Source organism: Saccostrea cucullata, unplaced genomic scaffold (genome assembly GCF_032062105.1).
Source record: "Saccostrea cucullata isolate Sc308-1 unplaced genomic scaffold, CSIRO_AGI_Scuc_v1 ctg443, whole genome shotgun sequence".
In the NCBI taxonomy this organism is placed as follows: Eukaryota; Metazoa; Mollusca; class Bivalvia; order Ostreida; family Ostreidae; genus Saccostrea; species Saccostrea cuccullata.
Window position 1 is genome coordinate 135,047 of NW_026932961.1, and position 144,179 is coordinate 279,225.

Consider the following 144,179-nt stretch of genomic DNA (forward strand, 5'->3'; position numbering starts at 1 on the left):
GTTTATTAAAACTTTTAATTTTTTGGCGGGTTTGATTGACTCATCCTTTCACTTTCACAATTTTTAACTTCATTCTTAATCCTTAGGAAAAGTGGCAATCTTGTTGTGTATTAATGAGAAACATTAAAACTTAAATCCGGAAAATAATTTTATTTAGAGTAAAAATGTTAGAAAGCAAAACTCCTTCACAAGTATCGTCATTCCGTTGTGTACAAAGATTAGCAAATCGAGCACACTCGTGTTATGTACACAGTTTTTGTAAACAGCGCGAAAGCTTTGTTATTGTTTGGTGTTTTGATTCACCGGGTGCGTTTAATCGCCAAAGTCTGCTCACAACAACTACACGGACTGACAATATATTGTGTGTTTGTTTTGCTTTCGAACATGTCTACTCTGAATTTTCTGGATTATAGTATTGATATTTCTCATTAATAAACAACAAGAATGTCAATTTTCCTAAGGATTAAGAATAAAGTTAAAATTTGTGAAAGTGCAAAGATGTGTCAATCAAACGCGCCAATAAAATTAAAATTTTAATAACTTTCAAACGAAATAAGATTTTTAATTAATTTTTGTGTGAAATGATATTAAAATATATTAGTCGTAATATTATAGAAAAAATATTAACTTCAAATCTGTGTCCAAGTACCTTTAATGTCCGTCTCGAGAACTTTCGATTCATATGAAGACGCCATCACTCGCCGATAGAACTGCAAAATTTAACCTACAACACGGCACTTAAGGCCATTGAGCAGTGAGGGATCATTTTTGTGCAAACATCTGCTGCGACACGGAATCTCAATTCATACAGCCTCATTCGACAGACAGGTTTCCACGTTCACAGTGAGATTCGAACTCATCACGTTACGATCAACCCTTTACTCTGCTACTCTTTTGCATACAATCTATCACTTCGCCACGCGGGCAACTCATTTGTAGTTTAAGAGCTTTTTATACACAGGGAGTTCTTAGGGAATTTTTTCAAAAATTAAAAAAATATTAGAGAACGGTGAAAGAATCAAATGTATCTTTTCTCCTTAAATAAGTTCTAAGATAACTTTATTGAATGCATCTTAAGTATTTTCTAAATTAAAATAAACATTATGGCTTTAGTAGTCTTAATTTTATTCGTGATGTGTGTTTATTTCAAAACATTCCAGTGGGTGTAATAAAACAATGTACTGTATACAAACTAAATACATGAAATCCCAGAGACTGTAGATATATAACCCGACTTTTTTGAGACAAAAGATTTGAATTCAGCACATTGACTCTGTACAAAAATACACATAGGTAAGTTTTGATATATTAATTAGAAATGCTACAGGGAGATTTTATTCAATAAATCATTACAACAGACACAAGTAGGATGTGACCGGTCGGAAGGGAATGTTCACCCCCACCCCCACCCCCACCCCCAAGGCAACTGATCCTATCTCTGATGCTTTAGAGGTCCGTGTTGCTTAGCTCCTTATTTGTATTCTTTGTTTGGACTTCTGAGTTTTTAGTACTGTGCGTTATCTTCAAATACTTCATTTCTAATATATTTAATTTGAAATATGGTATAGCATAGAAAGATTAAACTAGATCTTTATAATTACTAGTATCTTATCTTATTTTTTTTCAGAGAAATTATTTTTAGATAAGAGGTTTTAGAGTTTTGAAAAATTGCTGTTAATAAATGCATAATATGAATATCTGGTGAAACACTCCAAGTAGGATGTTTAAAAACTGATTTTGCAGCCTTATCCTAAAAAAGTCTTTTTAAACTTAAAAAAGTCTAATTTTTATCACACTTTGTGATAATGGCAAGGAAATATTCCCTCGCTGCAACCAAGCTTTGAAAAAGAACAAAGAGTACGTGCAAACAAATTTACTACAGTGCCCCTAAAGAAAATGAAAAAAAAAATCTGCATACATACACATGCAACACACACACACCTTCACACACACCTACATCACTCATACAAATAACAAAAACCAAAATAATGATAAATTAAACAATAATTATTGTGTCTATACACCGACTAAAATATCGTTAAATCCGACCAGACGAATTTTTCTCTGCCACGTGTAAATATCAACAGATTTTTCTATAAATGTGACCAAAGACCAAAGACGTTACTGTTTTAATTGCTCCGTTCGTATACACACAGATGTCCAGTAGTTGTGACACAGTCCACAGTAGCCGTTAACATCTAAGTACTTGGATTGTTCCTCCAACGCTGCACTCTTATGTTTCAGTATCCTATCACGTCACACGTACAGTACATACATGTATATACACACAGCTGGTCACCGCTGCCAATTGCAAAGCACTCAAAAAATACTCTACTGTCCACACAGGAAAACTTTTCGAACACAAGCCAAACAATTTACAAAGACATTTCTAACAAACACACGGGTCATGGAACATTTTTACTTCGAGATCTGAGGGACACTCCTTCTAACTTCTAAGGCCTACTCAGAACCAACTTACACCTCGACAAATTGTACAAACCGGTCTGACAGCCGTGACCAAGTATACGTAACGTTTAGATGAGAATGAAACTATGGTTATCCATAACCAACATACTGTAGATTCCTAAATATACGCTTGGAATTAATTATCGCGTAATTTAGCGAGAAGCACCACACTCGAAATAAAATTATTACTCGACTTTATTTTTATTGTGCTGAAATCTGTATAAAATCTCTTGATCAATCGACCATTCGCGAATTATTATTCTCTCGATTTGACGTTGAGTAGCCCATTCGCGATAATAAGTACTTGCAAAAAATAAGGAATCTACAGTTATAAGATTAAATAAAAATTGTATTCTGTGTCGAGAAAACTGAATAGGTGTATAAATATAGAAAAAGATAATCAGGTTGTCATTATTACACACACGTCAACAACACGCTTATTTGGTAACATTTTGAATGTAAAAGATAAATGGTTTTAAATCCATTTTCTGATTTATTTGTTAAAAGTTTATATGTTTTTAAAACCTTTTCCTGAAAATGCATTACAAGGAAAAACTAGCTGTATTTGACGTGTACATATTTTAAGAAAACTGAATTCATTTTTATTTACATTGTATATTTACAGTGTATATAATGTTGACATTATGATAATGATATTATTATGTATTGCAGGACCACCTCTCGATTTCCATTTCCTTCAATGTCCAAATGAATAATTGAATATGATACAATAAAGGTTATGTAATCAGACACTACAGCAAAATTGTACGTTAAAAGATTCATTTTTTAATTTTGTACATCTTAATGCTTGTGTCCCAAGACCATATTCTATGTATCCCTACGCAGCAACAGATATTCCTAGCATTGTTCAACATGAAGAATACGGGGCTATGAATATTCTTAATAATATGTAGGATAGCCCCATCATTGCGTAGAATATGAATGTTGTGACTATCTTTTCCTGCCACATAGATTAAATCATCACTATCAATGTGAAGACCGCACGGATGATTTAGCCTCTGGTGTTTATATTTCCAGACTAAATCACCCTTATCTGTGAGGGATGTCACAGTATGCTGCACCTCATTGCTAAAAACAATATGCTTGTCCTTTGTGACTGCAACATAATTAACACCACCACCTAAGGGATAACTTCCTAACTTATTACCATCTGTGTCCATCTTTAAAATGGACGAATAACATGCGACATACATAACATTTTCCCTAAATGAAATTCCATAACAAGTTTTACCAACAAAGATTGTAGTTATCAACTGAAAATCATCCGCTTTTAGAACAACAATTGCTCCATTCTCTGGGCACGATGCATAAATAAAACCACCATTTTGCTGAATATCAAATATTTTGTGTGGAAAGCTTATTTCTTTTTTCGGAACCCACTTGTCGTTGAGAGCAGAGTACTTATACCTCTTTGCAGTGTCAGTTGTATGGAAAGGAAAGATCACATCAGTGTTAGAAAGAAACATTGCACTACGAACGCTTTTCTTCGATAAATGTATCTCCTGACTCCATTCCAGGTTAAAGTTTTGAACATCAAACGGGTGTACTAAACTTTCCTTATTTTCTTTAACTTCAATTCTACCAATTACTGGGAGATTTGCAAGTGCAATAAAATCAGGAGCTAGTTGCAATTGCAATTTAAACTCACATTTTTCTACATTTTTACTCAAAAAATATTGCAATGTCCTTTGGGCTTCAAAATATTCTGTCAAAAAATTGACATCTTGAAAATTTGTGGCGGACTCTACATTTTTTCTACAACGTTTCGAAAACTGAATGATATCGTCAAACGTCTGTAAACTCTTTGTTAGTCTTTCATTGCACTTATTAGTTTTAGTGGAAACATTATCAAGAAATTCATTTTCCAGAGTTTCAAGATTCTGAATAGCTTTGTTTTTCAAACTACGGACTCTGCCTGTTATTGCATCTGCCTGATCTTCCATCTCTGTGATATTTTTTTCCTCTTCGTTTTTTGCCTCAGAAAGTTTTCTTTCAAACTTCTCGATGTCATTTATCAAATGTCGTACTAATCCACTTTTTCGTACATTTTCTGCTTTCTGTTCGATGGTTTCCACGTTTTCGCATTTTCTGTGTTCGATGCTACAGCACATTGTACAACAAATTTCCTCATGATCATTACAAAATAACTCTATCGATCGGCCCTTGTGTTTCTTGCAAAGGATGTTTGCGAACTTTGGCACACTTTTAACCTCATCAAGAAGACAAATCTTGTGGTCGCGAGATACACGGTTTTTTCTGTGACACTTGGTACAATTATCACAAAGTGCTTCACAACAAGACAAACAATAATTATCTGCCCCTTCCGTCTCGTTTTCTCTCTCACAAGCAGCACATACCTTTATACGTTCTGTCTTACTGAAAGAATCCTGTAGTAGTCTTTTTGTTGGTAAATGCTTACTCCAGTCTTTGAAACTTAAAGAGAAATTAGGAGCAGGCACAAATTCTCGACAAACCGGACAGTGAAATCCCACTGGAAACTCCTTCGTTTGACAGGTTGATACAATGTGGGAAGAGACACAACCGTGACAAAACATATGCGTACAGGGCAAGACACGCGGTGTTTTAAGCTGTTCGAAACAGATTGGACATTTTGAAACATCTTCTCTGCTCATTTCTTTCTGGTCTGCCATTAAATACGCCCCCTTTTTAACTTGAAATTAAAACGAAAGTGAAAAAACTTAAATGGTATGCCGATCCCGTAATTTGATGACCAGAATGTAAGTAATCGGACCTTCCTAAGTTTCCTTTTTCGGGAGAGGGGGATGGGTGGGAGGTCCAACTTTTTTCTGAGTAAATATTGTCTAAAGTTAATTTGTATTATGATGCTGGTTTAATTTTTTATTGCTTGATTTCGTTAAACTCGTTTAAAATTACAATTCTGAGGGACCTCTTTACTATTAGAAACATTATATTTCATACAATCCGATGTAATTCTGATGGAAAGGGGAAAAGATTTGTATTACTTGTGTTTTTAAATTCTTGTATTTTTTAAATTCCATCTGTGCTAAATGTGAAATTAAAACTTCTAGTTCTTTTTTCTCCTTGGCCTGCAGTACGTCTTTTTTTTTTTCTTCGAATTTTCAACTAGAATTAGCAAATGGAATATTCATTTGAAATAAAAAAATTAAAAAGGAAATTTTGGATTTCTTGTCACCTTTTAAAACTGAAACAAGGCAGCAATTTCAAACAGGTAATGCTTATGTTTCTTTAGTAACATGTACATGTAGTCACCTTCTTGTGTGTGGACAATATATATGAGAGAACTCTGTTAACTGTATATTATTGATTGATTGGCTGCTGTTTCATATCCTTATCGGTCGCCTGCGTGGCGCAGTGATTAAAGCGTCTGTTCTAGAGTCGCTTATTAAGGAGTCAATCCTTACGTCGCGGGTTCGAATCCCACTGTGGGACGTGGAGACCGGTCCTTCGGATGAGATCGAGGTCGCAGTAGAGCTTCGCACGAAAAAGATTCCTCCTGCTCAATGGCCCTGAGTGTCTATAGGACAAAATTTGCAGCTCTTCACCGGCAAGTTGTGGCGTTTCCATATGAGTGAAAAATTTTGGAGAGGAACATAAAAAACATACAATCAATCAATTATGTCCTAATCGTAAAGAGCAAGGTTCACTTTATGCATAAAATGGCCATGTCCTTATATCAATTAATAAACTTTCACATTTGTTCCCATTTCATATATAAAAATAAAGTAGAGACTGAATGCTTTCATTTCCTACATTAAAATTTCTTTTTTAGAATCTAAGTATTGGAAATCAGGCTTCGAGAAAACGCTATGTTCTTGATTTTGCGTATTTGACTACCTTCAGCAAAGAATTAAAATATGAGCAGATCCCACGATCCAAAATTTAAAACGTGCTTCTTTAACTTCAGAAATAGATCTTTCATTATGTAATTGCATATTTTGGATCGCAGGTTGTGCTCTATATGAAATATTGGAAAATTGCTTCAACTTTAGACCATTTTTAAACGAATTTACATGATATAAGGAAAATGCCGCATTTTGTGAAGTCATAATGCATAGACTAGAGGGAAAATTGAGTCATGTTCAAAAGAAACATGGTCACAAACAGTCTGAGTGATAAACACTGCATTTTCAACCTAAACTGAACAGTACAGGTTTGATTTTCCAGAAATTCTGAGGGCCAATTAAGCCCCTAAGTGGCTCTTGCTCTTTTTCACTCTTTATAGAGATGTCATGATGTATAAAGGTGAAGGGCTTCAATTTCACATACTCGGCAATCGGGGTCATTTAAAGAGCAAATGGCATTATCATGGCAACGGCCGCCATCACATGGGTTCTTGGTTTTTAAAATCTCATCCAAAAAGACCTACACCTTTCACTTTGAAGTCCTGAGAGCTTTACGAAGGAACCGTTGCTACCTATTTTTATCGACTTCGCTTAAACTTACACTGTTTTCAATAATTTCAGCATTCCCAATTTTTGAGAGATTTGCAAATGTTTTAAAATCAGGATCTATACTTGACCGAAATGTCGATTCTCGATTTAATTCTCTCTTAGACTAGTTTCTGCTTACGATATATTCTAACTGGTCTTCTTCGTTTTGAGGAATGCCAATAGAATATTAATGTGACATCTTGCAACCTTAGAGCAGTCAAGATATCTTTTCTGCTAAGTTCCATCTAAAGAATTCTGTCGTCAACTGTCTGTATATTCTTTGTCAGCTTTTCTTTGCACGTTGCTTTAAATGTGAAATTTTCGTCAAAAAATTCATTTTCTAGCTTTTCAAGATTTAAAAAAAAACACATTTCTTTAAGACTGGACTTCGTCCGTTAAAGCGTCTGTCGTGTTTTTATTTTTGTTAAGGTTATGAGGAACCAAAAAAAGCAGGGCCAAAGTTACTATGATGAGCGTTGTTGCCCATGGGTCTATTGTGTAAGTTTGTAATAAAAAGTTTCATGAATTTTTCCAATTCCTCAAAAACAGAAGAAAATGATTTATTCTTTATTTTAAAAAAAATCATATGACCAGAGGGAAACAAACTTTTATTAGTATTTTTTTTCAAATGCCAATTTTTCGTATATAAGCCATCGACCAATACCACAACATTCACATTTTTTTAAAGATATACACATGTACATATATACCAGTATAATGTTATGGCAAACAGAAACAGTATCACACATCTGATGACTTGTTATATTAATTAAGATCGACTTTACTGAATTGAAAAAATTGTAATGCGTGTCTCTCATGTTCGTGTATTGGACAGTTTGTTGCCAACGCAACAAAGACGTCTATTCTTATTCAATATAAAGAACACGGGTGACTTTATATTTTTAACGATGTGCAGTAGAGACCCCTCACATGACAATATGTGAACACTGTTACTATCTGTTGCTGACACGTAGATCATATCATCAGAGTCTATATGAAGACCATAAGGATGCCGGAGTGTAGAGTCGCCGTAAGTCCAGACAACATCACCTTCGTCTGTGATTGCTGTCACTATTTGTGGGTTCCAGTAATTACTGTACACAATGTGACCTTTCTTTGTTACAACAACATGATGGACACCATATTTGGTGGGATAGGTTTTTAATTCATTCCCTTTAGTGTCCATCTTAATAATTGATGTTCCACACGCTACATAAAGTAATTCATTATAAACCGCAAGTCCACGACAATCTTCTTCAACATGGATTGTACGTAAAACTTTAAAGTCATCTGCTGTGATAACTAGTATACTTTTACTTTCAGGACAGGAAACAAAAATAATATCACCATTTTGCTTCATGTCAAAGTTTGTGTGACCGAATTCAACTTCTTGTTGCAGACTCCAATTTCCATTGATAAAAGAGTACTTTAGCAGCCTGGCATTTTTCAAGTCAGGAAATAGCAGATCGTTGTTTGAAAGAAACAGCATACTGCGGATATTGCTGCCAGGTGGTAAAGATACATCTTTGCACAACTCCAGGCGAAGAATTCCAAAATCGAAAATATCTTCTAATTTTTCTCTTCTTTCGGTTATTTCAATATCTCCTAATTTTTGACAATTTGCACAACTAGCAACTGCTTTTAAATTACCTAGATGTGATTTAAATTCAAAATATATTCTCTCTAGTTTTGACGTCGTTTAAGTGTTCAATTGCTTTCTTAGTTTTCGAAAAGGCACTAACAAATCTTACATCTTGAGAATTTCTAGTCGGTTCTAACTCTTTTCTGTAATATTTCACCAAATTATTCAAATCACTGGGATTTTGAAAATTTTTGTCAGTATTTCTTTGCACTCTTTTAACTGTTTGTTCATTTTATCTAGAAATTCATTTTCTAATTTTTCAAGATTTTTAATAATTGTTTCTCTAAAGCACTTAACTTCTTCTGTGATTGCATCTACTTTATTTTCTATTTCTGAAATGTTTATTTCTTGAACACGTTTCGTTTTGTCAAGTTTAACTTCAAAATTTTTCATGTCACGTAGTAAGACATCAACCGACCCATATCTTATTTCATTTGCTTTTTGTTCAATCGTTTCCACTTTTTCACATTTCCTATGCTCGGTGCTGCAACACATTGCGCAACACAGTTCATCATGATCAGCACAAAATAATTCTATGCATCGATCTCTGTGTTTGTCACAAGTAACCTTCTCTGTTTTTGTTGCAGTTACAAATTTCTCTTTTATATGTACATCCCCAACAGGAAAAACCTCGTGATCCTGAGAAGCGCGACTTTTTCGGTGAAACTTTGTACAATTCTCACATAGGAATTCACAACAAGATGGACAAAAGTGAGAACCTTTCTCCTTTTCATTGTCCTTTTGACAGGCTTCGCATAATTTCCCATTTTCATTCCAAATAGCAATTTTTTTCTAAAAATTCGCTCGTCGGTAAATGTTTACTCCATTCATTAACATTTAAAGCAAAACTGCGGGCACAAATTCACGACATAGAGGACAATGAAATCCTAAAGGGTCTTCCTTAGTTTTACTATAGATAGTTTTCACTTGACCTAAATTTAGCAAAAGTTACCTCCCGTTGGCAGCCATACTGGAGGTCCAAATGCTCATATTGCTTCATTGTTCAACCAATTTTAAATTTTTATAATTGCGATTTTGAATTAGGAATCATTATTTTTCTGAAGTATATAAATTCTTGGAAGCCTCCTTTATTTAAAAAAAAATATTTAATAAAGATTTTCCACCAAATATTTCTGCTATATTTTCTTAAACTTGGTAAGACAAATAGGAAAACTCACCGAGTCGACCTCCAATATGGCGACCAACGGGAGGTAACTTTTACTAAATTTAGGTCTATCGAAAACTATCTATATGGATAAAATATGGGACGACAAGCAATCTTGACAAAATGTGTGCAAGCATGGTAAGCAGCGTGGTGTTTTAAAATGTTCAAAACATATTGAACACCTAGATACGTCTTCCTCGTCCATTTCTGCTATGTTTTGTCATAACATAACCCTGCCATCTGATTGTCTTTTGTTTTTCTTCGAATTTAAATCGAAAGTTCGTTGACTTTCACTTTCGTTTTATAAATTCTGGGTAGTTCTTGCAATAAATATTTCTTATTTCGTCTCAAACATCGCAGTGGAATTATAAATCTTGTAGTTTGTTTTGCTTTCCGATTATTGCAAAGAAGAGGAGATAATTTATTTTAATTTAGCCCGATCCTCTGGCTCATCCTTGGATTCTGCTGTGAATACCACTCTCTGCCATCGGCTGATACATTCACTGTGTCTGAGAGAGGAACGAACGATAACTCTGCATGGGAGATTGTGTGAATACAAGAGGCATTACAGGGGCAGGAAACCAGGCTAATTCTAATGCATCCTTGTTCAGTACAAAAACAAAAAGTGAGAAGGGTAGCGGCAACTAGCGTCAAAATGACAATTTACATAGTAAAACTATTATATGCATATTAAAGAGACTACTCACAGGCTAGCACCCCCCCCCCCTCGGGTCGCGTACTTTGGACCGGTATAAATAGTTATGGCATATATGACCTTGCATGATGAAATTTTCCCTAGATGTAGGGAAAAAAATATTGAACCTGTTAACCAAATACTGACAAAAATTATCATTTTAATGTAAAACTGAACATTATTTTTAAGAAGAAGGTACGATTTGGGCTTTATTGTGCCCTAAAAATTTAATGTTCTTAAAAAGTTATGAAATTGGCTATAACAATAGTTGAGTAGATAAATATGATAAATCATTAAAAAATATGGCATGAAGTAGGACTGTTCTGGAAAGATGACGTCATTAATTTGGTACATTTCTAAGTTTAATGCAGAAAAGCCTCAAAATGACTCATTTCTGTGCTTATTTTCCTTTAGAAAATAGTGTCTGCCACCGTCGCCCAGTTCATTTTTGGATATATTATGTAAACTGCTTTGAAAAATCACATATCTCAAAATCTTTGTGGGCGACGTTGGCAGTGTATGTTTTCTGAAAGAAAATTCCACTGAAAATTGATGTCTTCTGCAACTTTTTACGAAAATACGGGAAAATGCACAAGTAATTACGTCACAATTAGCATTTAGGTGGCCATATGAGAAAAACGATTTGTGTATTCTTACTGCATGGAATTCCAATGAATCAGAAAGATCGAATTTTAATTTGTTATATCACATATTTTAGAAAAATACAGGGCTTATTTGTATTCAAACTGTACCTTCTTCAAATTTGAAATCAATTTTAGTTATCACATAGCTTTGTTCTTTAAAACTCTTTTGGCTATGATTTTGATTGTTCACTCTTCAAGCCGTTTCAGCTTGTGTAGCCTTTTTGTTCCTTCGTCATGCCTATCCAAAGACTTTTTTGTATTTGGCTTCTTTGTCGAAGCTCCTGCATTGGGGTCTAAATAAGAGAAACACTATGTTGCAGATGTCTAAATTACGTCTTTCAACAACACGTTTATTTGGTAACATTTGATTTATTTGTAAAAGTTTCAATGACCAGGAAGTATAATAATGTATTTTTACAATGACACTGTATAACAAGCAAATATTTTAGTACAATTATATATTTGAACAAAACTGGATTCATTTTTTATTTACATTGTATATTTACAGTGTATATAATGTTGACATGATGATGACAATATTATTATGTATTGTAAGACTACCTATCAATTTTCATTTCCTTCAATGTCCAGATGAATATGATACAATAAGTGATGTAATATGAAACTACAGCAAAATTGTACGTAAAAAGATTCATTTTTTAATTTTGTACATCTTAATGCTTGTGTCCCAAGGCCATATGCTATGTATCCCTACGCTGCAACAGATATTCCTAGCATTGTTCAACATGAAGAATATAGGGCTCTGAATATTCTCAATAATATGTACGATAGCCCCATCATTATGTAGAATATGAATGTTGTGACTATCTTTTCCTGCCACATAGATTAAATCATCACTATCAATGTGGACACCGCACGGATGATTTAGCTTCTGGTGTCTATATTTCCAAACTGAATCACCCTTATCTGTGAGGGATGTCACTGTATGCTGCAGCTCGTTGCTAAAAACAATATGCTTGTCCCTTGTGACTGCAACATAATTAACACCACTACCTAAGGGATAACTTCCTAACTCAACTCCATCTGTGTCCATCTTAATAATGGACCAATAACATGCGACATACATGACATTTTCTCTAAAAGAAATTCCATAACATCTTTTACCAACACAGATTGTACTTATGAACTGAAAATCATCTGCAGAAAGAACATCTATCGAACCATTATCTGGGCACGATGCAAAAATAAAGTCACCATTTTGCTGAACATCAAATATTTTGTGTGGAAACCTGATGTCGTCTTTACGAGTCCACGTGTCTTTGGCTGCAAAGTACCTCTGTGCAGTGTCAGTTTTATGCACAGGAAATATCGCATCAGTGTTAGAAAGAAACATTGCACTTCGAACGCTTTTCCAGGATAATTGGATCTCTTGACAGAATTTCAGGTTAAAGTTTTTAACATCAAACGGGTGTACTACATTTTCTCTATTTTCTTTCATTTCAGTTTTACCAATTTTTGAGAGATTTGCAAGTGCAATAAAATCTGGAGCTAAATGCAATTGCAATTCAAATTCACGTTTCTCTACATTTTTACTCATAATTTGTTGTAAAGTCCTCTGGGTTTTGAGAAATTCTGTCAAAAAAGTGACATCTTGAAAATTTGTGGCGGACTCTACATCTTTTCTACAACGTTTCAAAAATTGAATAACATCATCAAACGTCTGCAAACTCTTTGTTAGATTTTCATTGCATTTTTTTGTTTTAGCGGAAACATCATCAAGAAATTTGTTTTCCAGAGTTTCAAGATTCTGAATAGCTTTGTTTTTCAAACTATGGACTTTGCCTGTTATTGCATTTGCCTGATCTTCCATCTCTGTGATATTTTTTTCTTCTTCGTTTTTTGCCTCAGAGAGTTTTCTTTCAAACTTCTCGATGTCATTAATTAAATGTCGTACTAATCCACTTTTTCGTACCTTTTCTGCTTTCTTTTCAATGGTTTCCACGTTTTCACATTTTCTGTGCTCGGTGCTACTGCAAATTGTACAACACATTTCCTCATGATCATTACAAAATAACTCTATCGATCGGTCTTTGTGTTTCGTGCAAAGGATGTTTGCGGACATCGGCACACTTTTCACCTCATCAAGACGACAAATCTTGTGGTCGCAGGATACACGATTTTTTCTGTGACATTTGGTACAATTATCACAAAGTGCTTCACAACAAGACAAACAATAGTTATCTGCCCCTTCCGTCCCATTTTCTCTCTCGCAGGCAGCACATACGTTCATACTTTCTGTTTTGCTGAAGATATCCTGTAGTATAGTCTTTTTGTTGGTAAATCCTTACTCCAGTCTTTGAAACTTAAAGAAAATTAGGAGCAGGCAGGCACAAATTCTCGACATTCAAGACAGTTAAATCCCATCCACTGGAAACTCCTTCGTTTAACAGGTTGATACAGAATGGGTAGACACACAATCGTGATAAAACATATGCGTACAGGGCAAGACATGCGGTGCTTTAAGCTGTTCGAATCAGATTTGGCATTTTGAAACACCCTCTTTGCTCATTTCTTCCTGGTCTACCATTGAATACGCCCCTATATTTTTAACTTGAAATTAAAACGAAAGTGAAAAAACATATGGAATGCCGATCTCGTTATTAGACGACCAGGAAATATAAGTAATCGGACCTTCCTAAATTTCCTTTTTTCAGGAGAGGGGACTGGGAGGTTCAACTTTTTTTCTGAGTATACTGTATACAGGGTTATTTTTGCCCCGTGTTATGTTCGCCCTTTTACACTTGCATACTTACAAATTTGCCCCGTTTTAACCTAGTTCGTTTTGAAGGGTTTCATAGCCAGTCCCGGAAAGTAATGTTTATGAATTTATAATGTGTTCTTATGTAAATATCAACAACAGCCGCAATATTTTTGTGAAAAAAAGATAAATGAAAAACTGATTTTTTAAAGGTAAATGAGTGTTTTTTCGACCTATGTTATAAGAATTTTCTAAGCATATCTTTCAAATCATATGGAATCTCAACCAAAATATTTAGATTTCAAAAGAAATGTAAATATTCTCATCCTACTCTAGAGCCAGTTTTCCTGGGGGGAAATCCTACTCTAGAGCCAGTTTTCCGGGGGAAAGATTTTAGGGGGGAAAGCCTACTCTACAAGAACGATACTGTTTATGAATTTATACCGTTTTCTTTTAATTCGCCCCGTTTTAAATTCGCTCACTTGTGACAAGGGCGAAAGGGGTGAAAATAAAACGGGGGCAAAATTTCCATGTATACAGTATATTATCTAAAGTAAATTTGTATATTTTGATGCTGGTTTAATTTTTCATTGCTTGATTGCTTTTTAGATTTCATTAGACTTGTTTTGATAAAATAACTTTGAATTCTGAGAGACCTCTTTAAAATTAGAAACATTATATTTCCTACAATCCGATGTAATTCAAATTGAAAGGAAGACAGATTTTTTTAAAAAGGAAGAAAGATATTTATTACTTGTGTTTTTTTTAATCTTTAGTTTTAAAATCCTATCTGAGGTAAAGTGAAATTAACAATTTGTATCGTTTCTTCGTCGTTGTCGTCGTGTCGTCGTTGTCGTTGTTGTAAACTTTTCACATTTTGACTTCTTTCAAGAACCGCTGGGCCAATTTCAACCAAACTTGCCACAAAGCATCCTTAGGTAGAATCTCACATTTCAATAAAAAATAAATGGGGATTAAAAAAGTATATTTTAAAAATCTTCTTCTCAAAAACCACTGTGCCAGGAAAGATGAAACTTATGGGAAAACATCCTCAGGTAGTGTAGATTCAAATTTGTTCAAATCATGACCCCCGGGGATAGGGCGGGGCCACAATGGCCGACAAAAGTTTTACATAGAAATATATAGGAAATTTCTTGATAAATCTTCTTCTAAAGAAAACCAAAGCCATAATTCATAATATTTATGTGGAAGCATCCTCAGGTAGTGTAGATTCAAATTTGTTCAAATCATGACCCACACGGGGCCACAATATAAAGTTTTACATAGAAATATATAGGAAAATTCTTTAAAAATTTTCTTCTCAAGAATAGCAAAGCCATAATTGATCATATTTATATGGAAGCATCCTCAGGTAGTGTAGATTCAAGTTAAATCAAATCATGACCCCGGGGGTAGGGCGGGGCCAAAATGGCCGACCAAAGTTTTACATAGAAATATATAGGAAAATTCTTTAAAAATCTTCTTCTCAAGAATAGCAAAGCCATAATTGATCATATTTATATGGAAGCATCCTCAGGTAGTGTAGAATAAAGTTTATTCAAATCATGACCCCGGGGGTAGGGCGGGGCCAAAATGGCCGACCAAAGTTTTATATAGAAATAGATAGGAAAATTCTTTAAAAATCTTCTCAAGAATAACAAAGCCATAATTGATCATACCTATATGGTAGCATCCTCAGGTAGTGTAGATTCAAGTTTGTTCAAATCATGACCCCCGGGGGTAGGGCGGGGCCACAATGGCTGACCAAAGTTTTACATAGAAATAGATAGGAAAATTCTTTAAAATCTTCTTCTCAAGAATAGCAAATCCATAATTGATCATATTTATATGGAAGAGTAGTGTAGATTCAAGTTTGTTCAAATCATGACCCCTTTGATATAATGGCCGCCAAAATTTTACATAGACATATATAGGAAAATTCTTTAAAAATCTTCTTCTCAAGAATAACAAAGCCATAATTGATCATATTTATATGGAAGCATCCTCAGGTAGTGTAGATTCAAGTTTGTTCAAATCATGACCCCCGGGGGTAGGGCGGGGCCACAATGGCCGACCAAAGTTTTACATAGACATATATAGGAAAATTCTTTAAATATCACCCTATCAAGAATAGCAAAGCCATGATTGGTCATGGGACTACTTTTGGGTATAAACTACTGTGAAATCACAGTTTTCGTGGGGGTTTAATTTTTCGTTGTTTTCGAGGTATGAAGAGACCCACAAATTCATATTCATCACGAAGTGTAAAATGCAACATACAATACTACTTAACAACTACTCATCCACGAATTCAAAACCCCACGAACCGAGAGTTTTTACTCAAACCACGAAAATTTGACGCACGAAAATGTGTCATTTTACAGTATTCAATAATAAACCAATTTCTACTTTCCCCAAGCCACAGTGCTCAGGTGAGCGATGTGGCCCATGGGCCTTTTGTTTCAAAATCCTATCTGAGGTAATGTGAAATTAAAACTATTTTTTTCTTCTTCTACGCAGTACGTCTTTCTTTCCATTTGGTTCGGTTTCTCAACAAGTTTTAGCACATAGAATCTCCATTTCAAATAAAAAATAAATTTAAAAAGTAAAATTGTTCAGTATTTTTAAAAAACTATGGTTTCTAGAAAACATGTTATCTTCGATTTCTTGTCAGTAAAGGGCAGAGATTTCAAAAGGTAATGCTTATGTTTCTTTAGTAACATGTAGTCACCATTTTGTGTGTGAACAATATACATGTACAAGGGAATTCTGTTAAAGTAGGATTCTTCTCACACAAAACTGTATTTCTTAAATTTAAAAATTAATGAAATTTTCACAGAATCAAGAAGACAATATTACTAAGTGATGATATCAGTTAGATTAGTTTTGACTGTTTTATATTAGAGTCAAGGTCAGGTCAAGTTTTCCCTGGACATTAAGAATAAAAATGACCGCATCCAATCATGCGATAAAGTCTTCTGTTTCACAAGATTAAATGTTTTTCTTTTTGCATAAAAAGATATTACCATATAGGGTCTATAAGATGAAATTACCAAACTGACACAGATAGTTTAGAAAAAATGGATTTTGGCTAATCCAAATTCTATTTTTCTTAAATTTTTAGGATATTTAAGTTATTTTTATATGCGCCCTATGCAGTATTTAATTTTTTTCTTATTTTCACATATGGTAAAGAAGTCCTATAGAGATACAAAATGATACAAAAACAAAAAGTTTTCACCGTTTACTAAGAGAGTAAAAACACTGTCTATGGATTTTTGGCCCATATCTGTACTTAGATAGGAAGCTTTTAAAAGCTAACATAATTGTAGTTTGTTTGGAAAATCATATTTATTTGATCTATATTTTCCGTTTGTAAGATCTCATCCAAAAAGACTTACAACTTCCACTTTGAAGTGCAGTGCTATAAAAATTTTGAGGAAAGAAGATATTTTCATACGCCACCATTCCGCAAAAAAATATAGTTCTTGCTAGTTTCCGAACACAATTTACCGTTTCTATTAAAAGTTGTACAATTGTGATGAGAAAAGAAAAACTTTTAAATGATCCTAAAGCATATAAGCAAATATACGCTTTTTAGAAAAATCCCACTAACTGTATATTATTGACTGAGCTACAGTGAAGGTTTGCATGTAATCAATAAAAGTCTAAATATTTTAAATTTTGTTATTTTTAGAATATTATTTTTCAAAAGAATTGTACCAAACCTACACAGTTTACCTGTCAGTTTGTTTTTATTTTCTATTCTCTTTTCAAACAAAACATGATTCAACATAGGCCTAAACTGTATGTTACTTAAGTCTGTACATCTTAACTCCACTGAAACACGCTACACAACAGCCATTTTTGTCCTTGTTTAATACGAAAGTTATTGGTTCCTGTATATTTTCAATGATATGTAGGAGAGATCCACCATCAGCCAATAAAAAAACATCGTTACTTTTTATCCCTGCTATATAGATTGTACCAAGGCCGTCTATGTGAAGACCATATAAGGTTGTCTCAACTTAGGGTGCTTATACTTCCAGGCAAAGTCACCTTCATCTGTTATGGAAGCCACTTGACTTAGATTAGTATTACTGAAAACAATTCGACCTTTCCGTGTAGCAACAACATGATGAACGCCTTCAGATGTGGAAAAAGTTCTTAACATCTGTCCCTTTGTATTCATTTTAACAATTGACGTAAAACAGGCAACATACAAAAAAGATTTCCAAAAGGTAATTCCATAACAAGAATTATCAACGTAAATTGTATCAATTGTATGAAAATCATCAATGGAGAGAATTGGAATCTGCTTATATCTAACTTGTGATGCAAAATAAAAGTCACCGTTTTGCTTTATATCAAGATCAATCTCCTTTTGAAGATACCAATTGTCTTTAATTGCAGGATACTTCTTTACCGTCTTTTTGGTATATTCAGAGAACATCACAACGGCGTTGGAAACAAACAATACGCTGCGAATGCTGCTATCAGGCAGTTCTATTTCCTGGCATAACTGCAAGGTTTTAGCATAAAATATGTGAACTAAATTTACTCTGTTTTCAATAATTTCATTATTCCCAATTTTTGAAAGATTTGAAAGTGCTTTAAAATCAGGGTCAATATTAGACCAAAATATTAATTCAAATTTCTCTCTTTTTTTTTTTTTATTTACGATATATTCTCATGTCTTCTTGGTTTTGAGGAGTGAGGACAAAAATGTGACATCTTGCAAACTTCGAGCAATCGTGATATCTTTTCTGCAAAGTTTCATCAAAAGAATTCTGTCATCAATTGCGTGTACAGCATATTCTTTGTCAGCTTCTGTTTGCACGTTTCTCTTTGTCTGAAAATTTGGTCTATATATTCCTTCTCTAGCTTTTCAAGATTTTGAATAAGTTTTTCTTTAAGACTTTGGACTTCGCCTGTTAAAGCATCTGTGTCATCTTCTAATTTTGTTATGGTTTTTTCTTGGTTTTGTTTTGCCTCATAAAGTTTTCTATCGAATTCTTTAATGCCATGTAATAACATTCCTACCGATGCACTGCTTTTGATCTTTTCTGCTTTTTGTTCAATAGGTTCTACACTTTCACATATTCTGTGTATGTTTTTGCAGCACATAGCACAACACAGTTCCTCGTAATCATTGCAGAACATCTGAATTGGTTGATCTTTATGTTTGGTGCAAGGAGTTTCTGTAGATATTTTGGACAACTCATTAAGACGGCGGATTTTGTGATCACGAGACATCAAATTTTTCCTGTGACACTTACTACAGATATCACAAAGTGCTTCACAGCAAGACAAACAATAGTTATCCGCCTCCTCCATTTCATTTTCTCTCACACAGGCTTCACAAAACGTCACAGTTTCTGTTTTATACAAATTATCCTCTTGAAGTTTATTGATTGGTAAATGTTTACTCCAATTTTTAACATTTAAAGAGAAACTAGGAGCGGGCACAAATTCTCTGCATTTCGGGCATTGAAATCCTATTGGATCCTCCTTCGATTGACAACTGGATACAATATGAGTAGATAATGCAATCATGACAAAATTTGTGCGAGCATGGCAAGACAAGCGGTGTTTTAAACTGTTCCAAACAGATCGTACATTTGGAAACGTCTTCTTTGCTCCTACAGTTCAGTTCTGAAGACGCCATTGCTCTTGAATTAGAAGGAAAGTTTATGGAATGTCGACCTCATTATTAGACAAAAGCTTTTGCTACTCGCTGCAAGTAATCCAACCTTCCTTAAACTCTTTCATATCCCCGACAAGGTTCAAGTAAAAACAATTCTTTAGAGTGAAAATTTTTAAGACTAGTTTTTTTTTTTCTCTATAGGATTAATGAACAAACATATCCAGTTAAACAAACGTATTTCACACATTCAAATTTTTTGTATAGAATTACATAAAGCTTGCAGGAATGTTGAAAAAAATACTTTCACAATAGGCTTACAAGCACTTTACAACACTTTGCAATCGGAATGTTCAAGCTTCGCACGACCTCTCATGCATTCGTTGCATGCCTTTTAGTGGTCGAATCAAGTCTTCTCAAAGTACTGAGCATGCACAATATTCAGACGCAACCAAATGCGATCCAAACTAGAAAACTGACCAGTCAGCAAGGGCCCCGCCAGAAGGAAAGTTAAAAAATATGAAGTATAAGCAACAGCAACTGTATTCTTAAACTTTCAAGATAATCCCTAAATATTCAAAAAGCTTGTATTTACATTAGGCAGTAAAGAACAACTTAGCATTGAATGTATATTTAAACAATTATGAAGCTTGTGTTATATAAAAAGCCTTCAATGAATGCAAATATCATGAAACCTTAACTTCAAACAAACAGCAGTTGCAGACAAAGGTTTTCATTAATCTTAAAGTGACAGATAAAGAAAAGCCTACTAAATTTTCTGCAGCAGGCTAGATAATTAATCCCAAGGGATTAATTGTACCTCTCTCATCATTTTCTTCTTAAGTTACAAAAAGAACTTTTTCAGAATTAATGATAAATGGGGTTTTTATACAACTATCCTAAAAATTTTTCTTGAATTAACATAAAGTGAAAAAAGTAAATCAAAAAATCTTCTTTAATCTATTTCTTGTTATTAGAATTCAATGAAATCATAACTTAATTAAACAAAAATAAATTATAAAAATATATATTTAAATCCACATTTCAATTTTTTGGCATTCCAAATTGACTTAACTTCAAAACAAATTTCATTTACAGACAGAAGTGGTAATTCATCTCAATTTGACAGAAAAATAACTTTCACAATCCCAAGGGACTCATAGCAGCATTCAGTTTAACATCAGCAGTTATCTCTCTTTGCCAATGCTTTCGTATATAAAGTTAAGGAATCTACCCCACCACCCCAGCTCCAAACCAGGGGACATAGAGAACCAAACTTAGCATCAAAATATGTATTTCTGCCTACTGAACTACCATACCAAATTTGTACTTGATTGGGCAACCATAAAAAATGTTGCCCATTCATTCTTATGCATAGTTAAGGAATCTACCCCACCACCCCAGCTCCAAACCAGAAGACATAGAGAACCAAACTTAGCATCAAAATATGTATTTCTGCCTACTGAACTACCATACCAAATTTGAACTTGATTGGGCAACCATAAAAAAAGTTATAGAAAAAAACAGAAAATTTGTATAATATTAGGGTTTAATATTGGAAAATGTTTGTATATATGTGTGAACAATGCTTAAAAATCTTTCTCGAAAGAACAGTGGAGCCCAAAACGTCAAATGTGCAATAAAACAACCTCCCAAATTGATGTTGGCCTAGCCAACTGTTTTTCACTATTAATAACTTCCAATTTGCCAATGAGAATGTTATCTACATATTATACAAATTATTCCTTTGAATAATGGTTCAATAATAAAAGATACTGCATTCAGTTTAACTCAATATTTCGTAACTCTAGAGCATATGCTTCCACTATGTCTTATGGACACAATACTGTATGCAAACCGTGATGTCTTCAACTTTTCTATCATAAACTTTCCTTCCTTATGTAGCAATATACCACACCGCCTTCATATGGAGGTCATGTCTCCCAGCTGATTTGATAAGCAAGGACAAGATACTGACAAACAAGTTGATGAAGCAAGAATATTAACAGTCTCGTTCAAAGTCAATGATTCGCAAAGTCTCAGTCTGAAACAATAACCTTGTCAGCAAAAACAAAAAAATATTTAAGTCGAATGTTGACTCACTGTTTCATATAAAATGACTTCAGCCAAAGGACAACTCTTTAATTTATAATTTAATTCAAAAAGTCTTTAAATGAAGCTTGAAAATTAAATATTTTCATGCAACAATTTTCATTATAACTCAATGTGCTTCACGGTTCTTTGCAAAGCTCCGTAAATTACTTCTAATTTCTAATTATGTTAATAAACATTGGTATCCAAAAATGCTTTTTCGGGATAAAAATTTCTACTTTTAATTAGACCTTTCTGAGAAGTTTAAAGAACCTTGAAGCACATTGAGAGGCATATAATGAAAATTGTTGCATGAAAAGATTTAATAGAAATTAAATTATGAATTAAAGAATTGTCCTACCTGGCTGAGGGTCGGAGTCCCTTAATAGGGAATAATTTTTACACTGAATTGTTTATATATTTTTTCATTTGTCCGATCACGACAAGGAGCATACAGCTGATGTGACCTGTTAACAAGGGATGTTTACTCCCTTATAGCTCCTTGTCTTCTATTTCAAAACCATTTCAGAGTGTATATTTTACTGGTACATGGATAGTCAGATGTCCACATCTTGAAGAAGAGAGAATCTAAATATTATCTTTGAGTCAAGTGAACAAAAAGAACTCTGAAGCATTGTTTGAGATATTTACAAGATTTATTCTGCTGAGGATATTTAACAGTTTCTTATGGACACTGATCTAAAAATAACATTGGCTACAGCAATGCTTTTCTTCTAATGACCCATCATACAATAGACACGGCTCAGTACATCTTCACAAAAATGAGGTAGAGCTCATATATATATAATGAAAATATAAAACAATACTATAGCACTTCTAATTCAAGTCAAATCACAAATCGTATAATATACGAGATAATCTGAGATAATTTTGAGGTACACATGTAGTTTAAAAGAAAAGACAAATAACAGAACATATTGTATTATCTGAAAATTGCAGTTAAAAAAAAACAATTAACAGCTTATAGAGAATTAATAAAAAAATGTTTTTTTTAACTAATGAAAAAAGGTTTAAGCATTATTGAAAATTTAACTGCAACTAATCATTAAAAAATGATTTTTTGTCTATCAATTGAAATGCCCTAAGATGTTTATTCCAAACTAAAACAGTTGTGTTAAACAGCTTCTGTGACCTTGTATATTTTGATGTCATGGACATACTATACAGTGTATCATAACTAATCAACTACTGTTTGTTTTTTTCTTTCTCTATTTAAAAGAAAATGATTTAAAATTCATATAGAAATAAATACAGATATAGCATATACAAAGCCTTTGGTTGCTTAGTCAATTTGTCAAACACACAATCTAAATTACATATATTTTCTTCAGCTAGATTTCTTTCTTTGGCTCTTCAAAATCAAATTTTAAATTGTTTGTTACTAACCATGTAAAAAAAAAATCACTTTTGTGGCAAGTTGCTCTTCCTGAGCAAAAAAGAAAGTGTGTGAAATAAATAATACATGTATATATATAATCTATATTACACTATGTATGTCCCTGAGAGGGTGTTAACATTGTTTACCATCGAAGTGTCCAATTTTCATTCCAGGGCTTGTTATGATGTAAACCATATTTAATTAACAATTTTAAATAAAAATGCCTCATTTCTCTTATTTTACAAGACAATCAGAAATCAACTTAAGATTTTTTAAGACCTATGACCTATGAGGACAGGTAACACATCACAAAATGGAAGGACAAACCGATGAACACATAATGCAAAAAATACGTACAGTTTCACAACATACAAAATATCCTGGATCCAATTCTTAGCTTAAAACCTGAACAGCAATATTCTCCATGAAATATATTATGAAACTGCAGCAACAGAATAGCAATGGGCCCATGAGCCACAACACTCACCTGATTAACTATGGCCCTTATCTTTTATTTGCAGATTTTCTCCATTTTATATAGGACCAATCACGACCTTGCTGTTCTTGAGAAGATTTTTTTTAAAAATTCCTTAAGTATTCCTAGTTAAATCTTTGATTGCCCTTTGTGGCCCCATCCGACCCCTGGAGGTCATGATTTGAAGAAATTTGAATCTACACTACCTCAGAGAGTTTTAACATGTCAGAAATTTTCTGGCTTAGTGTTTTTTTGAGCTGAAGAGTTTAAAATTACTCAACACAATTTTCACTATTTCTTAAATATCTTCACTTGGACAAGGGTGCAGCCTTGAATCCCCTTTTCTCAAGGATACTCTATGCCAAGTTTGGTTGTAATTGACCCAGTGGCGCTGGAGAAGAAATTAAAAATGTGAAAAGTTTACAATGGCAGATGCAATGCCAAAAAACAGACAAATTTTGATCAGAAAAGCTTAATTCAGCCTTTGGCTTAGGTGAGCTAAAAAACTATTGATATAATATGTCATGAGAATTAAGTCCATTTCATGGGAGTCTTACAAATCCACAATGTGAAAAAAAACAACTCACAAACAAATAGTGAGGTGCCAAGGAACTAAATATATTTTCACAAACAACTTAGAGTGTCTGGAAATTATTTAAATAATGCATGCAGCAAGAACTGAAAAATCTTCCATTACACCACTAGAACATAGAAATACAGAAAAAACTCTTGTATCTAAAACTCCACGTCTGGTATACTATAGCAGTTGAAAACCCCCATCAACCTTTCATATGAATTTTCATGCTAAATTCTTATTGTGTTCCTCTGTCCAATTAAGTTTAAGATAATAGGTTTTGACTGTAAAGTCATGGATGCCCTGCACCAGGAATATGTATTTCCTAAAATCTACAGAAAAAAAACTTAGCTAAATCACCACTTTTTTGAACAATTTTGAGTTTTACATATTAGAATAATTTGAGTCAGTGAGCTATCCAGATATAATGCTTGTTTAATAAAAAGATTTTAAGATTAATTTCCTTACCATATAGATTTGGCTATGAGTACAGTTCAACTTAATTCCTAGTCTGCTGTATAATTTTGAATTTCATTGAAAGAACCTGCCCGTAATTCATGCAAAGGAAGCAAAATTTTGGCATGCGTTGAGCATCAGAAAAAATCTAAACATTACCATAGTAAAGTACCATATCTTGTTTCATCACAATAAATTATTTTTTAACATATACATTTTCATCTACACTGCTATTAAAATACATTTTTTATGATGCTTGAGGTTCTAGTTATGTTACATAGCCTTTGCGGTCCATGTAAGAAATGCCTATTAGATGGGAACTATATGCTATGGTCTGCCTTATAATGGTTAAAGTTATATGGTAATCTTTATCAAAAAGTCAATTGAAACAATGAGGATAAATCCTGAAGAATAATCTCCCTTAAGCATGTTTTGAAAGATAAAAATTGATGACTTTACAGTGTAAGAAAAAAAATTTGCTTGGTTTGAAACTCTGGGCGGCACAAATACTACAGCAAGGAACGAGAAAAGCATAAAACAATATCCATTGAGATCGCTCACTGAATTGACTCTGGTCAAAACTCTTTTCAATTTCAAACAGAGATATGAAAAGAATGAAAACAATTAAAAAACAAAACTGCTTAAGCAATATTTCCAGTGTGCACAATTTACAGGATAACAAAATCTTCTGAGTATCTCTGAATGTAAAAAAAACCCACAATCTTTTGGCTAAAAACAATTCACAGCCCTAATTGAACCATCAAATTATCTGGCATAAAAAATTTAGAAACTGCTCTTCAGTGAAGAGCACTTGCTTGCAATAGTTTTAAAAGAGGGCCCTATCAAAATGGCAGCCATTAAAAAAAACACAGTCCCTGAACGTTGATATCTTTCAACACTACTACAAAAATCTATACTTGTTTCTAATGCACTATTTCAAATACACACTATACGATTTCACATACGGAATACATGGGTAAAGTACAGTTCAAAGAGCCAATGAAAAACAGGAACACAACACTTTTTGAGCAGATCAGTTTTCAATGGGAGTCTTTAGATCATTCCCATTGGTTGTTACTATAGCAACTAACCATAACCATGATCAGATTAACAATACACAATATGTTTTTTTTTAAAGAGTGGGAAAAGCATATCTCATACATTTTATACATACACACATTTTCCCCACTCAGATATATATAACGATATTTAGATATATATATAAGTATAACCTGAATCAACATTAGATGTTTTAATACCAATAAGAAACTTGTACGAGTGTGATAAGATTCATAATTGTTCTTCCTCATTCCTCAGAATTCATTTATAACAAATTCTTTTTCACAAGTTCTGCACCAAAATTGCCTTTTAACGTTTCCTCACTTTCAGCACATCTGCCTCTCCATTCAAGCACCCTTGTATATTTTTTTTTTCAAAAAACACATTGTCCACATCATTTTTTTTTCAAAATTATTTTTTTTTTGCCTTCATTTATCACTCTGCAGGTATATGTCTCTCACAACAGAAGGCATGGCGGCCTCATCTATGGGCAGAATTGTCAGCATTCTGGAGTGCTCTGCACTGATATTTCGCAGGTCGATGAGGCGTAGCAAGTATTTCGCCAGAGCACATCCACCTTTGACCCGTTTTTTGCTTTCATACTCATCCAGAGCATCCACGTATACCTTCTGAATCTGCTCCACCAAGTCACGGTTAGTTAAGCCAGCCCTGTCAGCTGAAACAATCAAATAAATAAGTTTGTTATCATCGGTCTTTATTAATTAATCCTATTATATATGCTGAAACATCAAATTCAGAACTTAACATGTCATAAAAGGGGAAGGAACTTCGCAAGCATTCTCTATACATGAACCTTTTTCAAATCAGGCAAGGTTTTGACAAATAAGTTGAAGATACAAGGATATCAAAACTCTAATTGAAATTTTATTATTTATATATACCATGGTTTAAACACTGACATTGTCAGCTAATATGTACAAATTGTTTGGCAATTATTTTCTCACCGAATTGTCCATGCCAGTGTGGATTTTTCTGCTTTCCCCATCATGGAAAAAACACAGTGGGTGTGAAACATTTGCAGATAAGAGTATTCAAGCCCAAAAGTCCATTAAACAATAAAAAATTGAAGCAGAGCAAACAAGGACCTCCAAAATAATTAGAGGTGGGATCAGGTGCCATGGAAGAGTGAGCATCTCGTCGAGTAGTTGACAGGGGATGCTTAATGATCTTGGCACATGTTCCCATCTTTGATAATCTAACAGGTCGGTACTTGCTTTGCTCCAAATTTGTTTTGTTCAATGGATTTTTTAGCTTGCTCACTATTCGATATTTTCCTATTTTGCCAATTCAACTTTTCTGCACTATTGGACAAACTTAAATAAAATTTTTTTTTTAGTATATCACTACCAACAACTGCCAATTGCAACTTGTACTTTTACAAAGTTTGAAATTTTCATTTTTTCTAAGGGGCCATAAAACTTAAGATGAGCTCACTTTTGATCTCAGTCTGACCTTCACAAAAAGAATATATAGTGGAAAAGTGAGATTTAGATCAAATATGAGCTCATGCAAGTTTTATGGCCCTGGAGCCTGGTCTTAATATTATGGGATCCATAAATCTTGAACCCTCAGAAAGCTTAATTTTCAACAGCCCAACCATATTCAAAAAAATTTTGTTTGACAATACTTATCACTGTGTTTTGCATGTTGATAATGCGAGTTCCTCACCTGAGAATATACTAACGGCAGTGAAGAGGGCATACTCTGCGTTGTCCGAGTTGAGGTCAGCCATGTCATGACAAAGTTTGAAGACAAGCTCTGTGTATTCCCTGGGTTGACCTGTAGCTTCCATGTTCGAGATCGTCAGTGGAATGCCGTTAGCCAGCACAATGGATCTTGATGCAGGGTCATACATTCTACTGGCTCGTAAGGCCATAACTTCACTAGAGGCAGCCTTAACAGAAAAGGGTAAAAGTTTTATCATAATGTACATTGCGAAAGAGAACGAATGTATTTGTTGAGATTTTTAAAATTAAAATAATTTCTATTCGAAAGAGACTCACAATTCTTATACCACTGATGAAGACACAAAACACTATAGTGACTGCTGTAAACCAACTTTTATTTACAAAGACTTGACTTCGTGATATACCGGGGATAAACTAGATTGCGACGATAAATTTTTGCGAGCAAGCCTTTTTTGGATCTGCTTTTAATAGACACAGAGACTTTAAGGACCGGTTTGCTATGAGAAATATTGGCCATGACGTGACTCTCACAAAACACTTTGTGAAAATTTCTGGCACGAGAATAAAATTTGGTTTACAGTATGTAAAAATACCTTGCTTCTTAAAAACTGAAATTTTATTCATCCTTTGAGGAAGAAAATTTGCTTTCCACCAGATTTTCCACACTGTTACCTTGAGCAAAATAATTTGGTCCTCTTTGTTGAGTTTGGAGAAACCTGGCAGGCTTTTGGCAAACTCCACAATAAGGTGAGTGATTAGGACTGTCATCTTGGACAGACTCATCAGCACGTGTTCTCCTGATTCCTCCTTACTGGGGTCAATATCCTGTAATAAACCAAACAGTTATATTCAACCTTACACAAGAGTATCAATATTTCAACCTAGTAAGCAGTATAGTACCTACCCAGACATGTATAGGGGTGAAATGGGGGTATCCACTCAGACATGTATAGGTGTGAAATGGTGGTACCCATCCAGACATGTAAAGAGGTGGAATGGGAGTCCCCAAAATTACATGTATAGAGGTGGGGATGGGGGATACCCACCAAGACACATATAGGGTTTAGGGGAATTTCTTACTCATCAAAAGAGTAAAATGGAATATTCAGGGGAAATTTTCTTTTGGTGAAAAATATCAACCTAGATTAATCCCGGTTTATGTGATCTTGATTAAAAAATTATTAAAAAAAAAAAACAGGAAGTTCTTAATAGTATTATCTATTGTTAGAATCCAAGGATAAATCTTGATTCTCTTGTCTCAGAAAAAAGACCGACATAGGGTTGCTGAGTATTAAATCTGGGTTATATTTTTCAAGGATCAATCTTCACATGTTTTAATCATATTAACAGGAGTTGGAAATGAATATACCCAACACCTGATGAATTGAGAAATTTAAGACAAAAATGATACTAATTAGTCTATACCTATCACCTTTTGTCTTTCCAGCACTAAATGCCATTTCATCTGATATTAACATTGCTTATCCTTTCATTGGCACAACATAAAAGTACAAGTTTGTCAGTTTCATAATGCCAATCTTTGTAAAACATATTTTGGTTAATGTCATTTATCTGTAACATTGATGGATCAAATGCAGAAAATTATTAAGAAGGCAACTTTTCCAAAAATCCTAACTTTAAATAAAGTCAAGGACACTAGGATGATAGTGAATTTATAAATTTGAAAATTTTTTTAAGGAATAATTTCAAACCATTTTACGTATAAGGAAAGTTTTTGTCGCAGCAACCACAAAGCAGTTAAAATGCTATATGCATTATTTAATTTAATTTTTTGCCCTAGTGTTTGTGAATGGATGATTCATTTCAGTTTGCCTAAAGCAAAACCTCTTTTTAAAGAAAGGCATTAAAATATTACATCAGGACAGCAGACATATTAATTATTTAAGCTTACACTTTGTTTCGATGTTTTGTCCCACTTTTAGTACATATAAGACACCAACTGATTGGCAACAGTCTTGTATTGACCTTCATGTCATATTGCAAACTAAAAGATCAAACATGTTTTGAATTACTGAAACATGAATTTTTTGGTAGTGGGCTCAATGCTCATCACAATCCATTACAACAGTTCAATTGCTTGATGCCCTGTCCAAGGGTAAAGACGAAAATTTTCTAAGATGGCAGTATAATGTTATTGCTTTCAGCCCCACCCCTTGGGCCCAGGGGGAGGGGGAACCAATGAAATTCACAAACAGCCCCACCCCTCCGACCCCAGGGGGAGGGGGAACCAATGAAATTCACAAACAGCCCCACCCCTTGGGCCCAGGGGTGGGGAACAATGAAATTCACAAACTTTGTTCCACAGCTGTACTATGTCAAACACTTTGAACCTGGTGCCTGAAATGACTTCTCTAAACAAGACAGTTATTGATTGATCAGGCCTTAATAATTTCACAGGCTTCCAACTCTAATCCTAATTCACAACAGGAAGGATCTCAGGTGCTGAAGCAGGGAACGACTGTCATCAGTCACCAGCTACAGAGCGCTCTATTGATTTATACCACGAGAACCTGATGGAATAACTTTCAATTACCTCAGTCAATTCCTCCTCCCTGCGTGAAACTTATTTGGGATTTTTGCTACCCCTTTATTATTAATTAAAAATTCCATAATTACATTGGGTTTATAAAAAGAAAGATAAAGGGTATTGAAAAATTAGATTTTGTTTGTTTGGTTTGTTTTTTGGTTCCTTCTTATTGGCACAAGGTTTCTATGGTTCAAGCACTAAATATATATAAGCAAGTTATGTTTCCACAACAATATGAAAACAATGGTAATGAATCAAGACTACCATATTTAAGGAAACTTAATTTAAAAAAAAAAAAAAACAATTGTAAATTCAGGGATTTTATCTTTTAGATATCTGTTAATTACTTATTGATTTTCTCTTTTAGAATCCTTGTCTACAAATGAGGCTTTTACCATTCTAATGAGAAAAAAATCCCCAAAGCAAAAACATAGTATTTTAAGGCAAAAAATCAAATGCTCTCTTGATTCTGACAGCAAAGTAAGCTTTAAAATTTTATACCTCAATTATACCCCCCCTTCCCCCTTTAGCAGGGTTTGACCTTTATTTTTGTGGACTACTTGCTAAGTCTCACTACCTCTAAAACTTTTTTACTAGACCTGAATCTATATCCACCAGTCCACTACTTTACCACTCTAAGATGCTACTCCGAGTTTTCACTTGATTGCTAGTATTGTCTCACATACTTATTTATCACTCAGAATCAATAGCACGTTGATGCTTTGACATCATTTTGTGACTCTACTGAAAACTTACAGCACACACTTACTATTCCATAATCAACTTTGTTGCAAGTACAGTGTAAGCTGTCCAATCTGACTCCTGTGCAATCCATAACACTGTGAATGCTGACGTTAAATTTTGTTCCCAATTTTTACTCATTTTCCATGTTTCTTTACACTGTGCAATCTGACACCCTGTCTATTCTGACACAAAATTCATCTCCCAATAGATGTTGGATAAGACAGATTTCACTGTATAAAGGTTTAGGATTTGTAACTTATAATCAAGAGCAAGTTATGGTTTGGCTATGAACATTTTTGTTTTTACTGCTAATCTATAGGATACTTGCTTCCCTGAAATTCCATAATCAACTTGTTGCTAGTATATAGGTCTATGATACACATTTATCACTTATACAATGTTATAGGCAAGAACCTCTTATGCCCTGTTAATTTTGCTGCAAAACCCACATCACACTTACTATAGCATCGTCAACTTTGGACTCCTCGGGAAACTCGTATTTGTCCTGAAGTTTGACCAGCTTCTCGATCAACTTCCGTGTATCTTCCGTGACGGAGTGAATGGGCCTAGTGTCTATAATGGCATAAGGTGAAAGAGTGGAAGAGAACTTAACCTCCGGTGCACACGACCCCTTGTTCTCAAACCCCTCCCCTGAGTTAGAGTTACACTCAGTGTTTAAGGCAGGCTTCTTTTCGGGTCTATCTTCCTGAACATTTTGAGTATATCGTTGTTTGGCTTTCCTTCTTGCATCTCTTGCTTTGCACTGTTCTTCTGAAAGAAGGCCTACAAAGGAATGAAAATTATTTCAGTCATTTAGTACTCAGTCTACATGGCTTGGCATGTTTTTATATCAGAGGCAAACATACAATAGAACCTTGTTTACTGTAAAACGAGAAAATTTGGCGCATTCGTATTTTAGCGTAAATGAAATTGGAAATACATTGGCGCAGATAAATTTTAGCGCTTGCACTTGTCATTAAAATATATAAATGTTATATTATATTTTTTAATCCACGCCCGTATTTGATTTTTTGGTTAGTCAAGCACGGAAACACAATAGCACTCCCGTAAATAAGTAAACAACTGTCAACATTACGGTGGTGTTGCAATCATACAGATGTGGCACAATGTTAAATTTTATTTTAATTTTATTTTAGATAAAAGAAATGGAGTATTCATGCATTTTATCCATATTAAAACGATGCATGTATCAAAGGAAAGTTACTTGGATAAACAGTAATCATAATCAGGTATTATCTGCAAGCTCAATCGCCATGCTTGATTGCATTATTTACCGCAATTAAGGCGAAAGATGATTGACATGCTGAGAAGCCGAACTTTGTGCTAATGATACGTATCGGGTAAGAACTAACAATAGTTTAATTTAATAAATTATGATTTGGCAGAATTTTCTCGATCATTCCTACCATGTACAGTGCTAGTGTGTTTATAAAATCCAACAACCCTTTGACATTACTTAATTGCGTGTTCCGGTTTACAAGTACTTATGTGAAAGCTTTGAACATACACAAAAAAAATTATATTTAGAATTAGCGCACAATAATTTTAACGTTCAGGGGCTCTTGCGCCAAAGGCGCTAAAATTAGTAGTGCGTCAAATACCGTATAACTGGTTTTTAATGCGGGTGCAATTTTTTGCGATTTGATCCTGAAATACATATATTTATTTTTTGCGATTTTAATTTTTGCGATTTCACTTTGACAATAAAGTCTATTTTTATTGAATGTTATTACTAGACATTTAAACAATAAAGTCTCGAACCAAAACCTGGGTCCTGTTACACATATTTCATTGAATTTTACTCTATATCTCTCGAAGTTTGATTACGCTTGTATACACGCCAATCAAGCGTAAAATAGATGCAGTCTGAAGGCCTTGTGCTGTTAATTGGGTGTTTTACATAGATGACACTACACCTGTGGGTAATTCTTTGAAATTAATTTATAGAAGTTCGTTTCAGTAAGTTCCCATAGACTATGAACTTTCATTTATGATTATAAAGAGTTTATATAATCCTAGTAGGGAAAATATTACACAAGAAAACCGATTAAGAAAAATCTGGTGAAGGACCCGATCAAGCGGAATAACCAAACCGACAATTGCTATTCGGGTTTCATATAAATAAATCATGAAATACAATGTAGGAACAAATAAAGATTGAATCTTTAGGAATTCGTTTTATTTATTCGAAAAACAATCATTGTTGTCAAGTAAATTACCTGTAAAATACGATTGAAAACATGCAATGGTATTATTTACATATACTTCCGGTATCTGTAAAAGTAGAACTTGGATGATCACAACTGAAAATTCCGGATTTTATTTACGTATTTTTTGCAATTGAATTTTTTGCGATTAAGACTTGATCGCAGTATTTCGCAAAAAATAGCACCCGGTATTCTCGTTTTACAGTATCAAGATGCCGATAATCTAGACATTTCACCTTCAGCTCTTCAGTACCATACTTGTGGAGAATTTTTATGTAAATTAAGTATGAGTTATCTGAATGCTTCATTAATCCAGATTACTTGCTCACCGACACAAAGCAAAACTGTATTTGTATTATTCATTGATCACCGCACTCCTTAAATTAAATGTTTGGTGCAAATCTTCCTTTAGCTGTATATTAAGGATATTTATATGGTGTGATTTTACATATCTTTAACCAATATGAGTTGAAATGGTATATAAATTATATTTGCCATACTTGCTGATGTAAAATCATACAGATATATATATATATACGAGGGGTGTTAGAAAAGTTCGCGGACAAGTTCTATTGTGAGCGCGCTATTTCCACGAAAGCGGTCAAACTTTCCAGATAAAATTTTAACCTTTTTTCCAATTAATATACAAAAATTTGGTGCTCTCCGGTGATTATTGAAAAATATACAGCTTTTTTACTTTGATAAAACTTGCTTCACGGAGCATGCTACATGTTGACAAGTTTACATCACAAAGACTCTTTATTAAAATTAAAAATTGCACAATTGTAGCGCAAAAAGAATTATGATATTTTACCTGCTGCTAAAGCATGCAGGAAACGTCACTGAGAGAAAATATGAACTAAACTGGAGGTTATATGACTGTTTTATAGCCGTTTATAAATGATCCACGCGTAAAAACACAGCCAAAAATCGGAACGTCATTGAGCATCATGGAGCACTGCACTACATAAAAAAATATGTGTGCAGACAGGAAGATATCTAAAAGAGATTAAGATGTTCAAGATGCTGCCGAAAATTTCCTACACATACAAAGAACAAGTTTTCAAATGGTTGTAGCTTCGTAAGAATGGAAGGAGTAATATTTTGAGTGATTAACTCCATCGATACTTCAATACCCCCTTATCGCATGGACGTTGCGTTGCGCTTATATGGTTTTGCATAGTTTCCATACCTGTTCGATTAACTGCATAGAATTTTTTAAGATCTCAATATTATCCGAATCAATACAAAAGACATTATAGTAGAAAAGTAACATGTCTTGATAGAGATATTCAATTTTAAAGTAGAAAAAAGATAAGAAAATTCTGAAGAAATAAAAGATTTATAGAACTGCGACAAAGCTTAACCCGTTGAAATCTGGTTGTCACGTCGCTTACGTCAAGTGATTGCTCCGTGAATCCCATGACCCCAAAGTAAAAAACTTGTAAAATTTCAAGATTTTATTACATGGACCTGATTTTTTACATACCAATAAACAGAATGTAGGAATTTATTCAGACATAGGTCATACTTTACAGTACGCAATAGATTTTCCGTAACTCAATGTGTGCGCGAACTTTTCTAACAACCCTCGTATAGATGTTTTATTTTTTCATTTGATTTTTGTTCCGAAGAAAATTTTGAAAACATGTAGCCCCTGATCAATCTGAATTGATGATTTCATGATGCTCAAAGAAATATATCTCTACATCACTATTCTTAATACATGTATACAGTAGCATGATAGTAGGACCATTATGAGAAATCACATGTACTCATGCATACAAAAATGAACTATCTCGTAAACTGAACTTTAAAAAAAGTCTTCATTCAAATTAAAGGTTTTTTTTAAATAATAAATATAAAGGCATTATTTTACTGGCTTTTTTGAAACATTGTTTGAAAATTCTTTTATTAATAATTTTTTCAAACAAATGTCATCAAACCAAATAAAATATTTTTGTAATTAAAATGTAAAATTGAGGTTAAAATACTTTTTTTTAAAAGAACACAATCCCAATAAAAATTTAACCTTGATTATTTAAGTTCATTGTGTCAGATGATGGATGCAATTTAATCAAAGAAAAAAAATCATAAGTGTATTAAGTCCCCCCTGGTGTTTCGAGAACAACTAATTTCAAGACACGAGAATATTCTGTGTTTCAAAACTTGTACTGAAAATCCAATGCCTTAGGTCTTTCATTGTTTTGACAGATCAATGTATTATGTATTGATAACAAGCCATACAGAATCTTTCTCTAAGTAAATGGGTATGATGAATTTTTGCATTGTACATATAATTATCTTTACAACAAGGATAAGCCTCGTTTCCTGTTCATGACAAGTCCCTTCTGGTCATAAAGTCACTAGGTTAATCTCTAAATTAAGTAATAACAACATACATAAATTTACCTAATTTAGTTCACAGTGGTCAATTTTAACAATATTTTGAAGTTTTCCCACATCAATTGCAAATTATTAATTTTGCAGCTTTCATTTAACCCCCTACATGGCATATACGCATTTCTAAGCATCTGACTTGGAAAACGAGTATAGTATGAGAAAACATTAATAACTTCATTAATACTGCAAATATCAGAATAAATCTTTCACCTTTGGAAAGAGAAAATAATTACGATAAAATAATATACAGAAATGTATTTAATTGATTGTACCAGTATTTTGCTAGCTCGAGTTAAACTTTGCGCACAATTTGAGCGACTTTGCCATTATCGAACTCAATACGGGGGTAACACGTAATGTGTAAAAATGCTAAATTCTGGTGATTACCTTCCAACCCCACCCCATCCCCTCAAAATACTTAAAATTGGTTCGCAAAAAAATGTACAATATGCTCATAATTTTCAACACAACAATAAAATATTTTTTGATATATTTAATTAAGCAAAAAAACTAGAATGAAACTCATTCTTGAATAAATGGAAATTCCAGTGTGATTATGGTTTATTTTGTTGCCATGGCAACTGAAATGATATTTTTAAAACCATTTTCAGAAACTACACAATACCTGCTTTCAGAATATATATACATGTACATTGGTATATACAAAAAATTCAAGAAATACTAAAAAAAATGCATTGAAATCTTAATATCAATTTGTCTAGAAATGCTTAAAATCTTTGCCATGGAAGGGGTTAAGGGTATTCAAATAAGAATTAAATATTCTCAGACACACAGCTATAAATTTCAGAGCTTTTTTTCATCTTTTACCTTCTTTGACTTAATTTGTCAAGTACAATGTGCAGACACCCTAGCTATTAGCCAAAAATATAACTCTTCTTTATTCTTTAAATAATGCATAGACCTTTCTCAAACAAAATGAGGAAAATAAATCTATATAAGGTCTAAAAGTGTCTGTCTAAGGAAAATGTAATGGGAAGTTCTTTCTTATGAACATGATGAACTAAGTCCCCTATATTGATAACTTTACATATAACCTTACTAATCCTATTTTCTGGCAGATACATGTAAGTCAGCTAAATTAATCTGCACGACATCAAGATCACACCTTAAATTTTTATAAGAGTCTGCAAAATGTGTTAAACCTGACAGCTGCAAAACTTGATCTTGCAAATGAAATTCACAGCATGTCCGTCTAATAAACCTGGATTTAAATTTTAAAAAAATGTAATAAAAATTGAAGAGCAACTGATATGTAGAGCAAATATTGCTGTGCACAACACTTCTGGGGCTGAATATCAGTTCCACTTTTTATCCACTGGCTGGTAACTTTTCTACACTATAGGAATTAAAACAATCATTTATTTTGCTCCTTTGTTTAGTTTGTGGTCTAACATCCATCTCGAAAATTTATTTTTTATATGAAGATGCTAACACTTAATTACTCGTGAATTTAGGGCTGCAAATTTTGACCTTTATTCACACTCTGCACAAATTAGCAGTAATTAAGTTCTTTTTTTATGTCAGCACCAATTGTGACACAAATTGTGTTTATATACTGTCTCATCCTAAGAACTGTCTAGTCTCCATGACCTGTAATGGGATTTGAACCCAGAACTCTTTACTCTGTGACTCCAGAACAAGAACAAACACTCTGACCATTGCATCACTTGGGGGGGGGGGTATTTCCCTAAGAAAATGTGGGTACACATTGTATCTTTGCTTATACTTGAAATTTACTTAATCACGTCCCCTACGTTAAAAACAATCAGTGAAGATTAATTAATAACAATTTACCATTCAAAACATAAAATCATACGTACATTCTTCTTTCATGCCGACTTCTCGACATCTTTTGAGGCGGCACGACTGACATTTCCGTCGCATCCACATGTCCATTTCACAATTTCCGCCATATTTACAGTTGTAAGTAGCACCTCGTGTAATACTGCGACGGAAAAATCCTACAAACATAAAATATAAAACATAATCTGCTGCATTTCAACCTCAACAGTTTTGTAATGAAGAAATCAAGGACATTGGTTTGTAGTTATTTTCTATGCAGATGCATTGACTGACACATTTGGTTTAGTACACCTGGTGGCGATTTTGACCAAGCGCTTGCTAGATGACATTCCAGCTCTTAAGACCTCGAAACCATAAAAACGCATGGTCATTTTTCATTACACTAAATAGTTTATTTTAATGGACATTATTAAGGGGATTAAATTTTAAGGACATACGCAAGGTACCGGTCCTACTGATAATTTTTCAAGATATTCTAAATTTAAACTTATAATACCATATTACATGTTCTTAGACAAAAAATCAGTATGCGTTACCAGGGGTTTTGAAAAGATATTAAATTTTGAAAATTTTTGCATGATTCAAAGAAAAAAGTACAAAAATAACAAAACATAAATTTCAGATTTATTTTTTCATCAAATTTTGTTTTGGAAGAGGTGTACAAATCCATAGACATTAAAAATATTGCACACAGGTCCTTCATTTAGTGGAACTCTTCAACTCCAGGGAAGAACCTAATAAAGTTCAGTCTAAGTTGCGTATGACCTTAAGTCATAGGTATTAGACTCAATCCAGAAAAAAGTATAAGAACCTAAAATTTAACTCAAATTAAAATTTTCAAAATATCAAGAATGTTCTTAAGAATATAAATTTTCTATAAATGGAAAAATGAATAAGAAAAATATAATAATAAATGATCAAGCTTTTGATTTACTGCTAATCCATCTGAATGCTGTAAAAGGTGAAGTATATTTGATGTGCCTCCAGTAATGAAATAATTAAAATAACCTGACAAACTACTCTTTCATAGGTTTGCTTTCGATAGGAACCGTCCAATAATCTAGACAAAAAAGATTTATGTTCTCTTCATAAATTATCATAATTAACATGGACAAGTTCTATATATAAATTTTATATATAACATTTTCTTATAAAATTGAAGTATATAAATTGGAACAAAACATGGGCCATGAAAAATAACTTTGGTTTGCAGTTGGACGGATTCAAACATTGTTTAAACCTAGCTTGCGATCAAATTTAGAACTGCATGTTTTAGTGCTTTATATTTCTTTTAAATTTTATTGTTTTTGGTGAGTGTGACATTGAATTTCAGTAGCCAGCCCCCTTGGCAAGCATGATGGCTCTTTCTGTAGCCCAACAGTCCTGGGCTTGTGGGGTACCATCACAATAAAGTACAATCCTAACTGCATAGGGTTCTCACATTACATGTCTATAATCCGGTAATAGTTTGACTCACTGACTTAATGGCTTGATTTTTTCTCATTTTTTTCTCTCAGTTGGTATCAATCTGATATAATTGTTGTAAATCGCCAGGAAGCAGTGCTAAATCAGACATTTTATGCTGCAATCTTGCAGTAATCTTCATACTGTCAAGGAGAAGGCCAAGAAGTTACCTGTACTTACATGACTATTTATATTGAACAGTCATTTCCATAAAACATGTTTCAGTTTGGTACATTAAGTATAAGCAGGTTATATTATTGATAATGAATAAAACAGATAATACTTATAAGAGAGACTATTTTCGAATGCTGCCACTATAAACCACCTCAATATCATGTAATAAATATTAGCAAATTAATTAAGTCCTCAAAGTTGGTTTAGGGTAATTATCAATATTTCATATGAATTTTAGGATACTCTCAGAAATCAAAAATTCGATAATTCTCATAGAAAACGAGGTATGCTTTATTTCTTTCTCCCTATATAAAGATGATGTTTTAATCACATTGTCCCATGACTTTTTTAACCAATCAAATAACTTTCTAGATAAAGTGAAACTTGTCTGATCTTGATATTGTGTATCCTAAAACCTTACCTAATACAATCTAAACTTTTTAAAGTTTCTTTTAGTAAAATTCTATTGTTAACAATGTTGTCTATATAATCCAGAATGTTCCCTAAACCGGCCTACATGTCTATATAATCCAGAATGTTCCCTAAACCGGCCAATGTGTCTATATAATCCAGAATGTTCCCCAAACCAGCCTATGTCTATATAATCCAGTGTTCCCTAAACCGGCCTATATGTCTATATAATCCAGAATGTTCCCTAAACTGGCCTACATGTCAGTATAATCCAGAATGTTCCCTAAACCGGCCTACATGTCTAAATAATCCAGAATGTTCCTAAACCAACCAACATATCTAATATATAATCCAGTAATACTGATGTTCCCTAAACCGGTCGATTTCTTTGAAACCAGTGGTGTCCAAATTAGACAAGTTTCACTGTACTGTAAAATCACATATTATCTTGGGGTCAAATTTTCTGTGGTTTCAGGAAAGAAATTCGAGTTCCTGGGATTTAATTTCCTGGATGAAGAATTGTTTAGTAGTAATGTCTGTGAAAAATTGCATTTCATGGTGGACATATACTTGTAGGTCTCTTCATACCTCTAAAACCATGAAAATTAACCCCTGTTAGAATAAGTGATTTCACTGTATTTGACATAATGTGTAGTAGTACCTTTACATCCCTCACAACTGAGAGCATTATAATGGTAGCCCGAGGCCCGGTCTCCACAAATCCGACACAATTCCTCCTCGATGCTCTTTCCTGGAACACCTGCCCCCTTCTTCTTTTTGTCGATGATAGTGCTGGTGACCATGCGGTCAGACTGTCCATACTGGTAGTCCCCCTCCCCTGGGATAAACGGCCCCGTGGGACTGAGGACCATGTTGTCTAAGGAGGTTTGTGGGTCCGGGTGAGGTTCTTCATGGAGTACTGTAACAAATTAAGATAGATAATCAACATCCGATATAAAACTGCTGCATTAAAATTCTTTTTTTTTAAAGTTACATGTTTTATACATATGACATATTAGTTGAACCAAACCAATCAATACCACTAATGCTAAAAAAAATTTGACTTGAACTTGACCTACATGAATTTATGAAGCTAAAAATATTATGATTTGATCCCCTATATAAATTTAAGATTGTAATTTCTTATGCTATATCACAGTTTGTAATTTTTATGCCTCCATTCAAACCTGGATTACCAACAAAGAGTAAAATACTTGTCTGGAGCATATTTTCTCACCCAATTAGGACCAGTTTAGCCACAACATAATCATAGAGTGCTTTCAGTAGAGGATATACATTGACCTTGAAATAAAGTATAGGATCTAAGAGGTCAAGGACTTAGCAGATCTTTCTATTTAACACCTTACAGACTTTAGCAAATTTTAAACCTCTCTCTTGGGCCTTACCTTGATCGTTTCCCAATATGTGAAGGTGTAGGTCAAAGGTCAAAAAGTGTAGGTCAAAGGTCAAGATTAAATTGTAAAAGCATTTCTTTACAAGTCCCTTTTCATCCTGGTGTTCTTTACTAAGCCTTTTCAGATTTAGTTACCACACCAACAATGTGTAGTTTATTTTTTATAATCAGCACAATTAAAATTGGCACTTCTAAATATAGTTGCACTTTAACAAATAAAAAGCCAATCCTATTTCACCACTTTGAAAGATGAAATGGCCCTTTTTTTGATAATCATTGATTTGAAGATAAGAAACTTGAAATTTTCAGGAAACTGGTTGCATAAATTGTCAATTACGTTGTCAACAGGCATAGAGTGAATGTGTTCACATGCAAGCATATTTCTCTGTAAACATGTAGGGTATATTTTCATCACAGAGCTGTATCTTATCAGTGATGATTATAGATGAAATTTTAACATTACAGCTGAAGAAAAAAGATTGATCGAGTTCCAAGATGTACTTAGTATAAGCAGCTTAATTGTCTAGATTGAGGCTTAAGGATGACGTTTACTCAGGTTTAAGAAAACAGAAAGGAAATTTTAAAAAGTATACAATACCGTATAAGTGGAAATTTTAGCGAGACGCAAATTTAGCGATTTCTACCTAAAATCTGGTATTTTATTTTTAGCGAGAAGTAATTTTAGCGATTTTAAAGTGCTAACTAAAGAGGCCTTAAAAAATAATACGCAATTAATTTTTAGCGATATTCAATTTTAGCCATGTGGCACCCTCACTAATAATGCCAATATTAAATCCTCGCTAAAATTTCTATTTATACGATATGTTAAATCAAAAATTGTTCTAATTGCATAAAATAACTAACTTAAAGTTTTAACTTAATATCAATTCAAAAATTTAATATTTTATTACTCGAAGAAAATAAACAAGAACAAAAATTATTGTATGGTAATGCAGAGGAAATTCAATCTGACTAAATTTTTATTTTTTCATTTTTGTCAAAATTTATTATTTCTTGCAATGTAAAGGTTACATGTATTTTTAAACATCATTTTGCAAATATTACATGTGTTACAGCTCATAAATCATTTCAAATAATTGGATGCTTTGTAATAAAGAAATTCAAAAATATGAACAAAAACCATTCCATACAATATATCTCAATTAAATTTGATCATTGACCCCATATAATATTATTCCCATGAGAATAAGGGCAACAAAAGTAACTTGAGGCTATATAAATAATTTAGAGTTCTTATCATTCAGATTTTTTTAATATTCAATTAAAAATGAGGAAAAATATGAATATGACTAGTTATTTGAAATTGAAATTTAACACAAGAATCATACTTGTACACTGTAATAATTATTCAGTTAATTTTTTGGCCCAAACTATAATTCTGTATGTGTACTTAAAATTTCTTCATACATGCAGCAAAACTATTCTATTCCATTGCTATAATATTCCATTATTTAAAGAGTTGTGTTGCTTGTAATATTTTGTGAGTCAAGAAAAAATTGGTCATAGTTTGAAAAATGAGGTCTTTTTTCCAGTGAAATACTGCAAGGGCCACATTTATATTATAATGAAAAGTAGGTCATTTTGAACACAGAAAGTTATTTGAAATTGAAATTTAACACAAGAAATCATAGTTGTACTTGTGTGCAATAGGTGGTTTTTAGATTGAAAGAATTTATCAGAAATTTGATTTTTTAGTCATCTGAGTAAAGGTATACCTGGCAGCTGTTAATTACTGTATGTGCATGTACTTAAAATTGTGGGCTTTATATTTTAGTGGCTTTGGCATAGACAACAATGTGCTTTTTCATGAATACTGTAAAAAAAAATTGCACAGACATGTATAGCACTAATTCATGATTGCACTAACCACTCAATACTCAGTGATTGCGCTAAATTTTAAATATGCCACTTTATGTACACGTACAGTATATATTATTTTATATCACATTTTTTTGGTGATAATATGCCTACTGGGTATAAAAACCTCCAATGGGACCCATAATATGCCAATTAGGTATAAAAACCTCCAATGGGATCCATGCAAGATGCTGCAGGTATTAAAAAAAACTTTTAAGAAAAAAAGACTTTTTCATATCATGTTTTGATTTACAAAAAATCCCATTAATTGCTTTGCTCAGCTGTAATTCTTAAACATTAACAGTTCACATTATATTTTTCTTCCTGTTCATCAACCACTTGAATGATATTTGCATATCTGATGCCTTTACAGACCTTTAAACCATAGCCATGATTATGTATACATAATCAAAAATATTGACATAACTGCACTTCTTTCCTCAGGGGAATCTAATGGTAGTGCACATAACCTAATCACACTTACAAATCTATCAAGGTTTGTGAGCAGCATGCCCAGTGGAGTGCTTACAATGTATATGCACTCACAGCTCATTGAAAAATTGTTGCCATTTTCAACATGGAAACACTGGTATTTCAAAACTGCAAGCCTACTTAAAAGATGTTAAACAAGCTAGTCTATAAAGTGCCAGGGACAGAAGATTTAGCTTCATTGTAAATGGAAATCCTTGTATTTGTTATGTATTTAAGAAACAGAAACATAAACTAACATAATATTTACATATACAATGCTAAAATAAGTACAGTAAAACAAGCTTATAGTGAACACACTTATAATGAATTGAAACTTAACAGCCAAGTGATTTTAATTTTCTTGTGACTTTAAAATATACTGTGAAATCACTAACTTTCATGGGGGTTTACTTTTCGTTGTTTTCGAGGTATGGAGAAATCTACGAATTCATGACGACCATGAAATGTAAAATTTAATATGCATTACTACCATACTCAACAATTCTCCATCCACAAAATCAAATCCCCATATATTGATACTTTTTTCTTAAACCTAAAAAATTTGCTCCCACGAAGATATGTAATTTTACAGTATTGTAAATTTAAGAGATATAATTTGAAGCAAACGCACCAGTGCCCCTGGTACCTTGTTATAAGCATGTTTGACTTATTGACTGCATGTCTAATGAGGCAAATAAAGCTTTTATAAAATGACTTTGTCTAGTAAATTCTGGTTTATTTTCCCAGAATACTGAAAGACTTTTATCCCATGAAGAAAAAAAATATGACTAATCCAACCATAAGACATAGCTTTTTTTTTTTTTTAATCTGTGTTAAAAAAAACTGTTCTTAAAATAATTGTTTCAGAAGTTTCTTTTCTCTCACACTCTCTTATGATCTACAGGTAAACTCATCATCTCCACGTTGGATATGTTGAGAACCTGGGATATTCTGAAGTCCAATCTCTTTTAGAAATCTCTTTATAAGACATGCAGACATTACAGTCCAACATTGTTAAATCTCTTTAATATATTCAGGTTTCTTGCATCATTCATAGAATTCACAAACTAATCAAGTAAGATTGAGAGAAATCCACATAATTAATCCTTATAAAACCTGACTGCCCAGAGATGCTGCAAAGAGCTGAACTTTTCTGTCAGAAAAGATTTCCCCGGGTCATTTAGCTTCTTTGATAATTGACATTAAAAATCAGAATTTTTCATATCGGAAAAATATCACATCTAATATGGAAATCAATTTCCAAGGACTCACATATTAATGTAAATTCCCTGATAATGACTTAAAAAAAATCAATGAAGATAAAAAACAAAGACCCAATTAATTCTGTTCACTTGTCTAATCTCCTGTGTTGTGATCTTAGCATGAGGTGGGCACCATGACTGTCATATCAAGAAACACTGTCTTAATCATTACGAAAATAAATCTTCATTAATATTAATCCGTAAATTATGTGTCATTACATACCACTCTATAAGGATCAAACTGATGCTAAAAGTTCAAAATGTAATATTGTTTCTCTCTCTAATTTTTTTTTCACAAGCATTTATTACGAACTGACTCGATCTATATTGACTTTCTTCTTCAGTGACAAAAATTTAAACATTGTTTAATTTTCATAAAAGTGGGGCATTATAGAACTTTTTTTTTTTTTAATTTTTGAATAAATAATATTTAAAGGAGAACTGCATTTAATAGTTTTTTTTTAAATAAATGAAATTTAAGCATTTAAATCTTCATAATCTAATATCAAATAAATGATAAATATTTCTTGAATACAAATGATGGGATTTGAATTGTCTTTGTGGTGGTGGTGGTGGTGGGGGGGGGGGGTGTGTGAAAAGATTAAAACTTAACACAGTTCGTCATGCTTATGAACCCTCTTATCCCCATACACACAATAATTTTTTTGTCTAACCTGTTCTTACAACTTGAATTTATTACAGACCCTAAAAGGTGCTACTACAAATCAGAAATGAACAAGAGATGTTTGTAAAACACTTATGGCCACCTCCCCCAAAATTGGAATTTTTCTAAGTCCAAAAGGGCATAACTTTGTCAAAAATGGTGCGATCGTACCCAAAACAGAACTTAACCTAGATATTCATCCGATAATTCTTTATACTAAATTTCATTTCAGTATTTGCAACAGCTGTGAAGGAAATGAACGGAAATTGCAAATAAGTGGATTTTTTCCAAGTCCAAGGGGCATAACTCTGTAAAAAAAATGGCGCAATCGTACCCAAAACAGAATTTGACCTAGATATTAATCTGATATATCTGTATACCAAATTTCATTTCAGTATGTGCAACCTGTGCAAAGAAAATGAACAGAAACTGCAAATAATTTGAATTTGTCAAAGTCTAAGAGTATAACTGTGAAAAATGGCGCGATCGTACCCAAAACAGAACTTGACCTAGATATTAATCTGATATACCGTATAAGTGGAAATTTTAGCGAGATGCAATTTTAGCGATTTGTCCTTAAAAACCGGTGATTTGTTTTTAGCGAGATGTTATTTTAGCGATTTTAAAATTCACATTAAAGAAGCTGTTACAAATAAAACGCGATTAATTTTTAGCAATATTCAATTTAAGCGATCTCGGCACCCTCGCTAATAATGCCAAAATTAGATCCTCGCTAAAAATTCTACTTATACGGTATCTGTATAACAAATTTCATTTCAATATGTGCAACATTTGTAAAGAAAATGAACAGAAACTAAGTGGACCGACAAACCTACCAACCAACAGACAGCAGCAAAACAATATGCCCTCCCTTTAAGCTTCGAAGAGGGGTATAAATATACCATTCCCTGCAAGAAGCGTACTGTACCGTTCACAAAACGAAATGAGCCATGCACAAAACAAAATGTACCCTTCATAAAGCATACTGTACCATGGAAGTAGTGTAGTAGCACGTTTTAGGGTCTGTATTATTTAAATTCATAGACACAAGATACTAGTATTTTAAACATAGGTGTCGGGGTCTGGGGGGGGGGGCTTAGCCCACCCCCCCCACTTTTTTATGCAAAGATATACAAAATATATGCAAAGAAAATTGGGGTTTATCTTTTTTTTTGTAGGTTTAGCCCCCCACTTTCAAATTGCTTCCGCCACCTTTGTTAAAAATATGTTAACACTGCTATATTTTAATTCATCAGTGTTATATATTACAAGGTTGAAAACTTTTCTCATTAATTTTACTGCAACAAAGACTTGCAATTCAGAGAAATAAATTAAAACAAAAGTTGCCCTAATTTTGGGACTTGAATGACATGCACTCCATGACATAAAAAACATGGTAAATGGTTATTTGCTTCACTGGTTCATTCAATTACATCTATTTAACAAAACGTTTCTTCAAAATTTTAAAATTGATAATTGTGTTCATGAGCCAATTTTTTGCTGATATAATTGTGCATGATTATACAAGTGAGATTTTTGGGAATTAAAATCTCATATTTAAGGATTATATTACATCAGTTTAGGACAGTTTTGAGGACACATGCCTGACTCATATTCCTGCATACAGTTACTATAATAATCATATCTAAATGCGTTAATTAATGCACTTAATTTTAAAAAAATGCTGCAAATTATCACTTAATTTTGTCAGGTACGCACATACTCAGCTTTTGATGCAAGGTTATTTTGCTATGTTTATATATATATATTGTACAATAATACATGAACAGTCAACCATATGTTTACAATAATAATAATGGAAATTCACATCCGTTATCAGTCAGGGGTGCCACTAAAACGAGAAATAAATAAACTATTTTAATGAGCAATATTATTTAGCATTGTTAAGAGTTACCTCCCTTTAAACATTACTGAAATGGATAATTCTACTGCTTTTTGAAAAAAAAAATGCTGAATAGTAATATTTTAAGATAGCAACTTTTTGTTTGAAACAAAGGATTTTTTTTTTAAATTGATGTCCATTAACATTTTTATCTTGTGAAGAAAACTTCAAATTAACAAGAGATCTTTGTAAAACATTTATGCCCCCCTCCCCCCAAATTGAAATTTTTCTAAGTCCAAAAGGGTATAACTCTGTAAAAATGGTGCGATCGTAACCAAAACAGAATTTGACCTAGATATTCATCTGATAAATCTGTATACTAATTTAAATTTCATTCCAGTATGTGCAACCTCTGCAAAGAAAATTAACAAAAACTGCAAATAATTGGAATTTTACAAGTCCAAGGGACATAACTCTGTCAAAAATGGCGCGATCATTCCCAAAACAGCACTTGACCTCGATATTTATCTGATATATATATATATATATACCAAATTTCATTTCAGTATGTGCAACGGTTGTGTAGAGAATGAACGGACACTCAGTGGACCGACAGACAGCAGCAAAGCAAAATGCCCTCCCTTCTTCGAAGGGGGGCATAATTAACAGCAAAATATGTCTAGAGAATGTAAATTGAACAGGTTAATGTAGATGAAAATGGCTCAGAATCGGTCAAATATATGAGCAATTAATTTGATCATAGACCATAACAATATAGCCATAGCTTAGGTTGATTGATTGCTATTTTGTAGGTTCAAACCCTGACCACAAAAGATCTAAGTCCATTAAATATTGGTATAGCCACAGTTTTTTTGGAGGAGACCTTAGGTAGGTTCTCTGTCACTGGGCAGACATTGGCATGCTGAAAAATTCCCACTACTCAATGGCCCCCGAGCGCCCAATTCAGGGTCTAACTTTGAAGCCACTGGCCTCCACTTTATAGAAATCTCTATCGCTGGAATATTGGTGTCATCTGAATGAGACTTAAAACAACATACAACCATTAATCAATCCAACTGGTGCTCAATTCTATGACTCTTATGTCATTGTGTTTATATCTATCCAGTAGAAAGATCAAGGAACCTCAAGTGCCACATCAGAACAGAATAAAATGTTTCATGTATAAAATATTTGATTTATGTTTTATGCATTATATTTTCAACTAATCAATGCTTATTAGAATTAAAGGATTGCTTGTATATTGTTTAACGCCCCTCTCAAATATTTTTCACTTGTATGGAGACGCCACCACTTGCCGATGGAGAGCTGCAAATTTCCTACAGTGGGATTCGAACCTGCGACAAAAGGATCAACTCCTTTCTTCCCAACTTGAGAGTGGAATGCTCTAACCACTGCACCATGAGGGCAACTAGAATTCAAGGAAATACTGTTTTAAGTTACATGCTTTATCATAAACTGGTTCAAGTAATATACCCCATGAATGATTATCCTAATTAAATCCATATGGCAGGCAGCTAATTGTAGTGATAACCAGTTGACCTTCTAAAACCATTAAGCAATGGACATTTGACAAAAACAACAGTATGGTGTAAAGTCTGAACATTTCAGGTTACAATATTGTTCTTCCCAAAGAAAAAAGTTTCAGTACTTGAGCCTTCATTTTATACTAACTGACCTCCCACTCCCTTTAATAAATTTCTCTCTTTTAAATTGGTAAAATAATCATGATGAATCATGTGTTGGAATCAGAACATTTTCTACAAATCAAATTAAAATACAGATTCTGTCATACTGCTTATTGAACTTTTATTGATTGAGTTACCAATTAAAGTTCAAAATACGTACGAAATTTCCTCACAAATGTATCCATCAAATGTCAAATAAGCTTGGAGTACTAAAACTTCTTCATAACTAATAACAGGTTTATAAAATACATGGAAATTATGAAAGTATTCAAGCTCTGAAGTCCATAAAACGATACCAAATAGGAGCAGAGCAAACACAAACCTCCAAAACATCAGAGGTGGGACTAGGTGACATGGAGGAGTGAGCATCCCCTGCCAACCGGTCCCACCCCCTGTGTGCTCCTTGTCATGATTGGGAAATCATAAAAAAATCTGTGTATCCATAAGACCTCCCCTATCATTCGTTCTGGTATTCCCAATCAACCCTCTGCTAGGGGATAAACCCAAAACACCCTTCCACTCTTTTGTCTCCTGCTATTCCATTCTTACCCTGCTATTATATGATTTAAGCAGAAACTCTAACGAGGATTCAGATTTGTCATTTTTAGCGAGGTTGTCCAGATTGCTAAAATTCAATATCGCTAATAATATTCCAAATCGGAGGTTACCCTTGTCTTTATGTGTTTTATAAAATTGCTAAAAATTACTTTTCGCTAAAAAAATAAATACCAGCTTTATGGGAAAAATTGCTCTTTATGGGAAAAAATTGCAAAAATTTGCAAGTTGCTAAAAATTTGCTTATATTAAGTCGATACATTGACCTAACCATCAACTTATCCTTGTTTACCTTTAGTGGAATTTTTCTCCAGTTCTAAGTCAGTTTCAGCATTGAACCATACCATATCCTTTAGCAGAGAAAATTCTGTCTCCACATTAGGAGCCTTGCTATAACAAATCTCCCTACCAATACAGATACAGGATCTCACAGTCGACAGTCAACTCCGAATAAAATGTGACCCTGGCATCCTTACAGAAATGAATTTGTTTTGATTCCATAATGACAAAACACTAATATCCACATTGACTAAAAAGATAATTGCTAATTAAGAGTTACTGCCGCATCCTCTACCTTTTCCTTTCAAGTATATATACAGGTATATGTTAAATGATAATTTTTACACAATAGATAAAGAAAAGAAATCAATAAAAGCTCCAAATGTTCCGTGAACCTGCAAAAATCACAACACTAGAAGATTTTACTACAAAAAACGTTCTTCACAAGTGATCAATGTTGTCATGAGTTCATCTAGGGGACCTGCGGAATCACTGAAGTGAGAGAGGCGTGCTGTTAATGAACACTGAATTCCAGTTCGGATTCATAAAAATACCTCAGTACCTGCTAATTTTACTGCAGTTCACATTCAAGCAGGTAAATAATAATTCCAGCACTTTTTCACACTTGAATGACCCTCACATGTCATTTAACACAGATGCATAATTTAGGCTTAAAGACTGCAGTAATTCACTTACAGGAAAAAAAACACATAAACACTGCTTGACCTGAATTTTCTCTTTCCAGTCACACATACATAATATTTCAAATACTGATCCAATTAGAATCTGACACCACTGTGATAAAATTCTCACTCTTAATCAATCCATTAATAAGCTATAAACCTGGGTATAGTAGAGATATTGCAGCTACTGTCATTTAATATACAAAGGATTCAAAGCCCTGTGTAAGAAGAGAAGGATATGTTTGATCAATTCCTGGTTCACTAACTGACCGAGCAAACAGAGTTGACCGCTGGAGTTAAACTATGTCCCTGTATAATACAGATCTGCATGTTTAACACATTGCACTTTATGTGGCCCGCTTCTCCAGTGTGAAGGCCGGGTCAACACCAGCTAAAAATAGATCTCATAAGAAAGCAAGGGGCACCCCAAGGGAGGACTATAGAGATCCCAGCTTTTTATAAGGGCCCTGGTAATTAGGCACTGATGGGTGTATAATCCTAGTAACCTACATCAAAGTGACCCATATTAACCAAGTAGAATTTTTAAAAGTCAATATTAGATGATTAAATGTAATTTAAATATTTTTAGAACTCCTTTAAATCATTTATTGAGAAAGTTTAGAATACTTTATTGATTTTCTACAATGATGTACAACTTGTGTACCAGTTAATTTAAGTGCAACATCTTTTTTTTTTAATTAGCATATGAGCATGCAAACACAAAGCATATAAATCTAAAAAGAAGCATATCATTTTATCCATCTAATAAAATATTTTGTGATTCGATCTAGCAAATATTTTTCAGAATAGTAAAATAATATATGTGAAAAAAATAAGTTGAACACTTAATAAGTTAATTTGTTTTGTTTTTTTTAACACAAGTTTGTTCCCATAAATATTCCAACCATCCCTCTTTTACTCCTATTCATCTCCTTTAACATTTATAGCATAATTTATCCTCGCCTGGTATTGTGGTAAAAAACCCTGATCAAAATGATCCATAATAATATTAATAAATGTATGTAAAATTTCACATTTATATATATGTAAATGCATGGTCCTTGTCTTGTACTTTATTAAAAATGTCAATTCTATTCAGACAACAAATTATACATGATCTAAAACCTAGCAAGATTTTATATTCTCTATGCTTTCTAGAACAAAATTTATTCATTTTTTTTTTAAGAAGACAGCTTTATTTAGCATGAGGTAATATACAATAGATTTGTTTCTGAACTTCAATGTTCTTTTATTTCTGAAGAAAACAATATTCTTCTCTTTTCTGTATATCTTTTTCCAGTATTATGTGTGAGACACATGCATGCAGATTATAGATGGCAATGAATATTGGAATTAATTTCCAGGGCATCTACCGGTACCTAATTTATTTTTCAGAGTGCAGACTGAAGGAGTATTCATCAACATAATGCCATTTTTTTTCTCTCGAATATAGCCCTTTTTTCCCTAAGTAGTTATGATACATTTGTAATTCCAAGAAATCACAATTTAAGTTCAATACAAGAAATCACAATTTCAGTTCAATCTACAAGTAGAAAATTAAGCAGATATATATTTCTTAGATGACCTCTCTATGCTGTAAATTAATACAATTTAATAAGCATATGCTTGATAGGACAATTAAATTTCCATCGAAAATTTGCGAAGGGGCAAATATACATGTTAATGAATACCTGCATTCAGAGAAAGTTACATTTCCAATTTAACTTCAAAATAATATGCTAAATTTTATCAATTTTAATAAGATATGTTTAAAGTTTATATAAAAAAAGATGCTTTACTGACCTGCAAGGACCAAATTGAATATGAATACATTAATCAAATGCTTTATTGTCCATCCTTTGACTGATTCATTGTAAATATACAAGCATGATTGCAATGGCATATAAATCCTTTGTTCAGATAAATCAAGTTAAAAAACATATATCGCATCTACAAAAAGTTAAATAATTCTGAAACTATATTTGAAAAAAATACACAACAATATCAAACCTCTGCTGATTTTTCACTGTAAAAGAGTAAATAAATATTTTTGGCCGATTCTTTGACAATCAGAATAAAATGAACGATTCCTTTCATTCTCTTTGACAATCAGAATAAAATGAACGATTCCTTTCATTCAAAGTACCTTTGATTTATTTAAACAATAATATTAGAACACTATAGCAATTTCTTTTAAAAATATATGCAAAGTTCCAATTTGTTCCAAATTGAATCATGAATATTCATAAAGCATCTCAGTTGAAGTTACATAAAAGGAAGCAGGACTTAATTTATACAGGAAATGAGTAACTTGTTATCAACGTTGAATTGCGACATCAATATGGTTACGTATTTGATGTAGTACGTAAAGTAGCTGTGAGAGGCGGAGGATATTACTTTTCACTGTAAAATTTTAATATGTTTATTAAAACAATTGCTACTGATTCATGCTTCCTATAGTGACTATTTATTCAAATCCTATACCTTTTAATTGAACCTATGTTTTATTTACATATTGAGTACCTAATACTTCCCTTGTGCGCATTATAATTCTACTGCATATTTCCCACTGATGAAGTCTAGCTAAGGCGATTCCAGTTCCCCTCAAGCAAGCTTCAGTTATTTCTCTCTGAGCTTCGGGGAACTAGCTGGAATCTTTTGATCCAACCCTCGATCCATTATATTTTTTTGTCAGACTTTCTTTTTCTTTCAATAGAATTTATTTCCCGGCTCACCCTGATAATTTGTTGGTGTAACTCTGCATGATGAGCAATTTTAAAGAGGATTTTTTATTTGCTCTCTTAATTAGGTATGACATGTATCTACCGCTTTATATTAGTTTACCGTAAGTTCAATACGAGACAAAAGTCAAATGCCATTCTTTCCTAATTTGCGTATCAAACACTAGCTTATAATATTGAAGCACGTACTTGATGACTTTTTTCCAGCATGTAATATAAAAATATACGTGACTTTTTATTAAAATTTCTTTATTCCATTATCAACTGTGTTTCATTTCATGCCCACGTTTTGTTCTTTTTTCCATTAATTATATATATTTCAGTTCACATGGTTCAGAAATATTAAATATCAGACACATACTACTTCTGAATTAGGAAACTTCTTCAGTGCATATATGCATATTATTTCTCCAAAACACAAAATTTAATCCATGTTTGTAATAGGATAAAAAGTCCCATAAAGTTGCAGCGCTAATATTAACATGTTTTTCTGAAATTCTTCTTCCAGAATTAAAGGAGTTATTTTTTTTATTTAAATTTTCATGCGATGTTTTGAAAATATTTAAGAATTAGGAACTTAATGTGTGAGAAACTGGGCACTGTGGATCTTTTTTTTTTATCTATCAGATCTCAGTCAGATGGGCCTGCATATTGTACAAGAAACAATTAGAGTTATTTCTCTTTGAGCTATATTGCAAAGTTTCTCCCACAAGTTTACCAAGTGAAACTAATTGTAGTTTTTTTTAATACCTATTCAAGATTTTTTGTTTACCAAGTTAATTTATTTAAAAAATAAATGTATCTCAAGTATACATCCAAGTCTTCTATTTCTATTTCAAAAAGTTAACAAAACTGTAACTTGTCCATTTCATTTAATTTTTACTGCATGAGTAAAAAATAAATAGATAACCCTATCCTCAACTATCAAAATATAGTTATAAGGTATGCCTTACTAAAGTTTATTGTTGTTTAGAGTCCCTCTCTAAAATTTTTTACTCATATAGAGTTACCACCACTTGCTAGTGGAGAGCTACAAATTTTGTCCTATGCTCGGCACTCGGGGCCATTGAGCAGGGAGGGATCTTTTACATGCCAGCCCCTACTGCGACATGGGGCCCGGATTTATATGGTCTCATCCAAAGGACCGGTCTCTACAACGCACAGTGGGATTCGAACACGAGATGTAAGGATCAAGTCCTTACTTCGCGACTGTATAGGGCAGACAGGGGTAGAAACTCCCTAAAATTACAACTCACAAATAATTGTAAGGACAACCAAAACCAGAAGTCTCTGTCGAGACTGAAGCTCTACTGGTTTTTACTTATAGCAAAGGAAGAGAAAAGAAGCAGTTAGGAATTGAAACTTTACAACAGCAATAAATAGAATAATGATCCTTGATTAAGTCTCTTTATGTTCTTAGTAGTGTTGGCAAATCGGACGATTTTTAGTAACCGGTTACTCGCTTCATCTTTCGATGGAGTACCCGGTTATCGAAATTTTGATTTTTATAAAAAATATCCACATCTTTTATTCATCTTATGCTTTACTTATCGTTAGTAGTAATTCACAAATATACTGTATTTGGACATTATATTTACAATACACACATGCGATATTGTAAACGAATTTAGATTTTAGATTAAAGAAAATAAGAAATTTGACACACGAAGAAGACAAATAAAAACATCGTCAATCACCGTCTCACTAATTGCTTTCCTGATGCTTTCCTTTTCAGCCTCCGAAATGTCGCTATCAAGGAGAATAATAATTACATACTCCGTAATTATTAGTTAATTTTCGTTAAGATTTTGAATCAACTGTTCTTTCTTACAGTTACAATCCAAGCTTAATTTGTCTGAGGCGGCATCTCGTTAAGTTCAATTATCAAATGAGGTAATCATAACTCAGGCCTTCAAAAGTTGTATACCCCCAAGCAATCAAAGCTATTAACTATATAAACTGTGAAAACTAATCAAAAAGTCTAACGGTATCTAAATTTAGGGAAATGTGTAAGTATATACATTTATAAACTAGAAAACAATCATTTTATATGCATTTACTATGTAATTTTTTTTATGCGAGTAACCGGATAGCAGTTTTACTAACCGATACTCGCATCGTTCGACGGTTAACCGGTTAACCGGGTACTCGTTGCCAACACTAGTTCTTAGTGTAGTCTACTTGTGTGCCAAGTTATATTATAATCAGATTAAAACTGTATTTGGGTTAGCATTTTGATAGTATTTTACAGAAATTTCTATCTTTAGTAAACAAGGCAATAATGTTCATCGAAATCAAAAAATGATAAATAGAATTGTGTATCTTAGTGTAGTCTACTTCTATGCAAAATTATATTGAAATCAGAACAAAACTGTAGGAGGAGTAGTATTTTTGAAAGTATTTCACAGAAAGTTCTGTGTTAAGTAAACATGGCAACATCGTTCATAAAAATCGAAAACCAATATACCGAATTGTGTATCTTAGTGTAGTCTACTTGTGTGCCAAGTTATATTGAAATCAGACTAAAACTGTAGGAGGAGTAGGATTTTGAAACAATTAATTTCACAGAAATTTCTATTTTTAGTAACCACGGCAACACTGTTCGAAATCAAAAACCGATAAATAGAATTGTGTAACTTAGTGTAGTCTACTTGTGTGCCAAGTTGTATTGAAATCAGACCAATACTGTAGAAGGAGTAGCATTTTGAAACAATTTCACAGAAATTTCTATTCTTAGTAGCCACGGCAACACTGTTCATCGAAATAAAAAAAACGATACAGAGAATTATGTATCTATTAAGTGTAGTCTACTTTTGTGCCAAGTTATATTGAAATCAGACCAAAACTGAAGGAGGAGTAGCATTTTGAAAAATTGTTTACAGACAGACAGACGGACAGACAGACAGCTAGTCAGCTAGACGGATGCCGGACACATTACTATCGCATAAGCTCTTCTGGTCTCTGACCAGTAGAGCTAAAAACGAATTCACAATTTCAAAAGACAACTTGCAGTTTTAAAACGAAAGCTATAAAGAATAGATTGGCCATTAAAAAAAATATTTGTAATTTTTTATATGATCATTGTACATGTCACATGCTTGTTCATTTAAAAGTGATGAAAATAAACAGTAGCTTAAGAGAGAAAGACAAAACAAAATTGAAATAGTTATTTTTTCCTGGATAAAATTTACAATGAAAAAACAACTTGCAAATCTTTTGCAAGTTACAAAATATTTAACTGGCAATTTGGATATTCTAACTCACAATTTGCAAGTTGTACATAGTGAATTCCCAACCCTGGCAGGTGCTCTAACCACTGTGCCAGTCACGAGCGACAAACCTTGCAGGAAAACTTTGCAGCTTACTTAATTAAAGGTATCCCTTACAAAAGTACTGAAATTGAATGCAACTGACTGACAACATGAAATCATAAGGAATCTTTGAACTAAGCCTCTTAGTAACTGAAATTATTTTTCAAGACTAAGAAACACAGTGAAACTTGAATATTTCAGATGTTAAGTACGGTGTATTCCAGTATCTTGCCCAATAGGATGCAAACTTTGGAGATCCTTTCAATCAAATATGGAGAAAAAGATGCTGGATGTCCACTGCAGTAGTACAAATTGGACCTCTAAAACATCAGAGGTGGGACCAAGTAGGACTATAAGCATCCCCCTGCTAACTGGCAATTGCTCAAAATACTGTCTTTTTCGGAATGTCATCTTGTCAGAATCTTTGGAACCATTAGTGTTTGGATGAGGCAGGTTTTACTGTGAATTGTTAAGCAGTACTTTTGAAATTTTATCCTTGTCAACTGTAACATTGAAATATACTTACTCTTCCCCATGATGGGCGAGTATCGGGCTGGATCTATAAATAGATCTGGATACTGCCCATGCATGTTATAGGGGTGAACAGGATGTTGGTACGCCACGATTGCAGACATAAGGATCTCCGCTTCATTATCCTTGACACAAGAAAGGGTGGGTCAAGGTCAAATGCCTCTCACTTTTTTCCTTCTCAAATGTCATAAGAACTCTGTAGAAAAAGGAAAAAAATATTTGTTAACAAGTATATATAGGGGAGGCAGGGACTTCATTTTACAAAAAAAATTTAAAAGAAAAAAATGATACATGCAATACATATGAATCATTTTTTCCACAGTCCAATATTTGAGCCACTCCACACTATAAATCTTCAAGAAATTTATATACACTGTATTTCACTTTTAAACATTTGCATAAAATCACTGATACTAGAATGCTGAAAATTAAACACTGAGACGTGGTTTTTTGTGAGACTTCAACAGTTCTTGAATAAACGGTTTGTGTTACAAATATGATTAGTAAAAATTAATGTAATATTATTCGCATATGAAATAAATGTCGGCTTACAAGCACTGTCTCTTTAATTTTTTTTTAAATTCATTTTTTTTTTATATCTAAACACTTTAAGGGATTAATTCTCACGCGCCTGCTTGGTTAAATATCTACACAAATTGAAATTCATGTCAATCATACATATCTCTCAACAAAAAACACAACAAAAATGAAAACATATATGACAAAATTGCATCTTTCTGGCAATTTTTCCTGAATATATCTCAACAACAGTCTCACCTATTAAGCTATTTTGGTCTCTAATTTGGCAACAACCACCAGCTATATAACTTTGCTAATATGATCAGAATTCGTTAACGCCACCCCTATCATCTGAGAAGATATTCTGGGACTATTACATTAAAATATTTTTTTATATATATATATGTCAATTCAATCAATGAATCATGCTTCATATTAAGCAATGTGTGAATAGAGATAATGATAAAATTACAGCAGCAGACACCTGTAAACATGGAAAATATCAATGTTTCATAGGTCATAGGCCCTGATTGACTTCCTTGCATCAAACCGATACATGCATCTGCCAATATAAACATATATTTAAAACAAAAACTGCCTGAACATAATCCTAGGGCTAAATAATTGGCAACACTTATGAAATTCAAGAAAATTGCTTATAATGTCTCTTTTCTTTTTTTAAACTTTTCAAAAATAAAAAAAAAAATTCTTAAATTTGATCTCAGTAGGTTTGAACTGCCTCTGAAGGAAATGAGTGAAATATTGAAATATCACACATAACATTTAACAAAACACAGAAGTACAGTGGAACAATATAAATAAGAGCAGAGCAAACAGGAACTCTAAAAGCCTCAGTCAATTAAGACATGGAATCAGGTGCTAATATATAGGAGTAAACATCCCCTGTTGACTGGTCACATGTTCAGGTAAACAGAGAAATCATGATACACAATTCATTGTGTAATCATGGGCAACACTAACTATAATGTATGGAAAACATCAATCAGTATTTCTTTTCATACAGTCTTCTAAATAATTTTTTTCTTCATTAAAAATTAACAGCAAAGGCCACATCTGATACAATCTGATATTTAAATCCAATAATAGGCTTTACCAAATCTACTTTCCAGCACTTGAACTTCAGGCAAGTGTGTCCAACGTAAGGTGAAGCCCAAACAACATTGTGCCTATAGGGCTGTATCAATATATCGATATATCGATACGTATCGATATTCAAGAAAAATATTGTATCGAAAAATAACTTCCAATACGTATCGGACAGACAGTTTTTCTTCTAATTCTGTTAAAAAGATGGGAATTTCAACCACCAAAGATTATATTTCACATTTTTGAATTAAAACTGATCAATAATTATATAATTTGTAAGGAAATAACAGTTTTTATAATTATTACAAAATACAAAGAGAATTTTATTTGAACACGTTGATTTTACTGTCATTAAAAGTTTTAATTTGAAGCATTATTTGTAATGACAATGAGACAAGAACTTTAAAATGGGTAATAAAACACTTAACTGTTATGAAATTCATGCATTAAAATGATTTAGAAGCCTTTTCTGATGGACTTGTTTTAGAATCCAATATATCGGATATCGCTTTAAAAAATATTGTATCGTATCGAAATTTTTGGCTCAATACACAGCCCTAATTGTGCCCAGAATTTTATTAATTCATTTTATTCTTATTTGCATTTTGTATGCAGAGGAAATCCATTGTTTTCATCTGATTCTGTGGTTTATGACAAAAATTTTCAAACTTAGGTTATAAGAAATTATAGCAGTTACTTGAAAAATAGACTTCTACCAAAAATTCAAACTAGTCCAGAAAATGTAATTCAGAAACAGCATATGAAGAAGATCAAGTAGTGTGCATATGTGCATCCCTAGATGTATCATCCATGCATGTTTAGTCTAGGTACTGCAAATAGTTACTAGGTAAGCATGCATGAACATGCTCCAGAAACTTTAAATTAATTAGAAAATGTAGGTCAGATCCAGAATCCAAAGCAAGCCTGTTAGTGTGCAACATACTTCAAAATGAACTGACCCCAAAAACTTAAACCTGTTCACTCATCCGTAAAATGTAGGTCAGATCCAGCACTTGAAGGCTGGTGTGGTATGTATCATTTATTCAGACAAGTTTTAATTGTCAATATTGGCCTTATAGGTACTCTAGAATGAGACTTGCTCCAAAAACTTTACCCCAAAACATGAACCTGGTCATTTTTCTTAGCTGAAATTGCAGCGATCCGAATCCTTGACTACTTCAATGAAACAATAATTACTAGATGAGCTGTTGTGATCAGAAAATTAAGCTTACTTGGGTCTTCACATAGACAAGCTCATGTGATCAGAAAAGATATCTCGAGTCTTCAGTTCAGGTAAGGTTAATTGTGATCAGAAAAGTGTATTTTGAGTCTTTGGCTCAGGTGAATTTAATTGTAATCAGAAAAGCTTTAGAAACTTCAGATCAGATGAGCTTGATTGTGATCAAAAGAGCTTACTTGACTTGTAAAAAAGATTTCCCCACCTACCTCCAGATCCAATAGTTTTACCCTGCCAATCAAGAGAGGTCAAGCAAGCATTATTTTAAAAATGGTTCTATGGGTTGTTTTTAATCAATTGGTTGACAGAAGGGATAAAAATTCATTTAACCCCTTACATGGCATATACGCATTTCTATGCATCTGACTTGAAAAACAATAGTAGTGTGAAAAAACATCCATAACTTCGTTAATACTGCAAATATCAGATTAAATCTTACACTGTTGGAAAGAGAAAACAATTACGATAAAATAATTTACAGAAATTTTTTGTATTGGTTGTACCAGTTTTTTGCTAGCTTGAGTTAAACTTTGCGCATAAATTGAGCGATTTTTCCATTATTGAAATCAATGCAGGGGTGACACGTTCTATGTAAAAATGCTAAATTCTGATGATTACCTCCCAACCCCACCCCATCCCCCATAATACTTAAATTGGTTTGAAAAAAATGTACAACATGCTCATAATTTTCAACAGAAAAATAAAATATTTCTAAATATATTTAACTGAGCAAAGATAAATCAAAATAAAACTCATTCTTGAATAAATGGAAATTCCAGCATGATTATGGTGTATTTCGTTGCCATGGCAACTGAAATGATATTTTTATAGTCATTTCAGAAACTACACAATACCTGCTTTCAGAATATATATACATTGATATATACAAAAATAACAAAAAATACTCAAAAATTGCATTGAAATCTTAATATCAATTTGTCTAGATATGCTTAAAATCTTTGCCATGGAAGGGGTTAAGATGGCCCAACAATGAAAGTTCAGACATTTAATCCAGGGTTATACATGAAATATATGGAGATAACAAACAGTATTCAAGCTCAAAGGTTAAAAAAAAAACAATACAAAAAATAGGAGCAAAGCAAAAGCAGACTTCCAAAACATCAGAGGTGGGATCGGATGCCATGGAGGAGTGAGCATCCCCTGCCGACCGGTCACACCCGCCGTGTGCACCTTCTCATGATCCAGAAATAACAGAGAAATCTGTCGTCAACTCAGTGTAAAAAAATGGATTAACAATTAGTATGAAAAAGTCAGAAAAACGTCAATCAGCATTTGTCTCAATGATAAACTGCATCATAAAAGCTTATTCAAGCCTTATTTGGCTTTAAAAGCTTAGGTAGAAATATACATATTTTATCAAAGGATAATGAATAATTCTTGCTCTCTACAGAAAGTTATCGAAAAATTTTCGAACACTTGCACCAGACTATTTTAAGTACAGCAAATAATCAATTACCAATTATATATAATATCTTATATCAATTTTATATGATTCCTTTTGAAATTAATTTCCCAATATGTGTATTTTTTAATTATCAAATATTTTTTAATCTTGTGACGACAATTCACACTTCCCACTCAAAGCTAGCTAAAACAAAAAGTTTAAATAATGATTTTATAATTAAAATATCTTTTCCTTTTACATTTGATCATGATATTTAAATCGGCTGTTTAAGATGAACACTATTAGCAAAAGGCATTGTCTGCCATATTTCTTGTTCACCACCTCTATCCCCGATAAACCCATTCTAAGCCTCATACCTACTCGACATGTTTAAACATGCTGACACGTTTTCTCCTCATTATGAAGGCTAAAGCATATTGGTTACAACTGTATCTTATATTCCATAAGTTTTTATGGTTTTGTACGTATTATGTATGAAAGATGATAACTTTAAGAAAAAGTTCTTTTGTATTTCATCCCTCTAGTGAATTGTTAAGGGAAATAACTTTTACTAATTAATGTACTCCGTTTTCCATCCCCAACATTTCAATTTGTCTTTAAAAGGGAAATAACTCATATGCATATTAAAAAAAGTTGTATGTCCTCCGTTTTCCAAACTGAATGCTTGTTAATTGTAAAGTGTCTAGATATTTTTATTTGCTTGTTTTGCATAAAAATAAATTAGTTTACTAATTATGCAATATCCTGTTTTGTATTAGTTTTAGCAATCAAGGTCAATAAATATCAGACAGCTATAATAACAAACTATAGTTTATAAAAAGTTCAATGTATTTCTCGTGTCGAGGTCTGAAGAGTAAGGACCTAAGTCTTACACTGTTGTATGTGCTACTCATTTGCAGTGAAATATAAAATTTAATGCACTTTTTCCGAGCAAGGAGAAAAGTTTAACATCAAATATACAAGTCAATACATATTATTTACAAACAGAAAATCATTTTGGAAATAAAATTTTAAAATTCCTTATTCACATCCACTTGAAGTAATGCCCTAAGATTTTTTTTTCTTTCACTATTTAGCTTCCTTATTACTAAATTATACAGTGCTTATAATTATAAATATCAATGTCTGTAAGATGTAGGTATTAATCTATATAAAACTCTACAACAGTCCATCACTTGGCACAGAGGTTAGAGCATCTGCTCTAGAGTCACAAAGTAAGGACTTGATCCTTCAGTCATGGGTTCAAATCCCACTGTGGGATGTGGAGAACGGTCCTTTGGATGAGATATTGTATAAATTGAGGTCCCGTGTCGCAGTAGGTGCTGGCACAAAAAAGATCCCTACCTGCTCAATGGCCATGAGTGCCAAGTATAGGACAGAATTTGCAACTCTCCACTGGCAAGTGGTGGCGTCTCCTACGAGTGAAAAATTCTTGAGAGAGACTTGAAAACAACAGACAAACAAACAAACAAACAAGCCCTATGTAAACATTTAAATGTACTACTTGTCCTAACCACTCTTAGACTATAGCTTTGCAATATGCTTTATTCCCTGCTCAACTAAACTTAGACATATCAACATTTTTTTTGTTCTTTCATGTTTGTATAGGGGGTGTTGTGTAAGCCTTTTTGCTCACTCTTGCATCCCAATAACATTAACTAACACTTATGCATCAACCTGTATTAATTTAATACAATCTCTTCAACCATAAATATGACTGACAAGGACTTCAATTTAAAGGAGTTTTGATATAAGCAACTGATGATTATCAGCTCAGCAAACAACATATGAGGCCATCCTTAAAAAATTGTTTTTTTGCGGTAACGCGACCGACTCACCAAAATCCACCCTACTGGATTTTTTTTATGGGTTCAAAAAAAATTTTTTTTTTTTTTTTTTACAGATCCATTTTCTAATTTTATCCTATTGACATTTTTTTACGTCCCCATTGCACCTGTAGACGCCGTTTTTTAAAAAAGAACTGATGTGTTCTGATATTTGAACAATAAAAGATTGGATTCATTAAGAATGCCTTAATTTTCTTGTTTGATTAGTAACTTAAAGTGAAATCTAAGACATAATTAATACCTCTATCTAATCGAAATTTAATTCTGACTTTTTGTCTCCAAAAAAAAAAAAAATAAGCCTACCTACCTACCCACACCTTAAATGATGAGGCGCGTTACCGCAAAAAAAAATTTTTTTAAGGATGGCCTGATAAATATTTACTTCAAAACAAGCAATACTTCAATTATTGTATGTGACTTTCAATATTTTTAAATTAGGCAATTTCAATACAAGTGATATACTAAAGGTCACATACGGTATAGCATCATGCATAGTATGCCAAAGTAATTTTGATATTCCATCACACCTATAATTCGATAATTTAATTTATTATATAGTCTATATATAGTCTAAATAATCTATACAAATGCAAACAATTCATAACTACATATTCACTGGATTTGAGGCTGTATTCACCAGAGGGTCATTGCGCGTGCAGCTGCATTGTGACGTCACAATCAACACCTCAAACAAAGTTGTAAACAATGGTTGCAACGGTCGCAGCGAGCTACGTATTTGAGCAAAAAAAATAATATACAAATTTATTGCAGGATTAATTTTAATTATTTGGACATCTTACATATAGCAAAACTTGGAAAGGAAAACTCAGAGGTGACAAACTGTAATCTGGACATTTTTTTTTTCAATGACAGAAGTTTGTAAATGAAAATGCCAAATGGTGTCGTCATTCAGCCTTCAATGTCTTGTTTATTCAAATCTGGACTAAATAATAAAACAATTATGGACTCTCTTGGTGTTGAATATGGTTTGTTATTCACCAGAAAAATATTTTCATGGTACAAGGTTTGACTCTTTTTCATGGTAGGTAGGGCTGGGACGATATATCAAGATATCAATATATAGAGATATCTGCTAGGACGATATGCATATTGATACATATGAAGAAATATCGAAATATTGCCAAAAAAATCTGACTTCTTTTTTTCTTTGTTTATTCAACATTTGGGGTTTAAATAATTGAGGTATTTTTTTGTGAATACCCATTTGGTAAAGAGTTACTTGCCCCTTTTCAAGTAAAACATGGTGCCAAATGATGCAAAATTGATAAGAAACCAAAAGACAGCAACTGCTATATGAAACTCCTTCACGTTAAAGTTGAATCTTACCGATTGCAACAGATTCCACTAACCCCTTGCACGGATACAACTTGTCCAGGCAATGTCAATATCAACTCCATAACACATATATTGTATAAATTTGCATTTCTGTTTTCATATATTAAGAAGGGGGAAAAGCAAAGAGTTCTGAAATTTATATTGTGATTGCAATACAAAATTTAATCATTTGCAATACCCTGTATTACATGTACCAATTAAATATCTTGAATACCATGGACTTGTCAAAATGATTTGAAAGATATCTTGATCCCTAGAGTATCTCTAAGTTCAATATGCTCTGTAAGTATCATCAAGATATAAATAACAAATCTGACTGTGTATTCCTTGCTTGGTACAAATTTTAAGATTACAATACATCAAGATATAAATAACAAGGTTTGACTGTTTAAATTCTATTTTGTCTTGCTTAACTGGTAACAAATTTCATATAAGATTACTGGGAACATATTAATTATCCTGTAAATTCAAATTCTAATGAAAGAAAAGGAAATGCAAAAAAAGTCTCAGTTGGTTGTTCATGTGCTTTTATTTTGTTTTTTAATTTGCATACCTTATGTTACAAAAAAAATCCTCCAAATTGTTTTTTTTATTATTATTATTATGATGATGATTATTAAAATTGAACTTGATGTAATTAATTTTTTTAAAGTTTAATTGAAGTTCTTTTTTCTTATTAAAATGAAATGAAAAAATAAATTTCAGGATAATCTAACATATCTTGGATATTCTTAATTCCAAAGATTGAGTAGTTTTAGTAGACTAAAAGAGGGAACAAAAATCAATTTTATAACTTTTTGTAATTATAGAGAATACAATAATCTGATACATTTTTTTATTTTACGTACATTCGTTTTTTTTCCAGCAATTAAATTCCAAAGAAAACAGAGATAAAAAAGTTACCTGCAATTATGAGATGATATTGAAACTCATCTTGATCAACTTATATAAATCCCAGGAAATGGCATGTTGTCCATAAAAATAAATCAACAGTAAACAAGGATCCCAATTTCACTGTAAGCCCCCCAAAAATTACACAACTACAAACTTTCCGAAAAAAAAAAAATCACTGGCAACATTTACACGCACCAAAAATCACAAAGCATACCAACATAAAATAAATAAATAAAAATAAAAAAATGTGAAAAAAATAATAACTCCTCCTAGTTTTGATTCCCACAAACAAAAACAAGACTGTCAATCATAGGATCATCGGGTTGAGTCAGGATATTTCTGCATTTTAAATCGCGCTGTACCTATAAATAGTCATGTGTATATCGGTAGGCTGTTGACCTCTGGATGACCAGACAAGACGTACTGCGAACAGTTTTGTGTTTCCCCCCCAAGTTACCACCAACATGGAAAGAAAAAACAGGCTTACATTGGCAAACATCCTAAAGTTCTTTTTCTTTTCCCAAAGTTCAAATCCAAGAGTATTAAATGTACTTATTGTCAAATAGGAAACTTTTCTTGATGTATAGATCTAAAAATTTATTGAGAAGTGTTTTTATAACTTCACTTTTAGTGAAATACATGTAAATGGCATTAAGAATTAAACTGTTTTAAAGCTGATACACTTAATTGCTACTGTACAGAAGAACTTTATCAGAGGGGATTATAGGCACTTTTAAAAACTATTATCTCTTTTGCAGATATATATTATTTTTATTTTTGATACATGTAACAGTTATCATGCAGTACATGCAACTGCATGTTAAGGAATGTTTATACATGCACACAGTTAAGTTATTTGATTTAAAGTTCAAGTTTACACATGCAAATATTTTAGTATTTACTTATTGCATTTGAGATAATTAATGATCCAATACACAATATATTACTGTGTTCATAAAAAAATCTTATAAGTATATAAACAAAAGAATTAAAATTAAATGCTTTAAATAAATGAATTATTGGACTGTCTGGAGACCAATCCAATAGCACATCTCCTGCATGTTAAAAGTTAAATTTTTTTATCTTGCAAATGTTCCCCTGAAGCATCCCTTAACCAAATTTTGGACACTTGATAAAAATTTGTTTTTACTTAAATAGATCACCAATTTTATTCAATATTTTCTACTTCATTGCCCCTACAAGGTTCTTCCATTAATAAATCCATTTTACACGACGCGGTTCACTAATTATATACACTTTGTGGTTCCATTTCAATGAATTCCTTGTCCTTGGAATAATGAAATAAAACATATATGAGGCATTGTTTATGAGTTTGTTTCTGTGACTGGGGTTTTAACTTCATGTCAGACTGCTCACCTATTCTCAAGGTCACGCAGAAGAGGGGGCCTTCACAAGTTCACACAAGGTGCCCACTTAAATGGTGTTTTTCACCTCTCAGGAACTGGGTGAAGTTCACAATTAACGCTCACTGCCGAATAAATTTACACGTTTTATTTCACATAATGCCTTCCTAATGGAGCGATTTGGATGTAGGGTTAACATTTCTAAAAAAAACTTTTTGAAAGACTGTGGCTCTCGTGAATTGAGGAGAAAAGTAAAAGAGGAAATTTAGCTCCTTTGTCTGCATATGGAAATTGATTCACATATTCAATCTCCGTAAAAAAAATTTAATGCACTGTTTCTAGATTTCTTATTTTTCGCCAGTACTTATTACCACAAAATGGCTATTTAGGGTCAAGTCATGAGATAATAATTTGCAAGTAGACAAGCAGTAATCCACAGAATTCACATTGATCTCAGCACCATAAAAATATAAGCGTGTAATTTTCATTTTGCGAGTGGCATTTTGTGAAATTATGCGATAATTAATTCCTCATGTATATTTAGGTATCTACAGTATACTAATTTTCTAAATGTACAGGTTACCTTTTATAATTAAAAGTAGATTAAACAATAAAAATTAAGGAATACATCCAGCTATAATGTTAACCCCTGTCAGAATAAGACTTATCGCACATGTCACACAAACTGATGAAGACTATGAATGAAATCTTGAATCATTTCCTCATATTTTTTTTCTTAACATTTTTCAAATTATTTCACTAAATTTGCTCAATTTCCGCCTTCTCAAAAACTGACTTGAGTAAAGTACATGGGTAGATATTTGTGAATTCACTCAGAATTGACAATTACTCATGTATTATAAGGGAGACATTCTGGTTCTGGGGCCTTCAAACTCAGACGAGTTCACTTCTGATCTCACAGTTTCACTCTTCTACTGTAAAATTCTTTGGTAAAAGTGAGACTAGCTGAGATCAAAAGTGAATTTACTTAATTTCAGATTGAATACATTTGATAATTAATTATAACCTATCATATTACAATAGGTCTGTCATATTTATTATTTATCACCCTCATTTATTTTCTGGTAACATACTGCTGGTATATAACAGTTGGCCATGATTTATACAATTTAACCTTATACCAGAGAACCCACACACAATAACAGCTAAGGAACAAGAGGCTCATGGGCCACAATGCTTACCTAAATCAATATGGCTCCACCTTTCTTCAAAAGTAAACTTTTTCTATTAGTGTACGGATTAGATATATTTTATTGTATATCTGTAATTCACTGAAATTTCCATATAACAAATTTTATGAGTAAATAATATTATAGCTAATTTGCAATAAACATGATTCCGTTCTTTCACAAGTAAAATAACGGTATATGCCCAAGTAAGTATTAATTTTTATTTTCTGATGCTTTAAATGACAAATATCATAATATTAACTTTGAATAAAAACCAAGTTCAATAATTTAAATTTTATGAGCAATAAAAATTCATTTATAAATACAGTTGAACTTTATCTCGAATACTATGAATATGTCAAAGTGATTTGGAAGTCCCAACCACATATTCTTTAAGTATTTAACCTTCGATATCTCAAATCCTCGGACATCTCGAAGTTTTTTCTCAGTCCTATCAGGTTCAAGATAACAATTTTGACTGTATTTCTGAAGTTCATTTTATTTAACATCTAAACAGCTTATCACAAAATCAGTTCACTATATCCCTTAATATTAAATTTTAGACTTTTGAATAATCAGAAAGTTTTACAAGGACTCATCTGTTATAATTTTTCCAAAAATGCCAAAATCTTTGCTATACATCAAGATTAGTAAATTTGTTATTTCAAATTGCTTGCACTGTATAAAACATGTTTTGCTGCATCATACTAAGTTTTAGCTTGAAATCAGTGACACTTTGCATGGGTATATGCTAGCTATCTAACACCTTTGCTATCACCAAACATAATAAAGTGCCACGCCACAGCATGATACGCCCGTCAAAAAATTACAATTTTTTTGAACAGTTTAGCGTGCAAGAAAATCAGGTCAACCTTGATTCTAAGATTTCCATGATTTTTCCATTCCTGAAAATATTTATCCATCCCCTGTGATGTAGGCATTAATTATAATAAATATCACATCATTGATAGATTTCTATGCTGGTTGTGTTAGACCTTGTCAAATGCCCATCATATTAAACAATATCAAATTAGTCTTAACACCTTAATCTATACCAAATTAATTTTGAAAAAAAATGGCCATCAAATGACATCTGCTATAAACTGACCAGCACTTCTTCTGTAATCCCCAAAGGAACAGATTTTTATAATAGCCTTCCTAAACTGAATCATTAATCTTGTAACTCATTACTACCAAGAGATGAATGGAGGCACTATCTACCAAAAATTTTTTTTTAAACATATAAAATATTCAAAGATTTTTTTTGGTTGAGATTTAACCCAGGTTTTTTTTATGTATTTCATATGGAAATATTCAATGGCATAAAATTAGTTTTTAAATTAATGATATTATATAATATCAGATTAGTCTATTATGCAATATCAAATTAGTTTTAATTACTTTTCATCAAATGTTTTAAAATGGTTACACAAGAGCTTTTTTAATCCAACAGGCTTAACCATTTGCCCAATACTCAAGGGATATAGATACATGTAGCACCAATGCTCTAGCTGCCAGTTAGCTCCTCACACTAAACTCATTAATCTCCCTCTAATTTGACATGCAATTTTCTTTTATCAAAATTCTTATTGACCAGTGCTTTAATTACACTCATGGGAGAGGTAGGATTTATAACATACATTATATTTGTTATAGATTGCTGTCAAGTATATGCTTAAAAAAATAAGTATTTTCTTGATAACACTTTTTTAATAAGGACAGTGCAATACTCTTACATTATTTGGGATGTGAAAATGAAAATTAATAAGACACATTTTTTTTTTAAATTTCACTTAAATTAAAACACTGGTGACCTTGAAATAGGGCAGCTGATGCATAAACTAGCCAAGTTTGATGATTGTAAGTCTTATAGTTTTCTAGTTATGGGCCGGAAAGGATTTTTCCATATTTGGCTATATCTTCTTAATTAAAGGTCAAGGACCTACTTGTGTCACACACCTTTACCCAAGATGCATCAGATGACGAAGTTTGATAATCCTAGACCTAATAGTATTAAAGTTATGAGCCGGAAACGAAAAAGCTAACAGACAGACGGAAGGACACGAAGCCTATAACATAATACGTCCCGTCTTAAGACGGGCGTATAAAAACTGCTTAAGTATATTATTTGCAGATATCAAGTTACTCTCTGCACATTTTGATTATTGACCAATCATGATCTACATGTACCACTAGCTACTCATGCTGGCCGATTTTCCCCAGTCCAGAAAGCCCTAACTTTAACAATATAATTTTTAATAGAGTCCCGCCTAATACCAGACTCCCTGACCCTCCGGCCATAATAATGTCAACATTTTGGTAAAACACTAAATGCTACTACAAACATAAATTCAATTGCTTGATGTCCAGGAGTAATTAAAAAGATTTTTATAAAGTCCACTCTAATTTTGATGGTTTAAGCCCAATCCCTAGAGCCCAATTGGCGGCAGGTACAACAAAATTCAATTCACTTTCATAATGTTCACAATTTTTGTTTTCACTCACCCTATGGATAAAATATTATGGCAAAAATAGTTGAAATGTCCCATGCAGTTTGAGCCAAAAAAGCTGAAGATATTCAAATGTTTTAAATGCACTACACATGGATGACTACCAGAATAGACTACAACAGATAGCAATAAGTGACTCAGGAGCCCTAAAAGTAAATTGTAGCTATTTGATAAAGCTTTTATTACTAGCTTATTTAGTGTTTTTAAACTAAATGGTTTATAACTGATATTGATCTTAAATGAGTCCCAGTCCCAATCAACTTTAATGTTGGGCCAAAAAATGAGTGTAAAAAATTCAAACAAATATTTTTGACTTCATTTGTTGGTTAAAAAAACACTGATGCTGATAGGGAAAATTTTTCCAAAATGAATACAATATGTCAAGTATGAAAATCCTAGCACCATTTAAAAGTTACCACTAATGTCAAAGTTAAGTTGGTTTTTTTTTTTTTGGTTTTTCTAACATTTATTCTACAGTCAAACCTCATTATGTCAAACTTGCTGGGAAAGACACAAATTTTCAGAGATATCCAAGAATTTGAGTTAAAAGGTTAAATTTTTTTAACTTCCAAGTGACATGGACATGGATTTGAAGATATTGGTGTTCAAGAAATCTTATTTTTGAACCTCTGATATTGTTCTCCAGCCTTTCAGTTTATTACTGGTTATAACCATAAGAATCCTGTATTAAAAAGGAAAAAAAAAAACTTAGGTCTTTATCTTAAAATGTTATTTATTAAATGTATTTATCAATTCTATAAATGTTCTAAAGATCACATATTTAAAATATCATAACTGTAAATTGTCAATCTCTACATTAAAATTTTGAGAGTCTTTTCATTAAAAAAAACATTATGTAATTATCTTAATTTAACCTTTATATACTGAATACCTTTAAAATTTCATTTATGCTGTATACAAGCTTTTACATCACCACCCATGAGAGATATTTCTTGGATCCACTCCCCTATTATAAATACAGCTTGGTTATAGAAAATGACCACCTATACTTTCACCTTGGCACAGGTAAACATGTAGGCAGAATGCAGGTGGGGGTGACTGACCGGTGAGCTATGAAATAACTGGCAACAACACATGCTGGTAGTTGGTGTATTTTGAGCGAGTTTATCACTCAAATGCACAAACCTCCTCCTCCCATATGGCTACCAACAGTTACAACACTCGTTTCCGAAAGGTCAATAATTATTGCTTTTTAATCCCCCGTTTTTTCATTATCAGCTAGAAAACTATTCAGCTCAGTTATTAAAACAATTCAAAATTTTATTAATATTCTGAATTTACACAGAAACTACAAAGAAATGAAAGTTTTAATGAGTAATACTTCGTTAACAAATGCAATTATTTCACAGTCACAATTATTTTTAATACACTATACCATACATTAAAATCAATTTGATTCTCTTCGGTGATAAGTTTTCAGAATTTATAAATAAAACTTTTTCACAGAAATATATATTGCATATTGCAAGCACCTATATGTAATTGGTTATTGACTTTCAATAAATTCAAAATTATCCTCTTAAGTTAATTAATGAAAAAATTGATTTTTATTTTACTATTTTGTTATTATATTAATTAACAGCTTCTTCCGTTTTCTTGTTTTCCTAATAGGAATTTAATAACAAATCAAAGACAATTATATTTTTAAAAATAATTTAATATTTATAATATATGATCATATGTTCACCTGTACTTGGGTTTTGGCTTTGTAACTTTTCAAATAATAAATTTGATTTAACAGTTACTCACAGTTAAAGTTTGAAAAATCATATTAAAAGAATTTTATGAATTAATGCAAACTATTCATTTCAAATACAAACAATTAACCCGAACCTTCCAAATATTTTCACAGAGAATTAATCATTGATTAAAAGATCAAGCCTTTATTAATGAGGTAATCTTGATTTACAAAATCTAAGAAGAGTTTAGGCATCTCTCATATCCAGTTCTCCTTAAGAGATCGGATGTGTTAATTTGAGCACATCAGTATTTTTTATGATTTAATCAATAAAATATCTTTATATAGTTAACTGACTGCAGCCTTTGTGGGAGGAATTCTTCATTCAAACAAAAGAAATAAAAAATTGATATATCAATTAGGATATGTCATAAAGATTCAAGATTAAAATCTAGGAATCTAGGAAATTAAAAGTGGGGGGGGGGGGACTTTTGAACATTATGTCTTGTGGTTTGAGTCAAAACTGTTTTAAAAATTTAAGGGAAAAAATATAAAAGCAAGATAAAATCTAACTCTTCTTGTTAAAAAGTGTATTTTAAATGAGTCTGTGTTTTGTTTTGTTTTATTTTTTTACTTGTAAAAATTATCCTTAAAAATAGCACGAAGCGAGCGTCACAAATTTTACTCACACAAACCAAATAAGAAACAAAAATGAATGAACTGTGAGTGATTCAACTTTCGTCAATCACACCATGGGAAATCTATCAATAACATCAAAGAACAAACAAAATAGACACAAACACACACAGACATATCAATTTTTATACATATACATATTTACCTTGGTTATTTCCTGTTGATCAGATGGATTTGAAATTAGATATATATTATATCCCAAGAAATTCAATCTCTCATAAAATCTCCGACCCTATTATATTTTTTTCCCTTCACTCAATGTATAATGACCTTTCAGTTGAATTAAAATCCACTTGTTGCGGGCTATAGAAAATGACCAAGAGCAGAGGTGAATACCTTCTGAGCATTGCACGTTTTAATATGCAATAGCCAGTAGCGGATGATTGACCAATCAGAACGCTGGATTCCAGGTTTAACAAGGTAAACTTAACGTGCACGAGAAGTCCGGCAAAACTGCCACCGAATTTTCCCCCCAACCAAAATCCTTGATCAAATATTGCACTCCATTCTCAAAAAAAAGTAATAACTATTAAATGGTGAGGGCATTTTTTATTTTTATAAAACTTAATAATGAAATATTTTATAAATAAAGGTCACCATTTCTTTCTTTTTTTTCAATTCATAATTTTTTTAAAACAAATTTCAAGATTTTAATAGCAGAGGGAAAAAAAAATTTCTCACATAAACCAATGCATTGTTAACTAGTTTATAATACTGCAAAGATACAATGTCAAGTGATTACACTATTAGCACCGAATATTGAACAGGAAACATTTGTACGTGTGACTTTACGGAACTAAATTTCCTGCTGTATTGTATATGGATAGGCTTATATTAAATTGGGCAGCTCTTTATCTTATATTTCAAATAATCAGTAAATATGATTCTCTAAAAAAAAAAGATTTCAAAGTTATTCCTCTTTTTTCACCTTCAAAAAAAGTATTAATTACATTTTTACATAATCTAATTTAAAGAACTTACCTAACAATACATGTGGCATAAAACTTCCAAAGAATTTCTCTCAACTTTCAATGACTCCTTTCAGATTCTTTATTAATATTTTTTCCTTGATTATTCAAAAGAAAAAAAAAGTCCATATCCTAAATTATCAAAGAACTCAAGACCCTAAACTTTAAACTATAGATGGATTTAAAAAAAAAATCCCATCCCTGAAAAAGCTGTGTAGTAGGCTACTGGGTCGATTTCCATTTAACATGGGGGTAATCTGAGGTCAATTTTCAAAGGTCGACCATCGAGGGGTCATATAGCGGCTAAGAACAACTGGCCATGTACAGTGTATACGTATGTAAATCTAACGACCCAAGTTGTCTGGGCACGAAACGGTCAATAATCAGGTTTTCTACTGTCCACCGACTACTGAAGTTTGTTTACGTAGATTTTTATAGATTTAATAGCCAGTAGCATAGCTATAAAAATACAAGAAAAAACAATTCTGAATTTAATTGTTGATTGCTTTATATAAACATGGGGGAAAATATTTTCAATCTGCTAGCTTATAGACAGAAATATTAAATTATATATTAAGAATTCATATATATATTTATTTAACTCTATATTGCATTTAAATAGCCAACAATGGACTGTTAACTTTTTTTAAAACTAAAAATTAAGATATCCCTGAAACAAATAAACTTTTCCTTAACAAATATAAACTTCTTCAAAAAGATTTTTTTTTTTTTTGGTAAATGTTAATTTGATTATGAAAATAAATTTTTCAAAAAAGGCATTTGTACTTTAAAAAGTTACAATTTCAATAAAAGAAAGAAATTTTCAAAGCCTCCTTTCACCTTTATAACTCAATCTATACATATTGATATAGCCATAACTTTATTTATTAAATACTTTTTATTTCCTAGTACAATCAATACTTGTTGACAATATATAATTATATATATATATTTATTTCAGACTTTAGTCACCGTCACTACCGGTCAATACACTTTATACAACACCCACGTAGTGACGTTTATTTTGCCACTGTGTGTTTCTGATATCTATTGTCACAGACAGAATTATAGCAATCTATCTCTTTATTGACTGACCACTGGTCATAAAACTGACACCATAATGCAGCAGTTCTTGGAATAAGTTTTATAAAGCTTTTATTATGTCAAATTTCTACCTTGACACAATCTTATCTCACTGATGATATCCTTTCTCAGAAGCATGAAAGTAAAAATTAATTTTTTATTTGAATTTATAAAAAAAAAAATTAAAAAAAAGAACCAGAGAACTTAAATCCATTAATTCTGATTTCCCCTTTCCCAAAACTCCTTTTTCCAAAAATACACCTTTGAGCTATTTTTTTTATTTTCTTTTTAATTTGATACCTCAGGTGAGTGAACAATGGTTCAAGTCATTCCTAATATTTGATTTCAATAGTTCAGTGGTTAGAATACTGGCACAGAGGCCTTGGGTTTGAGTCCAAGTTTAATGTTTTATCACCTGCAGTATTTGGTACCCAACCTTTCCCACAGGTCCTAAGGAACTGAGAAATTTGAAGTCACATTGATCTGGTATTCATGAACTTTTGAAAATGACACCAAGTGACCTCCTCAAAGGTGATAAAAAGCATCTTGTTATCTCATGACTGGGTTGCCCTATCTCTACCATGCGAACACAGCCATTTACCGAAATTTTACAACTAACAGTTTACGGATTGCTCTCTGAACGGCAGTAAATGTGGCGATTGTTTCTGGCGTAAGATGGAAATTTGTTACTAAACACATCAATATTGATGACTTAATGGTCGTACATTTTCCATCTGACAGTTCTTCATACAGCTAGGCTATCCACTGAATGGTCCAAATGAAATCATGGGAAATTTCCTCTGCTACTGAATTTCATGAAACATACCCTCATTTCTCTGACTAGGATCAGATTCAAATATTTCCTATTCAAATAAATAATAGGCCATTCTATATTTACCTCTGATTAACTGTTGTCAAGCACAAATTTTCCTGTGTTTCATTGTTTTCAGGGAAGCAATTTTGTTTTATTGTCTTCTAAAAGGTTTTATTTGCACTAAATTTCAATTGTTTGAAAGTAAATCTATTCAATATATACTATGAATATTGTCATATAAAAATATTGGGTAGGATTTAATTTTGTTGATAAATTTTTGCTAACAAAAATCCTCCATGAATATTTCTGCTTTTACAGTATTTTCATTCATTCTGTTAGAAGCATTCATTTCCAGTATAGAATTGTCAAACACCTCAAATTATTGATAATAAATATCTTACAAATTATTTAGTTATTTGCCCACTCTGATATTTTTGTTAATAATTTCTTTGCATTAGGAAAGATTTTTTTATACACCTCTAATGCAATATTATATCCCAGTTCTAAATCAAATCTGAAATCTTTTAAAAATAAAAGAAAAAGTGAGCAAGCTCACATACCCCATGCTCCCCCCCCCCCAACTCAAAGTGCTGAAATTGCCGGGAAAAATAAAGGAATCCCAATTTCCTGGTAATATGCACATCTACACATTGTGTCCTAGATATCTGCAAAGTTTGAGCAAATTCTGCACAAAATCTATTCATTTCTACATTCAAGGTATGACCAAAAATCTAAGTTCAAAAGTGCTGAAATTCCCAGAAAAATAACGGAATCGGAATTTCCTGGTGATATGCACATAGATACACTGTGTACTAAATATCTGCAATGTTTGAGCAAATTCTGTGCAGCGGTTTAAGAGGAGTTGGCTGACAAACTGTTCATCTCCATATTCAAGTTATGGCAAAAACTCTAAGTTGAAAAGTGTGGAAATTCCCGCAAAAAATAAAGGGATTGGAATTTCCTGGTAAAATGCACATCTACACACTGTGTACTAAATAATTGCAAAATTGGACAATTTTCTGTCCAGCAGTTTAAGAGGAGTTGCGCTGACATACTGTTCATCTCTATATTCAAGGTATGGCTAAAAATCTAAGTTGAAAAGTGCCAAAATTCCCAGAAAAATTACGGAATCGGAATTTCCTAGTAATATTGGATCTACACACTGTGTCCTAAATATAAGCTACGTTTAACGAAATTCTGTGATAGAAGTGATAGAAGAAATTTTTAAAAATTCATGCTTTCTAAATCATAAGAAATTCCAAGCAGTAAGAATATACAAATCCTTTCCCTCATAATAGCTCCTAATGCCAATTGAAATTGTGCACTTTCTTAAAAAGTCGCAAAAGACTACAATTTTTAGTGGAATTTTCTTTCAGAGAGGATTTTCAATCACTTAATAATACATCTTCACTTTATGTCATTAGAGTCCCAACCTAGCTAGCATCTGATCAGACTTTAATCTAGCAATTCTCGATAAAATACAGCACATTCATTGACAAAAACATTATGAGAAATGTCATTTTGAAAAAGATTTTACAGAACAAATCTGAAAATGAAGTGGGCAAAAGCTATTGGACACTGTTTTCCTACGGAAAATATCTCCTGGAATGAGTCATTTTGAGGCTTTTTCTGTTAAAAACCTAGAATTGTACCAAGTTAATGACGTCAAATTTCCAGAATGGTCCTCCTTCAGGCTATATTCTTCTATGATTTATCTCATTCATATATACTTATTTAATATTTAAGGATATTTCATAACTCTTTTAAAACATTAACTTTTAATATGAATATATGAAGTTTGATTACAGAAACTTAAATGGTTTCTGAAATAATGAGTAAAACAATGGTTTAAGAAAGGTAAGCATGAGTTCAAGGTCAAATGAAAGGTTAAAGTAAAAAAATGTTGATGCAGTTGAAAAGCTTACATCAGTATATATCAACATACAAAGTTTTATCACATTTTATTCAATGACATCTATAAAACTGAGCTTAACACTAATTTAAGATAAGTGAGGTCAAGGTCAAAGGAAAAGTCAAAGTCAAAAAAATGTTGATGTAGTTGAATAACATTTATCTATATGCATCAATATATGAAGTTTGGTTACATTTCATTGAATGGTATCTTTAAAACAGAGCTAAACACTATTTTAAGTCAAATGAGGTCAAGGTCAAAGGAAAGTTCAAAGTCATAAAATGTTGATGCAGTTGCACAGCTCATCAATTTCTATCAGAATATGAAGTTTGATAAAAATATCTTGAATGGTTTCTTTGAAACTTAGCTTTGAACTAAAGAACTAAATGCAAAGTGCAATGGAAGGACAGATTGGAAGGAAGGAAGACAGACAAAACAATCACAATATGCTCTGGCAATACTCATGGCAGGGCATAAAAAACTTGTAAATGAAGATATGTAGCACCAAAAGAGGAATAGGATGGAGGGGGATGGTCAAAATAGTTTCTCAGAACCAAATTTTAGTAGATAATTTATTTCCCTGCACTGCCCAGTGCTCATATCCCATATACAGTATTTACAGTGATAAATTAACACAAGTGTTGAAGGGAAAGGAAAATTTCCCTCGAAGATTTAGATAGCGTCGTGTGTCCAGTACCAAAACACTCAACCCAATGGTCAAGAATTTTACAAATCTGGTAGGAACATCATTGTTACATGTAGTTACAACTTTGTCCTCGGTTGCCTGTCTCCTAGATGCCAAAGAGCAGAGAGGATTTTCAATCACTTAATAATACATCTTCACTTTATAGTCATTAGAGTCCCAACCTAGCTAGCATCTGATCAGACTTTAATCTAGCAATTCTGGTTTCAGCACCCTTGTTCTTCATAAAACACAATTTCAGACAAGTTCTCTGCTAAATACTCTATAATGAAGATGGACAAAAAAATAATAACTCTAAGATCAAAAGAGCCCCACCCTAACACCATAAACTCTTTTTTTTATAATTAATGGAGCCCTGCCCTAATGCCTAAACTTCTTACCCAGGGGTCTGATATTAATATTTTTATAAGGTTCAAATCCCACTCTAGGACGTGGAAATCTTTTCTTCAGGAGATAGTACGAGGGGTGATCAAAAAGTTCGCGAACTATCTCTATATCTACAAAACCACAATTCAGATTAGAATAAAAGTGGTACACATGTAGCCATACACAAGTTCTATAAATAGCATATGCTGAATAAAGCTTTACTCCTTGTTTGTGACTTCACAATATGAAAATGACGTCACTATGTAGGTCACTTGTGACGAAAAATGGTTTTCTCAGTCGTACTTGTTCAACAAACGACTGTAAAATTTATGGTATATCTTAGAAATCCGTTTGAAGTAGCGTATAATAATTTTACATAGTTTTTTTTTAAAGACAAATGACTTCTTATAAATGCCATCAATGATTGTATTGATCATTTTAGTGAAGGAAGGCAGTGGTTAAAAATGGTACTTGTTATTTTGCCCAGTGAAAGAAAGTTTGAAAAGAGATGTGTTTTTAATTAAGCAATTGCTATCAAAGACCTCCAATTTACTCTTTGAAAAATAGTTGAATATTTCAACAATAATATAATTATTAAATTCCTAAGATATCGTTTACTTTAGATTTTAAACATATTAGATATGATAAAAAGGAGGCACCCATTCTCTATCCACCTTGAATAAACATCTTTCCCGAGGCAGAAGATTTGTGTTTTAATGGTTGCCATGCTTATTTTGGTAAAGGATATTCTTATCCACCCATTCTGTTGCAGAGAATTGACCATTTCTGACAAATGAACTGTTCTTGTTATAAAAATTAACTTATATGGAGAGAAATATAAAACTCAGAAAATTCTTCTAGGTTTTGTTACAGAACGCTACGGAGGGTGTCACGTGTCGCCTATATCACATGATTCGCACATGAGCAGAATGGTGGTATATGTGCATTAAAATCGGAGAGGACTAATTTAAAATATAATCAACACTAAAACCAAATATTGTGTCTTTTATGGAAGTTATTCAATTAGTTCGCAAACTTTTTGATCACCCCTCATATAACTGAGGTTCTGAAAGACTAGGAGCTGGCAAAAAAAAAAAATCCCTCAAAGCTCAATGTTCCTTAGTGCTGACTGCTAAGTATATAGGTATTTGCAGCCCTCCAAAGCATGTAGTGGGGTCTTCATATGGAAGAAAAATTCTTAAGGGGGGCATTATATAAATTCTGGAGAGGGACATTAAACATCGAACAATATAGATATTAGTTTTTTGTTCAACATCCTTTTCTTTCTACCACATAGCACCATGCAAGAAAAAAAAATTGAAATGACAGTTGAAATGAAGAAACTTCACCCTTGCATAATTCTGCTATTCTCATTTTGATACAATTATTTAAACCATAATATTTACATTCCGTGTATTTTTCCTTATGAAATTCATTAGAAATCCACGACATTCAAATTTCTATAACACACGCGAAACCTTGTCACCGCGCGTTAGAATACACAGTAGGAACTATATGCATTTTCTATAATCTGGGAACACCAAAATGTACAATGTTTTAACTCAATTTAATTAAAAACTATAATCCTGTTAAATTAACGTAAAAATACTACAAATGTTCGTTTAAAATCAATTTGTCACTTTTTTTCCTCGCAATGTTTGTTTGCGTTATTTAACTTTGCAACGTCATCTGACGTCATAAACGGCTCTTACGTCTATTAACAGCATCAGTTTTGAAGGGCGTTTAATTCACATTAAAGATAAACGAAATAAGCAATCAAGAAGAAGGAAAATTAGAGAATGTAAATATAAGCATTGCATTCATATTTTTGGCTGTCTTCGGTCCTATAACACACCTGGCCGTGCCGACAAATTTAAGTCAGGATTCCCTAGATTGATATTTCTCTACATCTAGAAGTAAATATCACCAGAAATGTGGACTGACATCAGCATTTCCTGTGTACGTTCCAAAGTTTACCTGTAAATATTTTAGAGAAAAGGTAGCTACAATCATGTCCAAGTCACTTCAAAACTTACAAATTGGTACCATTTTAATATAATTACCACAATATTGATAGTCATAATGTGCTAAGTGTGAACACAAGAGGAAAAACGGATGTCAGAATTCAAATCGACTATCAACATCAGTGTCACCCCGCTGTGCAGACCCGTGGGCAGATGTTCAAATCCACTGAATAAAAATCCCCGCAAAGAAGAAGGCAATGACCTGTCACTTCCACACGACGTATTACATATGACGCATTTGTTTGTAATGTTTGTATATTATAAAATTGGAACTCAATTAACAACACCTATCGAAGAAATATCCCGACGTTAAGGTCGTCCACCCTTGTCTTGGATTGGTCTCTTTTCTAATCCCTTCATTAGGTGAGAAAACAAGTGGCCAATATCTGCTGCCTCATACAATTATTACAGAATAACATTGGAGTTTGTTTGTGGTCTCTAATCCTGTTTGCTTTTCGCTGCAGTCCTTCAGCTTTAATTCCACTAACAGCCGGATCTATTTCGTTATTCAATGTAACAGCAATGTATCTTTTCAAATGTCTACTTAAAATATTTACTGTCTGAATGGGATGAATTAAAGGATGACACACATTCATTCTACTACACTCTCAATTCATAATCTTTTATTCATATAACCCTTTTTAGTTTAAGGTTTGTTCAGAATCCTCCTTTATTCTATACATAGAATGCAATCAAAAGTTGGACATTTCACCCTTTTTTCAAACCATTATTCATTAAAATGACAATATTTTAAGGTAAATAACAAAGTGAAACAGACATAACAGTTACAATACATGGACCAATGGGAAAAATACATCAATATTGGACAATACCAGACCATCAATATTGGTCAATACAAGTCCTCAATGAACAGACAATAAATCCCTGTATGTCCAGATCTTTAAGGTTCAAACAGTGGTTTGTGACTATAACCTCAGGTATTCCATTTGCTTGTATTGTAATATCTTAGAAAGGGAATTCAATTTGGACGAATTTTCTAAATAAGTCTCACAATCGCTACACATTCCAATAATTTAACATGCTTTTATTGGGATTTTTTATGATGGTTTGTATATAAGCAGTTAACACTAAAGTTAATCTGTCAATTAATCCGTTTCCTGTTTTTTGGATTCAAACTCAAAAAAATGTTTTGTTCACACTTAATTTTCTTTAAACAAATTTGATATGAAGTGCTTTTTATGAAAGCTAGGAATAAGGTAATTTTAAACCAAGGATCTTACAAACTGAAACAAAGTTTACAAGCCCTTCCCAATGATGATGTAAGCATTCAGATTATCAAGAATCAAAATGTAAAATGTAGCAAATATCAATTCATATACATGTATAGGAAAAAGGATTTCCTTCACTTCTTCTTAGGATATGCAGTACAGTTACCACTGAAAAGGAAGCAAGAAAAAAAAACCACCTTTTTGCATAGATTCATTCATAGGCCTAGGGCCATTTTTAAAAAAAAATGTTTGTCGGCTCTCTCCTGACCAACTGACTAAAAATGGCCCAACTCAAAACTTTTTTTTACATTTCAAGACACATTTTCTTTTTCTTTTTATTCCTCTTATCCATTCAACAAATATTTTTAAAATTCTGAAAAAAAGAGATTTTTCCACCTACCTACCGACCTAATAATTTTGCTATGAGTTGGGAGAGCTGGCAAGCAAATGTTCTTTTAAGTATGTACTAATCATGTACAGTAAAACTCGGTTATAACGAAGTCACTGGGACCTGTGAAATTACTCCACAATATCCGTAATTCATTATATCCGTAGAAGGATTTCATAAAATTTATATATAGTTGAGGATCCAAGGAAACTTTACTATATCAGTGAATTTGCAATATTCGTGTTTGTACTAAATGAGAATTACTGTATGATTATTAGCTTAAGAGAGGTCCAAATAGGCTCAACCTACTTCCGATTCCTATTTAATGCTAACTAAAATATATACATGAAGTTTCCTTGAGAACAATTTAGCCCAAATGGTCACATTTCCAAAATAGTTTTTATGATTACATGTATTTTAATCAATATAACAATATTTTTTTTACTTAATTACAGGTAACTACTTTTCCAAAATTTCTAGAAAATTTGAAATGGGAACTCCAAAAGAAAGGATTTTTATTTAAGGAAAATATTAAAAGGAAAGGATGGCTGAGCTGCATCCCAAACATTACTTTGACATACGAGTATCTGTGTTCGCAATACACAAACATGCATCGATGTTCAAGATATACCCAATTTCAACTGGATTTAATAAATATCATTGAACTGTTAGCCAAAAGCAAATGTCAAAACTTATTCACTACACTCACACTACTCATCAAAGCAATCATAATGTGATCCATCACTGTGAACTACCACTTATACTAGCACCAATGTTAACATTATAACTGCCTCACAATGAATAAAAATAATCAATCTTAATCATTTCACTTACTTGGTATTAAAAAATTATTTGTCAAAATGGAGAAACAATTTTTAGAAGAAAAATTTCCAATGTGTTTGATATTTCAAAATATTTAATAAATGTCTCATCAAAGAACTTTATTCGGTAATAACCAATATTTGCCCCCCAAATCAAACTTTGATGGAGGTATATTTAATTAAGTTCTTAAACAGGGGAGTATATGCTGACTTCAAAGCACTGAATATTTTCATAAGTAATGACACCATATGTACATAATGACGTCACAAACATGACGTAAATTTCAGTTTTTTATGAATTTTACAGAAAAATGTACATATTTCGTCGATATTTTGAGTAAAAGTTACCGCGCGCATGTGTGTTCAGGATCAATATTTTGATGTAATGTGTAAAATGATAATATCAATGAAATATGTCAATATTGTTCCTGAACAAACTTGCGCTCTATAAATTTTAAAGCTAAAATTGTTGAAATTCTGTCCATTTTTTACTCTTTCCGAAAAAGGATATAAAACCGGACTAGTTTGTGATGTCATAAAATCAAAAATTGTGAATACACTGCTTTGACACTATAATATTTTCTGTTAATTTATATTTCTCATACAATTTATTGAATTCAGCACATTTCAGGAAGTTTTCAAGATTTGACTTTTGTGGGGGCAAATATATGCAATATACTGCATAAAGTTCTTTAAAAAGTTAAATACCCGGTTTTACAGATGGGGTATGACTTTGTTTTCTTGGAGGGTAAAGAAAGGGAAGGGGGAGTATTGAATGGTATTGAAAAGAGGCAACTTATCTGGTAGATCTCCTCTTATCACAAGAGATGTACTCAATGACTAATTGCAAACCATAATGGATTAAATTCCATTTGACTACAACTTAAGGTGTACTTTTAATGATCCCAAAATTAACAAGATTCAATACAAATGGAACCCGTGGAGACATACCGGTAATAAACAACTGAGATTTACAACTCTGTCACAACTGAAATATACATACATGCACTTAACGTAGGTCACAGGTTTACAGGGCTTTTAAAAGTGTTCGAAAACATACCATGAAAATTACCTATATGATTTCTCTACCTTTGATTTCCATTCTCTGAAAATTTTATAATATTCGTCTGCACCGTTTTTGTGTAATTGAATTCCAAAGATGTCATTGTTTTAGTTACATTTTCAATGGTATTCTATTGAATTGTACAGGAAAAACATCGTTTTTGGCTTGTTTTCAGGCAAGGTTTTGATTAAAAAAATATCAATATATAAACTATTAAATCGTGCAGACGAATTTGTTTATCCTTTGGTATTTAAAAATAGAATTGATTTGAAATAAATCTATGTGAAAAAATTAATATGTCTTTGGTTTCATTTTTTCGTAATTTAATTGTAGATAATTGCTTTTATATTGAAATATGTAGCATTTTTAAGAACAACGTCATAAAATATCGCGACGTAACGCTTGACGTCGTGAATATCAATCCGGTATACAGAGCAAACAAAAAATTACACGGATTTTAATAAAAGGGAAATTCACGTATATCTGCTTTCAAATGATCAGTATCTTAATAATTCAGTAAAATAATTATTAGACATTTTTCCCTGTAAGCTTATTACGTCTAATATTAGTGAAAATTCACGTAAAAGGCGTAAACCAACAATCAGTCCTTAAGTTTCTATAAAATATTTTTTTTATGTGTTTATTTTTTACCGTTTCTTTTCTCTTTTTTTGTTTTATTCATGCGCTGATTCTCGTCAGAATTTGCAAAAAAAAGTGATCTTTTATTCCCCTCTCTTCTTCCTTTTCAGATTTCCATTTATATAATTCTTTATGTGCCTCAGATTAGTAAATATTTCGATTAAATCAACATGCACATATAGGGTGGAGTTAAAATTCAAAAATTGGAAAAGTTTACTTTTCCCCAAAGTTAGCCAGTAAAAAATGGAAAGGAGCGAGGGGGTCATATCCTACGTGCCTGTGGTTATATACAAGAGGTCAATGCCGCTCAAAAAATGTATTTAATTTAGTTTATGTTTCATTAGTATTACCCCGATAGTGCCTTAGCAGTTTTTAATTTGTGATCAACCTGTATATAGATTTGTCCGAGATTAGCACATACCGTTTCATAACTGAGTTCGACTTTCCATCGGTGAGCATCAGCAGAGTTTTGACGCTGTTTACGGAGATAAATGAAAACAAAGACATGCATGCCATATATGGTTGTGTAGATAAATTATCGTAGAAGACAATGGTAATAAACAGTTTGTTAGTGCATTTCCACTGAAAGTGTACACTAAAATGAATGCGTTTCTGAGGAGGGGCTATCGATTGTAATTCGGAATTAGATAACCTGTTTTATAATTATACACATTTAATACATGTATTTAATATTTATAAATCATACATGATACAAGGGTTAAAATTTATTTCCGAAACAAGTACATGTGCTCTCAGAATAGACCCGAGAAGATGCAATTGATAACACATAATGAAATGCTTTCTAACACTCTCAGTGATGGTCATTCGAATCAAAATGAGCCTTCATTATTTCTTATAACTTCATCATGTTCTATGTATACTGTTACACTAAACAACCAATTTCAACAAAAGTTATAGCTAGATAATGTACTGAATTTTTCCCTTTCTCACCGTGACGTCATAATCAGATGTGCATAAGAAAGTCGCCCAAATCATATAAATTGCGTACCCAGTTTTAATAACGTCAGCAAACCCGCGACCTACGTAAAAATGGCAAATTCAAATTTTAGCGCAATCACTGTATATGGAGTTTTGGCATAATTATACATGAGCGCTACATATGTTGGTATATTATATTCATTTCTTAGTGTTGATTGATGATTGTATCTTGTTTATTTTTCACTCATATGGAGACGCCACCACTTGCTGCAAATTTTGTCCTTTACTTGGCACTCAGGGCCATTGAGAAGTGATGGATCTTTTTCGTGTCAGCACCTACTGCAACACAGTACCTTGGTTAACATGGTCTCATCCAAATGACCAGTCTCCACGTCCCATAGTGGGATTCGAACATGCCGTGTAAGGATCAACTCCTAACTTATCAACTCTAGCTCAGAGGCTCTAAACCATAGTGGCATTTGTTTAGTGGTATTCATGAATTACCCTTTTTTTTCATGTCAATTAAAGCTGCTGAAATGTGAAGTCCGCTTTTTTTAAGTAATTGCACATACAGTATGATAAGTCTGGTATTAATCTTAATATTAGAATGAAAGAAAAAGTGAGCAAGCTCACATACCCCACACTCCCCTAAAAGTCAAAGTGCTGAAATTCCAGGAAAAAACAAAGGAATCCGAATTTCCTGGTAATATGTACATCTACACATTGTGTCCTAAATATCTGCAAAGTTTGACGAAATTGTGTGCCACAGTTTGTGAGGAGTTGTGCTGACAAACTATTCATATCTATATTCCAAGATATAGCCCAAAATCTAAGTTGAAAAGTGTGGAAATTCCAGGGGGAAAAAAAAGGAATCAGAATTTCCTGGAAATATGCACATCTACACATTGTGTTCTAAATATATGCAAAGTTTGATGAAATTCTGTGCAGCGGTTTATGAATTGCGCTGACAAAAAAACAGGACTGACGGACTGACACTCTGACTGACTGACAGACGGGTCAAAATATTTACTGTACAAGCAGAAATATTTGTGGGGGATTAATTTTTTTTTTATTTCATTGCAATTATCAACCAAATTAAATTCCGCACGAATTTTTTATATGGCTATATTTTGTATTGGTTTACTTTCAAAACAACAAAATTTTTTGCACATGAAACCTTTTTAGATGACAAATGAACGAAATGTCATGCCCACGAAAATTTGTGCTTCTACCATATATTCTTGAGCTGTACTGGGTTTATATTTTTAAGTTACATTTATATTCATTCTGTTATATACAAATAAAGGTGCAAGATTTACGAAGTATAATTAATATATTTTACTTAGAAATAATCAGACCAACTGACAGACGGAAACAAAGCAATATGCCCTCTCTTCCTTGAAAGAAGGCATAATTATAGAAACTTTCAATAAAACATTCTAAATAATTTGTTGGCTTTGTTTCAATTTTTATTGATAATTTTAAAAGTAATAGTTAGTTATCTACATAGAAGTGTGGATAAAACTATAAATAATATGGTCCATGACATATATTGAAGAATTTCAGACAGTTGCTTTTTGAAGTTTCCTTAGAAAAAATTCTTGAAATTTCAATTTCATTTAATAGCCACAAGTTAATTAGAATACTGGACCTAACTGAAATCTACATTTAAGTCATATAACTTAAAACTTTGACAAAACAAACATCAATGTAACCTTACAATCTTTATCATAATAGGGAATAGACCCATAATGCTCATTTTCTACTTATATCTAAGCTTAAATTTGTTTTATTTTTCTATAGTAAAATGCACAATTTAAAGCTAAGAAGTTAAGCTTCCTGGAGAGAAGAAATAATTTAAAATCAAAATCAAAAAGTAAAGCTTATAGAAAGGAAAAATTGCATCTGAATTTTAAATCAAAAAGCCCTATACAGAGAGACTAAGTGGGCTCTACATTCATAGAATAAAAAAAATAATTGTCAGGAAATCATAAGTCTAAACATGTCTTTAACACCCATACTAAAATCCATTGTTCCTTCTCTAGTAAATAAATAAAAACTTATGATGGTAACTGCTTCTGTACCCAAATGACCCCTTCATTTTTTCTGAGTCACCGGTCGGGAATTGCCACAATTAATACACTTACCTATTTACTCTCTATTGTAAATGGTCCCTATTCACGAACATTTCAAGCCATATGACCATCTGACCGCGGGAAACATTACCAGCTCCGAGATCAATATCACAGGCAGTGGCCAAAGGACGTGCACTTTTTCCGCAGACTCGGAAAAATCAGTCTGCAGCTGAAATGGGTATCATCAGGTCACAGCGAGGTCACGTCCAGGTCAAGACAAGGTCACACTAAAATAAAAGACCAGGGTCAAACCAATACATCAACCCAGCTCACTATAACTCTAATTTGTCATTAAAAAAAAATAGAATCCTCCTGTCCTAGTTTATATGATTACTTTTCAATATTGATTAGTTTGTTCTATTTTTGGAATCTAGCCTTCTTCGTACATTTTTTTACATGAGGAAATCTAATGTAGGACAAACACTTGACAGAATTAGTGCAATTAATTTTTCAAGATCATATTTTCTTTCATTTCATCTGCATTTAAGCTTTGAGGCTATGCTTTCATGACTATTGATTAAAAATTAATTTTCCCCTTGGAAATTGGGAGGAAAAATGAAAAAAAGAATAATATATTGGATTAAAATGTGAAAAATTAGCTAATTACTTAAAATTATTTCATATTTTGAGAATACATTTAAGCTTGAAAACTTTATTGCAAACTAGGTTGTTTATATCTCTTTTTAAAAAAAATTAAAGAGTCAATTTAATCAAATAGTCTACAAGTGGCATTTACGCATCATGCAGTCACCTAGAGTGACGAAGTTAGACTCCTTGTCTCTGAAAATTTCTTGGCTGGCAAGTTGGATCAGATTTTCTGTCATGCACTGTGGCACTACAACAGATTATGGTGCTATAAACATCTGGTGCCATACCAAACTATTGTGAGACTAGTGCACTTGATATAAAAAAAAAATTATTATCCAGATTTGCCTACTGTGATGCTAGAAAATATCAGACCTATATGATTTTTATTCTCATTTTCATTGGTAAAAGTCAAGGACATTTCCGCACAACCTCTTGCTGATACTAATTTTTAAAATCATACAATAGAACCAAATGCAAATTATCTACATTGTTGGACAACCCTGCAGACATTATTAATCAATAAAATGGACTTTGCTTAGCAATTTGAAAAAAAAGGTTGATTTTAATTTTTAATCTTCGGCCAGCAATTCCCAAGTTTTACGGGCATCATATTTTAAAGGAGGAGGAAATGATCCTTGTTTATTCATTTCTCCACAAATGGACTGCATTTTCTTCTACAGTGTTACTCAATTGATGCATACTGTCAGCTATCCTTTTCTAAAGAATTTTGGTTAGAATGTAAGTTATAGCAGAGACATCAACAATGTCTCCGGCTATAACTGTCATGGGCAGTTTTTAAGGAGATTAAATTATGCAGATCCTTCTGATAAGGATACTTGTACGTATTTAATGAGCAGCATGTAATTGTGAAACAAACTGGTCAGCATTTTATTTGTCCTTCGAATGGGCGATAACATTTTGCATGACTATCTATAATTACAAATTTATCTTTCAGGGTTTTTACTTACTTAGTTCTGGTTGATATATTATTACACAGACAGACAGACGAGGTGACATTTAAAAGTTTACACCTTCATTTACATATAAATCTTTGGAAATATATTAAGTCTCTTTGTATGGTTAACTAAAGTAACTGCATGCTAAATACATGTATTTAAGGTCGCATTAACATCAATTTAAAAAAAAATTCTAACTTGTACATAAATGGTTCAAAAGTTATTTAGGAAAATTAAGTTTATGATCAAGATCAACAGTTCCAAAGAATGATGAACATTCACTCAGCGTAAACCTCATTTGGTATTTGTCTGTGTGGACATATAGCAGAATATATCATGCTTACATGTATCCTCCCCTCTACCCATTCAATTTCAATTCAATTCAATCCCCAAACATGTTGGCATACAACCATGTTACATATAAAAGACAAATAATAAAATACATACATACCAAGTGTATACTCTTTTACATTTTGGAAGATTAAACATAATCATTATGCAAGCATTATAGTATTTTAGGGCCAAAAAAAATTAAGCTACTTTATAAAAGATCAAATTTAAAAAAACAAAATTACAGAAGCAGAAATTGTGACTAACTTAAATTGATAAAAAGTAGAGCATAGCCATATTTCAGGCATTTTGCATATCATATCACTTCTTCACAAAGACTTGATCTAGAATAAAATTTTAAAAAGATCTGTCAGGTAATACTATACACAAGCCTTGGACAGTTTGATAATTGTCGGCTGGAGCTCAAGTTGTGGGAAGTAACACAGCTCGAGTCACAAAATGATGGATAACATGTGCGACCATACGTCAAAACATCAAAGTCTGATAATACTGCTATTAGGTAACTTCACCTCTGGTTGACCTTCCGTTATATGATTTTGTCTGTTTATGATAGCCATTAAAATAAGTACATTTCTATGTCTCCTTGGACTTAGGTGAATCAAAACTATGCAAGGAAAGATCTAAATTTGACTTTTAAGAGTCATGTGATAATCCCACAGCTGATAGTCACTGAGGATAAATTGGAATAAGAGGCACATGGGCCACAATACTCAATCGTTCTTCAAAAACTTTCAATGTAATATATGGAGATAACCAACAGTATTCAAGCTCAAAAGGCCATTAAACCAGATTATTGAATGATATAAATTTGGAGCTGAGCAAACAATCAGAGATGGGATCAGGTGCCATGGAAGAGTGAGCATCCCCTGCCGACTGGTCATACCTGCCATGTGCTCCTTGTCATGATCGGGAAATAACCGAATCTGTCTACAATTCAGTGTGTCAATAATTGTCTAACTTAAACACTTTTTAAAGATGCATGAATAATGTAACATTTTAGACAGTTTACAATGCCTCCAAAAGAATATGACAGGGGCATTCACAGTGCTTGTCATGTCTTTATCTTCTTCTTTAAGTTCATCATATTACATTTTGCTCAGTTTCAAAGAAACCATTCAAGAAATTTTTATTAAACTTAAGATGCTGTTATGAATTGATATGAACTCTTCCAATGGACCATCATTCTTTGGCCTTGACCTTTCCTTAAACCTTGAACAAAATTTTCAAACATTTGAAATGTTCAGCCACATTTCACACTATTATAATAATATAATTTTATCAAACTTTATATGCTGAAGCTTACTGGAAAGAGCTATTAAACTTCAGAAAACATTTTTAGTCTTGCCTTTCCTTTAACATTGACCCCCTTTTTTTCTTAAATATTGAGGTCAGTTTCAAAGAACTTTTAATATATGTTTATTTAAGCATATGTATTAAATTCTTACATAATTTGGTGACTATTTCTCACCTATGTCCAACTTTTTTTTTTTACCTTGATCTTCTCAAATACACCTCTGCCATTGCTATCAATTTTGAATAAAACTAAGTTTTAAGAAAACTTTTCCAGATATTTTTCTCATCATCAAACACAAATGCAATTTTCATGTTGTATTTCACCTAATACACCTTCTGTCTAAGGAAGACCAAGAGAGAGAGAGAGAGATTTCACCTAATGAACCCTTACAAGGTATTCAAGTCCTAATATGGACCAATTTGTACATGTATTGCTTTTAATCAGATTTAAACAAGTATTTAAATCAATAGAAATGAAACAGTCTGAAAGGTACTAAGGCATAATTACCACTACCTGTAAACTTAGTATGCTTACAGCAAATTTTGAAAAAGTTAAAACCATGCAGTTATAAACTTCAATGTACAGTCTGTATGTTCTGAAACCTTTTGAACAACGTACAGCATTTGGTTTGAAATTCATCTACCTCATGCCCCTTTTAAGATCATTCTCGTGTCAATGACTACTCTACTAATCCCTTAGATCATTCTCCTTTTAATACCTAAGTGAGAATTAGATTTTCATTGCTTCTTTTTCAGTATTTAGACTATCTAAATGTTGGGATGTACTTCCGACCTATAGAAAGAAAAGAAGTGGAAAGTTTTTTTAAAACTCTTGAATCTATGTGTATAATTTTCAATCCCTCAATGTGTAGTCAAATCTGAATTTTAACATTGGTAATATTTTTGAAATCAAAATTGCAAAACACCTGAACACAAAAATTAAGCTTATAAAGATAATTTTTATATTACTGGAGAATATTGCTATCAACTAAGAACTATGATTAAGAACTGAACATAGCCCAATCATCACATTAACCTCATAAACAAAATTGTATCAGTCAGAATCCATTGATGTTACAAATTTCATCTCTTTTGAAACTATAGATTAAAATTAGCTGTTGTTTATACTCCTCTGAGAACAGTATCATTCATAATTAATATGAAACCACTGAACCAGTTCTATATACAGGCAATTTCTTTAATGAAGTAACTTAGCTACGACTATTCATCCATCATCCTCTCTTAAACCCAACACAACTATCACTACAAGGCCCAGGAATTCTCAAAACAACCTTTCAGTAAGGTTAGGATGATAGGTTTGTTTTGACAGCTTCAAATTTATAGATTTGTGTTGTGGCACCTGGATATTATCATTGCCTATAAGAAAACATCTGACCATCACTCTCAGGCCTGCGGTGTTTATTTATGCCCAGTCCGCATACAGAAAATAGGTATAAGATGTCGCTTTTCAACACACAATTTGTATTGTCAAATAAGAAGTAGATTCATATCATACAAACATTTTGTTAATGTATATATATTAAATTAATGTCAGTCAAGAAATGGGCAGGCCTGGGTGTCTTATGTTCTATCTATACAAGTTATAATGTATATTTATAGCCAGAGTAGGTTAACACCTATTTTAAGAGGTATTTTAGAAAAACATTATGGCCATTAAAAAGAAAAGGTCGTAAATAGAATAATCTTAGAAAAACATCATGACCAAGAAAAATAAAAGGTTGTAAAAAGGATAATATCACATTTCACTGCAGTTTAACTACTGTTTTCCTAACTATATTACATAAATATTTAATATAGTGAACATTGCTTATGGCTTAATATTTAAACTACCAACATTAAAAATGTTTGTTATGTTGTTTAATTATTTTTTGATAATTTTTGTTTCTTTTTTCTTTATTGTTTTCTTATGTTTCTTTCCTTTTTTTTTTTTTTGCATAAAATAATAATGTAACTTAATATGCTATTTCATAACAAAGTCAACAGAGTCAGCTTTCTATCATAGACTGCCCTTACACAATATGTTCAAATTATATCACACTGTAACCCATCGGAGAGAGGGAAGCTTAATTATTCCGCACCTCCCCCTCAGCAGTGGCATACAGAAGTAAAGCGAGGGCTGCCAGTAGTCAGACAGGATCGCATGTTAAGGCAGCAGACTGTCAAAATAGCCAACATGCAGGGCAACATGGGTTCACCTCAGGTGAAGGTTTTACTGGCCTCTCAAGATTACGAGGCTCCCAAAGGGATCAAAATTCCTCAGGAGGCCTAGTCACATCAAGGGGGATTTAATTACACGTCTTCATAATTTTTATTTTTAATTTCTAAATTAGATTTTTTTAAGCATATGAATGTTGTTGCCCCTGAATACGGAACAAATTATTTAAAATGATGGAACAAATTATTTAATTGTTCTACTTAAACTTAAAGATTCAAATCTTCAAATAAGCTTTTAATAATTAAATAAGCATTAAAAGATTTTAATTAAATACAAATTGAAATAGAAACATTCATAGCGAGAGATTAAATGGTTTTTGGTCATTGAATCAAATATAAATTTCATAGAAAGCATACAGCAATTTAAAACTGTATGCATACACTGTATATAATTGTTTTTTAAATCGACTATATAAATGCATTCTTATTCATTTATGACTGTGAAATATGTGGTACTTTACTTTTGAGTAGACAATAAAGCACCTATCCAATTCTCCATCCAAACTGACAATTTTTTTTTCTTTCTGCTCTAACTTGAAGATCCATGAAACCAATCCATAGGCAGATGGAAGTCCTGCAGTGCTCTAGGAAAAGACAAAGATACAATTATTGCATGCATATTATATTAAAAAACATTAAAAAAAAAAAAATCTTGTTTTGCATAACTGTATGTGTGTGGTTTATAGTTTTAAATAATTAACATTTTATTTTGAATTATATGCATTATTTTGTAAGGCTATAAACATAATTTTCTGGCTATTCCCATTTATTTGGTAAATGTGGATATACAGTTTGTACACCCACATATATGATATGCCTTGTCCTTTCATTTTTAATGTCTTTGAAAATAAAACTAAGCACTGATAGCTGCACAGAAACAAGTTCCTAGTACATGAATTCCTTCATATGTTTGAAGACTAATTTCTTTTCAACCAATGCATCAAAATTGTAACATAAATATCTATATTACAGATAAAAATGTCCACTGCAGTTAAAAGAAAACCATCATTGTTATTCAGTTTTAAAAGTGATTTTAATTGTTTACACAATTAAATGTATATATATTATAAATAAATACCCCAATATTATAATAACTAAATAAAGAGGAAGAGAAAAGTATATGATACTTTCTTAGAATTTTGATTTGAAAAATTTATTATAGCTTTACATATGCATTTATTTTTCTCTCTGTAACTTCAGAAAAACTTCACACATTTCCAAATATTTATATCTTCATTACTCAAAAACTTTTAATCAACACATTTTCCCTTTCCCTTTCCTAAAATGCCTTTAATCACATCACTGACGTATACAACAACAAAAAATTCTATACACCGTGTTGACACACTGCAACCCCAAATGCAACTAGCACTTTAAATCATATTAAAATAGCACAGGTTGAACTTTTAGAGCTGGCGATATACCTTGACGAGTTTTTATACCTGCGGCAGGTCTCTCTGGGATCAATACTCGACACTAACATGCTGCCAATGACCGCTGGTTGACCCTGAGCGGCATACCTACACTGTGAACCCCCAGGTTAACTGGACGAGTTTTTTTTTTTACCTGATGACTACCTGGAAGCCCATTGAGGCTTACACTTCAGTAGACAGGAAGATAAGGGATTAAATGCTCAATATACACGCTTCTGTTTGACTTTTGGCTCTAAATTTTTTGTTTGAAGTAATTTAGTGGGAAAGTAGGTCAACATTCTACAAACAAAGCAGAATTTCCTTCTTTTTTTTTTTTTTTGGAAATCGAACAAAAGTCCCACAAACCTATAAACTAGCCTGGTAAACATGCAATGCTTTTCATTAAGTTTTTCTTGCATACATTTTTAAAACAAATTGAAAATAATATCTAGACTAATAAATCATTACTCCAGAAGTGCATTTATTATTGATTTTCAAATTTTATGAGTTTATAAAACACTTTCCTTCTGGTCCTTCGCAGGAGACCGTATAAACCTATAGGTCTCATGTTGCAGTAGGTGCTGGCACGAAAAAGATCCTTCAACGTGCTCACTACTCAATGGCCTTGAGTGCTTGGTATGGACAAAATTTGCAACTCTCCAAGGGCAAGAGGAGGCATCTCAATATGACTGAAAAATTCTTTAGAGGGACATTAAACATACAAACCTTTCCTAAAAAGGCTAAATTTGACCCCATTTTGCTCTCTGTTCTCAGATCATATTCACTGAACTTTATCAAATTTTTCAGAATTGTTCCATTATCATTTACATGTAACTTTTATCCAAGTATTAAACTTCACTTTTATATCAAATGAATGTCACGTCTTGAGCCCAGTAAATGATTAGCCAAAAAAATCATTTTAATGATTTATATGAGTAACAAGAGCTGTTAAAACTTGAAGCTTTATATATAAAACACACTTTCCCAAGGTCATGAAACCTCTCAGCAAGAGGGACAACTCTTACAGGTATAAAAGTTTTTCCATTTTTTTTTTTTTTTTTTGGCCAAGGACACTTAAAAGGATTTAAAACATAAAATGGTCTAAAAATTTGTACTCTTTTGAAAGTGTGAGTTAAATTGTGGGTCCATCTATTGCAGTTTATTTGAGCCATTTAACCAAAACTTAGTTCATGCATACCTTTTGCATCTAAATTGATGTGCAGTCCTTGAATCCTTCATACTTGGGAAGCTGTGATTAAGGAGAGGTTTTTGAAACAAGTCATTTTAGAGAACCTGGCAACCATAATTTCTTTTCCTGTTGCTTTACTTGGATTTTGCTTCTTGGGATGAATACTATCTGTCATGTTTTGGATACTGCATCATGTTACCTGCACTTTCAAATCGAAAAGAGCAAAATGAAGAGATTCAGATTGAGGTATATTCTAACACTAAAAATATACAAGTTTACAGAAGAGGAACCAAAATGAATGCTCTGCTTTCAAAGTTTGCTTGGGATTCTGATTTGGTAAAAGCTAAGGCCGAGATGGAGTAAACCCAGAGAATTACAACAGGCATGCAGACAAATTTCAGCAGCAAGCCAAGATGGAGAAAAAGCATGTTTCATTTTCAGAAGTAGATCCAGAAAGTTAAGAATGGGCATGTCTTACATAATAGAGAGCCTTGCTAAATGTAGCTTTACTCAATCTTGCTTAAACAAAGGAAAGTTAATGCTGCAACTACTGTAGAATCACCTATTTTCGTGGGGTCAAATTTTTGTGGTTTGAGGAAAAACTCTTGGTTTGTGGGGATTGGATTTCATGGATGAAGAATTGTTGAGTTGTTATGAATTTAACATTTTACATTTTGTGGCGGACATTAATTTGTGGGTCTCTTGATACTTTGAAAACAACGAAAATTAAACCCCAACAAAAATTTCTAATTTCACATTATTTTCACCCCTCCATAATACACCCCACAACTCATCCAGAAACAATGGATGAAAACATGTCACCAAATTTTCACTATTTCTGTATTATCTCCCCTTGAATGAGAATGTGTCCCTCAATTCATTTGAACAAACTTGAAGCGTGCCCCTTTACCCTAGGATGCTTTGTGGGAAGTTAAGTCTGGTTCTGATTAAGTTGAAAATATAAAAAGTCTACAGACAGATGGACAAATGGGCTATAGGCAAAATAAGATAAAAAAAGCTGACTTAACTAATCATGACAAATTACCAGGTGCACACCTTCATATGGTCAAAAATACTTCTAAGAGTAAAGATTTTCAGACAGATCTCTCCATTATTCGACGAGAACGGATCCAGACAAAATCTCTTCTACAGACAGACATGGCGATTGAAGGTGTAACAATACAGTGATACATTGATCGTATTGATCGCAAGGGCTCACAATATGCATATCCAATTACTAGTTAGATACAGTACAAGTTGATTTTCATGGTCTTATTTGAAAATTATACATGAAAACTGAGATATTCTAACATTACAAAATAGACTGTAATTAAAACATGGTAGCAACTAAAAAATACAATGCTAAGACAATGCTATAACTTTGGTTTGGGTTCTCAAGATATTCTTTTTATATTTTCTTTAACTTTGAAGGTTAAATTAGCAAGCAGGAATATGTAAAGATATCAATTTAACTTGTATCATAATACATGTTGTAGTGCATGACCATATAGTGATATGTATCGTATCGTTAGGTAGCTTGCAATATGCAAGCCTAATGGCAATACAAATAAATCCCCCTAAATGTTGTTTGTGGGGGTATAATTGTATCCCTTTGCTTGACGTGTTAATTAAGTGTTAATAAAATTAACGCATATACTTTTGGAATACTGAAAACATTGACACAGGATTCGATCAGTCAAGACCCCGTAATTCCTGTTTAGACAGGTGTGGTAGGTAGATTAAAATTCAGCTGTTATTTATTATTTAAATCTGATATCCTGTTTATTTCTTTCATTCAATGGATATTAGTGCATATAGGATATATCATTCTTTTATCCACTGTAGTTGGGTGAATTAAAATAAAATGATCACCAAAGTTGAATTTGAATGGATATTAGCACATAGGATATCAATTCTTTTATCTACTGTAGTTGGGTAAATCAAAATAAAATGATCACCAAGGTCGAATTTTTTCCTAAAATTCCTGAAGTGGCAATAGAAAAGACCATTGGATAAAACAGTTTCAGAATTTTTATAAATAACACTTACTTCATAAAAAAATTCGTAACATCCTCAAAGCCTTTCTAAAATACATATCAAAAGAAATAATTTTTGTATGCTTCAAAATGAAAACAGGGATATAAATGATTACAGTGGACCTTCAGATATCCGGACGCCAGATATCCGGATGCTTCAGTATCTGGACGCTTTTTCATTGGAACAGAATTTCAAAATGTTATTATGTCTTGTTTAACTGGTGATTCAGGTATCCGGACGCTTCACATATCCGGACAAATTGACTGGCAACCAAAGCGTCTGGATAAATGAGGCTCCACTGTAGATCTAAACTTTGATTGATTGTTTGTATGTTATTTAACGTCCCTCTCTAGAATTTTTCACTCAATGTGTATCCTTTTGATATTTTACATCCTTCACGGGAAGCCTTTTTCATATTTTCAAGACTTCAAAACATGATTATTTGCAATGTAAATATGCATTATGTTTAGATATATACATGCAAAGTGATGAAAACTATTGAGACAGTCTGAATTGACTGTAGAATGTCTGTAATTAGTTGATTATAGCCATAATGTTTTGAAAAATCCACAGACAGACCCCAAAATTGACTCATCTTTTTGGTTAACATGTTCTTTGTGTCTTTATTTTCCAGCATAAAAATTGGAATATCATCTGCAGACATAATAAGGGATTGAGGTCAACCCAAAAAAATTCTACCTATTTCTCTTTATATTTACCCATATTTCATCAGCAATAATTCTAATATATCCGTTGCACTCCTGACCAAGAGCATGGGACTTCATCTTTAAAGTAGTCTGAAGTGTAAAGCCAAGATTTCATCGGCACTGTTGTTTCATTGAAGTTAAAATGAAATTACTTGATTTTTATAACAATTTTTCAGTGTGTATCATATTGAAAGCAAGGAGGCCCACGGGCCTTATAGGTCACCTGATACTCCTACAAGTAAGAGCCTCGGTTAACGTCCCTACGCTCCTTATAAACCTCGGACTCTTACATCCGAAGGCCATTTTCTTACGAGCTCGTTCCGCCTAAGATTTTGGGCGGAACGTATTATGCGTGAAATAAACTGTTAACAAGTAAGTTTCAGGTACCTACGTGTTTGCATGGGGTATGAAAGTCACAAGAAATAATAAAATCAATTTTAATCAGTGTGCATTATTGTTAATTAATGAAAATTGTCATTATTCCAATTTGTCACCAGAAGTACTTTCGATTTGACTTCACATTAATTTTGCGGATTGCTTGTCAGAAAACGAAATTTTCGTTGCATTACACTGGTTTCGTTTCGTCAGATTTTCTGAATTCCATTTCCAAATTTTAAACAGACGATTTGTTTCAATTTCTGCTTCGATTTAAAAAATAATGGATGTATTGCTAATACGAGAGGTTAAAAGTGTTTTATGCGTAAGTTTTATCGTAAATATTGAGTATATTATTATTTTGTACCGTTCGTTAATATACAAAGCCTTATTTCTTAATAAAATAATTTATTTCCACTTGGGGTTTCAGCGGCGAGAATTTTTACAATGGATGCTAGAGCAGGGGTTTAAAAATACGGTGGTCCGAGGTCCGGGACCTAAAGATTATTGGGGCGGACTAGCCAATTGTTACCCTTTGATAGTCCGTCGGACTAGTAGTCTTGAGAAGAAGAAAAATTATTTTAATTCCGTAATTTTTCGGGCCGAAATTCGGCCCCAGTTCCAATGGGAAATATGCCTGTATTTTCCCATATTGTAGTGGAAGTCATCCCAAAGAAAAACTTACGAAATGTGTGATCAAATTCAGTTTGTTTATTGCATTTTTTCAAGTAGAGTTCAAGCAGGTTTTGTGGTTGTTCAGCCATATTGGATTTTTCTTCATTAGTTAATTCATACCACTATTGTTCTTTATGCAAGTAATTAGATAATTCATACCAAGAATAGTCTTGATATGTGATAACAATTGTTCGTTATAAAGTAATACAAACAAAGCATTTTGCCAATGCTGTTTTAATGACTGGGTTTTCTGGGATATTCCCCAATTAATTTAGCCAAATTGAAGCTGAAATTCCAAATTCTTATGGCCCAAGCCCCCAGTCCCAAAGTACTAACAAAAAAACCCACTGTAATCAAATTGATTAAAACTAAGCATGCTTTTTTTTTTTACACTTTGGACTAGTAATTTTATGATACGGACTAGTGAAATTTACTAGCTCAATAGTCCTTGGACTAGTGAATTTTTAGGGAAAATTTAAACCCCTGTAGAGGTTACGCGGCGCCAAGTCAAAAGTATCTCGCCGTGAACCTCTAGCATGCTGGAGTAGTCACCTGAGTACCATGTCTGGTTTGTGTCTTATACCAGAGGCCATGAAATTCACAATTTTGAAAGAGGTAGTACCATATGGCTCATTAAAACTATATATGGAGAATTCTCAAAAATGATTTCTTCATACCTATAGGCAGAGTAGGGGAAAAATTAAAGAAAAAATGCATTTCCACTAATCAGTAATAATCAGCAATGATCAGTAGTGCCCCCATCCCACAGTAATCCCTGACCCCAGGGCCACACGTTTCACAATTTTGGAAAAGGCACCTTAAAATCAAAGCATAATTTATTTTCAGTATATAACCATTAAAGCCCCCTCTCTATGGTACCCTTGAGCCTAGGGCCATAAAATTCCCAATTCTGGAAGAAGGTTCCTTCTTCATCATAACTACACTCACGTGCCAAAAGTATGTCAATTTTTTCAAGATGGCCGCCGTAAATAAATTAAATCAATAATTTTTTTTCAATAAAAATTTATTTTCACTCACAAATTTTGACTTATTCATGTCACCAATAAGCTGCCGTATAATATGTAATGCCTTTGTAAACCGGAAGTAGTCATAACTTCTGCTATTTTTCCATTGTCAATGTAAACAACAAGCATGGGACGAAGGGGACGAGAACTTACTATTGATGAAAAGAAGACCGTAATATCTCTAATAGAAAGTGGATTAAAAGCGGTTAAAGTGGCTGAATTACTACATTTGAATTCCTCGACAATTTGTCGATTCTTAAAGCGATTTCGTGAGCGGGGTGACGTTGAAAATAAACCTCGAAGTGGACGACCCCCATCCATGACTGTTCGCGACCACACGGCTCTCTCTAGAATCGTAAAAAAAGACAGAAGAAAAACTTTAACGGAAATAACCAATGAATACAACAGGTCAGTGCCAAATTCTGTATCTAAGAGAAATATTCAGCGCGAGCTTCATCGTCAGCAGTACTGGAGAAGGACTGTGGCAAAAAAATTGGGGGTCCGTGAAGTGAACAAGAAGAAACGACTTCAGTATTGTAGGGGAAAATTAACTTGGAAAGTTGACCAACAATGGAAGAATGTTATTTTTAGTGATGAGATGACCATAGTTGTAAAACCAGAAGGTAAAGTTAAAAGTTTGGAGGAAAACGTCGGAGAAATGGAGAGGATATTGCCTGGGGTATCTTGGACAAGGGCCCTCACGCTGTTTGAAGTTAATGGTGTGGGGGACAATAACTTACCATGGAGCTGGAATACTGGCATTTGTTGATGGTAATATGAACTCGCAGAAGTACATTAGTGTGTTAGATGAACATTTATGGCCCGTGATAGTAAAATATTTTGCAAATTCACCCTGGCATTTCATGGATGACAATTGCCCTGTTCATCGCTCACGAGAGACAGAAGACTGGAAACATAGGAATGGCATTCTACAATTTTTTTGGCCCCCGCAATCCCCTGATTTAAACCCAATTGAAAATGTCTGGCTTGTTTTGAAAAATCATGTTAAACGTCAGATTTTCCACATCCGTACCATCGACGACTTAAAACACGAACTACAGTATGCTTGGAACAATCTGTCAAAAACTTACCTCAGATCTCTCTACTCCAGTCTACCGAAAAGATGTCGGAAAGTGATCGCATCCAAAGGATTCATCACAAAATATTAAGTCAAAATACGAAGAAATAAGGTAAGTGCATCATTTTTTATTCAAGTAGTAAACAAAAACTATGGCGGCCATCTTGTGAAAAAATTGACATACTTTTGGCACGTGAGTGTATGTACTTGGATCATCAGCATAATACCAAGAAGCAGAGGAAAAGATTTCAAAGAATTATGCATTTTTCTATATAATCAATAGAGACTCACCTTAACACAGAACCCCTGACCAAGGGCCATGAAATTCACAGTTTTGGGAGAGGCACACTTCCTCATAACTATGTAAAAAGACCACTGCGGTTTTATAACATAATCATTTAATTTAGTGCCCCTCCCAAACACCAGAACTCTTGACCATGGGGCAATGAAATTCACAATTTTGGAACCAGGCCTTCCTCATCACAACTATGTACATAGTTTATAGTTTAAATACCAAGGAGCAGAGGAAAAGATTTTTTAAGAAATAATGTATTTTCACTTTAAAGTCAAGAAAGCCACTCCTCCACCCCATCCCCCAGCCCCTAGCACCTGAACCCTGATCCTTGGATCATAAATTTCCAAATTTTGAAGAGGGCTCAATGCTTATCACAATCATGCTAAAAGATTGACTTGATCTCCAGGAGTAAAATAGATTTTTTTTTGATTGCTTTAATTTCAGTTTTTTTGGTCCCATCCCTTAGTCTCAAGGGGGTCAGGGAGCATGAAATTCACAATTTTTGTTCTCCTTTGCCATAGATGATACAGATGATACCAAAACCGATTGATACTCAGGTTTAGCAGTTTTAGAGAAGAAGCTAAAATGTTCCAATATTGTTAACAAACAATGCACAACAAGGGAAACAAGAGGCCCAGGGGCCACATCGCTCACCTGAGCAATTGGCTAAGAAAAAAGCACATATCAGATCAGAACTGAAAGTTAACTTTTTTAACCCCCCAGGGGGTCATGATTTGAACAAACTAGAATGTACACTACCTGAGGATGATTCCCTATAAATACCACTAAGCATGGCTTTGAAGTACTTGAAAAGAAGATTTTAAAAGGTTTCCCTATATATTCCTATGTAAAACTTTTATCGGCCATTTGGCCCCACCCTACCCCCGGGGGTCATGATTTGAAAGAACTTGAATCTACACTACCTGGGGATGATTCCACATCAGTTTCATCTTTCCTGTCTCAATGGTTCTTCAGAAGAAGATTTTTCCTATATATTCCTATGTAAAACTTTGATCGGCCATTTTGGCCCCAACCTACCCCCGGGGGTCATGATCTGAACAAACTTGAATCTACACTACCTGAGGATGATTCCACATCAGTTTCATCTTTCCTGGCCCAGTGGTTCTTGAAAAGAAGATTTTTTAATAACAAGAGGCCCACGGGCCTTATAGGTCACCTGAGTATTGTGTAACAACTTTCAAACAATTAAATTTGGTTCGGGTTTTAAATCAGATGCCATGAAATTCACAATTCACAATATTGAAAGAGGCACCATTGCTTATCATAATTATTAACTTAGCATGCTTACTCTATTTACTTAATACCCAGTGGAAGATCAGAGTAACAAAGAGAAAATGCACTTCCACTTTATACCCAGTTGTGCACCTCAACCCAAAGGAACCACTGACCCAGGTGCAACATATTTTAAAATTTTGCAAATTTTATCATAAAAGGTTGATTTATACCAATTGAAGAGCAGATTTCAAAAGCATTAATTTATTTTCAGACTATGTACCCCCCCCCCACCCACTCTGACCCAGGGGGCATAAAAACCACTTTGCTAGATGCACCTTTCTTCATCATTAAAATATATACTTGGATCACTGGCATAAAACCCAGAAGCAAATGAAAATATTTTCAGAGAATTAATGTATTTTTACTATATAATCAATAGAGCCCCGCCCTAACACCAGAACCCCTAACCCTGGGGCCATAAAATTCACAAATCTGGAAAAGTTTGGAAAAGGCACTCTTGCTCATCATATCTATGTGCTTAGTTAGTTTATTTAATACTCAGAAGCAGAGAAGAAGATTTTCAAAGAAAAAATGCATTTTCACTATAGAATCAATAGAGCCCCGCCCTTACACCAGAACCCCTGACCCTGGGGCCATAAAATTCACAATTTTGAAAAAGGCACTCTTGCTTATTATGACTATGTGCTTAGTTAGTTTTTTTAATACTCAGAAGCAGAAAAGAAGATTTTCAAAGAATTAATGCATTTTCACTATATAATAAATAGAGCCCCGCCCTAACACCAGAACACCTGACCCTGGGACCATAAAATTCACAAATCTGGAAGAGACACTCTTGCTTATCATAACTATATTTAGTTAGTTTATTTAATACCCAGGAGCTGAGAAGAAGATTTTCAAAGAAATAATGCATTTTTACTATATAATCTATATAGCCCCGCCTTAGCACTAGAACCCCTGACCCTGGGGCCATGAATTTCACAATTTTGGTAGAGGACCCAATGCTCATTACATTTATGCCAACAGTTTGCCTGCTTGATATCCAGGAGTAAAGAAGAAGATTTTTAAATATTGCAATAATTTTAGTGGTTTTGGCCCCACCCGTCAGGCCCCAGGGGGGCGGGGACCATGAAATTCATAATTTTTGTTCCCCTTCACCCATAGATGCTGTATACCAAATTTGGTTGAAATTGGTTCAGTGGTTTCAGAGGAGAAACTGAAAATGTTCAAATGTTAACACACGACACACGAAGGCGTGGCCCTTCATTTGAACAAACTTGAATCCCTTTGCCCAAGGATACTTTGTGGCAAGTTTGGTTGAAATTGGCCCAGTGGTTCTTGAGAAGAAGATGAAAATGTGAAAAGTTTACAACAACAACAACGACGACAACGACAACGACAACAACGACAGACAACGGACAAATTTTGATCAGAAAAGCTCACTTGAGCCTTTGGCTCAGGTGAGCTAAAAACTGATATAGCAAGTACTTTTACAGTATTATATAAAGATAAGCAGCCAAATTCAAGATTTCTATATAAAATATACATGTGACTATAAAATACAATTCGTTTATATTTATTTGTCCATTCCATTCCAAGCATCATATGTAATTATGGTGGGTTTTTTTAACAAAACTTAACAACTTCGTAGATGTATAATGAACATTATTAAAGGATATAACGTCAGCAGACACAAGAGTCTCATTTGTCCAGCAATGTTCAAATTACAATATACTGTTAGGAAATCAAGTTACCTGAACATCTATTTGAGGCAATCATATCATCTATACTTCGCATATTTATCTGTGATTATGTAGCACTTTTAGAAAGACTTGGCGTCAAATTCTGAAATGAACAAGAGGACATAATTTCATTGTTATTTGAGTATGAATTTATACATGAACACGAATTTATTCAAGAAAAAATAATTCTAGGCGCAGATGAAACCCCGTCGAGATCGACTCCCAGGGTAATTAGTTCATTATTATTGCTTTTAGTGGTCAAAACTCATTAAATACATTATATCATGTTGTTGCAATAATTCCACTATTGCCACTGGGCAATTATACATATATGTAGATGTGAAAGACCTATTGGCCATTAGTGGTCTGTGACCTCCCCGTGACCAGGATTTCACCTGGCTAGAGTTCACGAAACGGACATCATTACATAATGGACATCGATCATTGACATAAACGGAATCCTGTTCATTTCTTTGCCAGAAGTTTAAAGGGATAGGAAATTGAATTAAGTTAATGGACTGTTGTTACATATAATAGTGTTAAATCGTTGTTGTATTCATGGATTATTTGTAGTGTAAGATGGGTTCAAAGTTCAAAGTTTGAGGAGACCCACATGGGTTGCAACACTAACTTTTTGAGTCCCCTTTGGTCACTTTGAAAATATTTTTCTAATCTTTCTTCACAAGAAAAATTTCAGTTTGCTTCATTTTACCCCAAAAAGACTGCATCTGACTTTTTCCATCTGATTTTTTCCATGCTGTACTATAATAATCCACACCAAGATTTCTGAATCTTTTATGACTATTTATGGCCTTGCTATACACTGGACAGGAATAACAAATTCAAGGTCAATATAATAACAATATCAACAATATTATGCTGATATCATTCAGATATATTAATCCTAATCAGTACGATCAAAATTTGAAATACCGCATATGATATGTCTTGGTGCTATGTTGATATTGTTGGTGATATATTTTATTAAATGATCAGGAATCTTGATGCTCTCTGATTGGTCTAGACACATTTTTGTGTGATGTACCTCAAGGTGAGGTCACCTCAAATGACATTCTAGGAGGTTCATTTGGGTTTTTTCTCTTGATCACCCATAGATTTGCTTACATTTTCTTCTACCAATCAAACTGGATATCTTAAAGCATGTCGTTGTGAATGTAAACATGGCAGATGCCAGTACAGTAAAACTCATTTAGTACGAACATGGATATTGCAAATTCATGGCCTCGGTAAACCAATACTCAGTATATTTAGACAAAATTCCCATTAAAATTTTATTACTATTAGCATGCAAGTGTGAGATGTGTCCTAATTTATGATCTTGAATTTTGGGAGGAGTTATCTCCATCTATTTTTAATAACTAAAAAACACAGGTAATCAAAGATTACGAAGCTCACCTCGACGAATGTTATCAGTTTAAGCAATGCAAATCTCACATCATATTTTCTTAATATTTAGTATTTATCCCAACAACAATATTCTTGCAAGTTGTGTTTAACCCCTTACATAGCACATACACATTTCTACATGTGTAGTGTGAAAAACATGTAGAGTGTAAACAAATATTCATAACTTTGTTAATACTGCAGATATCAAGGACTTCAAGTTCATTGGGATTGATCTGTTCCAAAAACTTTAACCTGGTCTCTTGTATTGAAAATATAGGTCAGATCCAGCATCCGAAGCAAGTCTAATATTGTCGATCCCTTGATGCATTTTCCTTGCAAGTTTGTAAAAGGTAGGGCTTATACTTACTTGGGAATGAAAATATAGGTCAAATCCAGCCTCCGAAGCAAGTCTGGTAGTGTCCATCCTTAGATGCATCATCCATGCAAGTTTGGTTCAGGTAGGACTTATAGTTACTTGGGAATGAAATTGTAGGTCAGATCCAGCATCCAAAACAAGTCTGGTAGTGTCCATCCCTAGATATATCATCAATGCAAGTTTGGTTTAGCTAGGGCTTCTAGTTACTTGGGAATGAAAATGTAGGTCAGATCCAGCATCCAAAGCAAGTCTGGTAGTGTCCATCCCTAGATTCATCATCCATGCAAGTTTGGTCCAAATAGGGCTTATAGTTCCTGTGGAATTGACCTGCTCCAAAAACTTTAACCTGGTCAGTCATCTGGAAAATGTAGGTCAGATCCAGCATCCAAAGCAAGTCTTGTAGTGTCCATTCCTAGATGCATCATCCCTGCAAGTTTGGTCCGGGTAGGGCTTATAGTTCCTTGGGAATAGACCTGCTCCAAACACTTTAACTTGGTCAGTCATCTGGAAAATGTAGGTCAGATCCAGCATCCAAAGCAAGTCTTGTAGTGTCCATTCCTAGATGCATCATCCATGCAATTTTGGTCCGGGTAGGACTTATAGTTCCTTGGGAATGGACCTGCTGGAAAAACTTGAACCTGCTCCAAAAACTTTAACCTGGTCACTCATCTGTAAAATGTAGGTCAGATCCAGCATCCTAAGCAAGTGTGGTAGTGTCCATCCCTAGATGCATCATCCATGTTAGTTTGGTCCGGGTAGGGCTTATTGTTCCTTGGGAATAGACCTGGTCACTCATCTGGAAAATGTAGGTCAGATCCAGCATTCGAAGCAGGTGTGGTAGTGTACATCCCTAGATGCATCATCCATGCAAGTTTGGTCTGGGTAGGGCTTAAAGTTCCTTGGGAATGGACCTTCTCCAAAAACTTTAACCTGGTCACTCATCTGAAAAATGTAAGGCCAGATCCAGCATCCAAAGCAAGTGTGGTAGTGTCCATCCCTAGAAGCATCATCCATGCAAGTTTGGTCCAGGTAGGGCTTATAGTTACTTGGGAATGGACCTGCTCCTAAAACTTTAACTGGGACGCCGACACCAATGCCGGGGGTATAGGATAATTTTAAATAAACTAGAAATATGTCGATAGGACATGAATGCCCCGCCGAGTGTATAATAGTAATGCAACATGAAAATTCGTATCAGTGTATGAAATTTGATCAGAATATCTTGAATAGTGATGCAGTCAAATTGCTTACATCAGTATGTATCAGCTTATGAAGTTTGAAACTAATTTTATTTAAAGCGAGGTCAAGGTAAAAAGGAAATGCCAAGGTCAAAAAATGTTGATGCGGTTGAAAAGCTCTCATCAGTATGTATCAGCATATGAAGTTGAAAAAATGTTATGAATGGATTACTTAAAACTGACTTAAACACAATTTGATAAAAGTGAGGTCAAGGTTAAATGCAGGTCAAGGTCAAAAATGTCAATGCAGTTGAATTGCAAACATCAATATGTATTAGCATATGAAGTTTGACACTAATTTAGGAATAGTAAGGTCAAGGTCAAAGGAAAAGTCAAAATGTTGATACAGTTGAATATTTCTAATCAATTTGTATCAATATATCTTGAATTTCTTTAAATATTATAAAAGTGAGGTCAAGGTCAAATGAAAAGTCAAGGTCAAAAATATTGATGCAGTTGAATTGCTTACATCAGTATGTATCAGCGTCACTGATTTAGGGAAAATGAGGCCAAGGTCAAAGGAAAGGTCAAGGTCAAAATGTTGATGCAGTTGAATAGCTCTCATCAGTATGTATAAGCTAATGAAGTTAGATAAAAATATCTTGGATGGTTTCTTAGAAAACTGAGCTAAACACTAATTTAAGAAAAGTGTGGTCAAGGTCAAAGGAAAGGTTAAGGTCAAAAATATTGATACAAGTGAATAGCTCTCTTCAGTATGTATCAGCAAATGAAGTTTGATAACACTATCTTGATATCTTTAAGGAGGAACAGGACCTTTAGCTGAAAAAAATCCTGTCAATGAATTTTTTTCGTATTTTTTATATTACTAATATAATATGTACTTGACATTTTAAAACGGTTCTGTCATGCGATTTCTTGACTTATTTAAAAGATATCGCACCACAAATACCGCCCTGTTTAGAGTTTGTATGGAGTTTAGATACGTCATGTTTACGGGCCCATAACGGAGTCCATAATGCAAATTCTTACGCACAAACGATAAATATGATAGATAACACTATTTACTCAAATATTTCAGGATATTCATAGTGTTTAAATTATCTGAAAGCAATTGTTTTAATTTTATATAGTATTTGGGTTGGATAATTTCTGCATTTTTCAAGGCAGCTTCAACGACAAAAACCTCATTTGGAAAAAAATCTGTCAATAAATATTTCTAAATTTACGATTGAATGTCAGTCCTTCGTCCTAATTATTTACTGCATAAATATCACAGGGTGAAGCTTACCTCAATATCGCCCAGGACGTCGTTGAATTAGATGTTAGCATGATAAAAATGCTTTACGTCTGTATTTTCCGAATGCGGGAAATTAATTGTGACGTCACACGAAAACATAAGCATTCAAAATTATCAAAATAGAGAGAATTTCTGCTACTAAACACGAAAAAATATTAATTAAAAAAATCGGGCCAGAAATTTATCATGATACATTGACTGTGACCCGTTTATTATGAAATAAAATGATCGTGACGGGTGTGTGTACTTGTTCTCGCTGCACTGAGAATTCAAACACTACGTCTATGACGTCACTGACGTCAGGCTGCAGGGTAAAGAGAAACAAATGTGTGGACTGGGCAACTTCACAATATCTAAATAATGGAAAGATCTTTAAAAATTTTAATGATTATAATTTCTTAAATTAAATGTTTAAAAAGCAATTTAAGAATTTAGAATAAAATTACTCAAGAATTGTTGATTTTAACAACGTTTAACATTTATATCATCACCGATTATGATGTAATATGTCTTTTTGGTCATGTGACTTGTGTCCTGTCTCCCCTTAAAACTGAGCAAAGCGCTTTTTTAAGAAAAGTGAGGTCAAGGTCAACGGAAAGGTCAAGGTCAAAAACGATGATGCATTTGTATACCTCTCATCAATATCTATCATCATATGAAGTTTGATGAAAATATCTTGGATAGTTTCTTTAACCTGAGCTTTGAACTAAGCTAAACGCCAAGTGTGACGGAAGGACAGACGGAAGGATGGAAGGACGGAAGACGGACATGGCAAACACTACATGCCCCGGCCATATTCATGTCGGGGCATAAAATACGTATCTGGTAAAAAAATTATTTTCACATTTTTATTCTATTTCTAATGTTTCAATGTATCTTTCCATGCTTATGATTTTCTCATTATTAGAATCTTTATTTAAATAAAAACGCTTCTCAATCCCCATAGACTTCGATTCAATCTTTGTTAATTATCTAATGCTTAGTTAATGAAATTTTTCAAACTTTATCGCTGGCAATCCTTTTCTACTATAAAATGCTTTAATTTAATATCAGAGTTTGTTGTATTTGATTTGCAGTTAAGTAGGGGTGAAACGATACGCCTCCTTCATGGTTCGATACGTATCGTAAAATTTGGTCTCGGTTCGGTTATTTTCGATACGATACATTTTCATAGCATAAAACAAATTCAACTGTTGTTTTATGCTTCCTTTTACTTATAATCTAGTCAAATAATTTATGCACAAAATGGATAGAATAAATCAATTTAATTGATTTGTCTGTTAAAAATTATTTTACAAACTTTAAGTCCACAAAAATTTTCGTGTTTGAACTAATTATACTGAGGGACATGTTTATACCTTAATATGCCAAACCCGACTGAATGACGATCCCGACCGAAAAACGAACCGAACCGAAAGTAGAGATTTTGTACCGTGTGTCAAACCGAGAAATAATACTGCGGTGAACCGATACCGCAGTGAACCGTTTCACTCCTACAGTTAAGGGTAGAGAATTTGGTCCTATTAGGGATGGAAATCCCCAATCAAAACTTTATTGCACACATTGTGTTATCTGTACTCTTGCAAAAGTAAATTTTAATTCCATTTTCTTAAAAGTACAGGAAACTACCATTGCTTGATAGTGTATAAAATCAATTATTTTTAAAGATTGTGTGCAATTGGTGAAAAACAGTTGGGGCATCACAAACAGTGCCTTATATATATATAAGGCCTTATAAATTTTGCCTATGCCATTTAGCAATTTCTACCCTTTTGTAAATAGGGCGTGATCTCGTTTATGTTTCAAGGGTGTCTTTAAATTGTTAAAATCTGAACATATCACTGAGCATGGACTGACAACACTGGTGAGATGGTTTTGCTATCTCACATTTCTACTCAGAATTCTCTGGATTTTAGTTAATTATATTTCTCTGTGAAATGCTGAAGCAACATACAAGACATGATAACCGAAAATTTGAGAAAATATTAACTTCAAATCTGTGTCCAAGCAATCTATATAACTACTGTAGATCACTAAATTTTCGTGACACCTTATTTTCGCGAGATAGTCATTGATTCTTTATAAGCGAGACAAAATTTTCACAAATTGTGGTCATTGCTCTAAACAATCCTAAGGAATACTATTATACGCAAGAAATAAATTTTCGCGAGCACTTTCTCACGTAATTATGCGAAAATAAAGTTCTCGCAAATAAAAAGTGATTTACAGTATATCCACTATCAAAAGTATACAAAACAGCTCTATAGAGATCATCATTTACTTCATCACCAGACAAAAGACAAACATCGATTTGATTCCAATTAATTTGCATGCACCTGTAACACCTCCACATTTCCAGGGAATGATTACAAGTATATTATACTAATTAATTAATGGTAAATGAATAACATAACAAGGGGTCACAATTCTAACTAGCCAGACTTCAATGGAGGCATGAGATTCTTATTAATTTTAAACATTTTATTATGAATTAACATTATAGGATTGGACAGCAGGCACTGCCTATATAAGTCCTTTCCACAAATTCTTATTCTTATTAGCAGAATGTGCTAAGGACCTTAACTCTATTATCACCTAGCTGTCTGGTTTGTACCATAATCATGACTAAACAATTTCTAGTTTCCTCTACATTTAAACAATTATATTGCATGACTGTTGTGTTGTATATAATTGGTAGTTGGAGGTCAGGTATACTCATGATCCCAGTATAAAAACATAGTTTTTTTAAAAACAAAGTAATTCCAGGGTCTGCAATAATTAGTGAAATCCAAGAGATGATTAAATAAATAATCAATTAAGAAATTAAAATAGTGTGTTTGTTTTATTTACATCATAATGCCTATGTCTGAAAATTAAAATTTAACAAGAGGCCCATGGGCCACATCGCTCACCTGGGCAACTAGCTAAGTAAAAGCAAAAATCAACTCAGTTTTGAAAAGTTTGAATATATTATAAAAGTGGGTTCAAGGTAAGAGGAGGGAGGAGGAGTGGGGGTGTATTTGAACAAACTAAAATTAACACTTCCTAAAAATGCTTAAAAAATTGAATGTGACACAAAATGGCTTTGTTGTTTATTGTTATGATCCATTTTAATGATGCTTTTAAATTGATGATCATTCATGGCTTCGTCACAAATTTTAATGATTATAATTCCCATGTATTCCTGTGCAAAACTCTGATACCCCATTTTGGTCCCACTCTAGCCCCAGGGGTCATGATTTGAACAAACTTGAATCTACACTACCTGAGGGTGCTTCCATATATTAACTAGGACCAATCACAACTTTGCTGTTCTCAAGAAGAAGAAATCTAAAGATTTTTTTCTATGTTATCCCAGTTTGATCACCCATCCCTTACAGAAATTTCTGATAAGTGACTTATAAGTGATTTATCCTTTTACTTATAAGTTGTTTATTCTGGACTTACACTTAATTCACTGATACATTTAACTTATAAGTGACTAATAAGTTACTCATTAGGATTTTATATGCAAATGAGCTGCTTGACTTATAAGTGACTTATAAGCCAGTATTAGCCACTTTTTATAAGTCACTTATAAGTGAAGAACAACACTACCTTTATGAACTTAGTTTAGAACAGAACTTCCAATCATGCAGGGGTTACATGATATTTCAAAGCTTTTGTTACATATGCAGATGAAATAATAAAGCTAACATTCTATGAAAAAAATCCATTTCATATTACATTCTTTGATGATGCAAACTTTACATATTAGTTTAGTTTACTAAGAAGAATGTTGAACAAAAAGGCAGCAAGATTTGATGACCTTGAGTCTTCTTCAAAGGATGATGTGACATAACTGCTATCAGGGGCCCCTTTTTCCACGAAGAATTATATTTAATCTACAACGATGTTGGTAGTTTTCAAACATGAGTGAATAAATACGACGCCTTTTGAATAGTTTCAATTGTTCAGACACATTTTAACTATTAGGAATACTGCATTATCTTTGATTTTTTAGACCCTATCACAGCTAAATTCTGCCAGGTTTGTGCAAATAATTTCTTTTATGGCAAGAGAATGGGCGGGTCTTAGTACAACAGAGGGATATGCGTGTCCGAGAAGACCTTATATGGCTATTGTTATTATTTCGCACTTAGTCATTGTCCAATCCGATGACAGAACAACAAAACATTCTGGTTTACATTTTATCGCAGACACGTGGTTTAGATCAATTTACCTATTATCCTTTTCTACATTTCAAACTTTTATAATGGTCAGCCAGTGCTGTTTATACTTTATAATATGCATTGCTTTCAGCATTTACGGTATTTAGGAAAGAAATGTACACGAAACTTGTATTCACCGATACTTGGGAATACGTGTAGACCTAGCGAATTGCTCACCAAACACGCAACAAAACTTTAAACTATAATGTATATCATGTATATTCTATCAATTGTTTGTAACTGTATATAAATTTCACTGTGGTCACAGAAATAGTACATATGTAGATCCGTGTCTAATCTGTGACTCGAGTGCATAAAAAAATATCGGAAAGCAGTAAAATTCCAAGCATGTTTCCATAGTATTTTTGTGGTACTCACTCGTAACTAATTTCATTAAGCTGATTGGACAGTTAGAAAGTATCACCTGTGCCTCGATTAGCATATGAATTCATTCTTACGTCAGAAAATCTAGTTCTGTCGATCTGTTTACAATGGGAAAGGCCAACTAGATTTTACAATTTTTTAAAAACAGCATGTGAGCGCATTGAGGTACAATTTTCTCCTTTCACATATAGATATATTTCAATAAAATGCAGTGACCAGCCAAAGGAGAAAATTGTACCTATCTGCGCTCGTATATTTTAAGGGCTTCAAAGAGTGGGGCGGGGTTAAAATGCAAGGGGAATTGAATGTAAACATGATACCCCTACCCCAATAAAAGATCTATATCTTTCAAATCACGTTTCTATTTTTTGTTAAAAATGGTATTCTATAAAGGTACACATATCAGTGATTAGTTACATACAAAAATTTGAGTAAAATTTAGACATTTGATTTTGTGTCAGTAAACGAGGGGCCGCAAGTCACCTCATCCTTTATGAAATCTGAAATCCACTGAGTCAATTGAATCAAAATTTCAGGCAAAGGAAGTTAAAATAAAAAGATGATGTAAATAGAATCTACTTGTACCTGATGTGAGGGCATTACTCAAAATAAATCTGAAATCTCCAACAACATCCTTTCACAGACAATAACTTAGTTTCAAATTCTTGTTGCTTATCCCTGCAGAGACAAACTTTCTCATTGGTTAAATAGCTTGCATACCCATAATGCTCCTTGAGAGAAGTCTAGTATATGGTAAAAATTCTAAGTCCACACTTATTCTTGCTCATACCATACTGATCTTCACTTATAAGTGAGGTATAAGTGAAATATTATTTTAAATGTAGCTCATCTTTACTTATAAGTGAAGTATTAACAAATCTGTTCCTCACTTATACTTACTTTGACTTATATAGTACACTTATAAGTAAATTTCAAAATTTATAAGTGACTTATAAATGTTAATAAGTGGATTTTAAACACAGTTTCTATTGTTTTTTTCTGTAAGGGATAATGGCCCCACCCTTGCCCCAGGGGTTATGATTTAAACAAACTTGAATCTTCACTACCAGAGGATGCTTCCGTATAACTATGACCAATCATGGCTTTGCTGTTCTTGAGAGGAAGATTTTTAAAGACTTTTCCTATGTATTCCTATTTTAAAATTTTATCCTTTATTGTGCCCCCTACCCCCAATGGTCTTGATCTGAACAAACTTGAATCTTCACTACCAGAAATTGCTTCCAATTTATCATAATTATGATCAATCACAGCTTTGCTGTCTTTGACAAAAAGATTATCATGATTATTAAGGATTTTTCCTATGTATTCCTAATATGTTAAACTCTGATAAACCATTTTGGCCCCACACTACTCCAAAGGTCATGATTTGAACCAGGCGCGGATCCAGAAATTTTTCAAAGGGGGGGTTGAAGTATTTTTCAAAAGGGGGGGTTGAAGGCGAAAACAGTTAAAACGTACGTTATACACATACGTATAGTTAAATAACTCAATGGAATATCCATACAGGGTGGAGTATGGTTTTTGAAAGTGGGACGTTGATCAAGCTGGGAAAAAGTACTTGTATACATTACCAGAAAGTTTTTGAAAAAGAAAGCAAAATAAATCTCCGAAGCTGAAAATCCTATTTTGTAAAGGGATGGGGTTTTATTTTGTTTTTACAACCGCATTTCTTATATTACAACATTAGCCTTTCACCTTACATTTTCTATAGTAGAAACACAACAAAAAAATGGGAACTTTCTTATTTCTCTTTCTCTTTTGCAAATCCAAAGGGGGGGTTGCAACCCCCGCAACCCCCCCTCTGGATCCGCCACTGTGAACAAACTGGAATCTTCACTACCAGAAGATGCTCCTACATGAGTTTTATCTTTCCTGTCCCAGTGGTTTTTGAGAGGAAGATTTTTAAAGATTTTACCTATGTATTCCCATGTTAAGCTTTGATACCCTATTGTGACCACAACCTTACCAAGGAGGTCATGATTTGAACAAACTGGAATCTTCACTACCAGAGGAAGCTTCTACATGAGTTTCATTTTTCCTGGCCCACTGGTTCTTGAGAGGAAGATTTTTAAAGATTTTTCCTATGTATTCTTATGTTAAACTTTGATACCCCATTGTGGCCCCACCCTACCCCCGGGGGTCATGATTTGAACAAAATTAAATCTAAACTACATGAGGATGCTTCCATATAAGTTTCATCTTTCCTGGCCCACTAGTTCTTGAGAAGAAGATTTATAAAAGATACCATTAATTTTTCATTAATTCAAAATTATCTCCCCTCGGAAGAGGGCATGGTCCTTCATTTGAATAAACCTGAATCCCCTTCACCCAAGGATACTCTGTGGCAAGTTTGGTTGAGATTGGCCTTGTGGTTCTTGAGAAGAAGATGAAAATGTGAAAAGTTTATTACAAAAAAACAAGATGTGTTTGTGAAACACTGATGCCCTTGTATGCTTGCTAATGGCAAGGGCTGAAGTTTGTCAGGTTAATTAAGTCAAACTCCAAAAGTCAACATGGCTTGGAAGAAAGGTCTTGTCACATAGAGTATACCAAGAAATACAAAGGCCCTAAAGCTAGCTGTTCAAATTCAAATGTTATAACCAAGGTTAAAGTTTTCTTTTTTTGAATTGGGTCAAAACATTAAGGGCAAGGTCAAAAGGTCTAAATATAATACCCCATGAAAAATCTGAATTATTACAGGTGAAGTATCTAAAGTCCTAGCATCAACTGTTCAAAAGTTATGGCCAAGGTTAAAGTGTGGTTATATAATCAGTGACTTCCCTAAGAACCGGCTGACGGCCAAATTGACCACTTTGATTGATAAAAATGCCGCCTAGAAATCAAAATTAGTTGAAAGGTTAACAAAGTTCTGTTCATTAACATCAACCCTTAGCCTGTAACAATCAATCTTTAACCCTTTACTTTAAAATAAAGGGAAAACACTTGGTAATTATTTGTAAAAGTGGGTCAAACTCCAAGGTCAAGGTAAAGAGGCCAAATCCTTTTAGTGGTACATGTACCCAGAGAAGGGTCTTGTCACAAGGAATATAAAACTGAAAAATTAAAGCCATAAACCAGCTAATTCAAAAGTTATGCAAATGGGCAAGGTTATAACACTTATACATACCAACAGACAGGAGAACAAAAACTATATACACCTTAAATCCTGGATTAGGGGGGATAAAAACATAGGTAATCAAAGATTACGAAGCTCACCTCGACGAATGTTATCAGTGTAAGTAATGCAAATCTCACATCATATTTTCTTAATATTTAGTATTTATCCCAACAACAATATTCTTGCAAGTTGTGTTTAACCCCTTACATGGCATATACACATTTCTACGCATGTAGCGTGAAAAACATGTCTAGTGTAAACAAATATTCATAACTTTGTTAATACATGTACTGCAGATATCAAAGACTTCAAGTTCATTGGGATTGATCTGCTCCCGAAACTTTAACCTGGTCTCTTGTTTGGAAAATATAGGTCAGATCCAGCACCTGAACAAAGTCTGGTAGTGTCCATCCCTAGATGCATCATGCATGCAAGTTTGGTCAGGCCGGACTCATAGTTCCTTGGGAATGAAAATGTAGGTCAGATCCAGCATCCAAAGCAAGTCTGGTAGTGTCCATCCCTAGATGCATCATCCATGCAAGTTTGGTTCAGGTAGGGCTTATAGTAGTTAGAATGATCTAACTGTGTCTCGGTACAAGCCCTCACCACAGTTAGAATACGTCCCATATACTTGCAATGTAGCAAATCGGAGCGGATCCGCTCCGAAACGATTTTGAAGAATATAAAAGGATTTGCTCTGGAAATAACTACCAAATTAATCAAAACAAACCTTTTTGAGATTGCTTATGCCTTTTATCCCAGAAAATAATCCATCTAAAGACGAAAATCCAATTAATTTTCTCAACGTTTTTCTCTCGCTTCAAATTTACCTGCCATATTTACATTCGGAACTCTCTAGATTGTTCGTAGTAAATGCACTGAGTTATAGTGAGTACGAGTTATCGCCCATGTTTTTTTTGCTACATTATGAATACACGGAACGAATTCTATTGTTAAACCGGGTCCGTAGGACAATATCATTTTAACGATAGAACGTTCAATCTAGGGCTTATAGCTACTTGGGAATGGACTTGCTCCTAGAACTTAAACACTGGACGCCGACGCTGACGCCAACGCCGGGGGTATGGCATAAGCTCATCTCAACTTCTTCGAGGTGAGCTAAAAACCAAGGGGTTCACGTGCAACAAGGCTCATCTGAGGCACTTTGACCCTGCTGTTTTTCCTTGTAATATTTTTAAACGACTCAAAGTAAGCAATTATATGCCCTTGTGCCGTTGCTGTTTTGTTGATGTGTTTTATTACCTTGAATGGGAAAGAACTATGACGTCATAATATGACGTCATTATGTGCACTTGCATTAATATACTGCGGGTACTACGTATGTATAAGAAAATCAATTTGAACTTTCTCTGTATATAAAATATACAATTTAAGCATTTTTATTAGCTCATTTGCATAGAAAAGCTTATAATTAGCCTTAAGTCACTTGCGTTATTACAGCAACAAGTTGCGACTTTTTGTATATGTTGAAAAAAATAACACATCTAAGGGGGGGAAAAGTATGATAAATAAGATATAAAATCAATCATTTCCAAATCGATAAATCAAATTATTATATTTCTGTTAAAATGTTTCCTATATAAAGTTCAGAATGTAAAATGACTATTTTTTCATAGTCTGAAAATTTCCACACATAGAAAGCTATACCCCGTGGAATAATTTTTGCTATCCACCCTCGGAAGATTTTCGTGCAATTTTTCCCGCCAATTTTGACTTCCAGCGATAAATCAATAGACTCGGAAATTATAATATACATCAGTATAATAAAATGCCCTCAGGGAATAGTTCCTGTCGCGGGTTTGATAAAAGAGCTATCCCACTCAGAGCCAGTGGATAAGTGTATACTATAAAGTCTAAGGAGATGTATCAGTGTTTTCCCTTTATTTTAAAGTAAAGGGTTAGAGATCATTTGCAGCAGGCTAGGGGCTGAGATTTTTGAACAAAATATATGTGGACATTACAACACATTTTTATTTCGAAATGGCATTTTTGTCAATTGAAGTGGTCAATTTGGCCGTTAGCCGGTTCTTTGGGAAAACACCGTGTATGACACTTAACATTAACAAGGGTTTTACTCCCACAAGTAAGAGCCTCGGTTAACGTCCCTAGGCTCCTTATATACCTCGGACTCTTACATCTGAAGGCCATTTTCTAACGCGCTCGTTCCGCCTGAGATTTTGGGTGGAACATATCATGCGTGAAATAAACTGTTAACAAGTAATTTTCAGGTACTTACGTGTTTGCATGGGGTATGAAAGTCACAAGAAATCATAAACTCCCATTTTATTTAGTGTGCATTATTGTTCATTAATGAAAATTGTCATTATTCCAATTTGTCACCAGAAGTACTTTCGATTTGACTTAATTCACATTAATTTTGAGGATTGCTCATCAGAAAACGAAATTTTCGTTGCGTTAAACCAGCTTTGTTTCGTCAGATTTTCTGCATTCCATTCCCGAATTTTAAACAGACGACTTTTTTCAATTTCTGCTTCGATTTTAAAAATAATAGATTTATTGCTAATACGAGAGATGAACAGTGTTAACAAGTTTTATCGTAAATAGTGAGTACTTTATTGTTTCGTGCCATTCGTTAATATACAAAGCCTTATTTTTAAATAAAATAATTTATTTCCACTTGGGGTTTCAGCGGCGAAAGTTTTTACAATGGATTTGCAAAAATAGGAGAGAAAGATGAAACTAGAAAGTCCAAAATTTTTGTTGAATTTATTTTTATCATAGAAATTGTTCTGTGAAAGGCTTATGTTGTATTTTATAAAGAAATTTGATTGTAAAAGCAAAATGAAACATTAAAATTTCTTTAAAAATACATGTAGGCTGAGGATTTTTGGGTTTCGGAGTCCAAGATTTATTTTCTTTTCTTTTTCTAAAAATTTCAGGTAATCCATCTGCCCAGGTAGCACAAAACATTTTCAAAACATTTTATTGGTGTTGTAAAAAGGTTTTTTCAAAACATTTCAGACTAAACATTTTAAAAACATTTTTAAAACATTTCCTCTTCTCTCTATAACATTTTAAAAACATTTTTAAAATGTTTTCAAGAAGCTTATGATTAAATCTTTTTGGAAATTTTTTCTAAAATATTTTTGAAACGTTTTAAAAATGTTTCAAAAGGTGTGTTCAGCTTTCAAATATCAAAGATTTTTATATTACGTTTGTAAAACGTTCTTAAAACATGAAATGAAACATTCCTTTTCCATAAATCTTAAATATTGCATGAATACGTTTCTGAAACATTTGGAAGGAACGTTGTCAAAATGTTTTTGAAACATTCTCAATTCATTTAAGGAACAATTTTCTTAAAAATTATTCTAAGGGTATGTTTAGCTTCCAAATATTAAAGATCTTATAAAACGTTTTAAAAACGTTCTTAAAACATGAAATGAAACATTCTTTTTCTGTAAAACGGAAACATTGCCTATACGTTTCTGAAAAATTTGTAAGGAACATTTTTAAAATATTTTTAAAACATTCTTAATATCGCTGTTAGTTATAAACATTAAATACCGCATATTTTTCGGCCTAGGCAGTGAAATTGTTTATTTAAAACATTAACTAAAATAATTATTTTCATTACAATTGAAGCATTTTAATTATAGTTTTTGTAACATTTTTTGGAAACATTATCAAAATGTTTCTGAAACATTTATGTAATTGCGGCACAATTTGATTTATTTATTAACTTTAAGAGTATGTTGCGAGAATAATAATTATCAAAATTAATTAAAATTATTTTAGAACATTCAATTTAATGTGTTTTCCTTTTTTAAAGCCTTCATTTTTAATTGCTGTAACATTTTTTAATGTTATTTTCAAAATGTTCTTAAAACATTCAAATAATGTATGATTGCGATTTTCCTAAAATTTAGTTTATGAAGAAAAAAAGAACAGATAGAAAAAATAGTGTTGAAATGAGGAATTGTAGTAATTTTTTGATTGAAATATTTTTTTCGGTATTTTATTAAGATTTCTAGTTTTGGCTTATTGATTAAATAGACATATATAAAGTCATTTAATTAAAACAAATCAAAAAATCAATAAATGAAAGGATAGGCAAACACAATATTTTAAATATAAATAAATGTAAAAAAAATCATAAGCATTTGATAAAACTCTTAATGTTTGTTCTTCATCAAATCTGTGATCCACTCCCAGAATTTAACTCTGAAGCATTAGATAGGGATTGGCACACTGGTCAGTTTCAGTGTCATGATAACCTATTATGCAATTTTCCTGCTGGGCAGCGCGTTACAGAGTATAGTGGTTTGCAGCTTATCTAGGCCAAATTTTGAATTCTGGTAAACAAGATGTGCGCGCTTACTCCGTGCCGATTTGAATGAGAAGACTTTGCACCATATAAACCACAATAATAACCTCGGGATTGATTAACTTTGAATGGTAAGAATTATTCCTTTATCATAGACTTTAAAAGATGATTCAAAAATGACTGTTATACTACCAGTGCCATCTTCGCTAGCCAAGGGTGAAAGAAATTTCAATAGAGAAACACCGTGGATCGTCACCCTTGGCTAGCGAAGATGTACCAGTGCATGATCAATAACTTTGTACAAATGTATGTAGCATTACGAAATGACAAAGCATTAAGGTTATACACATGTATTTGATTTGAATATTTCATTTTTAAGTCAACACAATTATATCCTTGATTCAAGTATTCGTTGTCTTTGTGAAATGTTTTAAAATCATTAAACAATATATTGATTAAAAAATGAAATCTCTTTACAGCATGGTATTGATTGCATCATCCTTATTTTCAAATTCCCACATTCAAAAGACCCGCCTTTGGTGAAGTTAAAGGTGTACGTAAATACTATTACTCTTCAATAATATTATCTTAGTAATTATTTTTCTGCTTTTTTGAATGCAAATGAAGAAAGAACTTTAATTTGATATAATTATTTAAAATATTTTTTGTACATTTTCATTGATCATCTTAAGATACATTAGATGTAGAACGCTGATACAAACGCAATTTTCCTTATCTTTACAGGTTGTGCTATTCTTTCCGAGGGCGGATTCCTTATCAGCCTTTTCAGTGTATGTGATTCTAACTAAGTCTTATAGATCCGCCGCTCTGTTCGACCTTTACTGTGAACATAGGATTTCTGTGATTTTGTTCTTTTTTAAAAAAAAATTCAGTGAATGGATTAGACGCCGTTTACACCCTTTAAAAACCCGGTGACTTGAAAGAAAATAAATTAAAACTTGTACCGAGAATGGAATTTAAATGTGATTAACATATTGAATATGGGTTTGTATTAAAGGTTCAAAATTAAATATAATTTATGTCTTTTTCTTTTAAAATATGAATATATCATTGTTTAATGAGAAAAGTAAAATTTCAGTAAAAATACTTTTGTAACCTCGACGTGAATGTTTTGAAAACGTTTTAAAAAACAAACAAATTAAACGTGAAAAAACATTTTTGAAAATGTTATTGTTACATTTTATAACAATGTTATGATAACATTTGTTGAAATATTTTGTAAAATGTTTTAAAAACATTTAAAAAAAAAAAAACATACAAAATCACGTGATTACAACATTGTTCAAAAATGTTTTCGTAACATTTTAAGAAAATGTTCCAGAAACATTTGCTGAAATATTTCACTAAAATGTTTTAAAAACGTTAAAAAAACCATACAAATTCACGTGATTAAAACATTATTGAAAATGTTTTTGCAACATTTTAAGAAAATGTTCTCACAACATTTTGTTGAAATATTTCACTAAAATGTTTTAAAAACGTTTAAAAAACCATACAAAATCACGTGATTAAAACATTTTTTAAAATGTTTTCGCAACATTTTGAAAATGTTTTAAAAACATTTTAAAAATGTTTTTGTGTTAGCTGGGTGATCCACAAACTGTATTTTTTTCAAGGTTGATCAACCTCCCAGCTTAAAAAACCACTCCACCTTATATCCTATTGGGTTTTTTCAACTACACGTATATATGTAAAACGTACGTTAAAATAACTCTTTTCCTCCCCCCCAGCTTCAAAAAAATTCTAGATCCGCGCCTGTCAGGTACATCCATTCCATGAACAATTAATTTATCGTGAATTTTCTGACCACAAACTCAACATGATTGCACTATGTTACAACAGTTAGTTTATTTGCCCAAATGCTAACCTTGTTTCTACTCACCGATGTTGCCTAACGCTAGCATCAGCATGGTTAGATACCGACGATGCTGCGCCTGTTCTCCATTTGGGCGTGCAATCTTCCCGCGCTCTGACGTCACTCTTGTACTAGTAAGTCGATCGTACATTAGATAGTCGCACATAATTATACAAACTCTGAACTTTTGTACATTGTAGGCAGCGTTATTTATCTCTCAGGCATTTGTCTATAACAATGACAGGAGGTGTATCACACAACGGCACCATTACTTCTTCAGGAATAAAAAAATCATATGTTTAAAGTGAGGATCCATGTCAAAAAAATCCTAATCATATGTATGCATGCACGGGGGAGCCCTAATTTTTCTCAGTCTGACTTCATGTTTGTTGATAAATGGGGTATATCCTCATTCATCATGATTCAAAAATGATATCTCAGTTGACAATGTTGTAGAATTGTCCAGAATCTGACAACACCGGTGTTCTTTAATATGAGAAAATTGCGAAATTTGCAGTAATTACAGAACTTGGAAGATATATAGGAGTATTGGCAGATCTGTAAAGAAACATATTTTATGGATATCAAAAAATCAATTTTATTATATTGGCATTGATTGGAAAATTGATCCTGGTGGCAAAACTATTTTCTGTACAATGCTTCATTAATTTCAAAGCACTTAGTACAAGAAGAGACACATTTTTTAAAAATATTTTAGAAATATCAAAAAAATGCCTCCTGGAGGAGATCTTTGAGCTTATCTATAAATTCAACATTGTTTTCAATTATCAAATTCATGAAAAGTTTACTTGCAGCTCGTTACAATTCTAAGGGGGAAAAATCCTCTGATTCTTGATTCTTATGTAAAGCTTAAATTTAAAAGTTTTTCCGATGTGAAGAATATTTTTAAATTATTTTAACATTACTAATAAACTTTTACTTTAGAAGGGACATAACCAGATTAAGAATATATTCTCACGGACATATAATAGTGAAACTAGTAGGTAAAATCATAGGACTTCACTGTAGAAAGATATTATTTTAGAATATGTGAAAATACTTAATTAACGAATCGCTGTCTGGTTTGTTGGGTATATGCCAGCATACTCCCCGTCGAGACCTCATCTACAGAGAGACTAAAGAACTCTGCATAGGCGTCGGAACGGGGGGGGGGGGATCCAGGGGAGCTTAGCCCCCCCCCCCCCCCCCCCGGCCACACTTTTTTTGCTAATATATACATAATATAGGCATTGAAAATTGAGGTTTACCTTTTTTTGTTGGTCTAGCCCCCCCCCCTTTTAATCAGCCCCCACTTTCAATTTGCTTCCGACGCCTATGTTCTGGCGGAAGTTTGGGTATGCCAGGGCATCTTCGATACTTGGAAACGTGGGATAATTTGCATAACGGTCTTCTCCTTTTATGCAAATTTCCCACGTTTCCAATTAGACCTATCATTTATGTCCCTGGCATATACCCAACGAATTAAACAGTGATATGTGATTCCATATACATGTAATTACATTTAAGGAATCACTGTCTAGTTAGTATAGTATGCCAGGACATCAACGATAGTGGGAAACATGGGATAATTTGCATAACAGGCGAAGCCCGTTTTGCATAAATTATCCCATGTTTCCCACTATCGTTGATGTCCCTGGCATACTATACTAACTAGACAGTGATTCCTTATATTTCCATTTCAAAAATGTAGACATTGATTTAAATTACACGAGGACTCCCATGTCAATTTTGATAGTCCTCGCCCACTGACGTCAAACACAAAGGCAGCCGCACGAGATTTACATGCATATTTGGCCTCCTTAGCGCCAGACACAGAGACAGATGAGCACGAGATTTGCATGCATATTATGCCTCCTTAGCTCCTGACCTATCGACTTGCCTAATTTACATTCCGGTAGAATTATCAAGATATCAACTCCGCTAACTTTGAAAGAGTTATCACAGAGAAAAAAAATTAGAAATGGAAATATTTATAATATATGTGAAATAAATTGTAAATATAAATGAAAAAGTGGAGTCTTACTTCAACTTGAAAACTACCTCTCTTATATGTAATATAGCATTTATAAAGCACATAGCAGTGGCGTAGCTAGACACAAAGTGAAGAGCATGCTAAAATTGGCAAGGGGTCTGGGGGCCGCCCTGAGGCCCCCAGTGGGTCCAGGGCAAAGCCCTGGTGGGGGCCCAGGGGGCGAAGCCCCCGGAAGCTCCTGGATTCTGACGATTTAAACACTCATAAAATCATAAAATAAAGTTAAAAAAATGCATGTCTTGACACCGTTTTATCATTAGAAATAAAACCAAGGGAAATTTATAATAGTTATCTTGGCAAGATCCGTAGAGACTTAAAATTTTGGTCAGACACCAGACCAAAATTTTAGTCTCTACTGATCTCACTGAGATTATTACAGTAGTAGAAAGACGTTTTTTTATATCTTAAATCTTAACGTTGAAGAAATACGGGCTATCATAGTTTATTAGCCTCTTTCATCTAAATTGGTGAAGTTTTGGCAGTTTTTTTTTCAAAAATTATTAGAAAAGTCGAGAAAAAACAAGAAAATTAGGGTTATTGTTTCAGATAGTGGACAAATATAAGCCGATAGCTTTAGGCCACCAAAAGTATTTTTTTTTAAAGTTGCCCAGAAGAATTTAATTACATTCACAAGATATATTAAATCATTTGGTCTATTCAAACCTAAAATTTAATTTGAGTTGAGAAAATTAAATGATCATACGGTTTATCCACATTCATAATATTATGAGTTCAATGTAGGAAAAACTGCATTTATTTTCATTAAAAAAAAACATTTAGATTGATTAGTAAAAGTTTAAAAAATATAATGCTAAATCTGGCTGCATGGTTAAAATACATAATTTTATCATTTTTCATTACACCCGTAAAAATGCAATCTTTCAAAAGAAATATTTCTACTAGATAAAACTTTTTTTTTTTAAATCTATGCCATCACGAGGGCGGAAATACCTTAAAAACAATAATTTTTTTGAGGTTACCCACCTTGACAATTTTCGAACATATAAATAAAACATGTAAAGAAAATTTCATGTAGGGGTATCAATTTCGTACAGTGTTTGGTTTCTTATTTCATCGTAACGTTAACATACATGTACTTATAAGTTTATCAATTTCTTCATACCTCATTTTTTATTTATTTTATTTTATTATTTTTTTTTTTTTTTTTTTTTTGCAAAATGGTGTGCATGCTCGAGCATACAAGCATACATGGTAGCTACGCCACTGCATAGATTTGCTTTGTAAATATCATGTTTTCTCTTTTTATATTTTTTTCATTTTTTTTTCTACTTATTGATTACCGCATTTGTCTACTAATGTATCTTTCATGCCTCTCTGGGAACCCTTGATTGGAAATACAAAATGTATCTAGGATGGGTTCACCATGCATCGGACACATATGTACTTCGTACAACTTGAAATTTTAATAAAAATACCACAAAAATGGCATGAAGTTACATACATCATCAGAGAGAAGTAAATTATGCACATTTTAGAGTTGTCTTTCTTTCATTATAGACTTCAAGGGAAACAGTTTTCTTAAGTCTTAAGAATAAATGTAAAATTTGCGAAAGTGCAAGGATGTGTCAATCAAACCCGTCTAAAAATTTGAAGCTTTAATAACTTTTAGATGAAATAAGATTTTTAATTTAATTTTGTGTGAAACTGCTATTAAAATATATGTCGTAATATTATACAGAAAATATTAACTTCAAATGTGTGTCCATGCACCTTTAGTACTTGGGAAAAGTGGCAATCTTGCAATTGCATATAAAATTGCATGAAAATTATTGAAACCATAATCCAGAAAATTTACAGTAAAAATGTTCGAAAGCAAAACATACACACAGTATATTGTCAGTCAGTGCAGTTGTGGTGAGCAGACTTTAACAATTGAATGCTCCCGGTGAATCGTAAACATCAACAATAACAGACCTCGTGCCCTGTTTACAAAAACTGTGTACGTTTCACGGGTGTGATTAATTTGCTGAACTCTGTACACTTAGCGCGGAATGACGATACTTGTGAAGGGGTTTTGCTTTCTAACATTTCTACTCTTTCATAGAAATTTTATTTTTATTTTATTTTTATTTTATTTTTCTGGATTAAAGTTTTAATATTTTTCATTGATACAAAACAAGATTGCCACTTTCCCTAATTATTAAGAATAAAAGTATTACTTGTGAGAGTGCAAGGATGTGTCAATCAAACCCATCTAAAATTTTGAAGTTCCAGTATCTTTAAGATGAAATATTTTTTGTGTGAAATGCTATTAAAATTAATTATATAGTAAGCCGTGATATTATACAAAAATATTAACTTCAAATCTGTGTCCATGCACCTTTAAGAACCACTGCATGGGCAAGAAAAATTTCAAGTCATCTGAAAGCATTACAGAAGCGTATTAGTGCCACTTCGACACTTTAATCTGTAAATTTTACACTTTAATCTGTAAAATTTACACTTTAATCTGTAAAATTTTAAAAATTAATCTGTAAAATTTACACTTTAATCTGTAAATTTACAGTTTTTCGATTTTTCTATGTTTTTAAGTCACGGCAAAATGTCTCGTTTTCACGACACAATATCTCATAATTACGTATGTCACAATTTTAGTGAAAACCAGAAAATAAGTCGTTTTCACGTCAAAATATCTCGCGAAAACGAGCTATTATGTCGTTGTCACGTGAAAATACATGTATGTCGTTTCCTAGAGATATAATTTCGTTTTCATTAGAGAATTTCTTTCGTTTACCCTAGATAATTTTTCCTGGTATCTTAAAAAATAATTAAGAACGCAAAACGTATTAAAATTAACCATGTACCATGAATGTTTCCCCAAAAGAACGTTTTTGAAAATTAAAAAAAAATTGTGAATTACCTAAAAAATACATTTTATATATGACTGCTTTCCAGATCGAAGAATATAACGAAAATACATCATACAACATTTTACTTGAACATGTACAATACAAATGATAATCACTGTAAAGGGTGATTATATAGTTCATGCTAGAACACTCTATTAAGTTTTACATGTACTGTTAAATCACATATTTTCGAGGGGTCAATTTTTCGTGGTTTGAGGAAAATATATTGGTTCATGGGGACTCGATTTCTTGGATGAGGATTTGTTCAGTAGTAATATATGTGAAAAATTGCATTTCGTGGTCGACATAAATTCATGGTTCTCTCCAAACCTCGAAAACCACGAAAATTAAACCCCCACGAAAAATCTTATTTCACAGTATATATTAGATACAATGATTTGCATTGCATTCATAAAATGGAGTGCAATAGTACATGTATATAAATTAAATTCATGCTTGTTTGTTGTTTAACGTACTTAGCATTTCACTATGGAGACGCCACCACCTACAGGTGCATGGAGAGCTGCAAATTTTGTCTTATATTTATGGCCATTGAAAAGTGGGGGATCTTTTTCGTGCAAGTACATACTGTGACATGGGGCCTGGGTTTATACGGTCTCATCCGAAGGACCTGTCTCCACGTCCCCCGGTGGAATTCGAACCCGCGGTGTTTAAGTAATAGTATCAGACCTTCTAACCCTAGCGCATGTAGCGCCTCATGCGGGCGTCTATATATCGTATAATTATGCACAAAGTGTGACTGTATTTGTCAGCAAATTCCAGGAATGGCTTCATTTATAAAATGTATACATCTGTTATATGATTTGTAAAGAAACACGTGTCATCTGAAGCATGATAAGCATTCAAATTATAGTGGTCACTAATTCTTTTTAGAGTTGATTATTAGTTGACTGCTACATTTAGTTGACGACAAGTTGATGATTATCCAGACATTCATATTATAAGATGCCATCAAAATTTTTTCTGTAAATAATTTTGGTTTTCCCCGTAATGTTTTATTTATCCATCCTTAGGTAAGTGCTCACCGCATACGAATGGTTTTTTTTTTGTGATATAGCTGCAAGAATGATAAAAGAAGCATTTCTCTCTGATTAGATTATTAATATTTTTTCCAAAAACTTATTCTCCGTATCACTTTTAAATTCGACATGCGAGAAGCTGAAAACGATAGTATAACCATATAATTCTCTTTAATCAGTGCAAAGGGTTTAAAAGTTCAACTTATGACTACGTTCTAAAAAAGAATCTTTTCTCAATATAGTGACATAATTACATGGTTATTCTTCGTGCATAAAAATTATCTTTCGTTGAAATTTCTTTGCATCTCTCATATAATTCTTCAATATAATTATCTCTTTCTTTTTCATTGGATTCTTTGATTGCATGAGTTCTTTCTTAATTATCGGTTTACTCATGTGAATTTGTACTAATGCAAACGCAGAAGAGACCCTGATTGCTTAATTCTCGGTTGACATTTTTTTAATACCAAATGAACACATTATTTTCATCTGACAAAGCATGTTAAATCTCAACCGAAATCGCCCGCGTGGCGCAGTGGTACATAAGGTGTATCTTAAAGCGCGATGTAAGGATTATGAGGAATCCTTATTAATACAAATACTTGCGGGGTTAAACACACATATGAGCCAAAAATTATCAGAAACGTTAATTTAACATACAAACAAAAAATAAATCTAATGCATCATCAAAGGATTTCAATGGGCAATGATTTAAAGGAAAAAAGAAGATTATCCACATAAAAACTTGATAATAATTTTACTATATGTATGTTAAAGCATTTCTGTAAAAGATATTAAACCAGGGTGGCAATAGAAATTTCTTTGTGACTTTTTGAATTTGGGACACAATGAAGTTCTTTCAATTTTTAAATACAACATTTTTTTAACCATGAAGACAATGCACTTTGAAAAAACGTGTATAAAACAATAATTCTGGATTTAGATTTTAGTAATAGACAAATTATTAAGTCTTTATATATTTATTGTTGACCTCTTGATATGCATATGTTAATTATTTTTTATATTTCTTTCGAAAAAGTGATAATTGCATGATTATTTCTCGTGCATAAAAATTTTTTTTACAAGTATAGAAATTTGGCACGCTCATAATTCACAATATAATTAGCTAAACATAGTTTACGGTCTTTGATTGCATAGGTTTATCGGTTGTAAATTATCGGTTTACGGATGTAAACTATAGGTAGACACCGATTAATCTATATTTTACATATGTAGACCATAATTAACGCGATAATCTATGTTTCACAACCGTAAACTATTTAAATCTGACAACAATCATTTGCGATTGCAAAACATAAATTATCTGATAAATACAGTTTCACGATTTATAAACTATGGTTTATAACTCTTAACTATAGTTAACGATCTGATAAATATAGTTTCAGAGATTTGTGAAACTATGATTAAAAACTCTTATCTATAGTTCACGATTGTAAATTATAGTTTACAGACGAAATTATCTCTATATTTTATCAACAAAATCTATTGTTAACGTTTTATTACAGAAGATAAACTTAGATTAGCATTCGTAAAGTATAGTTTACAACCATTAAAAATAGTTTTACAGATGAAAACTATTGTTAAAAAATTGTTAACAATAATTCACGTTTTGTAAACTATAGTTACAGTCGATAAACCTTGTTATATCAAATGTGAAACTGTTTAGCTCATTTTGTGATTTTTTATATTTCGTGCCATAAAGGTCCCTTGCCCAAATCTTTCCTAAAAAATGTCTTTACATAACTGATATGTATGGCACGCCAAATTCACAAAAATGAGCAAAATATAGTTTCACAGTCGATAAACTAGGTTTATCAGTTGTAAACTATAGTTTACGGACTGTAAACTATAGTTAACAACGTTAATCTATATTTTACATTTGTAAACTATAGTTAACGCGATAATCTATGTTTCACAACCGAAAACTATACTTAGCACCGAAAACTATCATTTGCGATTGCAAAACATAGATTATCTGATAAATACAGTTTCACGATTTGTAAACTATAATTTACAAACCGTTAACTATAGTTAACGATCTGATAAATATTGTTTCACGATTTGTGAAACTATGATTAACAACTCTTAACTATAGTTTACGATTGTAAACTATAGTTCACAAACGTGAATCTATGTTTATCAACAAAATCTATTGTTAACGCTTATTACAGACAGATAAACGTAGATTATCCTTCGTAAACAATAGTTAACAACCGTTAAATATAGTTTTACAGATGAAAACTATACTTAACGAATCGTTAACTATAGTTTACAGTCGATAAACCTAGTTTATCAAATGTGAAACTAGGTTTATCTCATTTTTGTGAATTTGGCGCCCAAATCTTTCCTACCAATGCCATAGATATGGCATTGATATATTTTCTTTCAATACATTTGAGGTAATGTAAAATAGATGAAAATCTAAGATCAGCTGATCTATTTTATTTTCGCAACATTTTAACAGTTGTAAAATATAAAATCATAAACCGGGAGGAATATAATTTTTGAACCCCCCCCCCCCCCCCCCTTGATTCCCCCACTGCCGTCTGCATGAACTTCATATCTTTATTTTTTTTTTTAACATAAGATTGTATGTTTCAATAATAATTACATTCTGATTCACATAAAAATGACTTATCTTAAAAAAATTGAATGACTTTCCTTGTATATGCTTGGTCTTCAACAAATACAAAAATCTGGAATGTTAACGCCAAGGGCAGTTCTACATGTATTGTGTACATGTTCTTCCAAAAATTACGGCTATTTTATTGCGTTATTATGGTAGTTAATCCCATACGTTGAAAAGGGTGGCTATAGAGGTTGTAAATGGTAGAAATGATATGAATTCTTTTACATATATAAGCAAAAAGACAATATATTTTAATTTATTATGCACAACCGTTTGCACAACAAAGTATACCCCGTTTCATCTGTATACTATTTATTATGCGGAAAGAACAAGCTTTCTCTTATTTTATTTACACATTGAGAGTTAATTAAGTAACGCTATAAACTGCATAAAAATATCTCTACTACCCAGTGTTTTCAGCTAATACGGTTTTCTCATGAACATTGTTCGTAATTACAAGTAGTTACCGCAATGTATGAAACTGCAACGCATTTCATACATTGCAGTAACTACTTGTAAATGAATTTTGCCGATTAAAAAACAAGCAATTAATGAGAGAGAGAGAGAGAGAGAGAGAGAGAGAGAGAGAGAGAGAGAGAGAGAGAGAGAGATTTACTGCACATTGTAAATAAACATGTTTCAGAATATTTAGCTTTTCCATCCTTCGAATATTTATCGAAACATGTACGCGTTTCATTGTAAAAATCAAAGTACTCAGAAGTACTGAAAGCCGGGCTCATTTACAGGGTAATGAACATGAACAAAGACCAAGTTCAAGTTCATTTATTCTCTCAAAACCATTTAAAATACATGGTACATGAGGGCAATAGAAAATATTTACAGCATAAATATATTCAGGTCAGAGGTATAAGTATATGATATACATGATCAGAAAATGGCATTGTGAGAAAAAGAAAAAAAAAACACGTATGATACATGTATAAAATGATATAAATAAGGGGAAAATTATAGAGGACAGACTAAATCATGTATTTTTAAAGTGATATAGCATCTTGTTTTGTCATCAGTTGAGAAAATTTCAAAATATTTGGTCTAGTAAAGTAGTACTCGTTGATATACTTTTTCCTGATGTTTGACACTGCAGTACATTCAAGTAAAAAATGGAATTCATCAGCAACATTTTAGCATTGCAAAATGTACATAATTTTTCATTTAATGGTATGCATGCCCATCTTCCCAGCTCAACTGGTAGATGGTGATTAGTAGTATGGAATTTGACAAGTATTTTTCTAAATTTTAGTGGTAAAATACTTAAGGGGGCCGACTATAGTTTCCATTGCGCAATATTTCGCGCATCATAGTAAAATGAAGCGTATTTACGGTTTTAATGCAACTTTTTTCGCTTAAATATTAAAAGTAAACAAAAATAAGAAAATATAGGTATAAAAATGTAATTACAATTTGATAAAACTGATTTTTTTAACCGATTTTGCAATTGATAGGTAGGTTGACGTCGTTACAGTGTGTTTTTGACGTTATGATAATCTATGGCTCTTAAAGAACGGGGTAATAAAAATATTATTAAAGAAAAAGTAATATACATACGCTTTTGAAATTTAAAACATAGAAATTTTAGAATATCTCCAATATTTTTATTATGCTTTCATGTGAATCCATTGTGTGCGTCATGTTTTGTAATACTCTATAAAAATAGTAAAATTTGCTAATTTTTGGCATTTTGAGATGCCCCCTCTCGTAACAAGACGGTATAATTTTGTGTTTCTTACATATATTGTATAATATAGTATTACTCATCAAATATTATAGTTTGAACAAAATGTCTATTGTAGTATTTGTATAATTTGCTTTAAAGTGCTAAAAATTGGCATTTTCCTATATAATCCTGTAGTAAATGTACCTGTATTTTGAGACGGTCCTCAAAAATACCTGGACGGTAGATTTGTCTCAAACTCTGTATGTACACTGAAGTTAATGTAAGTTATATATGGTATAAGAATGAAGAGTTTCGCTATTGTAGTTTTCACACAATAAAACTATAGTCGGCCCCCTTAAGAGTCAAAATCAGCAAGCATCGAGCATTGAATGGAAAGTCAAAATTTTATTTTTTCAAAAGCTTTTGGTATATAAAAGATTTTGCCCTATCTAATGCTAAAACACAATTAAAATCTTTTTTGAACGTATGAAGGGACTGGTATCTAAGGAAATTCATTTCCTTAGCAACGGGTTTATAAATCCTTATAAAAATCAATGATTTTTAGACATTTTCTATGAATATCTTTTCTGAACGTGATAAGATAAGGTATTTTGGTTACTTTATTTGTTAAAAGATGGAATTACTTTATTCTCCAAAAATAGGAAAAACAAAATTTCTGTAGTGATATTGTTGCCATGACAACGGGAAAAGAACATGGCGTCAATGCTTATTAATTTTGAAAAAAATTACATATGTTTATCACTATATACACAAAATCTACAACCACTGCTAGAAAAATGAATGGTGTGATCTTGTTAGGGGTTATCTATATGTCAAATCTATACAATAAAATTTGCAGGCAACTTTAGAAGAAAAAAGTTACAAATGGTTAAAATGTGTGACATTCTGGCATTTATATGCTTTTTTGAAGGGGTGGGGGTAATTTGAATACATGTACAGTGTCCATTATATTGGTCATATTGGTTCTGATCAAAGCATACTCATAATTTTACTATTGTTGATAAATAAATGCACATTCAATTTCAAAAGGAATTTTATATTCCTTACAAACGAAACTTGGAAAAGAGGGGGGGGGGGGGTAGGAATCACCTTGTTCACCCATCCATATGTATGTAATATGTTGACTTGTCCATAACATTTCAATGAAGTGCCACTGAAAGTTCATACTTGATATTAAAATTTCTTGTGATCTAGAGATGTGTCAAAAACTTGACTCAAGGTCATTTGAACAAATTCAAGGTCATTGGTAGAAGAATAGTGCAATCTTTGCCCATTCTGTAACATTCTAATGAAAAGACTTGAAGTTTCATCTCGGGGATTATTTTTGAGGTAAAGGTTTGTCATGACCTTGACCAAAGTTCATTTGGACATGTTTGACCTTGACTCAAGAACATGGCTTTTTCAAGGTAACTGCAGTAATAGTGTACTATATGAGTTTGGCACATTTACATATTTAACTTCGAATGAAGAGAAATTGGAAGTTTGTGCTCAACACAACGGTTTTACTACCTATGATTTCAGTATATGTCATAATCATTTTTGGTATGTATATCTGCACTAGCAAAATTTTAAAAAGGTTTTAAATTAATATTTAGACCTTATTTGTAATTAAAAACATTTGATGCAATAGCGGGAGGGTGGGTATCATTTTATGAGCTTGCTCACAATAATTCTAGTTTATGAAAGAGAGTCACTATGACAGCTCACATAATTTTAAAGTAAAACCATATCAGTCAGGCATGTAGCATCAGGTTTGGGTTGGGTAGGGGGGATGACATTCCCCACCCAACTTTTTTCTCCACATAACCTGATGTTTAACACACCTCCCCCCGAGTTTAGAGAATTTCCCCACTTTTTTTTCTTGCAGTTTTTTTTTAATGTCTACCACACACCATGCACTTTCAAAAACGATACCATGTCTGTCAAGAACGAATGACTGGAACCTTTGGTATTGAACTGATGATACATTCTCCTGTTGTCCTAATTAAGAAACAATATTGCAAGACAGCTAAGACCTCAGTAGCTACTGGTGCCTAAAATAAAAATCTGGAAGGGCTATAATGTTTATGAATGTCTAAACTTGAACTGACCCTAAAAGATATTCATTAATAACCCTAATGGGCAATCTTTTGAATGGCATATATCAAAATTTTTGTTATATTTATATTTAAAAACATTTTGAAAACAATGTAGAAGTCAGAAGAGAATGACGAATATGAATATTTTTTTATATAATACCAAGAGATACAAAACATAAATTTGAAGAACGTGTCGTCTGACTTTAAACTAGTTAATCATCATCATCATTTTTATTTCACTCACACCAACATCAGTAGTACATGAGGCACAATATATAAATTAGCCCTCTTTCTTTTTTCCCACGAAAACATTTTGTCAGTTTTGAAATTAGTTGATTGATCATTTAATATTGACCTTGTTTTAATTATGATACTTCAAAATGCAGAATATAAAGATATGTTTCAGATTCTTCTACGGTCTAATTATTAATCTGCCTACTAAAAATTGATAGCTATTAGATTTACATCAATAAAAAATAAATGCTAACAGACAAACAAAGAATATTACTTTTGGATTGAACATTTTTATTTGATCCACTTTCATGTATACACTGTACAATTTATGGATCTATTTTCTGGATCCCTGAGTCTCCGCTAACACTATCCACTCACTTCCAGCATCAATGGTCTGTACTGTAATAATGTCTTCTCATAATCTGAAAAAGTAATAAAATTAAAATGTAATAATATTATACAGCTTTGCCTTCATATACTTAGAACCATTTCTAGTTGAGCTTGAGCAATGATGATGAATGGAAAGCATGTTTATTGGAATCAATTAAATTCCAAGAGACCTCAATGATTTATCATTTTATTTTAAAAAGTTAACGTTTTTACTAAATGTCTTATTTACATGTTTTTCCTGTCTAATTCTATTTCAGCTCATCTAATTCTGTTTCTGCTTCTTTCCGAGTTTGGCTTAATTCAAAGTGCCGAGTTTCATTCTAAAAACAGAAGTATACAACACAAAGTTGTGACCGTATTGATTTTAGATATTCTTTAAAATGAAATTTCTTTCCAATAACCCACCCCCCAAGAAAAAATGGAGTATAGATATTCATTTCATAAATTTACGTGCTTTGAATCTAATGATGCTTATTATTTGAACCTAGTTGACTTAAATTAGTTCAGTGGTACCGGAGAAAATGTTAGCTGAATATGAATTTTCTTTTATAAGTAAACACTGGATGACATTTTAAAAAAGTTTATTTTTTTTTAATTAATTATTTTACTGTGGTATATATACAATTCAGTTACCACTAGTCCACTACATAATACACTTGTCTGTATCACAATACTTCCAAGGTAATCCCCTTTCCTAAACTAAAATATATTAAGTACAGAGTTAACCCATGCCCCTTTTTCCTTTTTTTTTTTACGTACGCCATAACAAAGGTTATTCCATTTTACAAATTTTCATTAATTCATAATTTTTCATGTAAAAAACAGGTATTATCTTAAATGGTAAATAAAGATATCTACTATTAGATCTATATACAAAATTTTTATTTACCCGACCATCAATCAAGTTATAATCATTATAGCTGGTGAGTGACTTTGGTTACATACATACCGTGAATACAACAAATTAAAATTAAACTAAATTCAAATTAAACTTTATAATTTGGGATACAGTTATGTAACTGATCATGGTCATCTTTTTCACGTTAGGCCCACAGAAACAATCTAAGTTAGGGAATTTAATTTCATTTTATCATATAGTTTAATATCGGCAATATTATGGAAGGGGGGGGGGGGGCATACCCTCCTCCTCCAGTCCGGGTTCCTCAGGCCAAGCATAATCTTTTCTTTTTAGTTATAAAATACTAAAGTAATGCGAACATATATAATCAATCAGAATTAAATTGAAATGTGCAAAAACACTTGCCAGTGTTACATATTTTACTGCATGGTTAATATACATTCTTCAGTAACTGTTGTAGTGGAAAATTGTAAAAATTTCAATCACTCACCGTAATTAAGACTCATGAAAACACCAAAACTGAGGCTCAGACTGCTCCAAGTTTCTAATTTTCTGCTAGTCTTCTGTAAATAGTCCGTTTTCCAATACCCAACTCCGGCGTTGGTTTCCTCTTTTACATTACCCGCGATCACGTGACACCAGACATTCCTTCGTTGTTTACAAATGGCGAGTAGTTGCTTCGCTTTGTTGAAGGTAACTGATTTGCAGAAATATTTATCAGATCGTGGCATTACTGCTACAAATTTACGGAGGAATAATCTTATTGAACTTTGTGAAGCTGTTAAGTCACTCGATTTACCAATTGATCCTGATTTTACATGCAATACTACACTTGATCTAAAGAAAAAGTTGGTACAACTACCCATTTCAGATCCATTCCTTGACAACAACTTCACGTCCGATTTCTCAGAGATTCCATCCAATTTCACTTTATATGACATATTTAATTATCTTTTACACAAAACATCAGACTATGATAAAAAGAAGTTAAGAGCTTACAAATCGTGTGAGGATTATAGATTATTTATAGACGGTCATGTAGAGAGTCTGACATTCAACAAGTGTGGAGATGCTGAGGTCTGTTTGTTTCGAGCGAAAGTTAAACCTACTCAAAAAGAGACTACATATATGAATACAAAGTTTTACCAACTATGGTTCTCTATCAAGAAAGCAACTGGAGAAGTCACTTCAGCCTACTGTACATGTATTGGGGGGTTAGTATGTTTTAAAGAATGTGTATTTAAACTTGTTAAGTAAGTCAGCTGATTGCATATTGTTACATTTGAAATAAGTAACTTCAGTTCAAAAAGGAATATGTGATGAATGTTCTTTTTATGATTTTAGAATGGATGGTGCTTGCAGACATGTTTCTGCTGCTCTGTATGAGCTTGAAGACTTTGAAATGAAGTCGGTGACAGATGGGGAAAACAAATGGATGAAAAGACCCAGAAGCCACGACTGTCCAGTGCCTGTTAAAAGGCTAAGGATTGTAAAAGCAAAGTAAATATTAATACAAGTTGTTTTTGTTTTAAAAAATTTATTGCATGTTCTTGTTTTTATTTTTCATTTCTATTTTACTTTTTTGTTTATATTTTCTCTTTGTAGTTGAGGTTTAATTTTGAATAATTCAAGAGTGTTGACTGTTACCTGTGTTGTTGAAACTGAGAAGTCAGTGAGCCGTTGCTCACTAGTAAGTAAATCTAAATTAAATATGCATTTCTTATGTTTTTCTATGTATTTATTATAATATTTATAGAACACAAGGGTAGTTTGAAATCTGACTCAAGTAATATTTTGCTTTGTGATAAATCTTTCATGATTTTCTTTCATTTAACAGATTTTCCGTTTTGAACGAAGAGAAAGAAAATTTGCTGGATCTGTATGATCCTAGATCAACTGAAGATCGCAACAAGGAGATCGACATAGCTAATTTTGCCAAGAATTTAACACAGGTATTATTACATCAATTATGAATGAGTTGTTAATACATTTTTATGTATGATATTGTACATTTCATCATTCACTAAGGAATCTGTTGTATTTAGTTGCAAGCAGATACACAGGCACTAGACATTTTACAGGATCGCAGTATTAATCCAACAGCTGAATCAAAAGATACGGATATGTCATGCCTTGCCAATTCAGTGAAAGAACAGTTAAAGAATATTTCTAGTAAGAAATTAATATATTGTAAGAAATTAATATATAACATGAATTTGCATTTTCATCCCAGCTTGATTAATATTTCTTATTCATAAAATTGGTTATACCAGCTGTAATTTAAAAGTCTGTTTATAGTTGTTAGGATGTAATATAAGAAATTCAAAGTGAGATATTTTTGTTTTGATGTGTAAATTTTAAAAGGAAGTAATGTATTACTCAAAGCTTTTTTTCACATATCACCTATTTTATAATATCAACAAAATACATTTCATGTTTTTGTGCATTTCTATTATGATCTTTGAATTGTTACAAAATTTCAAAAAGTTTCTACATCCAATTTGATTTTTTGCATCAACTTTTGTATCATACATGCATGTATTTTTACTGGATTTTAGTGTCTGACCATGGAACTCCAACTGTATCCCAGTTTCGAGAAAGTTTTGGACAGCTTGCACCAGAAATTATCATGGATATTGAGCAGAGCACTAGAGGTCAAACTGAAAATCCAGCATGGACGGCTATGAGATATGGAATGCTTACAGCTTCTAATTTTCGTAAAATTTGCCAAGCAGTAGACAAGGGTCACTGCCCACCGTCACTTCTAAAATCAATCATGTTGAAATACAACACAAGCATTTCTGTGCCTTCTATAAATTGGGGGTTAAAAAAAGAGAAAGTGGCTCGTGAGCTTTACACAAGGGCAAGTAGGTGTTTTCACAAGAGAGTGTGCGTCGAGGAAAAGGGTCTGTATGTCATGAGTGATTACCCTTTTATTGGTTGTAGTGTAGATGGAATTCTTTCTTGCCAGTGTCATGGAAAAAGAATTTTTGAGATAAAATGTCCATTTTCATTAAAACATATGCATCCTAAAGAGGTTGCTGTTCAGAAAGGCTGTTCAGTTGTTGATAACATGTCTTTTGTCACTGAGAAATCTGAATATTATCATCAGATGCAAGGTCAGATGGGTATTTATGGTATTCCACACTGTGATCTTGTCATTTATACAGAAAAAGGTATCCATGTTTCACAACTTCCATTTCATGAAGCATTTTTCAGAGATATGATAATGAAAATGAATGTTTTTTTTTGATCGTTATTTATTTCAACAGTTGTTGACTGATGTATCAAATATGGAATGAAAATTAAAATGAACATGTTCAACTGTACTTTTTTCACAGTTCCAGTAAAAAACACATGAGTATTAGTATAGTACTAAACATGTCTTGACCATAATTAGAAAACAACTGCCACAGCATATGATATCATTGATATGCCCTTCAAATACAATATATAAAGTTAACATTGCAAAAGAAAAAAAAACAACTTTAACACAAATTTCTTATTTTTTCCATTCCTTATACTCAATGTGTATATCATGTGTTATTAGTAAGAACAAATAATTCATTACATCTTGATCGCTTGTGATTGTACAGTTTTTAAAAAAATCCATGTGCATCTTTGTTCATTGTACCTTTCATGAATCAATTGATAACAATGCTGAAGCTTAATAAAATGTCAAATAACTAGTTATTATGTTTATTCTTTAGACTATTGAATTATTATTTTAGTGAGACACAGCACTATGCAATTTGTTAAAGAAATATAAAAAATAAATAATACATTATGCAACATCAAATAAGTTATAATTACTTTACACCAAATTTATTTGAAATCTGTGGCAAGCCAGCAATAACTATTTAATCATCTGAAACAAAGGATCAACTGTAATAAAAGAGGCTAGATTTTCTCTGCTAAATATTCCCAGCACTTATCTGGCATACATTTCATATATGCTACATTATTTCACTAGCTGGTGGTCTAAATTGCATAAAGCTGCACACAAGCATACTATCTGATCAATGATGGGCTTTAATTTAAGTGGTATAACACCCTGCAAAATGTTGAAACATTTAAGTCGACCAATTGCCCTCTCTACATGTATTCTTGCCCTAGCTATGCGTCTTGTTTTTGTTACAGCTAAACCCGATAGTTGTCTGTTAAAAGCAAAGGGGGGAATGTTTAGCGTAGCTCCTTTTAGAGCCAGGTTTCCTCTTATCAAAAAGCCTCGATCTGCCATTATGTCATCCCCTCTTTCTATACATTCTAAAAATCCAGATTCTTCAACTATCCGTTTATCAGAGATGCTGCCAGTGAATAAACTAGACAAAAAGCAGATTGATCCTGTTGGGGTAATTGCAATTAATGACTTTAGAGTATTGTGGTGCTTATAAGATGACCAAGTAATTCTCTGTGAGGAAGGTAGACTGGGTTTTTGAATAAAAAACTCTGTGCAATCAATAATACACCTTGTGCTGGGGAAATATTTAAAACAACTTGGTAATTTTTGTGCAATTTGATTTCTAGTTGGCCATGAAATTAGAAATTTAAGTTCCAATGCAAGAAAAGTTGTCCATGTGAAAAAAATTTTACTGACAGTTCCAGCCTGTACACCAAAGATAGCACCCAACGTTTTTGTATCTATCCCTCTTCTGAGGCGCATCAGGGTCATCACCATTTCTTCTCGAATAGATAATAGTCTCTTTGGCCCTCTCCTTTTCATCTAAAAATGTAGTATAGTTTTTGAAGAGTTCTATAAATGTCACTAACAATAAATACTAAATTTTAATTTAAGTTTAAAACTTAAACCTATTTTTCTATACACAATTTGAAAATTTTGAATATTATAAATTTATGTAAATACTTGAAAATCCTATGAAATGTGGATGATCAAATAAGGCAAGAATGTACAATTATATAATCCCTAGGAGTTAATATATTATCTTAATAAGAAGCAATAATACCTCATTATTTTCCAAGTTAGTTTCCTTTCCCCTCCAGTATGAAAGTCTGGCAGCTTTGTCTTTGAGCGAATTGAGCAACAGAAAGAAAATTCCAAGAGAAAGCCCTGTTATAATATTCATGGACATAAATTATTGTGAAAAATTATATATCAAGAAAATACCGTACTAATTTATGCAAGCATCATAACAGTGTAGACAGCTTGACACTAAATGAATAGTCTAAGATTTATTGAATTAAAATTAATTAAAAATAGATTTTGACATACCAGTGTAGAATTTACAGGATGCATCATTCTTCAGGACATCATTCATGACATGGCTTCTTCTCATACTGCCTTTGTCCTTCAGATGAATATCATCATATGCTGATAAATCTTCTAATGTAACATCAGTCTGACACTGTATACTGGTAGTGGAAACAGCAGTGGTGTTGGCTTTTGAGCAATATGAATGGTCAACTTAAAAAAAGGAAAAATAAATTGGCCATTTTGAAGCAAGTAAATTTTGCCACCAGATTAAAACCAACCCTCAACCCCCCCAACCCCCCCCCCCCCCAAAAAAAATATAGATCATTAATGTGATACCTTTGGGGATGTCATCCTTTCCTTCTATTACAGGCAACACTTCCACATCTTCATTATGTATTTGTAGTACATCACAGTCATCACCACTTTGGATTCCTTCAACTTCTGAAGACATTTCTTCATGGGCCCCCACATCCCAGCAAAATACCTCTGATTAAAAAATGTCATTTTGTAGATAAATTATAAATTAAACCAAAATACATAACAGAAAAAATATTACTCAACAATACAGCAGATCAATTTTAATACTAGTATATAATGAGTGATATTCATTTGAACTTGTCACAAAGGTGATTTATAGATCATGTACCATTTTTTATTTTATTTTCATGTGGTCCATTTCCATTGTCAGTGTCAACTCTGGACAACACTCGTCTCTTTTTCCTGTATGCTCTCTCTATATCAAACGAAGTGCCTGATGCTGGCAACGGGTCTGGGTGCTCTTCAGTAGGCCTTCCAGATACAAAATGCTTGGAGCATATATAAGTGGACTTGTTTACATTAGCTACGGAGAAGTTTTTCCTACCACACAGTTTCACCCACCTCTGGCATTTATCTGCCTGGGAAAACGGTTTTGGAAAAGGAATCCACGTTACTCCACTCATGTGCTGTCTTTCTGAATACCGTGAATCACTCTTACAGGTTCCCCAACAACAATGTTTAACCATACTGGCACTTTACGCAAACTATAGCTGTATCAGGTCAAATAAGCCGCGCGTCGTAATGTCTGGTATCGCTTAAAGCATTGATAATTGTGACGTCAGGGCTCCTTATATCATGTATAATTGGAAAATCGACTATTGTTATTGAAAACAATGTAAGCAAACTATCGTTTACTCCTCCTATGTTAGAGAGCTCTACCAAAGGGAGGTAATTTGAAGCAAAAGTGACAGAAAATTATGGATTTAAATCCGTTATCATATATAAATGCTTTAGTTGCCTGCAGATTTTTTTCTTGATTCTTCTAGAACAAATACTGTTTAATAAATATTTTATGTTGATAAGCTTTGATGTGGTTGTAGGTTTTTTATAGAGTTCTTCAAATTTGCTGTTTTTTTAAGCAAAATAAACCTCCAAAAACTAGTTATATTTAACAAAATGTGAAGAGAATTTCAATAATCAACAGTTGTTAAAATAGAGTATATTTATATTAATAAAATAATACTTTAAAAAGCTTTTTTTAATGGCTAGTAATAAAAAAGTATTTGTTTAACCATAAATTCAAGTGTCATGATAAAGTACAAAACACGCTATTTGAAAGGCGCGTGGTTTCCATAGCAACAATGCGAAAAATTATTTTTTGCTTGCTTTTTTCTATCATACCCTTTGTTCTGAAAATTTATATATGAGTTTTAACCAAATCTGTTTCTATGCCACTTTCCACATTTTTTAACTAAATGCTCGATGCTTGCTGATTTTGACTCTTAAATAATTTTCACACTCAAAATTTGTTTTAAAAGTTTTATACAAATTACCTTCAGAAGAACTATTAATATCAGAATGCCATTTTTATATAAATCTTTGTTTAGCAACAGATGTAACCCAGTCTTGATTAGGATTATAATAAAACTGTTCATTCCAAATGTGAGATAGTCCACATGAATCAAAAATATGTTGAACACAGTCAATCCAAGTATTCTTATCAAGTTCAGATTGTGAGTTAGCAATTAAATATTGGTATAATATACATGGAATTTTCTTATCTGTACTATTCATTAACTTACACCAGTATGAGACTATTCTTGAATCAATAAGGATAGATAGTGGTAGACGGTGTTTCACCATAAACAACCAAAACCGCGATGACAGTTTAAAAACAAGCCGATTCAGACATTGAGAAGATATTATATATCTCTATGTCATATATAGCATTAAAAAGTTTTAAAAATTAATTAAAATGTAACTAGAATTTAACAGCGTAAAATATGTGTCACAGGTATCATTTTGGGGATTTATATACCAACAGAAGTAAATAAACACTGATGCAGCAAGATTATTTAAGGTCAAACGATTATTCAAAGATGTGTCCTTAGCGGGGAGTTTTGCATCAAAGCGTACATCAAGTCATTAAGGAAGTTCCCCGCATTTGTGTTAGCC

At 32.7% G+C, this 144,179-nt stretch overlaps 5 protein-coding genes and 1 pseudogene across 6 annotated transcripts; 2 read left to right on the forward strand and 4 right to left on the reverse strand.

The window, feature by feature from the left end:
• Positions 1-1,858: 1,858 nt before the first annotated feature.
• LOC134236659 (transcription intermediary factor 1-beta-like) lies at positions 1,859-5,157 on the reverse strand. The gene has a single exon (XM_062718831.1). The coding sequence runs from the start codon at positions 5,136-5,138 to the stop codon at positions 3,246-3,248; it is 1,893 nt and encodes a 630-aa protein (XP_062574815.1). The 5' UTR covers positions 5,139-5,157; the 3' UTR covers positions 1,859-3,245.
• A 13,406-nt stretch (positions 5,158-18,563) lies between these two features.
• Positions 18,564-19,340, reverse strand: LOC134236652 (probable RING finger protein 207 homolog). The gene has a single exon (XM_062718826.1). It carries the CDS (start codon positions 19,338-19,340, stop codon positions 18,564-18,566), a length of 777 nt encoding a protein of 258 aa, XP_062574810.1.
• Positions 19,341-22,153: 2,813 nt separating this feature from the next.
• On the reverse strand, positions 22,154-87,466 carry LOC134236660 (ecdysone receptor-like). 2 transcript variants are annotated; one of them, XM_062718832.1, is made up of 8 exons: positions 87,267-87,466; positions 56,321-56,521; positions 39,649-39,906; positions 36,956-37,096; positions 30,944-31,266; positions 27,864-28,016; positions 27,172-27,397; positions 22,154-26,158 (listed from the first exon to the last, which is right to left on the reverse strand). In XM_062718832.1, exons 2-8 carry the CDS (start codon positions 56,427-56,429, stop codon positions 25,911-25,913), a joined length of 1,458 nt encoding a protein of 485 aa, XP_062574816.1. In that variant the 5' UTR covers positions 56,430-56,521; positions 87,267-87,466; the 3' UTR covers positions 22,154-25,910. The 2 variants fall into 2 exon arrangements, with proteins under 2 accessions (XP_062574816.1, XP_062574817.1); XM_062718833.1 differs by lacking the exons at positions 56,321-56,521; positions 87,267-87,466 and adding an exon at positions 49,073-50,094.
• A 12,758-nt stretch (positions 87,467-100,224) lies between these two features.
• Positions 100,225-100,866, forward strand: LOC134236654 (uncharacterized). Its single transcript, XM_062718827.1, has one exon. The coding sequence runs from the start codon at positions 100,225-100,227 to the stop codon at positions 100,864-100,866; it is 642 nt and encodes a 213-aa protein (XP_062574811.1).
• Positions 100,867-137,121: 36,255 nt separating this feature from the next.
• Positions 137,122-140,194, forward strand: LOC134236672 (uncharacterized; annotated as a pseudogene).
• A 301-nt stretch (positions 140,195-140,495) lies between these two features.
• LOC134236655 (uncharacterized) lies at positions 140,496-142,238 on the reverse strand. The gene is made up of 4 exons (XM_062718828.1): positions 142,083-142,238; positions 141,765-141,956; positions 141,499-141,602; positions 140,496-141,257 (listed from the first exon to the last, which is right to left on the reverse strand). Exons 1-4 carry the CDS (start codon positions 142,195-142,197, stop codon positions 140,496-140,498), a joined length of 1,173 nt encoding a protein of 390 aa, XP_062574812.1. The 5' UTR covers positions 142,198-142,238.
• Positions 142,239-144,179: the final 1,941 nt, after the last annotated feature.

What these genes read in the sequence shown, in the direction of transcription:
- LOC134236659 (XM_062718831.1), bottom strand. Translation starts at nt 5,138, where the DNA reads ATGGCAGACCAGAAAGAAATGAGCAGAGAAGATGTTTCAAAATGTCCA.
- LOC134236654 (XM_062718827.1), top strand. Translation starts at nt 100,225, where the DNA reads ATGGGACGAAGGGGACGAGAACTTACTATTGATGAAAAGAAGACCGTA.
- LOC134236652 (XM_062718826.1), bottom strand. Translation starts at nt 19,340, where the DNA reads ATGATTGCATTATCTACTCATATTGTATCCAGTTGTCAATCGAAGGAG.
- LOC134236655 (XM_062718828.1), bottom strand. Translation starts at nt 142,197, where the DNA reads ATGTCTTCAGAAGTTGAAGGAATCCAAAGTGGTGATGACTGTGATGTA. An exon ending in AAAGGATGACATCCCCAAAG is followed by an intron (nt 141,957 to 142,082) that starts GTATCACATTAA and finishes CCTTTTTTTAAG; the next exon opens with TTGACCATTCATATTGCTCA. An exon ending in CTAACTTGGAAAATAATGAG is followed by an intron (nt 141,258 to 141,498) that starts GTATTATTGCTT and finishes CTACATTTTTAG; the next exon opens with ATGAAAAGGAGAGGGCCAAA.
- LOC134236660 (XM_062718832.1), bottom strand. Translation starts at nt 56,429, where the DNA reads ATGTCTGCAATCGTGGCGTACCAACATCCTGTTCACCCCTATAACATG. An exon ending in CTCGCCCATCATGGGGAAGA is followed by an intron (nt 39,907 to 56,320) that starts GTAAGTATATTT and finishes AATTTGTTACAG; the next exon opens with TACTCCATGAAGAACCTCAC. An exon ending in CCAAAGTTGACGATGCTATA is followed by an intron (nt 28,017 to 30,943) that starts GTAAGTGTGATG and finishes GGTTTATTACAG; the next exon opens with GATATTGACCCCAGTAAGGA.